Genomic DNA, 127,546 nt, shown 5'->3' with positions numbered 1-127,546 from the left:
GTTGCAGCGAAGGGCGATTCCCCGAGGCGGGACAGGTCTCAGCCCCTGCTGTGACCCTCCAGGTGACGCCCGCTGCCCACCCGGCCTGCAGTCTGCCTGATCTTGGCCACGGCCACCGCGACTCCTCCCCAGCCCGGCCCACCCAGAGCCTGCACTCTGACCCACAGAGTCTGTCTGCTGGGCTGCAACAGTGGTTCCAAGGATCTGCCTGTCTCAGAAACAAGCTTGATCGACTCGGTAAAGGAGCCCTTGGGCCCCTGACAGGGACACAACTCCGAGAAGGCCCGGCCTGGGGTCACCGAGAAGGACCGTCCGTGTGGGCAGAGAGCAGTTCTGCAAAGGCCTGTGTTGCCCTGCGGCTGCTCCCTTCCCTCCTGCCTTCAGACCTGCCCCTGCTCTGCACCCGAGCAGTTTGCTGGTTTCCCCAGTGTCCACACCCAGACTTCCATCCTTCTTGACCCATTGCTTCCGGCAGCTGCATCCGACTAGTCAGACTCGGGGGGTGAGCGGCCCCCAAACACACACACAGGGGCATGCCGGGCACCCTCGGGACAGCCTGGGCAGAGAGGGCGTCCGTCCAGGGCCTCCTGGTGCAATGGTGACCTCTCCAGTGTGTGTCCACGGGAGATGGCTCCGTCCACTGCCGGCCCAGGCCCCGGCACCTGTCTTTCTCTGCCTTCCTCCCTGCCCTGACCTCCCTCGTCCCAGCGTGGCCCACATCCCGGCTGAGAACAGGCTCCTCCTGTCTCCCTGCAGCTGCTCAGGCCTCCGGTTTTATCTGCAGTCTTTTATGGTGCCAACCGCTGCTTGTCTTAATTTAACTCTCCGGGTCTGCCTGAGGCTGGCAGCAGAGGAAGCTCAGACACTGCAGTGCACTCGGGTGCAGTGCCTCCCACCCAGAAAGTGTCTTTCCCATGTGGGCAGGCAGAGGGCTCTGGGCGGGAAGATGACCTTGGTGCCAAGGGACCCTGAGAACGTTCCTCGTGCACAGCCCCACCACTCTGAATGCTCCTGATCTCGGAGTTGGGCCTGGTTGGTATTTGGGTGGGGGACCACACAGCAGAGGTCAGCACAGACTCGCAAGCTTGGGTTTGCCCTCTGGGTGTTTTCGTGTTTAGCTACTTCCTCCCCACTGCTGTGTGGGACACACTGCCACATCACCAGGTGTACACAGAGACAGCGGGAATAATTCCTGCAGTTTTAAGCCCAGCTAACAGAGGAGCTCTCTTTTTTTTCTTTTTTGGGTCTTTGCTGACGCTCTCTAACCGCCTCTTAGCCAGTCAGGTCTCTTCTCCACTGTTCAGCAGGGCCGAGGGCTTCCTGATGCCCGTTTTCTGTTCCTTGTGACAAAATGATTTAAGTCCCTTACTTTTCCCAAGAAATGATGTCACACTCGCCTCAGTCACAAACAATGCTGAATCAGTTAATCATAATATGCTTGTTACAGCCGAGGAATTAATTACACAGTATAACGGCCTTAAATCATCCAGGAAACACCACAGCAATCTGTCCGTCCATCACGTTCACTTGTGACAGGATGAACACCAGAGGCTCTGAAGTTTCTGCGCGGACTCCAGGGGGCTGCTCGTCAGGGTTTCATGGGCCGGGGACGGGGTTCTGAGGAGAAGGCTGGCAGGACAAGCTCGCTCGAGGTGACCGGCCTGTAGGAGTTTTCTCCACAGGGGAGAAGAGCAGGGAGAGCTGTAGCAACACCTCTGAGCTCCTCCAGCCCACGGAGGGGAAATGGGGTACAGCAGGGGCCCGCACAGCGTAACCAGCGGGGGATGCGGCCCATCCTGTGGGCTCCGGACGGCTCCCCTCTCCCGCCCTTGTCTTCCAAGGTGGGGCCGGCAGGGTTCCTTCGGTCACCTCCTCCTGTAAGGCACACATCTGGGTCCTCATTGTCCTTCCCAAGATGGATGCAACCTATTTCATTTAGAATAATAAAACCGTCAAGAGGTTCCACCCATATATTTGATCTAGAACAGCTTGGTAATCGTTATTTTTAAGGCTTTCATTAGTAAGCATTTTAGAGCCTTCCCAAACCATCTTGAATGTAATCATGGTTTATGGGGAGGGCAGTCAGGTCTCACTGAGCAGAACCTTCCGTCCTCGTCCCAACCTGACCGCACCCCAGCGCGCTGATGCCCTCCTCCCTCCCAGACCCATAGCATTTTCGGTGTGGAGCTGCCAAGGATGGAGACACCAAAATACACATTTCACAGTTTCTGCGGGCTTTTTCCATCCCCAAATTCTCATTTGCCTTTGGGTTCCTTTAGAGCAATCGTCACAAAAACAGCCATCAGCTTTGGATGTGTAAAAACTCCAAATCTCCAGATGTTGTTAGCAATACAGGAGATCTTGAAAGATGATAATGCTTCTTTTTTTCACCCGAGTTATAAAAGCAAAACAGAAAATAGCTTTTCTAAAATCAGGTATGTTCTTTCCCAGATAAGCATGGTTAGTTCTCACTTTTAACTTCTTACAGTTATTTGCATCTTAACAGTGTGTGGTTCAGTGTAAAAATAATTACATTAGCACCTTTCATCCTTAAGTGCTGGATAAAGCAATGCATTTTTATGACACCCAGGAAGCCCTGAGGATGGGTGCCCCAGGCGGGCCATCTGTGAGGGAAGAAAAACCTTTGTTTTGTTTTTTTCCTTGAAAATAATATGTTAACACCATTAACCTCCTTCCCCCCAGATGTTATGTTTCTGCCATTTTGCAAACCTCAGCTTTATGGAATTCTTCAAATAACTCAAAGGAAGTCATTTCCATATGAAATCTCAGTTCAGCCCGAACGTGGTTTGATGCTTGTGTCTCCAGAGACCCCAGGAAGGAGGAGGGAGGCTGTGCGAGGCCCGCAGCCTCCGTCCGGAGTCCAAGGCAGCACCAAGCAGAGCACTTGGACAGCCCGGGCCCGAGAGAGCTCCAGTCTCACTCCTGCGTGGGGCTGGACATGGGGCTCGGCAGGTGCCAAGTTACAGGGGGTCAGGCGAGGAGTTCTGGGGTGCTCTTGTACTGTAAGGGGACTGCACACAACCTAATGCACTCTGCACTTCTAAAAGCTGGAAGAGTTTTGAAAGCTTTCACATAAAGAATTGGCAAACAAGAGCTAAGGATTCAGCTCAGTGGTGCACCGCCTGCCTCACAAGCTCAAGGACCCAAGTTCGATCCCCAGTACCAAAACCAAAACTGTAAAACTTAAATGAACTAAAGTGACTCCATGCTAATAGGCCAGAGACTGTGCTTCTTCATATGCTAATTGCTAACTGGCTGATAACCCACCCAGGGGCAAATGGTATGACAAAAGGTGACCATAGAACATTTCCTGCATAAAATAAGCAATGTGTTTGCAGTCTTGTTCTGTGAATTCCCTGACTTTTTGTTTAGAAAACCTTATAAAAAGGACCTCAGCCCCCTGCAAGTTACTCTCTGAGCTACCAGGCTCTGGGAGTGCCCTCTGGCCAGACTAATAAAGGTCTGTTTACCATCTAGCCTGGTGTGTTTCTATTTGGGTTTCTCATTCCTCCGTGGAGCTCCCAGAGCTTCGCTGGGTTTTAGGACCCAGCATCATGGAGTCCTTTTTGGCTGTTCACACTCTCGTGGAGTGGAAGTGAGACTTTAGGTCTTACAAAACAACAAAAAGAACTGGTAAACGTCAAGGAGCCACGTTCAACCTGACTTAAAGATGTTTGATATAGACATATATCAAAACATCATGGCGCCACATTCAGAGGCACAATTTTTATATTATCTATTAAAAATAAATTTTTAAATGTTAAAAACATGTAAAAACCTATAACTGATAGTTAAAGAGAGCAATGTGCTCAGCAGCTAAAGACACTGCCGAACACAACTGGTCCCTAGTGGCACGGCCTCGGCAGAACAAGCAGCTCCTCTCAGTGAGACTTTGCATTTTGCTGGCAAACAAAAAGAGACTAAATGTTACATCTCTTGTTAGGATGTGGAAACATGGGAAGAAAAACAAAAGAAAAAAAGAAAAAGAACCGATGCCCTGTGAACCTGGTGGGTGATTTTATACATTTTGCCTTATTTAAGGAAAGCTAAAACTACCCGGCAGTGTTTGCTAACTTTTATTGGGTGACATGACAAATGCATCTCCAAGTAAACATCATTTTCTAAAAAAAAAGAACAAACATCTTAAAGTGACTAAGTATATGACAGATTTCCAGCAAATATTATTTGACAGTTATATAGACACCCGAAGTTAAGAAAAGACTGACTGCCTAGAATAGATTCTAGTAAAATTGTGGCCAGACTGCAGAATGAGGCTCACGTCAGGCTGCTGCCAGAGTGCACTGAGCTCCGACTGATCTGAGAGAGCAAGCACAGGCGGGAAAGTACACGGCACATCTGTTTCTTAACTGTAGCCTTGATCCTGACCTTTTAAGATGATCTGTGGGGGACCCTTAAATTATTATGAATGTATGCTGATAGTTTCCCTGTTGGTCACACACACAGTACTTCCAGCCATACTGACAAAAATGCATAAAATGCAGAGCATATGAGACCAGGAATCTGACCTATCCTTTCCCAGGACTGCATCAAGGAAAACTTAATGGAAAAAGTTAGGAGCAATTCATGAAATATAGGAAGCCCCTGCTCTGGGTTTGAGCGCAAAGAAAACAGCCCTGAAAATACATGCCATAGGTATCCAGGTGGCCTCCTTCTGTGGAGAGGACTCACAGCAAAGTTGCTCTGTTGTTGCTGCTTCATTTTTAGTATAGCTGTTGTCAGCAAGTGTGGCATAGAGTCCCAGGCCGCATTCCAAATGGCTTTAAACCACTAGAGTCACTTTCTCATAGATGGGACAAAAGACGTGATACCCACAAGTAAAAGGAGGAAAGGTTCGTTTGACTCGCAGTGTCTAGAGGTTTCAGCCCACAGTCCGCTGGCTCTAAGGCATGGCAGAGGTGCCTGCAGAGGAGAAGCAGTCCAGGGCAGGGCAGGCAGGAAGCAGCACACAACACCAAGGGAGGGAGAGAGCTGATATGTGTGTGTCTTCTTCCCTTGAGGAAGGTGTGTACGGTGACCCACCTCTTCTTTCCAAGCACCACAACCAGCCACAGACCCATTGGTGGACATGTCCAGTGTCACATACCCATGGTCCGATTAAGCCCCCCATCCACGAGTGCGTGAGGCTTTGGGAGGACATCTAGACATCAACCGAAACGAGGTCTGAGATCTGCTACATTTTATTCTTCTACTGACAACATCAGTACCGCTCCCTGGCCCACCTCCTAGTGCTTAACTTGGGGCAGATGATTATCCAGAAAGGACGAGGAACAGAAATGCAAGGTGCTTTTGATGGGCATGGTGGCTAATGCCTATAAATCCCAGCACTCAGGAGGCTGAGGCAGGAGGATTGTGGAGAGTTCAAGTCCAGCCTGAACTTCATAGCAAGACCCTGTCTCAGAGAATGAAAAAAAAAAAGTGCTTTTTTTTTTTCCCATGCCATGTCTTTGCTGAGAGACCAAGTTGTGAATGGAGATAAATTATTCAATAAGATCATTTCAAAACTAGTCCCGCCTCTCATTTTCTAAACTGAATTTTAGATATACTGATACTGTTCACAATTCCTGAAGCACAGCCCCTCATTGGAGAGCTAATTGGACAATTAGACTGGGGGAAGCCTTAGAAATAACAGCAGTGAGCACATTACAAAATTCTGAGGGTAATGGGCATCTGAAATGAACAGACATTTCTCAGACAAAGAAGTAAAAGCAGCAAGTAAATACATGACGAAATGCTCCACATCACTGGTCATTCGAGAGATGCAGATGAAAACAACCCTGAGATTCCACCTCACCCCACAAAGAATGGCTGCTGTCAAGAAATCACACAATAACAAATGTTGGCAGGGTCGTGGGGAGAAAGGAACCCTTCTCCATTGTTGGTGGGAGCGCAGACTGGTGCAACCACTATGGAAATCAACAAGGAGATACCTCAAAGAGCTGGGACTAGAGGTTCCATTTGACCTAGCCAGCCCTCTGCTGGGTATCTTTCCAAAAGAACTAAAAGAATCATATCACAGTGATATATGCGCACCTATGTTTATAGCGGCACAGTTTGTAATAGCTAAAACTTGGAAACAGGCCATTTGCCCATCGGTTGGAAACTGGATAAAGAAGATGTGGTTTTTCTATAAAATGGAATATTACTACTCAGCTGTAAAGAATGAGAAATTAGATTCAGTCATAGGAAAATGGATTCATTTTGAGGATATACTCCTAAGTGAAATAAATAAGTCACACATGTGTAAATACTGAATAGTTTCTCTGGTGTGAAAAACTATAATAGTACACAAGATCCTAATGAGATAACTGACAATGTGAAATAGGAAGCAAAGGGCTAAAGGTGTAGGGAAAGTGGGAAGGGTGGGGGAAAGGGAATAAGGGAAAAGAAAAAATATGAGCAAATGAAAAAATGGAAATAAGGTGTTTGTAAATGGGGAGGAGAGGAGGGGATGAAGGGAGGGCAGGGACAAGGGGAAAAAATGAGAACCAAGACCTGTCATGTGAAGGTACAGGATCCCAGTAATGAATGTAACTGTACTGTATACCTAGAATGTACCAATGAACTCAATAAAAAGAAAAAAAATTCTGAGGGTGAGTGAGGTGCAAGATGGACCCCTGGTTGTAGTTCGGAAACTGCGACCCACACATGCAGCGGTGTGGACAGGTGCCACAGGGAGGCCGGCACTCGGGTGTGGTTAAGATTCCCAGGGCCAAGCTCAGTGTAGCAGCTCGCGAGCTGCCTCACAAACGCCATCTCGCAGTGTGGCTGTCTCTGTAGACCCCATTTCGCCACCTGCGTGGATTTGGGAATTACAGTCTTAAGCACCCTAGAAACATGATAGAATGTTTCTCTTTATTTGGCTGCTCCCCAGAAAGCATCAACAAACTCTAAAGGCCTCGTGGTTACTTTATTTGGGAAAAGTTGATGAATTGGTTCAAATTATTTAAAACTGCAGTTAATAAAAAAAGAACAGAATATCACGCATGTTGGAAGTCCATCTATAACATGGCGTAAAATGAATTAGGGGTCCCTGCAATTTTGTTTTTCCTTTTAACTAGAAAAATGCACCTCAGGATCCATACCTTAAACAGTGACATTTTCCAGAAAGAACCGTTTTGTTTCTGCCCATGCTCTGAATATAAAATGCACACTTCAAATGCCCCATTCATGCAGAAGCCCCTGCCCCTCCGCCCCGCCTGGTTCAGGCAGAAAAGGCAGCATTGAGCGTGCTGGGTTCGGGCTGCGACAACGCATAGGCCTCTCTGAGGCTGGGGAAGAAAGGCACCGACGGGGGTTAACAGAAATATTTTGCAAATTGAGGCAAGTGGGGGAAATACATTAACATAAGAAAAGTAGCCTGGGGGACTTTTCTACTGCGACATTAAGCCAAGTGTTACGGAGAAGCAGACTTACCAGACCGCGCGTTCCCCACCGCTGGCTGGGCGCTGGGCCCGCGGAGCTCACACTCCTGTGAGACCAGCCCATAGCTATGCAGGGAAAAGGGTCCCTGCTTGGAGGAGAGCCTCATGGGTGTTTACTACAGTAATAAAGCAAGAGGACTCCTCCAGAATCATTTTTGGAGATTCCCTAAATCAGTCTAGGCGAGGAGGTTTGAGATTTAGTGAAAGTCTTGAGCAACAATTTTAATTTTTGACTCAAATGAGCCCCAAGTGTCTGTGATTAATTTAACTCACATTTGACAGATGTTACTCATTTCAGAAATCCTGTCATCCCACAGTGTCTGGATGTGGTTAGCAGGTGTTTCTCTTCTGAAACGCCTAGACTTCCTTAAATATTTCTTTGTAGTAAATACACAATTGGGAACTATGGTTATTTTTTGTTAATTGAAAATATTCAAAATAAGTATAAAAGGTTCTCATTGACTTTCTCAAAATAATACTGAGTAGTTGTTATCTGCTCCCATGAAAATGTGGAATCAGTTTTCATTTTTAGTTTTTAATTTTTCCTTTTTGTGGTGCCAGCAGTGGAACCAAAGCCGAGAGCTGCTGATCACCATCCAGCTGCGTTTCCAGAGGGCTGGTGGTTAAGTCAGTCTTTTCCTTACTCTTACGAATGATTGGCAATGATTGGCCGGTGGATAAAGGGCTTGATTTTGAATTTCATTAGGGTTAGGTGAGCACAGCTGCCCAAATCAAGTCAGGATTGACTTTCTCAATAAACCAAGATAGGGAAGGGCGTCTTAGTACAGGTAATTTTTATGACATGACTCACTGATATCTATGGAAGAAATAGAAGAAACTTGTGTTTTATTTCTGAGAAAGGTATTTCCTCACTAAGAAGATGTAATTTGTGCCTTTTTGAGACGGAGTCTCACTATGTAGCCCAGGCTGGCCTCAAACTTGCAGTGATCCTCCTGCCTCAGCCTCCCGAGTGCTGAGATTATAGACATGTGCCACCACACCTAGCTCAGAAGATGTGACTTGTATTAAAAGCTAAAATAACATAAGATTGAAGACAGTCATACAATACTTGGCACATTTTTCTAGAAGCTGATAATAAAAATTACAAGGTACTTTGGTGTGCAAACACTTTTACTTGCAAACAATTTGGTTCCCAAATACAAGTGTTTGGCAAAATTCTGTTTCTGTTTACAAACTCTTTTGGTAGGTTTTTGTTGTTGTTGTTGTTGTTGTTTGGGGTTTTTGTACTGGGGACTGAACTCAGGAACTTTCACTTGCAAGGCAGGCAGTGGAACCACTGAGTTAAATACCTAGCCTTTGTTTGCAAACTCTACAATGGGTGACAAACACAACCACAGCCATCTTCGCACACAAACACAAATGTGGCCATCTTTTCCAAAATCATAAAACAAATTAAGCTCATGAACCAAAAAGCCCCTGTATTTATAAATTAATGGATAACATGAGGGAGTCAAATGAGAAATAAAGCTATACCATGATCTCTCCCCTTATGCACATATTTCAGTTTTTCTGTTCAATAAAAAGGCAAATCTGTATTAAAATTTTATCCCTTCCTTTGTTTATTAATTTCCTGTGTGGACATTGAAGATGTTTTCAGATCTTTATCCCTGAGAAAGTGACTGAAGTAGGTTGATCCACTTTCTCAAATACAAATAACTCTCAAGCAGTCAATAAACAGCCATTCTACACTGAAGCTTGATGCTGATATAGTAGCACTCGAAATAAATGCCTCTGATTTTGAAATTGTCATAAAATTATTTTACTACTCTGAGACGTTATGGATTTTGTCCCATATCTGTAGGAGGAAAACCTGAACTGCGTTTATGGTTACATCATGTTTCTCCACCCTAGATTACAGATCCAAATCCTCTTCAGTGAGAACGAGACACTCTCGGGTCCTGCCCATTCCAGGTGCACAGAGGGGTGGGGAGACCACCTCCGGCCTGTGTGGGTGGGGGATCCCTTCTAACTCGGGAACCGGTACTGGACCATCAATGCGCTCTCAGTGCTCCATATTGGGCTTTCTGGCCGTGTCTTCAGGCCCGTGCCTTACGACGGGGTCTGGAACTCAGTCTTTCCCACACGGTTGCTACCGCTCTGCCTAACCTGCAAGGCGACGTCAAGCAGAAGGCAGCCAGACCTTTGGAGGCTGGGCGAAGGCCTGGTCACGAGGGTGAAGAGGAGGTTGCCGCAGGATGCAGACCCCCAGCTCACAACATCCCTTCTCTCACCCTCTGGCCCTCGAGCACACACGGCTGTAGATATTTTACCTCTAGAACTTCTCCCTCTTGGTTCAGGAAACAACAGACCCTGGTCTTCCCTGGTTTCCATTCAGCCGAACTTGCTATTTCCTACTCCATTTCCCAACTGGTTGCTTTGGGTGCAGAAGTGTAGACCTTAGATACACTGGTGCCATCTGCCTCAGCATGACGGTGCATTCATTTTCTTTCTTTTACAGCATGGAGAGCTAAGTCTTGATGCTTTTGACAAATTAACCCACAGATACCAAAACCCATGGTAAGTACATATATAAAAACATTTTAAGTAATCAATTTCCTACCTACATCAGTAACAGTTACTTTTTCCTTAAGCTTTTTAAAGCTTACTACCACTTTATTTTATTTCATATATATTTATATTCAGGAGTAAATTACGAATTTTTATTGCTGATAAACACTATAAATCTCTACTGTCTGCTATCTTCAATTAAGAGAAGGAAGTAAAGCAAGCAGAGTAGGAAACCATTAAAAGTACAGTGAAGAAAAGACTCAAACCTGCAGCTCTTAAGACTGGCAGGGAACGCAGTCATTATGTACCGCAAACTTGGGCTAATAGAAATAAAAATTGGGAAAAACAGAGTGGCAGCTGGATGAGTAGATCAGCTTTAACTTTAGAAACATGCTTTCCATGGAAAATACTATTTTTTGTTTTTGTTTTTTTTAAAAAACAAACTCATTTCACACTGTTGGCCTAGAAACCACAATGGGTAACTTTGTTAATAAATGTGACCCTGCCAAAGTCACAGGACACCTCAAATGCACACTGTCTTATGGAAGCTCCTTACCCAGACTGAAAGTGTCTGCCTCGATGCCTGTTAAAGAAAAGAGCAGCTCTGGCCATTAGCGGATGGCTGAGGGAAGGGGCCACAGGTTGCAGAGCGTGTGTCCCTATTATCCTGGGCCTCTGGGACTTATACCACCTCATCCTGAACTTTGGAAGGACACAGTTGTCAGCACATACAAGTTATTGGATTTTAGTCTCTTTCTGATAAAACCACAGCAAAATTAACTGCATGGAATAGAGACAGAACTTCCAACCCCATTTTAAAAGCCTATCAGGGGACTGGGGATTTAGCTCAGTGGTTCTGAGTTCTATCCCCAGTACCAAAAAAAAAGAAAAAAGAAAGCCTATCAGGTAGAATTCCAGGCGATAAAAGATCTCATTGGGCATTTCCTGTAACTTATGAAGAATAGCTCACACTTAGAGCTGTTCAGAAGTAAGTTCACATTTTATTGCATAAAAGTATGCTCTAATTAAAATTTTATAAGTCATTCATTTAAACAATACTGCTGGCATCTACTGCAAATACACTATCAAGTATTTCAACACAAACTAAAATATCAGAAGCCATTGGAAATCAAGGAAATTTTAACAAGTGATAATGGAAGCATGAAAACTTTCTACATTTATTTCAACATAAAAAACTTGTTGGAAAGTGTCTGAGAAATGCTGGCATTGCTAACAATTTCCCTGGATGGAGAAATGTTGGTTACATTTATTTCTGGAGACTACACGATGGATTTTATCGGGACATGAGTATACAATATTTTTATGAAAAAATCCTTAAAGGATTAGAAATGCAATTAAGAAATTGGACATAAATAAAGAAGAAAAATAGTCAAATCAATTTGTATATGTTGAATACTGTGTTAGTCAGCTTTCTGTTACTGTAACAAATGCCTGAGGTAATCAGTTTACACAGAAAAAAGGTTTTTTGCTTAGTGGTTCTGGTTGGTCAGCTGGAGAGGCAGGGAGCAAGTGGCAGAGCAAGGCCCCTCGCCTCAGGGCTGGGGCAGAAAGGACTGAGATCTCTCTGCCCCGAAGACCTTCCCTGAGGGTTTACCTCTTTTGAGGGTACTGAGGTCAGCCCACATCTGGCCCGTGCTAAGCAGGCGCTCTGCCGCTGTGTGCGCCCTCAACCCCAGCCTCTTCAGGGCTCTGCCAGTTCCCAACAGCTTCACAGTGGGCAGCTGGCCTGCAACCCTGGGCCTCTTGGGGTGTCTACCCAGACCTTAGTCCTGCCAGACTCAGAGTAAGGACGTAGCTGCGCAGTGTCAGTACAGCGGCTGACAGTCCCTAGAGCTGTCACTAACCGGGGACACGGGTCCCTGCACGGTGCTTCTCTCCGGAGATCTGATCAAGCGTCATGTGGAGGCACCCCTGTCTTGGGCACACTGCTAACCCAGTGCCCACAGCCCCACTGTTTTCTGGGCAGGGCTGGTGCTCAATGTCCCGGCCTGTTCAGCCCCTCCTCTGCTGGAAATGCAGCTGGAATAGCAGCAGTGAACGGGCTGGCCCGACAGACGCTCTTCTTGGAACTCACACAGTGGGGAGGAGAGAAAATGAAACAGCCAAGTAGCTTTGAAAGTTTACATTCCCTGTGCCTTTTTCTGCGGTGCCAGGAATGGAGCATGCGTTTTAACTTCAAAAGTTATAAACATAATTCATGCAGCAGCAAGGAACCACATAAGACAGGGGTACTGAGAAGCTCGTACCCTGCTCTAGTCCATCCCGGTGTGCTGAGCAGTTCACTGCACAAAGCCCTGGCTGGACATGCAAGGTTTTCCTGGAGCCCCTGGCAGGCTCCCTTAGGGAGGGCCGATACCTCACCCCAGGTCAGCTCCGCTCCGCAGGGCGCCCACCTTGTCCCCGCGGCCTCCAGTCACTGGGCTGGCACTGGAAGGTGAGAATACGACCAGTCCTGGGACAGGAACAGACCCCCAAGGAGGGAAAGGGGACATGGGCCAGGACGGGCTGTCCAGTGAGGTCTGGCAGATCTTACCCTGAGCGTCGGAACTCAGGGTGACAAGTAGGAAGCAAAGGCACCCCAACCCCATGCTGAGGTGGGGAGCGCCAGGCAGAGAGCTCACCGGGGGCTGGCGCCTCCCGGCTCCAGGCTTAGGAAGAAGAGGCTGGTGTCACAGAAGGGCAGAGGAGAGGTGCACATGAGCCAGGTGAAGAAGTATGTGCACAGGTGGACGAGGAGAGCGGGTGCTACCCTAGTGCTGCAGACGACAGTGGCATCCTCACAGACTGACCGCGGGCCAGCGTGCGGACCAGAGCCAGGACATCTTCCCGCACCTGGAGGAGGGACTGGGCCCAGGCGGGAGGCCAGGCTCGGGGTGTCATGGTCACGCGGGGCGGAGGAGTGGGAGACCCACGGGGGAAACAGCTCAGAAGACGCCCGGGAACTCCACAAAGGGGAGGAGCCGGTGAGGGGCTCGGAAAGAGGTGCCTTTAACTGGGAAGGAGAAGTTCCGCACCAAGAGCAGGTGGGCATGTGGAGGCCAGCAGGGGCCTCGGAAACAGCGGTGCGGACCGTAGGGCGATGCGGCCCCAGCCCCGGAGCACTGAGCGACTTCTGAATCCCCTGGCGGCCTGTTGGGGGACTTGAACTCGTTCACATGAAAGACCTGCGACGTGACAACATAACCTCTATTTATTATAAATACATATACAAATATTTTATTTGGTAAAAATAAAAATTAATTATACTATGGGAGCAAAAGTCACCCAGAATTTTAGTAAACAGGGTTTCTACATTGGGAAAACGTGGCTCTAAAGCCATGCCCGGGGTGTGTGCTCTCAAGCGCTAGCAGCCTCTCGGGTACGGGTGGGCACCACAGTGGTCTGGTTATTCCGTGAGGCACCGCCCGGCCCGCGGCTAACTACACTATGTGAAACCAGAGCGGAGCACGGCTGGGCACCCACTTCTCATCCCATCCTGCCAGCTTGCTGTGTGGAAGGCATCGGCACCCGGCCACCGGGAGCCCTGCAGGCGGTGAGCCAGAAGCACCACGATTCAGGGGCCGCGCACCCACCCGCCTAGGCCTTCGGGTCTGTGTGAGGGCACACAGCTGCCACCACGGTGCCCCAGCACCCCCCTTGGCGGTGCCACCCCGGGAGCTGATGTCTGTCCACCCCGGAGACACCGAGGGCCAGCGCCCTGTGCAGCCTGGGTTCCAGCGGGAGCAGCAGCACAGACTCCTTCTCCTCACCACCCTGTTCTCTCAGGGTGACGGACACGGCCCATCCAGTGTCCAACAGTGCACGAGGAGGAAGTTGGGATGTGCTGCAGTCGAGAGTTGTAAAGGAAACAGATTTAACACAGGATACATAATTTATAGGATTATTTTATAATATTCACCGAAAAAGTCAAATGCAGAGGAGTGCGAGAGATCCAGCCATGCCCTAGAGACCCGAAGAATCCAGCTCAGCCTGGGTCCCAGCAGTGTCCGGCACAAGTCCAGCTTAAAAGGCCTGGGGCCCACGACAGTGCCTTATCCTTGTCTACACCAAGAAGGGCCAAAGGCCAGCAGTGGACACCAGAAAGCCTGCGCCAGTGGGGTGAAGGATCGGTGCCACCAGGCTGAGGGGTCTGCAGTGGGGCCAGGAAGTGATGCTCACCGTGAAGAGCTGAGCTCCCTGTTGAGAAGAGCAGCCATTCCCAGGGACAGCCAGTCCCCGAGCTCCTCCTCTGACTAGAACAGCTGAGTTCAGAACAGGAAAACCAACTGCAAGGCTGGGGATGCAGCTCAGCAGCGCCTGTCTGGCAAGTGCAAGGTCCTTAGTTTGAGTCCCAGTACAAAAAAAAAAAGGAAAACCAACTGCAGCAAGCCTCTCCTAGAAAGCCAACCATCTCCCCCTCCAGGTCTCTTTTTATGCCGTTGACAGCAATCCTCAGGTGAATCTTCCACACCTAGCCACGCCGCCTCAGTCCAGCTGGGCGCTCCACGATGCCTGTCTGTTAAGCCCCCACCAATGTGTGACATGTTGAGTGAGTATTCAACATCTCAGCGTGGAGCACTGGAGTCGAAAGCACAAGATGCAGCTCACTTTGAAAAGCTCTCGCTGGCCAGAGGTGGGCTCCTTGCGATGCCCACAGGTCAGTGTCTGCACCGACTGACTGGGAGCTGAAACGTCCCGAGCACAGGGTGTTTTGCCAATGCATGCAGAGGTGAGTTACAGGGAAAGGGGAGTTCCAAGGAGACAGGCAGGTGAAAGTGCCTATGAATGATTCAGCCAAACTCACCATGCTTGGCCTCCCTGCCTGCCTTGCTACCTAAAATGGACACCTGCGCTGAACCTTGTTGTCCTCAGTAAACCCGGGGGCTTGAGTCACTGCTCTCAAGACCCTGCGGGTCTGTTCACTGACTGACTAAACAGAGGCCAGACAAGAGGTCAGGAGCCACCGGGGCCCCCACAGGACTGGAAATGAAGCACAGGACGGTGGGAGTCTGCCCAGGGGCCTCAGACCGCACCTGGGCAGCAGGACTCACCTCACAGGGGCCTCAGAGGGGCCGGGACCGACAGGGTTCATCGTGTGCCAGAGGCACGCCCCACGCAGACACGAGGCCGCGTCCACTGGGCTTCATTCCTTTGAAATGGTTTGCCTCCTACCAGGCAGGTGTCTGGAAAACATTTCTTTCCTGGTACTGGGAAACTCAGGGCCTTTCCACTGGGCTACATCCTCAGCCTCTTTTGTTTTCCATTTTCAGATAGGGTCTTACTAAATTGCTGGGCTCAAACTTGTGATCCTCCTGCCTCAGCCTCCTAGGGTGCTAAGATTACAGGTGTGTGCCACTACACCTGGCTTCAAATGTATTTTTAAACACAAGTGAATACAGTAATATGTTTCCAAACAGTTTGTTGCCCCTAGAAAATGTTTAGTTTTTGTTTGGTTATTATTATTATTATTTATTTATTTGTACCAAGCATTCAACTTGGGACCTGGAGCTTGCCAGGAAGGCACAGCACCACTGAGCTACAACCCTGGCCCAAAGCCCTAGAAAATGTTTTATGGAAGAGAACAAAATTAATTACAACTCATCTGTTTTGAGATGATAGTTCTCACAAACAACAGAGCCGTAAAAAAGAGACGATTTCTATTGTCTTTCTGAGAATTTAACCGGGGTAGGGAGCTGTGCAACTATGTGACATTGGTGTGGTGCTTTATGTACACCGGCTTTTTTTATTGTTGTTTGTTTGTTTGTTGAGATGGTCTCAGTCTGGCCCTGAGAGCGCTACATAGCTAACTGGCCCCCAACATGCAGGGGATCCTCCTGCCTCATCCTCCCAGCTGCTGGGATCACAGGTGTGCAGCTCCAAGGTCAGCTGGCCTTTGGCTCTTAAAACAGCCCTGTCACTCCACGTTTTAGCCCTGAAAGGTACAGACAACATCAACAGCTTGTAAGCTAGTGGGAACGGAGGCCAAGCACAGGGGCTGCAAGGAGGCGGGAGGCTGCCTCGCCTCCGCGGGTCAAGTGAGAATTATGAGTACGTGGGAGAGAGAAGGCCACAGGAGGGGGCAGCTGCGGGAGCCCGCTGTGCAGGACCAGTGTGTGCAAGTGTGTGCAAGTGTGCGTACGTGTGCGTGTGTGATGGCTCTCGCGAGCGTGCGTGGCAGCTTGGTGAGCATAGCAGGCGGATGTCACCAAATGCCTGCTGCAGCCAAGTGAAGGGTGCGGCGCTGTCCTGGCGGGAGACCGAATCCAGCGGGAGAAGCGAGGTCCACCGCTCTCACGACACACAGCACAGCAAATCCTGCTGCACTGAACAGCTTAAACGGTGAACTGGCTTAGGAGGGAGACAATTAATTGTGTGCACTGGCGCACGACTGTAGTCCCAGCTACTCAGGAGGCTGAGGCAGGAAGATCAAAAATTGGAGTCCAGCTTGGGCAATTTAGTGACTTAGTAAAACCCTGCCTCAAATTTTTTAAAACAAAAAGCCCCAGGGATATAGTTCAGGCTCTGGGTTCAATCTCCAGTACTGCCAGAGAGAGAGAATAAAACATACAAGAACATTCATGCTATGTTTCTAGTGAGAAGAGCCGGACTGTGGCATTAGGCATCAAGCTGACGTCTATACTTTCATTATTCACCAACTTTCCTTTTAAATGTGGACTCAAAATGCACAGCAGGTCCAGCGATTCAAATGCAGTCCTGGGCAGCAGCGCTGGGTCATTTATCCCACCTGTGTGGTATGGACAAGGAGAGGAAGGGGCCGCGCCCTGGAGCACGGAGGGTGGGGCGCGGGGACTAGGACAGCGCTGGCCGGGCCAGTGCAGTGCGTGGCTCCTTGCTGGGGCTGGTGCCGCACGGGCTGCCGAGCAGGGCAGACCAACTGCGGTCAGGGTGCGGGAGCTGAGCCCTGTCTTGACCGCAGGCTCCGCAGGTCGCCTGGGTGCAGATTCCCAACCCTGCTGTTTAGAGGTGGAATCACTTTGGGTGAATTCCCTTGGAGCACAATTAGCGAGCGCCTGACAACAAAAGCTCCCTTAGTCTCACAGCACCGAGGAGGCGGAGGGATCTGTGCAGAGCGCTGCTGGCCCCACAGCCCACAGGCCCAGAGGCGGCCTCGAGGCCGGTGCAGGACAGAGCAGGGGGAGGGCCGGGGCATCTCTCCTGCCGGTCACCGTGCAGCTGCTGTGCAGACCCCGTGCGCCAAGGGGCAGCCCTGACTCTGCCTGCAGCGGGATTCGGAACCATCGCTTACCTTGCCTCATTCCAAAATAAGCTCTCTAATATAAAATTTTTAAAAGCCTAAATGTATTTTCTGTAGATGGTTTAACCCGGAGATAAGAACTATTCCAAGAGATGATTTTTTCACTTTCCCTGAGCCCTGAATGCTAGGCAAGCGCTCCAGCGCCAAGGGCGCTCCGGCGGCCCTTGGAAAGTCTTACAGCTCAGTGATCCGAGCAGAGTCTGCAGCGGGCAAGGCACCATGGAGCAGAGGGCTGCACCGGGTGTTGGCCTTGTCACTGCGGGCCTGCGTGGGTGTGTCACGAGGTAAAACTAAAGAACGGTAACGCAACGCTCTCTTATCATCCTCGGTTTGATGGAGTACACGATGCCCAGAGCAGGAGAAAGGGAATACAGGAGTTATGGTAAAATGAACCTAAACGTGGCTGAAAGGTTGCATGTGTGTCCGCCCCTGTGTGCACGCGCGTGTGTAAGTGTGTGTCTGCATCTTTCCTTTACTCATTCGCCCTGGGCCTAAGAAGGCTGTCTTGGTGGCTGTGAGCTCCCAGAGTACTCAGGTTCTTCAGTCCTTTTGGCCTCCGAGAAGGTGGGGCTTCTTAGAAAAATGGACCTGGGGGAGGCGGGACGCGGTACCCTGGGACATCCTCCAGGCCGGGCAGTGAGGTGGGACCTAGTCCGCTTCCGTCCTGACTGGGGACAAGTAGCTGCTCCTGGAGAGATATTCCCCAGTCCCAACGGGAAACGAGTGATCAGCAACAACGACCACAGTGGATTAACGGGTATCCTCGATACACACACAGATGTGCACGAGCTCACATGCGACACACACACAGGCGGGCATGCGGATCGGGCATGGCACTTGATTGGCCAGGCCAGGGTCCCAGGCTGCGTCCCCTTGGAGGTGCCAGTGACCAACTCATTGTTCTGAAATGGTGAACAGAGGAAAGAATTGTTCCGTCTTGGCAAGGCAAACTGTGCTGCTATATAAGCAAACGGAGAAGGAGGTGGCCTTAGAAATAAGATGAAAGTGGGCCAGGGCCAGGAATTTAGCTCGGTGGTGCCACTGCCTGCCTTGCAAGTGCAAAGTCCCGAGTTTGATCCCTGTTAAAAAAAAAAAAAAAAAAAAAAAAAAAAAAAAAGATGAAAGTGGAACAGCTAACAACTAACAAGGAGCAACACACGCCACTCAGCAAACCCTGACTGTTTAGTCTAAGCCCTGGTCTTCAGTGCTTGCCACAAGCCAGCAGCACAGATGTCTGGCGGAAGCCCGCACTGCTGGGGCTGACTGCTTTCCTCCCCAGACTCGCTGGGGAAGCTCTGACCTGCACCCGATGTGGCCGTATCTGGGGAGAGGGTCTTTGGAAGGTGCGTTCGTCTGGGTCCTAATGGGGGGCCCTAAGAAGAGGAGATAGGACTGGCATCAGGAGAGGGGGTGTGGACACAGCCACAGAGGACGCAGACCAGGCGAAACCGCCCACCGTCCAGGAGAGGCCTCGGGATGCAGACCCAAATCCTCGCCTTGGAGCTATGAGAAGACCCGTCTCTCCTGCTGAAGTCACCAGGCTGTGCCCGCAGGTGTGGCGGCCCTGACAGACTCTCACGGTGGTTGAGCCGAGTCCGGAGCACAGCCCACAGAGTGCAGCAGGTATAAGAGCAGACACGGTGACTCGCGGAGGTGCTGTCAAAGCTGGCTGGAGCCCTCATAAGGCAGGGCCTGACTCACCTAACAAGTGGGTCAGGAGAAGGGAGGGGCCAGGAGGTTTAAAGACGACTTAGCAAGCAGGAGCTAGGTGTGGGAATCTTCTTGGGCTAACACACGGGTACATGAAATAACATTTATGGAACCGTTAGACTTTTAAATGCTGACTGTTTGGTGCAGTTGTTAAATTTGTAGCAGAAACACTGGCAGTGTGGTTCTATCAAGGAATCCGAGCCCGGGATTTAGCTCAGTGGTGCCGCTACCTGACTTGCAAATGCAAGGTCCTGAGTTTGATCACCCATACCGAAAAGAAGAAGGAATCCAGCACCTCTGAGCCTGACTTCAGCCCCACAGACCCTGGCACCGTGGCCCTGCCGTGTCATCCCCGGCAGGGAGGCAGCAGCACACCAGCAACACCGCTGTGGCAGGGGCGGGACACTCTGGTGCCGGTAACAGCAGCATGTTAGCCAAGAAGTGCCCGCTTCGGGAACGGGAGGCTTTTCTTGTTTGAATCAGTACTTCGGAGCCATGGTGGAATAACTAACAAGCCTTTCCAACAGTGGTTGAGCTCCCAGGACATAAACCCAAGAGTCAAACCTGAATTCTCACCAAGGCTGGAGGACCTGCTAGTGACATGCGGAGCCCCACCCTCCCTCGACAAGCAGGGCTGCCTGGGGCCCATCTGCCCTGGAAGGAAGGAAGGAAGTCGGTTCCTGTGTCCAAAAGTTTCCCTGGGAATGCAGGCAGACTTCTTGTGCTTTTCCAAACACTTTTTTGGAAAGCAATTTCATTCTTATCCTTGAGACAGTGGGGGTTTCACACTAACATGGGATTCACACCTTCGATTACACATTTGCATCATTCCTACCCACTTTCACTAGGCAGTTTATGCCAGTAGATATGCAGGCAACAGATAGAACAGTTTTTCAACCATTAACGATAGGAAATCCAACACTGTCACTTTGTTGGGAGGAAGAAAACTCCAAAGAAAGCATAAAAGATTTAAGCAGGTATAAAGAAATTATCTTCCAGGTTTCATGATGAATGACCATCCCAGAAAGCTAAGCACACTCAAGGTCTCCTTAGCGCCTGATCCCCTGATGCCTAGGAGCGGCAGTAAACAGGCAGCTGTTCGCTCATCCGGCCTTTCCCGAAGTCGGCTGGCTGTGTGTGGTTCCCAGCGGACTAGAACTCTTGCTGTCTAGCAACATAGCACACGATCGCCCCTGGGTCTTCAGCGTATTAACTGCCCCAACTCGAGCTAATTAGCCAGCTGGCTGATACGCCGAGCCTTTATTTTAAACAAGCCAAGCTCCACTCAGACGCCTGTTTTTCCTAGCATGCTGAAGCCAGAATGAGAACGGCCAGCCAGACACGGGCTGCTAATGGCTGTTTATGAAAACAGCCCAGAAGCCCGGCTGAGAGGAAGGCATCAGGGCTGCAGGAAAGCGACCGGATCAGGGGCTCCAGCTTTACGAGGTGGGGTAACCCACCCAGGAGCACGGCCCGTAGGGCTGCGAGGAGGAAGGCCTGCCCGGGCAGTGTGCGGTGGCCGAGGGGCAGTGGCTGCCTCGACTGCCTCCCCTCCGCCCACCGCAGTGAACCCGCTCACTGTGGCCAGAAGACCCCTGAGCCCACGTTGACCGTCCCTCCTCCCCGCCGTTTAGAGCAGGTGCTGGGTCCAGCGATGGAAAGCTGACCAACATGCTTGCAGATAAATCCCTATAAGCGCTTCAGGGTTTTGATTACTAAAACTTAGCTGCTTTTTCTAAACCTCTTTCCCTTTCCACTTACCACAGATCTCTAGGCAACAACTATTCTGGGCTAACACCATTAACACTCACATTTTTCTGTATTAATAACTGCTGAAGATAGCTGTATACTTTGTCCAGATGTGCGACACCGATAACGTCATGTTGTCAATCATCCCCATGATGACCATTCACCCACGATCACACAAGAGTGATCCCAGAGGATTAAGAGTCCACAGCGCTTGCCCGTGTGACTCCGGGGCAGGGCCGGGTGGCTTCCCTCGGGTGCTGAGCGCTGACTCACTCTCCTGAGGGGCCTGTGCGCTGGACTGGTGTCCAGTGGGGCTGGAGGGAGCCCAGTCCACCTCTGTGGGGCCGGCTGCAGGCCCCAGGACCGGGGTGTGGTGACCCACGATGCCAAGACAGAGGCCTTGCCCCGTGCCATCCCAGGAGAAGGGAACGGAGACCACTGCCAGCGCCTCGGAGTGCGGCTCTGCGGCAAGGGAGAGAGAAGTGCGGCCCCCCGGGCGGGTCACTGCCAAGGCGGACCCTGGGCAAGCCTGCCCGGTAACTCTCCCTCGCTGTGGGCCCGAAGGACGCCACTCGCGCCTCGGCAGAGCTGCTTTCCGACCCCAAGAGAACCAGAGCGCGGGCCGCGCCCCTGAGCTCCAGGATCCACTGCCCAGCCTGGCCCGCTGCAGCCCTTTGCCCTCGGTGCCGTTCCCGCCGGCCTGGCCTGGCAGAGGCGCCCACGAAGGCGGCTCCCCCGATGTGGACAGGAAAGCCAGGCGCAGCCATCACTTCCTAGCTGAGCGCTGATGTCCACTTTGTCTTCTCAGCTGTCCAGGCTGCTAGGAAAATTTCAGCCATTTGTCAAGTAACTAATGGTTTGTAAGGAAAATTTAAACGTTGCGTTGTAAGAAGTAATACAAGTCGTAAATGAGACTGTAAATCTAAGACTGATTCCCCCGCATCCCCTACTGTGTACAGTCACAGTCTCTGGCCGAGGACAGCAAACAGTTTTGTATTTTTATTGTTGGAAAGCAGAATCGATTGAAACTGTACTCCGTCAGGAGCTCTGTAGATACTGGGAAGAGTAAGCAATGGCAGAGGGGTAGCTTGGTGGTTCCGCACTGCCTAGCATTCACAGAGACACAGATTCAATGCCCAGCACTGCGAGAAGAGGGGAGCGAGGAGAGAGAGAAAGAAAAGAAAAAGGAAGGAAAAGAGGTACCGAGGAAGGGCCGACATTCGGCAGCACCGCAGACACGGAGGGCTGCTTGGCGGGCGACGCAGGACAGGGATCCAGCGTGGGGCCAGGCAGAGTGAGGGGAGCGCCGCGTGTGTCTGCCCCGGCGCAGTCTTCAGTGTGCAGCCTAACACACCAGTCTGGCTCCTGTGCGATTTGGGCCAGCCGAAGACTGCACACTGTGACTCTGCTTAATTCTAACAGGCAGAGAGCTGCTGTTTCCGTCTGTGAGACCGGGTCTCGCTGTGTGATCCGGGCTGGTTTGGTACTCACGATCCTCCCACTCGGGCTCCCAATGCTGGTGACGTCATGCGTCACAAGCCCAGCCTGTTGTGTTAAACGTTTAAAGTAAGGAAATGGTGGAATCAAATCCATGTGTTAGAAATGGGTGTGGAAAGCGGTTTGCCAAATGGTTGGAACAGGTGATCCTCAGTGAGATGGGATCCTCAGTGAGCGATGTACGGTTGCTGGGGGTTTGGGGAGATTCACTGAGACCTGATGACCAACTCGGCAAGGGACAGGGCAGAAGTAAAAGTTTCTGTCAGTGGCTGAGTGGAGGGTGATGTCATTGATCAAAGCAGGGGACACAGACAAGAGGGCCCTGTGGGGGTGACAGCAGTGACAGGGAGCAGGGAGAGGGAAGATAAACTGAGAGGTAGCTAACACTCCTACACCGTCACCATGGGCCAGACACTGTTTTAAGTGCTGGATAAGTGTTAATTCATTCAGTCTTCACAACCAGTAAGTACTACGTGCCATTATTCACAATTTATAGACAAAGTAACTGCGCAGGTTTGGAAGTACCGAATCGAAGTTCAAGTTCTAGGTTTTTTTCCATTTTGATTTTGAATATATAAAAAGTGGGAAATGTCATTATCTCAACGAAAGCTATAAAGTACAGCAGGTCCCGACTTGGGAACCAGGTCCGCCTTGGGAGAATGTTCGTAAGTCTGACCAAGTGAGTCTTATGCAGTGCACCCAACTCAGTGTCTGTAAGTCGGGGGCTTCCTGTATTGTTATCCTGTCGTGAGATATCCGGGTACCAGAGGCTGGGTGTTTGAACTGCAGAAGTGAAAGTAAGCACTGTAAACATCAGTACACTGATGCTCATTGTGGACTTGGTTATAAACTGGGGGCGCTGGAAGCTCAAACTCCCCCAGAAGCCCAGATGTTGAAGGCTCGGTCCCCAGCTGGGAGGCTCTGCTGGGCGGCAGTGGCGCCTCAAGCAGATGGAGCCTGAGAGGTGGGTCAGCAGGGTTTGCCGAGGATGTTGGGACTCCAGCCACTTCCCCTTTTGCTTCCCATCCACCGTGACAGGGGCAGCTCTGCTCCACCATGAGGTTCTGCCTCACAGCAGCCCCAAGTGACGGCGGACTGCACTGTCAGACACCATACACTCAAATAAACTTGGCCCTTTCAGTTGATCTACCTCAGCTGTTTTGTCACAGCAAGGGAAACCCGACAAAGACAAACACCACTCCCTGGTGGAGGTTAGGAGGTGGTGTATGGAACAGGAGAACCAGAAGTAGAATTCTATGGAATATCAATGGCAAAGCAGCAAAAAGAATAAAAGCTTCCTCCAAACAAATTGTAGATTAAATTGCCTGAGAATTAAAAGGAGAGACAGACAGAAGGGCCTTTGAGACCTAGACATAAAGATTTTCCTGGAGGGGGATGATGTCAACAACTGCAAAAGCCTTTGGATAGGCCAGTTAGAAAGTCTGAAAACAGATAATGCGACCCGGAAGATAGAAAGCATCTCAGTTTTCAAGGGATCCAAAATGTGACTGCTGCACGGGAGACCTAACGTATTACCTGGACGTGGTAATACATGTGCGGTTGTGGGAGGTTTCTGAAATGCCTGCTGCCCTCCCCTTGCTTCTCCTGCAGTTCAGCGGAAGAGCCCTAGAGGATGCCTGCGAAGGAGCCCGGAGCTGTGTGCCGGTGTGAGAAGGGTGCCTTCCAGGAGCCACCGGCTGAGGGTCAGACTAAGTGGGCAAGGCAGGCATGTGCAGGGCAGTGGAGGGAGCAGCTCTAGGAGACCGGTGAGAGAGGGCAGGCTGATAGAGAAGTAAAGAGGTGAGGGGTATGGGAGTCCGGGCGGTCACTGGACTAGAAGAAAAAAGGCAGAAGATGAGAGGGACCCATGCTCCACTCTCTGAGGAGGCTGAGCAGCTGTGACACCCTGAAAATGCTTAGCACCCAGATCTTGGTTTCTAAATAAATTCTTCACTAAAAGGAACAACAGTTTCTTCAAGACATGCATTGTTCAGGGAAAATTCAGGGAAAGATGAACCTGGAAACCCTTTCATGCCAAAGGGAAGGAAATGTCCTAGGGCTGGCAGGATGTGCCAAAGGGACGTGGGTGCAGAGGCCAGGGACCTGAGCTGTGGGAGTGATGGATCACAGCCCCGAAGGAAATCAGGGATCCTGGGTCTGTACTGAAATACACATCTCTGATAGACTGAGACTCAGAATCATCTCCACAGTAACCTCCCAAAATACTAGTAAGAGGGGAAAAGTCATTTACGGAGGAGATTCCAGGCAGATACTGCCTCCGTCTTGGGACCTAAGAGAGCTTCATCAAGCAGTGACAACTCAAAGCTATAGCCATCCCGTGTTTTTCCTATCCAAAGACACACGATTTCAATCTCAAGAGGAAACAAGATAAACTCAAACTGAGGAACAATCTACAAAACAACTGGTCAGTGCTTTTCAAAGTATCAAGGCCATGTACGAGTCACAGGAAGATGAGAAGCTGTTCCCGAAGTCAGACATGAGAGAGCTGGACACTGACAGAAGGAGTGGGCTGAACTGGACCTGAAATGGCCGGAGCGTCCTGCTCAATACGACTGCTGGGACAGGAGAAGATGGATGAGCAAAGCCTCAGCAGCACGGGAACCAGCACAAAGAATCAACAACTGGGATCTCATCTTATTACAAAGCTTCTGCACAGCAAGAGAGACCAGCAGCAGAGCTAAGAGACAACCTACAATGCGGGAAAAAAATTTTACCAGATGTTCCTCAGACAAAGGACTATTATCTAGACTATATAAAGAACTATAAAAACCAGACCCCCCAAATACAAAGACCTAATTAAAAAACGGGCATCTGAAATGAACAGACACTTCTAGGACAAATAAATATATTAAAAAATGTTCCACATCACTGGTCATTCAAGAGATGCAGATGAGGGCCGGGGATTTAACTCAGCGGTTTGGAGCCTGCTTTGCAAGCGCAAGGACCTGAGTTCAACCCCCGGTACCAAAAAAAAGAGATGCAGATGAAAACAACACTGAGATTCCACCTCACCCCATAAAGAATGGCTGCTATCAAGAAATCACACAATAACAAATGTTGGTGGGGTTGTGGGGAGAAAGGAACCCTTCTTCATTGTTGGTGGGAGTGCAGACTGGTGCAACCACTATGGAAATCAATATGGAGATACCTCAAAGACCTGGGACTAGAGGTTCCATTTGACCCAGCCATCCCTCTGCTGGGTATCTTTCCAAAAGAACTAAAAGAATCATATCACAGTGATGTATGCACACCCATGTTTATAGCAGCACAGCTTGTAATAGCTAAAGCTTGGAAACAGCCCAATTGCCCATCAACTGGAGACTAGATAAGGAAGATGTGGTTTTTCTATAAAACCTTAATTCAGCCATAAAGAATGAGAAATTAGAGTAATTTATAGATTTGGATGCATATTGAGGTGATACTCTTCAGTGAAATAAATAAGACACATTTGTGTAAATACCAAATAATTTCTCTGGTGTGAAAAACTAAAAGTGTAAGTAAGATCCAAATTGTATACCTGACAATGCAAACTAGGAAGAAAAGGGCTAAAGGTGCAGAGGAAATGGGAAGGGTAGGGGAAAGGAAAGAAGGGAAAAGAAAAAATATGAGAAAAGGAAAAAGTGGAAACAAAGCCTTTGTAAATAGGGAAGGGAGGAGGGGGTGAAGGGAGGGCAAGGGAATGGGGAAAAAATGAGAACCAGGACCTGTCATGTAAAGGTACAAGATCCCGGTGATGAATGTAGCTATATGTATGCCTAAAAAGTACCAATAAACTCACTGAAAAAAAAAAAAAAAGACTGCTAGGGACGGAATGCAGCGACTTGCACATGCTACACGCATGCTTGGCCACTGAGTTTCGGCTTCAGCCTTGCACTGTCTGCTTACAAAATGGGTCTTACTGGAAGAACTGGAAAAACTGCATCTGAGGATGATGGTAGCAGTTCAAAAACGTTAATTTCTGACTTCCTCTGATTTTGACAACTCTGCCGAGGCAATGTTAGAGTGTCCTTCTCGGTGGGAACTACACACAGGGCTGGAGATGTAGCTCGGTGGTGCTGCACTGCACACAGCAGTGTCTCAGCATGTAAGGGCAGACTGAATATGTGCCGGGGTTATTCCTTTCTAAATGGAGTTACTTTTAGAATCCATTATTTTAAGGAGATAACACTCGTGTGAGATAGTTCTCCTTTGCACCATTCATCAAGCTGATATAAGCTGTGAGCAATACCCGACCCATCACTAACCATTCTAACCATCTAGCATCAGCTCTTATCCTTCAGACTTTCTTGAAAATATCACCAGCTGTTAAGCTGCATATGTAAGCTGTACTTATATATAATAATATTCAGGAAGGCCAGACTGCAGGGGAGCATTTCTGCAGACCTACCGTTCCTGGGAACGAGCAGGGAGGCCACAGAAACAGGGGAGGTCAAAGGAAATGGAGGAAAGGTGGATAATCTTCAGGTCTCTCGGTTCCAATCTTCCCCTTCTGTCCTAATTTTGTTGCTGGGACAAAACTCCCCACACCCACAATTTAAAGGAGGAGAGGTGTGCTCCGGCTCTCAGTCTACAGTGGGCTCACTCCAAGGCAGGGAGGCCTGGCCAAGGGGCAACAGTCCACGGCAGGGTAGGCAGGAAGCAGACACCCATCACAGCAAGGGACGGTCGGACACACACCTGCCCACATGGCTCTTTCCCTCTTTACTCCATGCACGCTACAAGCCTATTGGTCAGTGCCGCTCACACCCAGAGTGGGACTCCCTCAGCCACACCTAGAAGTACGCTAATCCAATCCGCGGGCTGATCCGGTTATCGCATACCATAATCCATATTCACATACCCTGCATCCAGCCCCCACCGAAAGGCCCTGCCTGCAAGTGCATGAAGCTCTGGGGGACAGCTAGATGCAGCCACACACCCTCCGTCCCTCTTCCTCTGTCCTCTGAAGTGAACTGAGTTGAATGTGTCTGGCAGGGCAGCAGCCTTGGGAATCCAATGACAAAGTATGCTTTGGGCCTTTTAAGGAACACTGTTTGGAGGGGGAGAGCCGGCTCAGTTAGAAATGTAAATGTATTCTAATGGATTCTACAGAATAAGTCAAATATAAAGTGCCATGGAAAGAGAAAAATCACTGCCTCACAGGAAAAAAATCACTCGTGTGTGCGTGTGCGCACGCGTGTGTGTGTGTGTGTGTGTGTGTGTGTGGTCACTAGGATGGAACCCAGGGCCTCATGCATTCTAGGTAAGCACTCCCCACTGAGCTGCACCCCAGCCCGAGGGTGTTGGTGAAAGCCCCGCTGTGGGTGCAGCTTGCCAGGGAAGGGAGAGCGGGAGTGACAGGTTGAAGCTCTGACATGACGGCTTCTTCAGACCTCACCAAGGTGAAGGATTGGGCAGGAGGTCTGTGAGCGTCTATGCATGGGGATGGGCTGAGGACGGCAAGCCAAACGGCCCAGGAAAGACGGGAAGCACCCGGTCACCCAACGCCCCTGCCGGCCGCACTGAGTCTGCCTGACTGGGGCTGTGGGCAGCGCAGGGGGCACTGGAACCCAGGGTGTGCGGGGAGTGTGAGCCCGGGCGCAGCAGCTCCCGTGCCGTTCACACAGAACTCTCCCCTCCTGCCTGCCACTTGAGGTGCCCGGGCCCAGGGCTTCCTGCTTCTCTGCCTCACCTGCTCCCCGGTGCCCCCTGCGGTGCCCCCTGCGCGTCAGTTCCATCTGTCACCTGCCCTCCACACCCACACGCGAACTCTGACACAGGGCTTGGGCCCCCTGGGGCCTCCTGCCATGCCTGGGGCACAGCCGCTGCCCCAACGTCCTTGAAGAGGTGGAGGATGAGGCACAGACCTGGGGCCGAGCATTGAACTGGAACATGGCCACAGGCCCAGGCAGAGCTGAGATCTCCAGCTGGGCCCAGCAGAGGAAGTCAGGTCCTGCGGGGCACACCCCTGGGGCTGTGAGCCTTCCTCTCTCAGGTCCCGCGAAGATGAGCCCCTTCCTCTGCCACACACTGCCCGCTAAGACGAGCTGCCTCGTCACTGGCCCAAAGTCACACGGTTAACCTGTTACAGACAGGAACCTTTGAAGCCATGAGCCAAAATAAATATGTCCCTCACTAAGATCATTACCTCAGGTACAGTGGCCCTCAGTTTCCAAGCTTAATTCCTTCCACGATTCTGGTCACAAACCAAATTGTATGTGAACTGAATCAAATTTCCCTGAGGTCAACATTGACCCTAATCTTTGAATTGATTCATTTCTCATCCAATTCAGTTTGTGACCAGAATCATAAAAGGACTAAGTTAATGAACCGAGGTACCACTGTACCACTGTATTTGTTACAGTAACAGCTAACACACTTGGGAACCCACAAAACTGAGACTCTACAAGGAAACTCTGCAGTCACCAAGTCACTCGAAGCTCAGGTTGAGGGGTGATGGGTGAGAAGCCCCAACAGGCTTTCAAATGAGACGGGCAACTTGGCGTCTTAACAAGACCCTGTCACAAAATTAAAAATTAAAAAGGGTTGGGGAGTGTCTTAGCTACTTTGTGATTGCTGAGACACAGAATCTAAGGATACCCACAGCCCTCAGTCTGTAGAGGTTTCAGACCATGGTGCACTGGCTCCAAGGCTAGGTGGCATGGCCCAGGGACAGGCAGAGCAGAAAAACACAGGGTAGAGCAGCGGGAAGCAGGGAGATCAAGGGAGGAGGAGGGAGACAGACCCTGCCAGGCCACGCCCCAGTGACCTCCTCCGGCAGCTAGGCTCCACCTCCCAAATCAAGGCTACAAACCATCAGTGGGTCAGTCCAGTGCCTATCACACCCCATGACCCAAGCACCTCCCAAAGCATCACCTAAGACTGCATGAGGCTTGGGGGGTCATCTGATCTAGATTCAAACATAACAGGGAAACAGATCAGTGCAGAAGTCCTGGGTTCAATTCCTAGGACAGGACAAAAAAGAATCCACGGGGACCCATGGGCCACAAGCACACTCAGGGTACTTTCCTCATGGTGCTCAAGTGAGTGTCCTCCCACCTCCAGCAGCCCGATGTCCAGGGGTACAGAGTCCAGGAGCTGCTCAGGACACAGGCTGATGGGCCAGCTCTCCCATTCTCCCACACCACATGGCTAGAAATCCCCACAAATCACCAGCGAACAGACAGATCTTAGTCATCCAAACACTAGTGATCTTGTTTCTCGGCCTTTTCCACTTGCCAATCAACTAAACTGTTCCTGCTTCAGGCAACCAAATCCTTCTGTCCTGGATCAGCAAGGCAGATACAGTCGTGCCTTCCTTGCCTGGCACATGGGTGACTATGAGGACCCCCACCAAAGAGACTCCAAACGGGCAACTCTCACGAGGCAGAGCAAATCACCACCAAGGAAGCCCCAGCCCCCAAAGCTGCCAAGGTTACCAACAGAGAATGAGGTAAGAGTGGGGCGCTTGTGAACCATCATGGGTGGAAAATCAGGCTCAGCAAGTTCATGAACACGAACCAGGGAAGGTTTAGCGGTAATAGTGATAATCAGTTTTGCAGCTCTCAACCTATCAACCCAATCTGTAACCCATATTGGATTTCTACGACGATGTCCATCCAGTGGGAAGGTTGTGTTTAGTCATCACATGGTTTAACCTGGCCAGAACAGCTACCGCATAATATCTGAAAGCTGAGAAAATAGTTTGTAAAATCCAAGTAAGTCTGTAACTCCCGCCTTAAATTCCTCACACACTGATTAGCACTGTAAGAACACACCAGTTCAAATTCGAGATTTTCCCCCCGTTGCTATCTAAGACATAAATATTGGGCAAGTTGCATAATTTCCTTTGTATTTTTTTTAATAAGTAGGGATACTGATTACTGTCCTGAAAATTCCACAGTCACCATTAGAACCAAAGAACTGTGAGTACACGTTCAGCAATGATTTCTTGGTTTGTCCATAACCAGCCTCCTACGTAAGTTTTTCTGCATAACCCACAGCACAGTGCACTCCGGAGTCCTCTGGTTTTTACTATTGAGTTAGGCAGCAAGTTTGCATGATGGAAAAGGGAACAGAGAGCCTGGTGCATCTGAGGACTCCTGTTCCCCACACTAAGAGCTATCTTGCCTCAGGAAGAATCGGGCCAACTTGCTGAACAGTGTAGGGGCCTGTTCCCTGGCAGTGGTGTGTCCATGGGAAGCATGCTGTGCAAAGGCCCTGTGGCCCTCCGTGGCCAGTCCTGAGGCCATGGCACTCTGCGTAGGAAAGGGAGCGGGTCAGCCGCCGTGGCTCCTCTGGGGTCTGGTATGGCAGGAGAGTCCCAGGAGACGATTCAAGGAGAGCATGGATTGGTTACTTCCTATGGAGCAGCTCATTCTGAGTAGGACTCGAGCAACCACAGAGTAAACGATCTCAAATGCTGTTTCCTATCACTAAGTCCAAATGAAGTAGGTTACTTTTGCATTTAAAAAATCTCTTTAAAAGACATATTCTGAAATGATTTCAAATTCAGAAAGGAAATTGCAAGAACTCCTCCTATACTCTGCATAGGTCTACCAGTTGTTAATTTTATATGCTTTAATACTCCCCCTCCGTGGACATATAAGATCTGAGCACAGATGGCACACATTATGCTGACTCACTGCTAAATATTTTAGGGTCTGTGTCCTAAATACTACGTGGCAGAACTCAGGGAACCTGAGATACATCGCAGTCGCCCTCCCCTTTTCCTTTTTTATTTTGCTAAGTTGCCCAGGCTGGCTTCAAACTTATAGCCCTCATCCTCCACCCCTCCAGACTTAGGTCACAGGCGTGCGCCACCACACCTGGCTTACAGTACAGTTTTAAGATGCAGGAAATTTACCATTGATACATCGTTACCTAGAGTTCACAGATAAATTTTGTTAGTTTATTGTTTTCCCTGGCCCAGCATTCCTGCTGGGGTCACACAGCTTCTCAGTCTTGGGGGTCTATGGCACCCACACTTTCGAAGGCTACATGCTGGCTCCGAGTCCTCAGTGTGGGGTTGCTGCTCCCCACAGAGAGCTCCAGATGTGTCATGTGGCTCGGGCACCTCACATCCAAGGCCCCAGAAGTAATTCTAGCTCAGCACTGGTGAGCATGGTTAGTCACCTTTGCTCCCAAGACATACATGGGAAAGTTGCTTTCTTTTCGGACCATCCCACAGAGGTGTAGACAGTAGGCACCCACCCTACTTTTTTACATAAGTCTTGTTTAGGGAAGCAAGTGCTTCTGTACAGTCAAAAGCAAACAACAAACACCACAGGTGAGAAGCTCCGCCGCGGGGATTCACACTTGGCCACCCAAGAATGGCCACCTCTCCTCCCACCCGAGACGCCGGTACATCCCTCTGCAAGCTGAACTTTGCATGGAGACGCGAAGAAGTACATTCCTGTCTCAGGGTTTGGGGGAATGGCATGGCTGTGTCTGGATGTCCCCCAAAGCCTCACCGCAGTCTTGATGGGGCTTTCCAGAGGTGGCTGGATCTAGCTGTACGATTACCAAAGCAGTCCACTGACTGGTCTGGCACCGCCCTAGTCCTGGTAGTCTAGAGCGCAGAGGGGCAGAAGAGGCTGCTGAGGCCCCTTGCTTGCTTGCTTTTGCAGTCTTCTGCCTGCCTGCCATGTACTGTTTCTCCTGTGCAGTGCCCGTCTCACCATCTGCCTTGGGGCCACCCATTAGGGACTGAAACCTCTACGAACTGTGAGATAAATACATAGTTGAAAATGCGGTGGTTTTAAGTATGTATTCCTACTCAAAAGCCTGAGAGTAAAGTTTAACTGTAATGTTTTTAAGAAGTACAATTGTCTACGGCCAGAGCACCCTGAATGTGCCCAATCTTGTCTAAAAAGTTCAGTGTAGGACGTTTAATATAACTCTTGCATATAAATTCTTGTACACATTTACCTAAAATGCTATTTAAAATATTTCTAGAATTCAATCAAGAGACTCTCTAATCTGCCCGTTTGCCAAGCTCCTCTTTAAAAGTCACACAATGCCTCAAGTTCTGTCTTCTCTCCCACGTTACTTTCCTTTCTTGGTCTTAGCTTTTTCCACACCAGCGCAGCTCTGTGACTGTTGGGAAGCGGATGGCCCTGACCTTTGCCCGTCCACTTACGCTCGTCTCTGAGATGTGCTCACCGCACACTTTCCTTCCCCATCAGCACACTCATTCTGACTTCCCAACTCTCCACGCGCATGTGAACCCCGTGGGGGCCGAGAAAAACAGTGAGCTCTGCAGGCCGGGGGCGCCGGCGACTCAGTCCCCGCAGTGCAGCTCGCTGCTGTGGGTCTGCAAACCTTACACAGTCAGCAAGGTGGCAATGGATGGAACTTTGAGCTATAACGGATGGGGGAAGGGGCGAGGCTGACTGGGGAGGACAGATTCACAGGGCAAAGGCCATGCTTACAGAACCTCCGGGGAGGTCACCACGTGTGATGGCTGGGTAGCATGTGCAAAGGTGTGGTGTGGTGCTGCTGGCCTGTAGTCCCAGCTACCTGGGAGGCTGAGGCAGGAGGCTTGCTTCAGCCCAGGAGTGTGGAATCAGCCTGGCAACTGAAGAAGAGCTGGCTGGAGAACAGGCAGCAGCAGCTGGGCATCTGAGTAACATCACACAGGCATCTGGGTGTTCTGCACTGGAACCCGAGGGACAGGATGCAATTTTCGTTGTAGAAAGATTTAGATGTCAGCCAGAAGAGGCCTGATTAGACAGTCTGCTCTGAAAGCGAGTTGAGTTCGGAGGACATTTCTGTAAGAAATGGGAAGGGTTTACGGGGTTTACATAGGGCACACGGGGAGCAGAGTGACTGGGGCAAAGCAGCGAAGGCCAAGTGGACTCCAGAAATGCTCAGCTGTCAAAGGAAGGGAAGCAGGACGGTGAGACGGGGTTAATATGGGTGAATCATTTTACCTCTGAGCAGCGGTCAGTAGATGAAGACCAGAACATGAGAAAGAGCTGCTACCTGGTGATCTGGTGTCCGGTGAGCAGGGAGATGCAGACACCGGGACTGACCTGCCGCTGAGAGCGAATCTTTACAGGAAGGGATCTTCCTCCCCGTTCCATGGTTACCGCCTCGTTACCTTTGTTTCTAACTATTCTTCTTTGCTGCACACACTCAGAGGCTGACTTGCACTCAGGCCACTGGTCATGTGAAGGATCTCTGTTAGGTGGGGTGCCTGTAGCCACCCAGCCCCATGGGGAATGAGCTTCCGATCACCGGGTGGGTCTCTCCTACTTCATCAGCCGGGGAACTCAGAGACAGAATTCCCTTTTCCTGGGGAAGGTGTCCTTCTCCCTAAGTCCTGCAGCTGGCTGGACAGGCCCTCCCTCCCACATTAGAGAGGCTAACCCACTTACGCAAGGCTCCCCATTGAAACACAGGGCCCCTCCAGCACCTTCGGGACACACCCAGAGTGGGGTCTCACAAGTGCCTGAGCCCTGTGGCCTCATCCAGTGACAGAGACTCGGCGCCCAGTGCCCACGTCACCTGGCCTAAGGATGACACGGGGGGTGGGGGACCACAGAGCCAGCACGGGGGAGCTGAGCACAGCACGCGACTCATGTCTGCGTCCCTTGTGCGTGCGACTCCAGCTCTTTGGGGGACGTGGCAATCACCCCGACGTCTCCCCATGGTCTCTCAGTCAGTGAAACTCAGCAGGCGCCACGTCAGGACGAGCCACGCTCAACGGAGCAGTTTCCTCTAGACTGAGCACAGCGCTTAACTCACCCCTTTCATGGCGAGTATTTGGTACTGCCTGTTACTATGAAGCTCATAAACAGTATGACTTAAAGACGCAGCCTATCACAGACCAATACGATTCCCAGAGGCATCACCTAAAACAGCACGTAGTGATGTGTATTTCAGTGAGCACTTTAGAGCGCCGGATCAGGGAGTGCAGGGAAGGGGGGTTCCCAGGCCAGGAGCACAATCTGTGGACCAGGCAGCTCCACCCAGACTGACAGCTCCACGCTGTCGCCGCTGGGGACACAGTTTTCCAAAAAGTACATCCACTCTGAGTAAAGACCAAGTACCCAATTCCTGTTACAGTCCTTACAAAGTAGAATCTTCCCTCGCTGTCTGCAGTAACAGGCTCATTCCTGAAAAACTCATACACTAAAATCATGTAACACTGCTTTTATGTGTAGAACTCAGTTCCGGGCTTAGATAATTAAATGGGTTTCATCCACATGAATGTCCAGCGGCATTTAACGGTCACACAGGCACTGGCCCCGATGTCCTCTCGCTGTGGGACAGGTCGTCCCGGCCACACCACTGGCCTCAACTGCACAACCAACCCAGATGCCCCATGCTTCCAAAGACTGCGAGAGCCACCCCCGTGTGCAATGGCCGTCTCCCCATGAGCACTATCAAGGGAGACTCCACGTTTGGATTAAAGGTAACAAACAGATCACATGCAGCACCAAAAAATGTTCAAGATAAATTCCAAAGGTTTATTGCACCAAATGCCACAGAAAATGGATCAAAATAATAAATGAACAAGTTTTAAGAAAAGTTCCCCATACATTGACATTGCTATCTAGTCAACTGATCAAAAATAGTCCCTATCAATTTCTCTTAATGAAGCTTTGATGGTAACAAATCCCAGAATTTTCTGTTTTTAGCCACCACTGAAAATTACACATACTGTAATCACTTCCCAAATAGATGGCTCGCCAAGGTTTGACACTTAAAAATTAACTTTTTAGAGTGGGCTGTTGGATTTAGGCAAAAAATATATGAAAATATCCTGTCTCCTCAAATACAGTAAAAAAACCAAATGGTTTACATTAACTAAGAGAAGCTCAAGACTGTCTAATTTAACGGCTAAAGTATGCATGAGCAAAATAATCCCCTCACTGCGTCACTAGTGGAAAACCCAGACATTTAAAAGAATCTGGGTGTCACTTTATATTCTTTATGTACAGCAACTTTAGTGAAGAATCTAGAAGGCTACAGATTATCCTTTTATAAAATCTGAGGACCTAATTACAAGAGCCCAAACAACAGTTTAGCATCATTTAGCAAGTGGGAAATTTCCTCCCTCCAAAAAAGTTAATTCTGAAAAATATGGTTAAGTTTAAAAAGTCTCAATGTGTAAACAGCAATTCCATGGGATGTGAAAAGATTATAGTTACTTTCATTAAAAAACAGCACATTTCAGAAAAATGGATTAAAGCCTGTACAAAAAGCTATTTAACACTGATAAAAATAAAATACTTTGGAATTATGCACAAGTATGGAAGCTACACTTTAAATTTTCATTGTCGTGTTTAAAACGCGCACAATTACCTTTACATTCATATCACTTATCAGTTTGTTAGAAATGAAATTGCAACACGCTAGGAGAGGCCCATCACAGTAACACTGAGTACTTCGCTCCGTCATACCTCGCTAGCTTGCTCAGAAAAGCAAGACCTAGGAAAGTCCCACTCAGCAGGGAAGACTCACAAGTTGAAGAAACCCTAAAGGTCCAATCTGTCAACTGAGGTAGATTTCTTGAATTTGTTTGATTTTTATTTCATCCCACGGTGGGCACGGGGAGGGCGGTCCCCTCTGGCCCAGAGCCCCGGTGTATGGAGGAGTAGCGGGCGCATCTCGACACAAGCCCCCAAGGTCCCTCACTCTGGAGAAGAGGTTGAGTTTAAAACAGAATGGACGGCAGGTGTCTAGAGCAGGGCTACAGGGGCAGCAACATTCCCAGTGTGTTCAGCAGGTGACAGACACAAGGATCAGGCTCCGACTGGCATCCTGCCACCAAGGCAAACCCCACACGTGAGCAAACAGCTCCCACAGTGGTCTGCAGCAGCGCGTGCCCACAGGCCGGTTTTCTCGTTTGCAAGGCTGGGCTAAACGTTTTGTGCGTGGAGTTGAGACAGCCTTTACAGCTCAGCTGTCCCTGGATGGGCTAATTTCACACACTCCTGGGTGCACCTCAGAACAGAGCTGGCTCTGTCTCCTGGCCTCTTCTCAGGAGGAGGCAAAGTGCCCACAGACGTAAACAACGAGACGGGCTGGAGACCGGGACGCTCTAGGCCGTGCGGACCTGAGGGTAAGGCTGTGACCTGATGCAGAAGGGACAGCAAGTGCCGGTGGGACCCCAGGGAGGGTGCGGTCTCTTCGTCAAGCGTAACAACAGAGATGAAAAAGGACAGAAAACTTCAATCGTATGAAAGACAACAGTTAAAAGTTTAAAATCCTACAAGCCTTGAGGAGACACCCACTGACCGCTTCACAGAGTCGAGGGGAGGTCCTGGGGGTGCGGGCAGCCGGCAGATTCACACAGCTACTTTGTACTTGTGAAGGAACAGAGACAAACTTAAGTCCCTCGATGGTTCATGAGCCTCCTGTCCTCAGGCCGAAGGACACACAAAGCGCCACAGTGGCTGGCTGTGCCAGAGCAGCTCCCGCCTGTCCGTGGTCAGTGTTGCAGCCTGCCCCTCTGCTCTAGAGGCGACGCCTGCTTCAGCCTGTTTCATGGTCAGCAAACTAAGTCGCCTTTATAGGAACAGAAAATGAAGGGTTTTTAAAAAAGTGAACTAGAATACTAACTCTTCACTTTGGTAAGCTTTACATGAGGGTCAAGTGAATTTCTAGAAAGACATTCTGAAAGGAACATAGGAACCGGAAGGTGCGGAGGTGATAATGTAAATATTCCGACCGGACATGCACTGCTCTGGAATATGCAAAGGAACTGCTGCAGACGGGCTTCCCACCCAGCCGGCCGTGTCCACAGCGCTACTACAGGAAGGGCAGCGGGCACTGCCCAGCTCAGGACCCTGCTAGTGCCTCTCCGCAGACGGTGCAGTTGTCTGGCCACTGCATGGGCTCTTGGCTCGGTGCACCAGCGACCATCTCTGACTCCGAGGCCACACCTGCATCAAGGTAAACTGAGAAGAAACGGGACAGAGGCCCCAGCACCTCTCTTCCCAGCGGCCTGGTGTGGCCTTTCTGCCTGGCCTCCACAGACTGTGCTCTCTGCTCCGCCGGCTCCCGTGTGCAGCCTGGAGGCGCCTGCTGCTGGAATATCGCAGTGAGCCCTGCCCTTCACCCTGCCCTCGCCCGCTGCAGTGCTGTGTTCTCCACGCGGCAGACCTGCTCTGCTGAGTCTCAGGGAACAAAAGGCAGAAAGGATTCCTGAAGCCACAGGCACCAGTGTCAGGTGAACCAAGTCTCCCAAAAAGCATCCGCCTGCAAGCAGTATCTCAGGACACAGGGCGGAACGACGGTTTCCCCTTGCTCTTCTCAAGCCAGGCAGCCAGAGAGCGTATCCCTTTCCCTCTCAGCTGAGAATCTGTTTGTCTTCTTCCAAGGAAGAATGGTCCTGAGCTTCAGCTCAGAGGAGTATTTGAGCCACGTGAGGAGAGTGCGTGCTGGCAACAGCAGTCAACAGAGGGAGGTCATTAGATTCAATCCTGAGTATTAAAAACAAAAGAACGTGACTTGAACATAGCATGGTTTTGTAGGAAAGTATTATTTCTCAGTAGCAAGCTTGCAACATCATTATCTGAAGCTCATGAAAAATTGGGAGGCTGAATCAGGAGGATCACAAGGTCAAGCCCAGCCTGGGAAACTTAGCAAATTTCTTTCTCAAAGAAATTTGGGATATATAGTTCAGTGCAAAAGCCCTGGGTTCAATTCCAGTAAAATATCTTCAGACACCACCCAAGGAGGCCAGCTGGAGCAAAGGCTGGGGGCGAGCTGCCTGGCCTGCAGCAGCTGGTCCAACTGAAGTCTGGAACCCTGCCGGGGGCTCCGCATGACCCCAGCGAGTAGTGCGTGACTACTTCATCACCTCACCCTCCCCGCCAACACCCCTGAAACTGCACCCACTCTGCACCTCGGTCCACACCAGTCTCTGGGTGTACTGGTGCCACACTTCTCCCCAAAACTGTGTGGTCTGGTCCCAGCGGCTCACAGAACCGAGATCCTCAGGGAGATTGAGCCCCATGCACTGAGAGCACAGTGGCACCAGCAAGAGCTTCAGGTGGACACGGTTCCGGCTGTCTCTCTCAGAGGCAGAGGCAGAAGGGATGGAGCTCATCAGGGCAGCACCTGCCTGGCAGGCGTGAGGCCCTGAGTTCAATTCTCAGTACCAAGAAAAAAAGAAAGTTAAAAAGTAGAGGCAGACAGGGTCAGGGATTTAGCTCAGTGTTTCTGCCACCTGACTCGCAAGCATAAGCACCCGAATTTGATCCCCGGTACCAAAACAAATTTTTAGAGCAGAGGCAGAGTGTGGTGTCCGAGCAGATGTTGAGGGTAAAAACGCTTAAACTACACTGTTTCAGTGCAATATGTCCTATTCTTTCCTTTGAATCCAAAAAACTTCAATTTAAAATTAAATAAAATAGAAGCTGGCATTACTCGGTGAGTTTTGTACCCCTCTTCCAGTAATGCTACAGACAGGTCTACTTTAGCGGACAAGACGTTACCTAGTCCTCCCGTGCTGCTGGCCTGCGGAAGGCGGAGGAGGACCTGGGCTCCACCAGTAATGGAGCCAAGACCTGGAGACCAGGCCAAGGGCGGACAGGTCCTCACGGGTCCACCAAGACTCAGGCTGACCGATACCTGCCAAGTTCCGTAAGTACAAAGGCCACGGCCAGCAATGAGAAGCCCAAGGAGGCAGGACTGTGGGGCTGGTAAACAGACAAAACTCAGAGGGGACAGTAACAAAGACCTTAATGCAAGTTAACTGCACAACAAATGCCTCAAAAAGGGGAAGTATTTTTTAAATGAAGTACGTAAGAAAAAAATGTAGGCTAGGAAATGCTAAGAGCTAAACACAACAGTCCGTCATATCCTGGGTGTGGAAGGAGCCACGTCTGATGAGAGGGCAAAGGGCTGAATAAAATCATACTCCGATCAGCAGGCTCCATGAAGTGAAAAGTTAACAATATAAACACAGTACTTCTTTCCAAGCTAGGGAATTCTTATCCTGGATGAAAGTGACAGCTTCCCCAAAACACAAAGCCTTGTCCTTGCTTTGCTTCTCTATTGATAAATGAAGCAGAACAAACAAGGCGGAATTTCCCCTACACACTTATGACTCCACTGTCCGGAAGATGGTGCGAGCTGGGAACGTAAGCCAGTATCCTCTGGGTGCAGGAGCACCGTGCAACTGTCCCGGGGACAGAAGAGCAGGCCACCTGCAGGCCTGGGCACAGGGAGAAGCTGCGACGCCTCCTCCAGGAAGTGAGAGGCAAACACAAGCTGCCCAAGCCCGGCTGACAGCTTGCAACTTTGGCATCGTGCTGAGCGACTAGAAATGGACAGACAGAGCGGGATTAAATGTTCCCTTTCCTTCCGTGGGTGACATAATCGGGGAGAAGGCTGACAGGAGGTGGCCAGCCTGAAGTTCGCCCTGTCCCCAGGCCTGGGACCTGGCGTCTGACACAAGGCACCTGTGTTTCTTGGAGCTGCAAAGGTTCTCAGGCCTATTGAGGATGGCCAGGGACAAAGGTCAGGGGTGCGAGGCCGGGCCGGCAGGGGCAGGGGCAGGGGCAGCGATCACGGGACTCACCCCAGCACCACACCCAGCTCCTTCACGTGGACGCGCGTGTGTCCCCGCAGATACTCGGACAGCATCTTACTTTTAAGGTACAGCTCCTGCAGTCTGTCTTCCAGGTGCATGATGCACTGCAAAGCAACAACAGCACTGTGAGGGCCAGCCATCATCCAGGAGCAGGAGTTCTCTTCCTGTGTCTCCGTGGGCACAGCTGTAATCTCACCCCTCCCAACACCGAAAAACTATAAGCATCGTCTCCAGCTCATCACTGTGGCACAATGGGGCTCTAAAACAACTGTGACATTTTCATACACCTGTCCTTGTACTGTCTACAAAATAAGTATTTCTACATATTTGAAATCATTCTATAAATACAAAACTTTCCTGCTTTTAAAAAACTTTCAGCTGAGCGTGGTGGCGCACGCCTGTAATCCCAGCACTCAGGAGGCTGAGGCAGGAGATCACTGTGAGTTTGAGACCAGCCTGGGCTACACAGTGAGCTCCAGGTCAGTCTCAACTACATGGTGAGACCCTGTCTCAAAAAACAAACAAACAAAACCTTTCTAGTAATATTTTCCCCATCAATCCTTGTTTACTGATGAGATTCTTACAGCTAAATGAGTCTTGAGAATGTTAATCTACTATTATTTACAGCTCTTTGTATTTTGTTGTAAGTAATTTTATCAAAAACATCTTTGTTTCTGTTTTCTTGCTATTATCTCAGACTATGCGCAGTACATGCACAGAATTACCACAGGGCCATTCTGAACTTTCAATTTTGCTTTTGAGAGTGTACTTTAATTAGGTCTGTAACAGTAGAGAATGGGCCTTATTTTCGGGACATCTTTCCCCAGAGCTGTGTGCAGCTTCAGTTCTTACAGAATAGCAGCCATCTGCAGCTTCTACCAGAGGCAAAGCTTTTGTGCTTGGCAGGGAGCACCATCCAAGTGTCTTCGGGAGACACCTGAGAGCTCTGGCAAGGGGGACCCCACAGGCATAATTCTCTTCTAGAACACAGCCTTGTGATTTTCAAGGTGAAGAGATTAACAGATGCATTTGAAATGTAGATCTTGACCACCGGGGCCAATCACTGACACATAAAAAGTATCTGTTAGAGATGTGGTCATTTTAGTGTTTCACTGGCGCAAAACATTATATGCATCGGTCAGGTGATTAAAACACAGCTGTCTGGTAACAGAGAACTAATCAAGGCTGAGGGCCTCACCAGTTCTCTTGGAAGCATCCTCCCAGGCAAGCAGGCCTGTGGTGGATCTCCTGTTAAACTGCACTTCCTTATGGAGTGAACCGCAAAGGTTTTAATAAGAGTGCTATGAAATGCTGAAAAGAACACTCATACTGCACTGGGTCTTTTATATCGTAAAACAAATTTTAGTGTTTTCACAGACTGCACAAAACATGGAAATAAAGAGAAGCCTGGGCTAAAAATGTGGAAATGTGTAAAATAGGAAATCAAAGCATGTAGAAAAAAGTTTCTAAAAGGCTCCTGAGTATTCAACAGAACTCTGTTGGGGTTTTCCCCATCCCTCTTTTATTCCTGAGATGGATTTGTTCAATTTTAACTTCTGAAGTCTCAACAACTCTCTCCTCCATCTGTATGCACTGTCCTGCTCGTGCATGGTTCAATGAGCGATGTGTAAGGGGTTCTGTTCTGCAGGAGGTGCTCTTTAATCTTGGTTTGCTCATGTTAAACAAGTCATTCATATTATTAAGTAGTGAAACATACTTCTATTCAAACAAAGCAAAAATGATCTGCTCTAGTGGTTTACGTCTTTGACAACAAGAGGTAAAACGTTGACTGCAAAAGACCTATGTGTTATAGAGTGAAAAATAAAAGTGTAGTAGCCAGGGATATAGCTCAGTGGTTCCGCCGTCTGCCTCACAAGTGCAAGGTCCTGAGTTCAAACCCCGGTACCAAAAAAACAAGCAAAAGTGTAGTAAATACGTCTAGCAATAAAAACTATGAAGCCTAACCCACCTCCTTCCCTTATAGAAAAGGACATTTCAGCCGCTCAGTCAGCGAAACTCAACCTGCTTCTAGCAGAGAATCTGCCAGCCAATGTCGAATAGAAAATAAGGCCATGGCAGCCCACGAAGACCTCTCACACAGCCTGGAGCAGACTTCCTGCAGGAGTGATTCAGTGTGATGTCAAATAAAGAGTTCAGCTAAAAGCCTGTCAATGTCTAAGCCAGTAATACTGCTTGATGAGACTGCTGACATACTGAGGGCCTGTAACGCCCACCACACTACCACCACATGTTCAACGTGAATCACCTCTTTCTCCTTCTCTGTCCGTAAGTGGTAGCCCGTGGCATGTGACTCGAAAGCGTGTGCGGTGGCAACCGATATATGCATCCTGGCTTTTTTTTTTTTTTTCTTTTCTTTTCGGTACCAGGGATCGAACTCAGGTCCTTGGTGCTTGCGAGGCAGGCGTCAGAACCACTAAGCTAAATCCCCAGCCCATCCTGGCTTTTAAAGTACCCCATGTTGACCGGGTGCTTTGACTGTTTAAAATTACCCTTAATTTTCAGGGAGTTCCCACAGTACCCTTATATTATCTTCATTCTACAAACAAGAAAGCTGAGACTCTGCTCCAGGTACTCAGACACTCCTGACTGTCACACCAGTGGTAACAGCAAAGCAGCAGAACCCAGCTCGGTGCAGGGCCGTCCTGCCCTCTGCCCTGCCACTGGCCCCACAAAAGCCACTGTGCACAGCATCTCCTTCAGAGCCACGCCACACTCCATCACATCTAAGGAGTGTGCACCCACTGTACAGCTGGTTGTCAGGAGCCAGGAAATGAACTATTCATTGCCAATTAATAGATTTCATTAATATTCACTTCCTTCTTTGTTGTTAAGCAGCCTGTGTCCCTCCTGAGAGCAGCAGGCCCGAGGTTCCCGTCTGGAGCTCTGCTCGGTGAGTGTTCCCAAGCGTGGGGCGAGAGCAGGTCAGCGGCCCCACATGCTCTGTACTGGCTCTGTACTGGCTCTGTACTCTGCAGCTTCTTCCCTCCACTGAAACTGCTCTCCCCTTCTTCCTGAACAGACCTCCTCCCTCAGTCTCCGCCCACTCATGCGTGCCAGACCCCTGCCCACACACACACACACACACACACACACACACACACACACACAGAAAGGAAGTTGCATGTATCATGACAGTGATGAGGGAGAGCTGCTAATTTTCTGGGGCTTTCTGGGCTCTACTCGCTGACTGCATTTAAAATAATGTTCTTGGGCTGGGGATTTAGCTCAGTGGTTCCACCGCCTGCCTCACAAGGTCCCAAGTTAGATCCCCTGGTACCAAAACAGAAAAGAACAACTGCTACCCTCTCACATGTGGAGAGTACCTCAAAACCGGAAGTGTTTGCACAAACTGCTTCTACCTCTTGACCCTGACATTTCATGAGGATGGCTGCAGAACAAGGACAGTCTGGAAACTGGCCCGCTTCATACCGCTCTGAGGGTTCTCCGCAAGAGGACCTTGAGTTTGCGTTCACACTACATCCCTCCCATATTCGTTTACTGTATCATGTCTTGCGCAAAAGGACTCCGATGTGCTCTGCACGACCTGCTGCACAGAAGGCTGCTGTGGCTGCAATATCTGCCCTGTTTGCTGCTCTTATGCTGTCTGTTCCCTTTTCACTTACTGCTGACCTTCAGTCATAATAAAACAATACGTCTGAATTCATGATTTTCATCAAAACATCATTAAAAGTATTTGATATCTCTTCGATCGGCTAGGAACAAATACTCACAAAGTCAGCAGGGAGGTGAAGCTTGTAAAGCTGCAGAATGGACTGAAGTAAGCTGGACACCTGACTGGACACTAGCACGTCCTGGCCCAGCTTCGTGCTATCCGTCACTTTCCGCTGACTCGTGGCCACCTGGACACTCCACTTGTCCGTGTCTGCGATAATACACACGGCTTCCGCTATCGGCTCATCGAGCACTGGGTGCTGAAAGAACACAGGAGGTCAGCTCTCTGCCCGCCTCTGGGTGACACGCGACACGTCCAGACTGTGCTCTGCAGCAGAAATGCCAACGCTTACAGCAGCAGCTACACATCAGGCTTCACAGGGACGCCGGCAGGGCTGTCACTACACCATCATTCCAATACAACTGCACTTAAGCGCTGTTTCCTTTTGTGTGTGTGTGTGTGTGTATGCGTGTGATTAAGGCAATGTATTTATTTCAGCATAATGTTTTTTTCTGTTTCCTTCTTATAACCAGGAAGCCCACTGTAGATGTTAAGTGTTCACAGTTAGGCAAAACAATATATGCCCCCCAATATTGCAGCATATCAAAATTCACTTCTTTTTGGAAGGCTGCATTCTCCTTTTAATGGGAAAAATCAGAATAAGGCATAGGACTGCATTATCTTTTCTCCACAGCAAGGTTAGCCAGCATAACTTAATATTCTAAGCAAAATTACGGACTGCACGTGCCACATACATCAAACCTCCTAACAACCAAATAAAATCAGACTGAGGGCTGAATTTATCCAGATGAAGGCAGTGAAGTGGTCACTAAGAAACACATTAAAATATAAAACCTCCAACAGTAAGATGTGCCACCAGGTGAACGGTGTGAACAGTGAGTGCTCGGGTAAGAGGACCTCCAAGGCCGCTCCTTACCCAGAGGAGCTGCTTCCTCAGACCTTCCGGCCCAGCCAGCCGTGCCTAGGAGCATACAAGTCAGGGCTGCACAGGACGGCTCTTCTAGGCCCCAAACCACGAGAGAAGGGGTGAGACAGCAGCAGACAGACCCACAGGCAGGCCTCACAGAGCTGACATCTGCTCGCTTCTCTAAGCCTCGTTTCCTAAAGGAAAACTCTTATTAGCCTCGCACCATGTGCCGGCCATGCCTTGCTTCTGGGTGCTCAGCATAAATTCCTCTCATCGGGTCATCCTGACTTCCTTCCAGACGATGTGCTGTCTAAAGGCCTGCGGGGCTGAGCAGGGCCCCCCTCACCCCACAAAGGGTCCCAGAGCCCAGAGGCTGTATAAATCCCACCAGGTCCCATTGGTTCTGGGCAGGTCCATCTGCCTTGTCTGCTGTCTATTCCCAGACAAGTCCTTCGCTTGCTCTCATCAATTCTATGAAGTCCAGTAAAGAAAGGCCCTGCGCTAACATCGCTAAGAGTGGGTCTCTGCTCATACAGCGAGGAGCCCAAATGAATAAACAACTCTGCTGGAAGACAGCGGTTACATGCAGCCTCTAACACGGTGCCTCACACTCAGAGCTGGGAAGCTGCTAACAGAGATCAAGGATGTGTTGGGGCCAACCCCTTACCACAGAGAGGAACAGTAATCAGGCAAAGTCTATCTAATGGTTCAGAAAGATATTTTTAATTAAATGAGGCTCCATTTCCCAAGATGGTTATCACTTTGTGGCTTTGCTAACAGTAGCACAAGCTCCCTCGCATGTGACCCACTTGTCCACATCCATCCCACACATGCTCAGCAGACAGCTATGCAGACACAGGACCTCGGCTCAGTCTCTAACCGTCACACACACAACACAGGGCTTCAGCGACCTCCTCTTCCAAGTTCCCATGACTTTCGGCTTAACCGGGGTGTCACAAATTCACAGCAAGATGACAATGGCTATCAACTGCTATCAATGTGCATGTTCCTTAGAACAAAGAAAATGGAAATCTGGAGATTTAAAAAAGGAGACCCTGGGCTGGGATTTGGTTCAGTGGCACTGCCACTGCCTCGCAAGTGCAAGGTCTGGAGTTTGATCCCTGGTACCAAAAAACAAACAAAAAAAGTAGAGCCTGGAGTTACAACTGGAGTGATATGAACCTCTTGGGTTATGACCAGAATTTTAGTTTTAACTTATGACCAAAGTCTTGAGTTACAACCCAAATGCCGTCTGTCCGCTTGTGCTTCCAGATACAGATTTAACCCTTAAAGAGATCTGGAAGGAGCATCAAGACATCCTGTGTGGGGTTCACTGAGAAATCCTGGGCCAGGGTCTCTCTGAGGACACTGAGATCCACCTGTGTACAGCAGAGAGACTTTGGAGGCTGTGCAGAGAAGCCTGGGCCTTCACCGACCAGCTGTAGTTACAACCAACCCTCAGGAATGAACTGAGTTCCTAAGTCAAGGGTCCATTGTATTTGTGTTCTGAACTCAAGCCCCATGAGTGCTTGGCATCTGTTAGAAATTCGAGGTGCTGGTGATACCACAGAATGCGTTAATATTACGGACCCTCCTTCATTACCGGCCGTCCGCCAGCACACACGGGGAGCTGAGGGTGCCAAGCATCACCGCAGTGAGAGCCAGCCTACCTGCTGCCCTCTCCTCTACTGATAATAGGTATCAGGCCTATGTTCCACCCACAGTCTTCCTCTGACCCTCCTCCGCTGCAGGGGCAGGGAGAGTCCCAAGCCAGTGGCCTCCTGGTCCTCAGACCACATGTTGCAGGGCCTCCAGCAGCACAAAGGGCTCTGTTTTAAGTGATGAGCCGAAGGAAGAAGGACGATGGCAAACTAGGGTGGTGATGGACAGAAGGCTCTGCAAGCACGGGGTGCAGTGGGAAGCTGAATCCCTGGACATAGTAACAGGAAAGGCAGAGAAGTCAGTTCAATTATTTAAAAAGTAACTAGATGAGAAAATGTGAAGTAGAAAAAACCTAAATGGAAAGAAAGCACAACTCATCTGTGTGTCACTGGAGCAGAGAGCAGAATGTGGGGTGGAGGCCGAGGTCCGCCATGAGCCTGACCACTGAAATTCCTCTGGGTCCTGGCAGCAGCAGGACGAGGGGATGGGGAACCATGGGCGCCAGGTCCCAGATGGCGATGGCACTCAAGTGGGCATGCCTGGGGACAGAAGAAAACCGGTGCTCTTTCAAGAAGCACATGTGAGACACTAATAACTCCCAGAGCATTTCTACAGAGCAGGCCAACGGCCTCCACCGGGCAGCACCACTTACTGCCCACTCGGTTTCCGAAGACCGTTTAAAGGAACAAGGTCATTCAAGCTGTCGAGAAAATGAAACGGCAGCTAGGGAGCAAAGAACACCAGCAAGCACTGGAGTTAGCACCTCGGGGCTGCCGCCCAGTCAACTGCAGGGTCCAGGAGCTGCAGCAGAAGTTACAGGGGCCCTGGAGACCTGCCCGGGTCTCCCCAGAGGAGACTCACCCACCACAGGCCCATTCAGGGTGACAGTGTGCGGGTGGTCACTCAGCTTGTGAGATGCCAGACGCCACGCCTGACCCACATCCCACAGCAAATCCCAACTCTCCTTAATGAAAAGGTCCATGTTCAAGGCACAGACCGTACCACAACACACAAATAAAATGAATTATCTGTATGCTTCTAATACTTTTTTATCAGACACACTGCAATGGTAGAAGGTATTAAATAATGAGACCAGTCCAACAGACCTTTTTATGGATATGGAGGACTGAACCCAGGACCTCACGCATTCTAGGCAAGTGCTTTACTGCTGAGCTACATTCTCAGCCCTTTTTATTTAGTTTTTTATTCTGAGACTGAGAAGTTAAATAATTGAGAGTAAGTAAATGAAAATACTTACTGCCCTAGACATTTGGTTTTTCTTTGGGGTATTTTGGATTAAAAAGAGAAACACAAGATTCTTTGCTTTATTTGATGTTCTATCGAATCCCTGATTGACAGAGGCCTCTCTGGGGTGACTCCACTGCGCCACAGCACTGTGGCTTATTAGAGGTGGCCTTCTGTGGCTTCAGGAGAGGCCGTCGTCATGAAGAGAAAGTGGCACTAGATTCATAGAGGACAGCCTCTTTCTCCACACTGACCACAGCGTGGCCTCTCACCCCCCCATAGACAGACACGCTGACCTGCAGGCCACCATGGGAAGTGCCTGGATCCTAGATGGCCGAGGGCCACATGGAAAGACCGCAAATGTGTGTGAGGATCGCTTGCTCTTTAAAATACACAGACCAGGGCCAGGCACGTAGCTCAGTGGTGCCACCACCTGCCTCACAAGTGCCAGGTCCCAAGTTCAATCCCCAGTACCAAATATAAATAAATAAATACACAAACGTGAAAACAGCCCAATTGCCCATCAGTTGGAAAGTGGAAAAGGAAGATGTGGTTTTTCTATAAAATGGAGTACTACTCAGCCATAAAGAATGAGAAATTAGATTCATTCATAGGAAAATGGATACATATTGAGGATATACTCCTAAGTGAAATAAATAAGTCACACGTGTAAATACCGAGTAGTTTCTCTGGTGTGAATAAACTATAATAGTACCAAAAGATCCTAATGAGATAACTGACAATGTGAAATAGGAAGAAAAGGCTAAAGATATAGGGAAAGTGGGAAGGGTAGGGGAAAGGGAATAAGGGAAAAGAAAAAATATGCGAAAATGAAAATAAAGTATTTGTAAATGGGGAGGGGAACCGGGGGTGAAGGGAGGGCAGGGACAAAGGGAAAAAATGAGAACCAAGACCTGTCATGTAAAGTTACAAGATCCCAATAATGAATGTAACTGTACTGTATACCTAAAATGTAACAATAAACTCAATAATAAATAAATAAATAAAATACACAAACCAACAAAGCCTTCGGCCTCACACCCAGAGAACACACTTAGTGTAGGCCTTCTCTCAGCAGTGAGATGGGGCCTGCACAGAGCGCACCCCGATCCCTGCTGGCCGTTCACTTCTGCCGGCCTGCGGGCTGCTCCGGCCCGTCGTCCGGTGTCGTGGGGCCACAGCCAGATCGGCCCCTTCTCGGCAGCCTTGGAGGCACTGCAGCCCTCCACGCGGCCGCGCCCCACCCAGCGCAGGCCTCGGTGCCCACACTGCTGCTCCTTACTTTCCGCCTCTTTGGTGTCTAGCTGCTACGTATGGATTGATTTATATTTACTGCATGTGGAAGTCAGCCTGCTTTTTTAATCTGAAAGTTTTCTATCACTCTTTCCCTGTTCTCTCCTGAATGTGCTATAAAATTTTCTCCTTACAGCCTCCACATTTGCTTTTCCAAATTTTTTTTCCTCAGAGCTGCACTCAGAGGTGTTTTGTATCTAAATTTCACAAATTCTGACTTTCTTTAGTATTTAACCTGCTCAGCCCTTTAATGTCTGATGTTTTTATTTCAATAACTATTTTTCAGTATCAGAAATTCTTTTTAGTTCTTATATAACTCTAATCATTATTACATTATCTCATTTTTTTATTGTCCCAACCCATTGGTTTTTCACCGTAAGCGCTGTAAGCAGCCACACAGCGGGGACTGTGCAGAGTGCTGGCTCTGGCCAGCTTTCGCACTGGCCCACATGGCGGTGTGTGGGTCGTTCGCACTCGCTCTGTGGCTCCTGAACGTGGCCGCCCCGTCGGAGCTCTCCGGTTATTCTAGGAGTGTATGGCTGTGTGCCCAGGAAACGTGCTTCCTCCTGCCAGTCGTCTTCCTCGAGGTTTCTCTGCCCCTGGTTTTTATGTTTATTTCTCAGGCACGATTCTCAAGTCACTTGGTAGAATAAATCTAGGCCTCAAACCTACAAACAGCTTTGGGATTTGATTTCTCCTGGGTGACTTTATTTTCTCCACCCACATTTCCAACCATTTGATTTCTCCTGGGCAGCTTTACTTTCCTCTACCCACGATTCCAACCTGTTTCTTTGCTGGTTCCCTGCTCATATCTGGAGCTTTTAAAAATTTTGGGGTACATTTTAGATATACATAATGATCATGTTCACCATAGGGAATCTGTCTCTGTACACGATATATTTTGATTCTTCTTTCTTTCCCATTCCCTTCAACCCCTCTTCCCCTCTTATTTACAGAACCTTTGCTTCCATTTTCCCTTCCTGTTCTCTGGAGCTTTCCATCCCCTCTTCACAGAAGAACAGCCCTTTGAAGCTCCAGGCTCACTGAAGGACTGACTCCCAGTGCCCAGCGCTGGGTGCCTGGGGATCACGTCTTACCCTGGAGCGAAGCTCAGAACACAGCACCAGATCCTGAGGCCTACGTCCAAATGAGGCCTGTAGAGCACGGCCAGCCACACAGCCCACCTCGCTGCTCTGGCTCTGGCTTCTCCTCGCCAGACACAAAGGGTTCTCTCCATTTTCGTGTACAGCACCCTGACGGTGGGCAGGGCTGGAGGGGAGGCGTGCCATCCACATACCTTTTACACAGCGAGCTGCTGGCCCCTCCACCTCAGACCTCGACGGAGTACATAGAGTCCAGAACACCATTACGTGTTTTTCAGCAAATAAATTTCCAATTGTGACTCACTCCCTTGCCTCCAAAAGCCATCCTTTGCCTCCATGCCCCACTACTGATAAAATGAGCCAGCCAGGACAGCTAAGCTGCCACCACTGGGGAGTTCTAGGTCGTCAAACTGGTTCACAGTAGGGGTATTATTATACGACTGCACCCTGTGTCCACCAGCATTTGTTCTCCAAACTGTTTTCTCTTGCAGACAGGTGCAGGGTGAGTCACTGAAGCCTAAAGAAGGAGAGGGAAATAACGCCTTGTGGACTAGGGAGGCTGCTCGTCGGGCATAGGACGCTGGGAAGGCCTGGGGTGCAGGGAAAGGGGTGGCGCAATGTCAGGGAGGCACCAGCTGGCGTCCTGGGCCCTTGGCGGGGTCACTGGCCTGTGCGCCTCAAAGGTCTATATGCTTGGGAGTAGCCAAACTGGTAGGCTGTATTCAGCTGCAGTTTGAAGATGCAGAAAGATGCTCAGGGGCAAAAAGGGTCATGGAACAGAGTTACACGAGGACTTACGTGACCTCAAAATAAAATGAGAGACAGCGGGCAGCTTTTTGTAAAGAAGGGCACAGATGCACAAATATCTTGCAGATGGTGAAAAATTGGGTAGAACATCAACATTGGAAAAAACATCAAAATTAGGCATGTGTCTAATTCTGACACAGTGCAAAAGACAAAGTATGAAAGACCTAAAATAAGCTCTTATTCTCCTTCAGGTAACGCAAATGAACACAAAGAGCCACAAGCATCGTGTGTACATGCATTACTCTCTCCTGTTTAAAACAAAACACACAAAGGAAGCCACCTGCCACTTCTCTTCAGCAGGAAGGTGATGCTGCCCTGCGCACCTGCACACACACCCCAACACCTGCTATGGCCAGCACTTCCCAGGCAGGTCCTGTGAGTCTCCGTGCTCTGCTTCCAAGTCCCGCAGCCCTGGTGGGAGGAAGGGACACCCAACTCGGCATGCAAGCGTCCAGGTGTGAACGTGTGCAGACACAGTCCCCAGTCCACCACGACCCCCGTCAGCCGTGGGGAGTCCAGTTCTATTCTGTATCATTTTTATAAACCGGTCATCAGAACCCAGCTTCAGGTCAGACCACATACTTCAGGAAGCTCCACAGGCAACTCTCCACCACAGGCGGTGCTGCACCAGGCAGGGCTGCGGCCCGGGCGCCGGAGTCATGTGGTTCCCACTGCAGACGGTCCCATGGCCACGCCTCCACAACCGGCTGGCTTCAGGGTCACTGCTGCTCAGCACATCCAGTGTCATCTGTGTTACGTACGTAATGATTTGCTCTTGGATAGGACTTGCTGTTCTTTTGTAGTCTTACTGGCTGATTACCCTGAACAGATTAATTAGGTATTCGTGAGCGTATATCACAGCCAGATTTTTAGCAAGGCTCCTTATCTTGCTACTGACTCCCGCATGATATTTCTGGAGTCAATCTGTTGTTACTCTTAAGTTTAAGTGGAAGAGGCTGCTATATCCAACTGTTACTTCATTTTATAGATGGTTCTGTGAAACGCCTGAAGCCCTGGAACGTGGTTTAACAAACAGAAGATGTCAGATGCGGCACTAGCTTCGGTTCTGACAATGCTACACGGCCGTCTGCCGTGCCGGCTACTCCTCCCCGCACCTCAGGCAAAGGCAGAGTGGCTGTTTCTGGCCTTGAGCGAGGCAACCAGTCTCTCTCTCCGGGCATCTCCAGCGGGGCTCCCGGGCGGCCCACCAGACACCAGGCAGGCAGCGTACACACACCTGAATACAGGTGAGCTTTCTCACCTCGTTACAAATGGCTGTCATTTTGCTCTCCATGGCAAGAACATGTCATACTGCTGTATAACTTACAAAGCACTCTCACAGATACTGCCAGCTCACATCTGTTGGGCATTTAGTAATGTGCCAGGCACTACGCTAAACATCTCATGTAAGTTATCTCTCAGAACCTTCAACCTGTAACACCAGCACTGTTCATGTGATAGAGCCAAACCGCCAGGCCACAAAGCCACACAGTGAACCACGTGGCAAACCTTCAGAAGTCAGCTCCTAACCAGTGCATTCTATTTCACCTACTCCTCTGCATGCGTTCCAGGATTAGAGATGCCAGCCAATTTATTCAGGACTATCAGTGACTGAGGGGTGGTAACAGGACTCAAACCCAACACCCAGCCCTGCTGCAGTGCCGTGGCTCTCTGCCCTACTCTGCCACACAAGTCTGTAACCCCCACAGCACCTAGCTGGTGCCTTCACAAGCAAAGGACTCAGACAAAGCCATTGGGGCCACAGGCAGAGGCTTGACGGCTGTGAGTCTCCCCATGTCCCCATCCCCTCCCCTCCTTCGCAGTAAAGTCAAAAGGAAAACAGAGTGAGAATGTACATTTAGATATGGCAGGAAAAATAGGAAACAATGTTACTTTAGACTAATTTAAGGCAGCTGTATAACCTATATGTTAGGAATCAGGGAAAGAGTCCAAATAACAGAAAAGAGGTCGTGTATAGACTAAACAAGAACACATGTTCAAATATTTAAAGAATTCAATCTTTACATATAAAGAATAGTAAAAAATGAAAACAAATGATAGGAAGTTGGTGTATCTTTCTTTCACAGGAGGCCTGGATAAGAAAAGTACAAAGAGCAAGTCAGAGCACTAGGGGCTCTAGAAAGGAATCCCCAGCTCAGAGAAAAAACTCCAACCCAGTCCATGCAGCTAGAAAGTACACACCATGAAAAGCAGCATTTACATCCAAGGCAGCAGAGCTCTACAAAACAGATCAATAGCCTAAATCAACTGCTTTCAAACAGTCACTAACAATCCTTCTCTAAAAAGAATTATGCATTCCAGAGCCTGATAAAGTCTGGCATGAGCACTGAAAATTATTTATGTCCAAAAGATGGGTTTTGAAAACATGGAATGATAGAGCGATTTATTCCAGTCCTCTCTCTGCAAGCATTCCTCTCAGTTCTAACTCTGGCCATGTGCTTATTCTTGGATCTCTGCTTCCTTCGCTGGCAACAGTCTCAAGAATTTAAATAATCACTATGCTTTATGGGGTAGTAAATTCAATACCATGTTTTTAAAAAACTAATTGATTCCTCAACAATATTTGTAAATGAAAGTTGAAAGTAAGGCTTTTTCTTTAAAGAAAAAAAAAACGCTAAAGACCAGAGTGCCAGTCTGAGAGGCAGTCTACACGAAACACTTCTTCAAAAGCAAAATTCATTATGATGACAATGAATGTGTCAAGTGAAATTAGAAACCCACTGATGTTAACTGGATACATTCTGAATATATTGAACTTCTGAAGATACTTTTATAAACCCTTCACAATATCCTATTAACACCCAGGCATGGCTGCACTCTGGATGTAGCCACAATGTGACACAATAGAGGCTATTATGCTTAGTAACTTTCAGTTTCTAAGGCTGACTGCACAGTTTAAAGAAACGAGAACTACTACAGCAAGAAAACACTCTTTTAAAAAAGCGAAAATGAAATACAGAAATGTTTTAGAAAGAAGGGTACTGTAACATGGTTTTGTTTTTTTCAAATCTAAGAATTAAAGAGCCAGATGGTCACAATGAAAACCTAATATTTAGATACAGGAACTTGCCAGCCTACAAAAAATAGAAAAGCATTTCATGAGCGGTTTCACAGGTAAGTTCAATGGGGGGCCATCAGTCCTGAGCTCACAGAAGCAGGGCCTCTGGGCGAATCACCCACCCCAAGGCTCTGTGGCCAGGACGTGAGGCTCGCATGAGGTCACTGTGCCCCCTCGGAGCCAGGAGAGGAACCCGAGTTCCCCAGACCAAGCTGACAGCAGAGAAGGAGGGAAACTTCCACCGGTCTGCAGAAGGCCAGGAGGCTTCTAATCCCCAGCCCCGCAGTGGCAGCGGAGGAAGTGCGGGAGACCTGTTCTCCCCGTCATGGACGGGGACCCCACCAGAAGGGGACTCCCAGGTCTAGCCAGGAGTGGCTGCATCTGGCCAACAGCGGGTGGGACCCCTGGTGCCCCTGCACATGCCAGCGGGTGTCCCCAACCCCAGGCGCCAGCCTGGCCACTCACAAGGATGTGCGCTCCCAGTTCACAGAATGTCCCTAGCCTCCTTGGGCTGCGTCGGATGTGTGTTTAGTCTTCACAGAGGACATGTTCAAGGCAAAAAGACATGAATGCCTTCTGCTCCATCTTAAAAAAAATTTTTTTGGTTGAGGAAATAGGCCAAATTCCAATTTTCTTAGTGCAATGGGGACTCTCCCTGTCGCACAAGATATAATACGTTTCTAATACAAAACATGTTATTTTTTCATCAATAGCAGCTCAGTTAAAAGCAGGCCCATCACATGGACAAAGCTTCTTTAACTGCTCAGTTCCTGACACACTGAGGACAGCAAGAGTCTTCCATGGCAGCCACAGGCAATTTTCCAGTGAGACTTGTTAATCCCTACACAGTCATCCGCACGGAGCCATCAAAGTGAGCTTAATGACAAATGAGTTAAAATAAATTACTTCTAGAAACTTGTAAGGACCAAACAGAAAGCAAACCATATGTCATGTCTCTTTGGCCGAAACTGTCACCATCTGTGCTATTTACTGCCTGCAGGCTACCCCCACCATGATCTTCTCTTTGCCCTCTCCATCCAGTTCCAGGCCCACAAGGCTGACCTCTCTGGACCCTGGCTGCGTGTGCATCAGCCGTGACCTTCCTCTCTGGTTTCCAGCTGGGCGCGGTCAACAGAGGCACAGGGGTCAGCAGTCAGGACAGGGGTGGGGCAGGGGCCCACACCCCTAGGACAATCCCATCACAGGGTGCCGTCCATACTTCGGCACCCTGGGGTCTGAGCTGAGCTCACTTACATGCACGGTGTGGGCCAGGTCAGCCAGTAGGCACTGTCGCAGCTTCTCGTCCGTGCTGGTCCCGTGAAGCACCAGATCAGGCATGTAGGTAGGGCAGTAGCCTGCCAGGAGCGAGCGGCCGAAGTTCCTTACATTCGGGCTGCTGATGCTCTGAGACCTGAAACAACATCCGGCCCGTTAAAACGTACCCTTAAAAGAAACCTCTTCAGGAGCATCACAGTTGGAACACAAATCCTAGTGACACATGTAAAGAAGACAGACTGAGGGGTCCACATCACTGGTCCTCCAGCAAGATTACTGGTGAGAAAAAGAGGAGGCTAAGAAAGAAAAGGGAGTGTTTAGAACACAGAAGCCCCAGGAGAAAACCATCTCCATGGCCGGTTAGTCTGCTCTGGTACCTCATACTGAACACCCTCCAGGCTGTCAGAGTCAGGGAAGAAGACTGGAAGGGGCTCCCGCCTAGGAGCCGGGCCCGTGCAGAAGAAGGCACCCTCAGCAGAGTGGGAGAGCAGAAGAAACCTCTCAGTACTGCGTCAGGCAGCACAGCGCTCGTGGCCGGGCTGATGGAGCCCAAGGATGAGGTCCCACAGAGAGCAAGACCTGCCAGCTCGGAGGCCAGGCTCTGCTGCGGCACCGAACCTCCTCAGAGGGCAGAAACTCACTCCGGCCCAGCCACCACAGCTCTCCACAGCGACACAGCAGGCAGAGACAAGCCACGACCTGCAGAGCTCAGCCACACTGGGCCAGGAAGCATCCCGGGAGGGGGCAGTGGGACCCACCTACACGGATCAGGGACACTGGTAGCACTGAGAGGGGCGCACTCAGTGCAGCACCCACAGCAGTAATGAGACCGCGGTGCCAGGCTGGCAGTGTTACCTTGGCAGAGGCAGCTCCACTTCGAAGGGCCCTGAAGTCCTGTCACCACTGTGACCCAGGCCCAGAGCGGCTGCAGCACACGCTTCATCGTCACTGTCTCCAAGAGCACTGTCGGAGCTCTCGTTCCTGGGAATGTCTCCTTCAACCCTGAAGCCGGCCTTCCCACTGGCACCCCTAGAGGGGGCATCGGCAGCCGCTGGGAGGCCGGAGCCCTGCAGCACACACTGGTCCAGGGCAGCCACCTGCGGAGGTCCTTCTGCGGTTTTCAAGTGCAAAGCTCTGGTTTTCTCAGGTGTTCTCCCAGTGCCTGAGGCACGGCTGGGAGGCGTTCGCAGGCTACCAGCATGGTGGAGCTGCCCGGCAGCAGCTCCTGTCATTGCAGTGTCTGTCCCAATGCCACTGTCCTCAGCACCGCCCCTGCAGGGCTCACCATCCCCCGGGTCAGGGGGCTGGGTCTGTGGACAGCCCACGCCCCTGTGCAAGGCAGCCCTACAGGAACAGCCAGAGGCCTGCCTGTCCCAAGCCACACTGGTGGCTGCCCTGGCGTCCGGGTGCCATCTGCAGCCCTTCAGCCTCTCATCCATTTTTCTGGTATGGCTTTCAGAGTCAGACTCTGGAGACGCAGAGCTTCCGATGTGGAAAGTGACTTTTTCTGCTGGAGGCTCCTCCTGGGACCGTCTGTCGGGGCACGGCCAGGCTGAGGACCACGCTGGCAGTTTCCGCGGCACCTCCTCATCCATCTCCTGGACAGTCTGGGGGCCAGTTTCCACCCATGCCCCTGGACCCTCACAGCAGGCAGGTGCTGAGGAGCCGGCTGGGGGTGCTGCTTTCTCACCGTCTCCAGCCCCACAGTACGCTCCGTCTAGCGCTGGCCCTGGGAGCCCCCTGCTGCCAGCTGTAGAGCTCTGCAGCTGCCTCCGGCTTCCTTCGCAGATGGGTCTGACACCTCCATGCGGGGCCCCAGCTGATCCTGTGGTACCAGGACCCCTTCTCTCTGCCGGCACAGGCGGTAGGACAGGGGGCACGAGGGCAGGCTCATTTCTCACTGTCACCACCACGTACTCGGACTCCTCCACCTCTCCTTTCTCCAAGGCCGTCACGATCTTGCTGCCACTGACCACCCGGTCACCTTCCGCGGGATGCCCATCCCAGGTCAGCTGGTTGTCCTGCAGCTCGGAGCAGCGCAGGAAGTAGGTCAGGACGTACAGAATGCGCTGGACCAAGTCCTTCTGCTTCCCCACCACCACAGTGCGTGTCAGTCTCACCGGGGAGCCTAGGGCTCCATACAGGTCACCTGGAGAGCACAGGCAGACACAAGAGCAGGCCTGGGTCAGTGCACACAGACACGGCAGCCTCTCCTCGAGGCCTCCTAGCCAGAGTCCCTCCCACAGAGCCCAAAGGCCAGGAGAAGCCCACCGCTGGGCCCTGGTGCGGGGAGTCGTGTGGAGGGGGGCGGCCGAGGGTGAGCCCAGTACACTGGCCCGAGGAGGTCTCTGGACAGGCCGCAGATCATGCCACATCTTGGAGACCAGAACCCGCTGGGAAATCCCAGGACAATGGGCCGTAGGGTGAAATCCAAATTCAAGGGTTTCAAAACAGATGTGCAGAGAATCAGTTCAAAATACTTAGTAAGGTGGTCTGCTTTGGGGTCGTTCAATAGACAGACACAACCTAAGCAGCAGCAGTTCACTAAGAAGAATAAAGATCACTCAGTCATGAATAATGAATCTGAGAGCTTCTATTTCACATGAAAACTCCACGGGGAAATGTCCTTCTAAGTAAGCTATAACCTGACGGGTTGGCTGCAGACGGGCCTGGGAACCAGGGGGCTCTGTGTTTTATGTGCAGGCAGGGGACCAAGGGAAGCGTGCTGCTGATCCACCCAGCAAGCCCAGCTCTTCCCCGCTGCTTGTCACAACTGGAGGAGCACTTGTTTTTGTTTTGTTTTATGTTTTTCTTTGGTGCCAGGGTCGAACTTGGGTCCTTCCACTTGCAAGGCAGGCGGCAGCACCACTAAGCTAAATCCCCAGCCCCAAGGAGCACTATGACTACCAAGACACATGCTTGGCACTTTGATGCTGATGTGGACAATTACAGCGAGGAGCCAGCATTTACTGTCTGGGAAGGCCCTGTGCAGAGTTGAAGATTTATCTTGCATCTCCATATAACCTGGGCTCAGAAACCATTAGAAATAACCAGAATGCTGGGAGAAATAAAATCTGAAAAGGTCCCTAAAAAAGAGAGGTGATAACATGGTAACTTAGCAGGTCAAGAGATGAAGGCTGAGAAGCAGCAAGCTGCACCTCTTCTGAGAGCCCCAGGGCAGGACAGGACTGTCAGCACCCTCCCTGCACAAGGCCAGACCAGAGCCTGCCCCAAGTGCAACCTGAGCCACTTCAACTGGCAGGGAAAGTGTCCCATAGCTTAAGGAGTAACTCAGGACTGTAGCCATGCAGGGCAAGCTTCTGAGAAAACGTTCTCGACCAAGAGTTGATTCTGTTCCTTTTTATATCCACTCATTGCTGCAGGGTATCCCAGTCGTTTCAGAAATGTCTGGGACCTTTTTATGAAATCCCTCAATAAAGAAACAAGCTAAACATCCAGTCTGGTATAACAACCAACAAGGAAAAGGCCCCTGAGAATGGCAACATTATCTTTTAGCAATGTATCTAATTTTTAGTGTTACATATTTTAATAAGTGAGGAATAAGGAAAACACAAAATAAGGTTAAAATTTATAATAAACTGTATAAAGCAATGAGAACAATGTGTGTGGAAATAATATTACTTTACAAATTTCATAAATAATACATCATTAAAATTAACAGACCCGTAATATTAAAGGTTTACTGGATCCTGCACTTGAAGGCAATTTTTTGAGTCCTGGGCTAATGAAGCTGCTTATCTTCGAGCAGGCGCCTTGTCTCCAAGAGCAGACTTTTTAAAAATGAAAAAGAGGCTGCACAACAGTATGAACCAACACCACACTACCAAGCAGTACACTGGGAGGTGTGCTGTTCGCTACACACCCTGCTCGCCCTGACCTACTTCGCCCCTATGATCACTAGTTCAGAATGTTTTCTAGTTTCTCTTGTAAAACCTGGCTTGGGGGTTATTTAAATGTAGTTACAGTGAGTTTTTTGTTTTTGTTTTTTCCTTTTAACTGATTTAGTCTCACTGCATCCTGAAAAGAATGCAATTTAAATTTGGGGGAAAAAATTAAGAAATTTCAGACTTATTTTTCCTTCTACTTATTTAAGTCGGTCGTCCCAGCCTCTATGGAAGAGAAAAGCCACTTCCCTTCAGGTCTGCAGGGCCCTCTGGGGGCTCAGGCAAAGCAACTTCACAAGGAGGCCCACCAGGGTGGGGCGGCAGCACCCACACCGCCTGCTCCCGCACCTGTGGTGGGACGTGCCCCAGGGTGCTGCTATGGCTTCTCTCCCCACTCCTGGGCACAGCACCTCCCAGACAGGTCATTGCAATGATTCAAAATGGAAGCGTTCTATGACTTTGGAAACTGGACTACAAGTACTCCAGCATCAGTGCTGTACTCCCAGAAGCACACCACTTCTTGTTTACCGTGCTTTGTCAGGCCCAGTGAAGAACAAAGGAAGCCAGTATCCTGTCCAAACATGGAGCTCCCGCACACCCGGTTTCCTGGGTCGGCGCCAACCTGCTCTGGGCAGCGCCTCGTTCCTTCTCCCGCTCTGCTCGGGCCCCCCAGTCATGCGTGCCCCAGGGAAAGGACTGACGGGAACCAGGAGGCTCCCGAGTAGTCAGACTTCACGTGAGAAGCACGCCTAATCATAAGTGCATCCGGCTGATTCGATGCACTGCTCCACTAGCGCTGTTTTTAAATCAGTGGCCCAGTGCTACCCCTCAGCACCCAGACCCCTTCTCTCCAATAATTCTGCAGTTTAGCAGGTCACGATGGCACATGCCTGTCATCCCAGCTGCATGGAGGCTGAGGCACATGGGTGATCATTTTGAGGGCAGCCTAAGCAACTTCGCTAGACCCAGAAAAGAAAACACCACTACATTTCAGAGGGACAGTGCTCCACTCTCCCTCCCGGGAAAGAGAGGGCATGTTTCTGGAGCTCTTCCTGCGCCCGGTGCTGACCTGCATCCTGCACTAAGGGGCGAAGAAGGCCCCATTAAAATGGTGTCACTGGGCTGGGGATGTCACTATGGTTAAGCGTTTGCTCGGCAAGTGCAAGGCCCCGAGTTCAATCCCCAGCACTTCAGAGGAAATGATTTCCACTAAAATGGCCTTATATCCAGAAACGGCTTAGTTAGCTCACTAAAACACATCAGCCTCACACCAGGGGACTCGCATGCTCTTTCTTACACCTCTCGTGACAAAGGACCTAAGGACAGAGGCTGCCTTTACTGTCACAAGGTAAGGACAACAGTAACAGGTGTGAGAATTTTATTAATTGGATTTGCAAAGAGCACTTTGCACTTGCTTGGCTCAAAGTGTCAGATTTTGTTACTGCTATTAAAAACTGCCATCTGTACTTTTGTGGAAGTTGCCACCTCACCATTTCCCTGATGAGCCTTCCTTAGGAAACGCCCTGGACTCCTGCTGCCTCCAGGGGCTCACACCGGAACATCTGTGCTGCAGCGCCTCACATGGCAGCTTCGCAGCGAGGGCCATCTCCACCTCGTCTGATGGGTACAGGGAGGGAAGGGCCTGGTGTGCAGCGCTGTCCAGCACCTGTGAGGACTGCGGGTCAGCCCTCGGGACCACGGGAGGGGAATAGCTGCTCCACCTGCACCCAACCCTCCCCTCCTGCACCTCTGCACACCCCATCGAAGCAGCAGCCAGGGATCTGAAGTCAAGAGACCGCAGACCCACTGCACCCGTGAGACCCAGTGCACACCTCTCGTCTACATAAACTGAGGAGCAAGCCAGTTTCACAAGCCACAACCTCGACAGCCAGCACCACACCGAAGTGCTGATTCTGACTCGTGCCCAAGTAGAGGTGGAGAAAATGCGCACCGCCACTAATTCGCAGTGCAGAGGAAGACAAGACTTCTGACTTCCACCTGTTTGTGCCCATTCGAGCCCTGCTCCAGGGTAGGGCTTCTCAACCGAGGTCTGCTGTGGTGCCTTCTCCCCTCCCCAGGAACATCGACAACATCTGCAGACATCTCTGAGTGTCAATACTTTGGACAGAGGGTCCTACCGGCCTCTGACAATCCCTGAGCTACTGGGTGGGCAGCGCTATAAGCCACACATCCTAGCTGTGCCCCGCTTCGCTTCACCCTTTCCATCCACTCCACTGTCGGATAAGCTACTGACCCAGCTGTGCCCAGAGAGGGTTGTAGGGATGTGTCTTGGCCAGCGTGTTCACTGACTGTGAGGTGCGCTTCTCGGAGAAGGCTCTGACGGGGGGGTGGTCGACGGGCATGACAGTCGGCACCCAGGCCAGGTGGTAGGTCAGCACTGCAGTCAGCAAAGCAGCAAGAAACCTTGGAGAACAGGAGAAAACAGGGCCACATCAGTCACGGAGGACGGGCAAGGGTGTGCGTGCATCTCCGCGGAGTCGGGCTTACTGGTTTTTGTTGATGTGTTCTATCAGAAGAGTAAACTCCTTGAGAAAGCGGTGGCAGAGCTGCGATCTTTCCGAAGTGCTGGCCATCATGGTGAGCCACACTGGGTCAGCTACCCTTGGAACTGAATATAAATTCCAGATGGTCCCCCTGTGAAGAGAGGGGAGAGGAGGGATCCACAACGCGGTCACAAATACAGCCTGGACAACTCCAGCACAGCAGGATGCAGGAGACTGATGCGCACTCCACGTCCTGAGGGGATTCGGGCAGTCTACACAGCACAGGCTGGTCAACCGTGGCCACAGGCCCAATCCAGCTGACACCGACTAGAGAGCTGAGCGTTTTCCTGGGGCACGAGCGTGCTCACTCACACTGTCTGTGCCTGCTTTTGTAGAACAATGACAAAGGTAGTAGTTCTGACAGACATCCTTACAGAAAAGGTGTGCCACACCAAGGCAGGCACAAATATAAATGTAAAGGGCCAGGGATGTAGCTCGGTGCTGCCACCAGCCTCGAAAGCACAAGGACCAAAGTTCGATCCCCAATACAAAAAATAAAACCTAATAATGTAGAGAAGAATGTATTTTCGCAATGCCCTCTGTCAGAATCTACAACCATTTAAAAACCACTTACACAAACTTACTCTTTTAAATGGTTTAAATTTGTCATTTTATTTTATTTTTATTTTTACAGTACTAGGGATCGAGCCCAGGATTTTTATACTGAGCTGTACTCTCAGCTCTTCAATTTTAGGGTCTTGCTAAGTTGCTAAACTGCCCAGGCTGGACCAAACTTGTGATCTTCCTGCCTCAGCCTCCCAGACTGTCAAGATTACAGGTGTGTGCCAACATACGTGGCTTTAATTTACTCTTTAAAGCTATTTTTTATTTTTTTGTACCGGAGATCGAACTCGGGTCCTTGCACTTGCAAGGCAGGCGGTGGAACCACTGAGCTAAATCCCTGGCCCTCTTTAAAGCTATTCATAAAACATAAAAATTGTATGTATCTGTGCAGCATCACACACCATTTTTACAGTAAGGAAATACAGAAAGAAAGACAGTGCATGCTGAGTGGAAAACAGCCAGAGGCAACCCAACTGTCTCGATTTCTGGCTAATACTTTGGTTCCGTAAGCTAAGCACCCCATTCAATTCAGAGGGAAAGAAACCTAAACGAACAGCCGAACAGCCGTCCTTCACTGCACTGCGGACCAGGGACAGCGCACCCTTCAGTCGCTGCTCGGCACCTGAGCCCAGGTTCTCCTACACTCGCCCCTGCACTGTAAGCTGACTTCCTAGAGACACTGGGCTGCTCGCATGAGACGACGGCAAGGTCAGGATAACAAGTCAGCTCTCGTGCCTGGCACACAGGGACCGACTCCTAGTCATGGGACTCGAGTGTCTCCCAGAGAGCACACTGGCATACTCAGGATCCCACGGAGTAAAAGCCAATGTGTCAGGGTGGGCATGTTGCTCAGAAGCACAGTGCCTGCATCTCTGAATTTATGACACATTCACTCTTCACCAATCAAGATAAATGGAGATTTTCTAACTGTGAGCCAGAAAGGATTGGGATACAACAGAATTCCACCTTGGCAAAAATAAATAAATAAATAAATAATAATAATACAGTATTTGTTAAGTTAGGGAACAAGGACAAGCTACAGTTACATGGCACTGCGATCCTCACCGCTGGACCCTGAGGTGTCTAACACCACGCTGTCCTGTATGCACACACGGCAAAGCTTCCTAGTTCTGTACTTTCAGTTCCTGGCCTGCTGAAACACTATTACTTTCATTAAACTACTGTGGGCTTTGAGTCTGACCACAGCAGAGCCACAGGCCAGTCCAGTGCTGCTCATGTGAGCCACAGCAGCATGCCCGTCACAAAGCAGTGTCGCACATCCCTCATGCATGGCTGAGGCCTCCGTCACTACACACGGCCTAACACATTACCTGAGTGCCCCACATCCGGCCCAGCCTTGTTCGGCTCACCAGCACGCACCCTAAGCATCACACAGGGGATCTGATGTTCTGGGAGCTGTGGTGCCTAACCATTCCACTGGCTCCTCAGGCCCCGCCTAGGCGCTCTGTCATCCCTACTGCTGCTCATGAAGGCCCACTGAACTTGCCAAACTCTGAACTGTACCTGAATTCTCCCAGGGCTTCCATCAGGCGGCTGACATAGGCCTGGACGCGGAGACTGGATTCTGCTATCTTCCTACAGGAGATCATGGCCTGTGTGGAAAGGAAAGCACGCGTCACTTACTGAACAGCCCCTCCATTACAACCTGCCTACAGGCCCCATCAGCAAAAACGCAAAGAACTGAAAGCAGTTATCAGAAGGGAGCAACGTCCTCTCCCAAAGCCACCATCGTGCAGTGTCCAGCACAGCATTCCCAAGGGCCCATAGCTGTCACTGCAAGGGACCTGGCACCCACACAAGGGTTCCACCAGCTTCAAAGCCCCAGCCACGTCCCTGCTGACACTGGATGATAATCTGATTACCTTTTCAATCGCACTCTTCAGCCTGTTCATGTGAGATTCAAACAGAGGAAAATGAGAAAAAAAGAAGTCCTGGAAATCCCGCTGGGCTTCTTCTTTCTCACAGAGGGTAAAGATGATGCTTATGGCGATCTTCTTCCTCCTAACCATGGCCGGATTAGAACTGCAGGTCTCCTCTGCCAAGCTGAACGTCTCATCCGTTGACCTGGAGGAAAGTAAGTCTGAGGAGTTCCTGTGAGCCAGTGAGTCGCCCTCGAGGTAAACGGCCATGCGTTTATCCACCTCTCTCCCACGTTCTTCTGACTCCCTGTCCTGAAACCGACACATTATTATCTTAACATGAAAACAAACTCAAGTGAAAACCAAAAGTAATTTAAATGTCATCATGTTGGGCCCTCGTCCTTTTCTCCCGGATCACTTTATGTTAGACCGGTGGTAGTTAGAAGGGGTGTGAAAGATCTGTTCACTCAAAACACAGCCCTGTTGTTTCAGTTGACAGATACCAACAGAGAAGAAAGCCACAGGAGGAAAGTTCCTAGACTGTGTTCTGCTCAACACAGATGCATGTTGGAATGTTTTACTGGTACACTTTCCCAGACTCTTCAAACCATCAGATGAAATTTCTCCTCTAAATACTCAGATTAAGCAAAGTAGTCAACTGAGCTCTCTAGAAAAATCCCACAAGTAGAAAGCCTTATCTTTCTTTTATGGTCAAATGCTCAAGAAATGTAAGATTCTTTGAGAGACTCTGCTTCTGTGACAGGAAAGCCACAAGGTCAATAAACTGTGAGTACACATCAATCTGTCACAAGGGGCAGTCTTCACGGATTATGGCCTAACCTTGTCTCTTTTACCATTGTAAAAAGCCAGCCTCACCACAACATGCCTAACAACAGCATGGGTGAAAATGAAAGAAATGATTTATTTTGTTCTACAAAAACAGCAACACAAAGAACACAACACACTGCAAATGAAAGTGCCTGGCTGGGCACACAGGTGGTAGGCAAAGCCTCTTCTCTCCCTACTGGCCCTACCAGTTAGCCTCGTGTCTACCAAACATGCGAGGGTGCTGCTTCCTCTGGGTTCTCTGTTTCTGCATTACTGGGACTGAACCCCAGAAGTGATGAGGCGTACTCCCCCAGCCTGATGATGATTTTGAGACACAGTCTCGCTTGCCCAAGCTGGACTTGAACTGCAGTCTTCCTGCCCCAGCCTCCTGAGGTGTGGGGATTACAGGTGGGCACCACATCTGGCCTTGGTTTCCTTTTCTACAAATTGTGATTTAGGAATTACTTCCGCTGGGTAGAATTTGAGGCAGTTGCTGCCTACCCTTGGTCTTCTTATTTAGTACTCCACCCACAGACTATGTGATTTCCAATGTACCTTGATTTTATTAAACACGCATACACCAAAAATATTACATTTAAGGGGCAGGGATATAGCTCAATGATACCGCGCCTGCCTCACAAACACAAAGCCCTGAGTTCGATCCCAGGTACCAAAAAAAAATTTACACTTCAGAAAGCTGTTTTTAAAAGAAAGGAGACCTCAGGGGTGCATGCTGCTGTCTCCCTGGAAAGCTCACAGGCTCAGCAGGTAGACCAGGCGATGTGCTGGGGAGGCCCTCAATGCACACGACCTGCAGGGCCTCCTGCATGCTGGGCCTCACAACCAGCACCTGCTGCCGTGTGAAAACCCAGTGTGATCTCCAGAACACACTCATGAGAATCTCTAGGACCCACGTCATTTCAGTCAACGCCTCACTCTCCTTCAGAGTTCCTATGTTTAAAACCTCATTTTCTTGCACTTTTTTTTTTAAAGAAAAAATTCTGAACTATCAAAAGACTTGCTGGTAAATCCTTTCCTCTTTGACATCTCCTATTTCTCCTTTTCCAGAAGTAAAATGACCGTATCGGTTCACTCATTTTAGGCCAACCTGGTCTTTCACATCAACTCATGGAAACGCTGAGCTCCTCACTTCCACCCACGAGGTCAGCTCCACCATCAGTTTTAACACACGACAGCGCCACCTGCTGAAATCCTGCTAAACCTGCACGCTATAAGGTACTCCCACTCCCTCTACTGAGCCCTAAAGCACCCGCTGGGGATAAATCACACCACACAAGATCTCTGAATATTACCCCTCAATAAAGGTGTCCGAAGTGCTGCAAAAATTTAAGGACACTCCCAGATACTTCTGCTCCTCGCCTTGGGTCCCCGGGTCCGCCAGCTAACACTGGAGGCAGTGCCTGTGCTGGAGTCAGGACCACAAGGCTGTCGCTTGGGAGCTGGACATGAGCGGCCTGACTGGCACTGCGCCAGCTGATGCGCGCGTCCTCTGAAGCAGGAGCACGGGGGAAGGACTGAAGCCATCAGCTCAGCGGCCCGGCTTCCAGGCACGGGAAGACCACACTACGCACCCAACCTCCTTCCTATACAGACATCAAACAATTCTGTTGACAGAAGTATGCATTTACGTACAGTATAAGTACTTAAATATCATCAATAATTAAAGTGAAAACTGACATTTCATTACATCTCAACAATGCATGGCTGATAAGAAGACCAGTTAGTTCAAGTGTTTGTCAGCTCTGAACTTACGCTGAACCTCTGTAGGACACGGGACCGCATGAAACAGTGTTGTCAAAGAACACTGTGGAGATGTAATGAAACGTCAACAGAACTGTCATCAGGAGCACCACACAGTCTGTTCAGTTCAGTAATTCTGGTCAGCCCCGGCTTCAATCCTCAGATTCACAAGACAAAAGCAGTGACACGGGCAGGCTTCCTGGGGGCCATCGCCACTCCTCTGGGCCTCCACAGTCTCGCCTGGGGTGGCCTCGAGGCCGCCCGCTCCAGCAGCACAGGCCCACCGGGCGCCAAAGCTCACCGCCGGGCACAACAGGTGTCGGGTGGGCGGCTGTGAACGACTGGCTGCCCTTCCTCACACACCCAACTCCCCGACGGATGTTTCTAATTAGTAATTGTGAGTTTTCTCTCAAGGCCAGGATCACTGTTTTTACTACTCACTCTTGTCTCAAGCATGAGAACCTAATTTTCCTACCCATATCCCTTCCGAAAGGGAGGCATCGCCGGCAGCACCCTCCAGGAGAAGGCACGGATGGCTACAGTGGGATGAGGGCGGCCTCCGCAGACCTCTGGCGGGGAGCCACAGCGGCCCTGCTCCCCCGAGGGCCAGGGCCGTCCTGCTGAGCCCTTACCCACTGCATCTGCGCCCCTGTGCACTCAAGTGCGGCCTGAGGCATGGGTGACGTGGCGCACGAGCACCGGACAGGGAGCAGCGGTCAGCACGGGTGGGCTCAGGCCTGAGCCTGGCATCACACATGCCCACACCACGAAGCAAACACTCACAAGTACAGAGAGTGTGAATGTAAAGACTATTATACAGAACAGAGAACAGCCTTCATGCGAAGATTCAGAGGAGTGAATTGCTAATGAGGAAAACTGTTTCTAAATGAATGTTTCCCGTATCTGACGACGCAGTGACAGCACAAACAGGCATTTTGATGGACTTTTTGTTGTTGTTGTTGTTTCTTCTGGTACTGGGGATTGAACTCAGGACCTTGCACTTGCAAGGCAGGCATGGTGCCACTGAGCTACACCCCAGCCCTACAAACAGGTATTTTGAATTCTACAACTCATGAGGACTCTTTCGGTTTCTTGTAAGATATCCACAATTACAGGAAATGTCAAAGGAAACATTAATAATTTCATATAAATTTATATCTATAAGCAGCCGGGCACAGTGGCACATGCCTGTAATCCCAGCACTCGGGAGGCTGAGGCAGGAGGATCACTGTGAGTTTGAGACCAGCCTGGACTACAAAGTGAGTCCTGGGTCAGTCTCAATTATATAGTGAGACTGTGTCTCAAAACAAACAAACAAACAAAAAATTTATATCTACAATTAATTTCAGACTTACACAAAAATTTTAAGGAATTAAATCTTTTTACAAAAACTGTTCTATAAGAATCATTTGATCTAAAAGTACTAAATTCATATTTTGAAATTTATCAGACATTTATCACAATGCTGTCACAGCCCACAAAGCCACTGGGACATGGCACCAGCAGGAAGATCCTCCTCTACTAAGTAAAACCACAAAAATGTATCAACTTGCATTTGCCAGAAGTACTGTCATTTTCAATACTGACAGCCAAGTTGCTAAAAGTACAAATTCTGATGACCTAACAAATCAATCTCCACAAAAGCCTAAAAATTTTACAATAAAGACACTGTATTAGGCTGCCTGCCTTGCAAGTGCAAGGACCCGAGTTCAATCCCTGGTGCAAAAAAAAGAGAGAGATACCATATTAGGTACTATTGTTTATTGTACTAATAACATTACAAGGCCAAAAATATTTTCAATTTGTAAGTTTATATCATTAAGTGCCATTATTCTCCATTATTGTCTCTATGTACCTAGTTTATTGTGATTTTTTTAAGACAAAGCTTTGCATTTTAACTGCTGTTGGGACATCCTTCTTCCTCTCTGAACAAGGGGACTGGCCTCTGCCTTGCTTCCCCTGCCTGGCTGTACCAGGTCAAGCTGTACCCCAGGCATTCTGCACGCAGGACACCTCAGGCAGGTGACCACTAGAGGGCTCCATGGCTCCTAATGCCAGGTCTCAAGCAGGGGTTCAAAGGCTTTCAGAGGAGAGGGCTGTAAAATACTAGATTCAACATGAGCTGTAAATCTGAAGGGATGAAAGTGCATTTTCAGTGAAGAGCTGTCCAAGGGGGAAGTTTTTAGGCCCATCTTTTCCAGAAGCTGTCATATCACTGTGCGGACGGTGGCGGTGCCAGCCTCTGGCTGCCGCACGATGGCAGCAACAACGGTAGCAGTAAGAACATAAATGAGAGGTAGTGGCCAGTATTTTACTCACTGAGGCCCGTGACCTGGCTAACCACCTGACCTGATGGGTCTCGTTTAATCCTCCCAGCAACACTAGGCTGAAAGTAACACTGCTGGAACAGATGAGGAAGCAACGCTTGGAATCCAGGCGGGCTTGTTCCAGCACACTCCAGGGTGTGGCGGAGCCAGGCGCCGGCCTTGAACCCAGCTCTAAGTCAGTCCCCTCAGAGGCTGCGACCAAAGAGCAGCTCTCAGTGACGCCGTGGCGTGACCTGCACCCCCAGACCCAGACGGAGGCGCCAGCCTCTGGCCTAACCTGGTCTCTCACTGCCGCCTCTTCCACCGCGGCCACCACATGTTTCCTCCGTCCAAGGAGTCCATGGCGCCCCTGCCTCCCGGCAGCTTCACCGCACAGCACCTGTCCACCCCTTTCCTGCCACGCCATCCTCCCCGCTGGCCCATGAACACTCTGGAGCAGGTGAGCGGCTGAACTACCCCTCTCACAGGTCCTTCATGGTGACCACGAGTCAGTACACTAAATCACTCAGTTCTCAGGCAAACTGATAGTTACACACAAAACTTCTTTTAACGTTTTTCTGGGTTATGAGAAGAGCTTAGAAGCCACTGGTATGGCATCAAATGTGCACTTTGGATACAACTAAACTTCAGATTCAAAATCAACTGAAAGGAAAGTCTAAATGCTTGGTGGCATTGCTACTTAAATCATACTCCTGTCACTTAAGAAGTTTTACAAGAAAAAATGTCAAAATATGAAGAGGCCCCGGGATTTAGGTCAGTGGCACCACACCTGCCTTGTAAGCACAGCATCCTGAGTTTGATCCCCAGCACCAGAAAAAAAAGGGAAAAATATGAATAGAGAACATGGCATATATTTTCAAATACCATATCAATGTCAGGCAGCCAAGGGAAGAAATCTACCCCACCCTTTTCTTACTTACAAGAACTACACTTGGAAGACACCCCATGTAGAGAGAACACCGCTTAACAAACTTAACTCCCGAGTGCAGTTCAAACATGGCACAGCCACCCACTGTTTCCCGGGGTCCTCTAAACCAGAATGTTTTCTAAGCTGTAATTTGCTCTCCTCACACAGCCTCTGTGGGCGCATTCCACAGCACTGTCCTCTGCAAGAGGAAGCCCGCGACTCACCGCCTGGGGATGACGCCATTTTCCAGACTCGTCATCTGACTCCGCAACCAGCGGCGCTGGTAACTGCTGGAAGAGGACGTGGAGGAGCCCGGCGATGGCACGGGTGTGATCAGAAGGCTGCTCAGTGAGGCTGAGGGAGGAAATTGGAAACTTGAGGGGAATGAGCCACCATTAAACTGTAAATCAAAAATGGGTATGGCACACTGTATTTTAACAGATGAAAAGTGGAAACATATACACCAAATAACCTAAATTTTCAGGCTCTATCAGTCATATCCAGCAGGGGCAGACTATAGTTTCTGTCTTACAAACATACCTGTACAGCAAAGAAAACACCCTTTAAAAGGAAAACATTAGTAAATAAGGATCACAGCTATGGCAAGTGCAAAATTGCCAGATGCCACATTACAAATACAGAATAAATTACTGCTCAGAGTACAGATTCTGATAACATGTTCCATACCTTTATATTGTTTTTTTAATTCTTCCTTGTGCTTTATTTAATTAGTTCTTTTATTTTATTTTATTTTATTTTTTGTACCAGGGATCTAATTCAGGACCTTGCACTTGCGAGGCAGGCACAGTGTCACTGAGCTACATCCCCGGCCCTACCTTTATATTTTAGCTTGAGGAGTAATGGCCCACTATGAAGCGTACTTATGTATTTCTGCCTCTTGACTACTTCTTCACTCTACAGTTTGAGGCAAAATTTATGCAAATTAGCTATTCCCTCCACATCACATCCTGTCTCCTGAACTCTATTTCCTAACACGCAATAGTCATCCTGTCTGTGAAAGAACAACTTCTGGCTCTACAGGTACTTTTCTGCTGTAAATATTTATTTTGCTTAAATGACCTCATACTCATGGAATAAACAAGTGTAGACCGCAGCTCCTGCCAAAACAAAATTACTATGATTTTCTTTAGGTAACAGAGATGACAGGTAAATTCTGTGATCAGCGGTCAGAGAACACCGTTATGCAAACAGATCACCTCAACTGAGACTTCCGTGCCAACAAGAGCTAGCGGGCAAGCCTCCTAGACAGTCTACCTGGGAGCTGGCCATCCTCTGTATCCCTCCTTACACAGATGCATGAACGAACACATCCCCTCCAGTGCAACTCCCGCTGAGCAGCTGCTGTACACCAGGCATTGTGTAAGGTGCCGGGGGCAGAACAGTCAGCCGCACTGAGTGGGCCTGTGCCCTCACGGGGCTTACACGCCAAGGGGAAAGCAACGAACAAAAGCCCCAAGGAAAGAACAAGAGAACACAGACTGCGGCCAGCCACAAGAACCACCTTTCTGCTGGGAACACAAGTACAAAAGTCAAGAGCTCAGAAGCAATTACAGTTCCTTCAGGGGGGAAAATTCTGAGGGTGGCTTATTTATTCTGCCAGGAAATGTGATCATAACAGCAGGCAAGAGCCACCCTCAGGACTCCAGGGAGAAATGGGCAAGCGCAGAGGCTCAGGGTCTCCACACACACGTAAGGATGGCGTAGACACCCACTCTTCTGACCTCTGCAACCACTGAGGGCGTGTGTTTGGCAACACTCCATCCAAAGAGAACAAACTCGTGGGGTCAGGCCTTTCACTTCCTCTCCATGTTCACCCCGCATCCACCTCCCTCGCTACATCGCACTTTCCTTCTAGTCTCCACACAAGAACCCTTCTATTCCTCCCACAGCCACCAGCAAAGCCCGCTGCCTCCCCCAGGCTTGGCACTAGCCAACCTCCTGCCCAAATGCTCTCTGCCACCCCTTCACGGATGCGGTCCCTGTTTCGGCTGACACATCCACCTTCTCAAAGGGGCTTTCTTTCCACGAGCAACACAAGTTTGGCTTCCATCAGTGAAAATGCATGCCTACATTTTACCATTCAGTTATGTCTTTCCTATACTGACAATAAACTCCACGAGACCAGGCCCCATCTGTCTGAGCACTGGCCACATTCCTGACCTGAAATTATACTACAAAGCTACGGAGATAAAGACAGCACGGTGCTGGCAATAGAGCAGACCTGAGGATCAATGGAACAGACCAGAGGATGCAGACACAACGCCAGACACACTCGGCCCCCTCAAGATTGACAAAGGAGCCAAACACCTTCCCTGGAAGAAAGACAGCCTCTTTAATAAATGGTGCTGGAAAAACTAGCTTTCCTCATGCCGAAAATTGAAACTAGACCCATACCTTTCAGCACGCACTAACCTAAAACTGAAATGGATCATCTAAACATTAGCACAGAAGAGCTCTCGCCAGCCCACGCGGGTTGAGCCACACTGCTGGGTCTGCTTCGGCTCCTCTGTGAGAAGGCTCCACTGGCTTCCTGCTCCTCCTCCCACAAACTGAGCAGACACAGCAGCCTGCAGCTGCTCTACTCAGCCCTGCTGACAAGGGACACACCTGGCCCTGCCAGCCGCGTCCCCCAGGCCAGTGGGAAGCGAAAACCACACCCCGGCCGGGCTTCACCATCCCCGAAACACCCACCCTGTGAGTAATGGCGCGTGCACCACTGACCTGGCCCAGCACCCACACCGGCATGGGGTCGCACACCTGCAGGTGCCCATACGGCGTGTTGGCCACTCAGACCCTGAAGGCTCGCTGCAAAACACGTCCACAACGGTGTTTAAAAGTGCATGCTGGCAGTCTCTGCCACGCCAACAACGGCATTAGGGACAAAAGAAACAGGCACGGAGGGAATGGGGAGCTCACCCCTCTCACCAGGGGTCTGAACACTGAGGAGGAGGCACACGGAGCCTCGAAACGGCCCTCCGAACAGTCACCCATGTGCTCTGGGCTCCCAGCACCGGCTTGTGCTCTGACCTTCTCTTCTGACCCAGCTTCCTACTTCTAAGTACAGCAGATTACTCATACCTAGAGAATTTGTGCACACGTTCCGCTAAAAAAAAAAGCCAAAAAAGTGTCTTGCTATGTGTCTCCCTGCTGGCCCCTTGCTCCCCACACTGACTCACTCCGTCACCCCTGCTTGTGTCCCGCAGGTCCTGTCCTCACCACGGGCCGTCCCTCTTCCCTCCCGAGACCTTGCAGACAAGCTTCCAACAGCCACCAAAAGCACCTCTCAACAGTTTATTCTGGCTTATACAGACCCAGGAAACATTTAAAGTCTTCAGAGGAGAATACCACAAGGACGAGTGCCTCACACTGGGCCCACCTCTGCCCCTCGGGAAGAGTCCTACGGGCGGTGCAGGGCCGCAAGCCAGGACGCAGCAGCAAGGCACCAAGACGACGCAAGGGTGCGGGCCCTCACTGGTGCCGCACAGCAAAGTCACACTCACCCGGCGTGAGAAAGGACGTGGCTATGCGCCAGAGCCACCCGCAGGCACAGGGACACAGTGTTGGGCTAAAGCCCAGGGGAAAGTAACTATCCCTGGGTCCACGGAGTCCCCAAGGACAGTGACAAATCAACAGGCAGGGAGGAGAAGCCTCCTGCACAGGGCTCCTCTTCCCTCCCTGGGGCAGTACCAGCAGGACCTCCTCTCCGAAAGAAAGGGCGTACAGATGGGGACCCGGCAGCGCCGCAGAGGAAGCCCTCCGGCAGATGCCCGGGGCAGGCAGGCAGCCACCAGCAAGGTCACAACCACCAGGTGTTGGGGTGCACTCACTCCTGTGACCCTGCCACACAAACCCTAACCTCGGTCCAGTTAGGAGCAAGGTTCCAGGCCTGTTCTAACAGTGGGGCGTTCTACAAACACCAAAAAGCATGCCTCAATACCGTCACTCTTATCAAAGATGAAGTGAGTGTGAGGAAGCAACACAGCTAAAGCAGCCCAAGGGGACAAGGAAACCAGAAGTGTGTGGTTGTGGAATGGAAAGGGGCATTAGGCAAGACGAACGATGAGCTATGGTGGCCGCAAATGTACCAGGACAGGATTGGGCCAGTACTGTCAGAGCGTGTAAAGTCAAGACGTCACTACACGGCATCCTGGAGAGGGGCTCAGGGGAATTCTACTACCTTCCCAATTTCTCTGTAAATTTAAATCTCTGTAAATCTAAAACATACATCTATTTTACGTTTCCCTGTCCCTCAACTCTTTAGACAGAAGTTAAAGATTATCAGGCGGGGGGACAGTGGGGCACACCTGTAACCCCAGCACCTGGGAAGCTGAGGAAGGAGGGCCACGATTTCGAAGCCAGTCTGGCTACCGTGAGGGTGAGACCAGAATGAGCCACGCGGTGAGACCAAGCAAACCACAAATAAAATAACACCTCCAATTCCTTTTCATGTAGTTCTCCTGCTAACTCACTCTACCATTCACAGCTCCTACTCTGTACAGATCTGGGACCTGGGTCCCACCACAATTCATAGGACGTACTGAGAAGAAACCTTAGAGAAGCAACTCCCATGAGGGCAGAGCTCCCGCGCACCCTGCCGAGCTCCAAAGCCCCCACTGGCCTTTCCATGGACCCAGGGTGCCGGAGCCCCAGGTGTGGCAGGCGGTGCCGGGTCAGCACATCTGCAGGACAGCGTGGGGGCAGGAAGCTGCTCAGCTCCACTCCAGCACAGCTGCCCCTCATCCCAATAGAGAACCGGGAGGCCAGAAGCAGAGCCCACCCAAGAAAGCCATCTCAGAACCCTCACCAGGTCAGCCCCAAGGCCTCCTTAAGGGCTTCCAGAAGAAATCATTCAGATCCAGCACCAGACACTTCTCACTTTAATGTGAACTTGTCCTGCAGCTTTCCTGCCTCTCAAAGGGCAAGGAAAAGCAGTTTTAAGAATCAGAACCCAAATATTGAGTGAGATTTTGACTTGTCCAATAGGGACTATTTATACCACTGAAGTTACTTAGGAAAATTCATACCCTGTCCCACAAATGTTGCTGTGGGTATTAATTCCCTCAAATTCTCTAAAACTTTTCTAGAACAAGGAGGGGGATAAAAAAGTAAAGCAATGTTACACAGGACGGAAACCGTGAAATGAGTGTTGGGGACAGGCTCCAGAAGAACATCGCAACCTCTGTCCCTCAGAGGGGTAAAGACCTCTCACCACACAGGCCAACTGTGGCAGCCACCGGGCAGCAACTGACAAAGTCGTCCCCACCCCGGGTCATGCTTGCCCTGGAACCCTTGGGGCCATCATAAGACCTGCAGCCTGCTCCAGAATGCAACAAAAATCACAAAGGCTCCGCGAGGCCAGGGGCAGAGTCCTAGGACACTGCCCTCTCCACGCACGCCATAGACTACAACAGAACTCAAAGGGCTCAGCTGAAAGTACTCACAGGCAATGCAAGAACTGCCTGAGCATGGGGTGTTAAACAGAAACAAAATAAAGATGGTTCATTTAGCACATTACAACAAACTGCCTCTTACCTTCCCTCTTGTACAAAGGAGCTAGAAGTGAAAATAATGCATGTCTAATCAACAGGAGCTACATTTCTGACCAAGGGTCTTGGCCGAAGTTCACAGAAAAGATTAGAAAAACTGAATGCATTATAACCACAAATGAAATGCCATGTGCTTGTACAGCTCACTCTCGGTTAAACCGGTAAAAGGGAGTACCTGATCGAGCGATGCCACTGTCCCTGTCTTCATTCTGTCCTCGGCTTGGCATGTCCACTGGGGTGCTGTGTGCTGCAAAGAAGGCACAAGGATGGTAGGTTATCAGGCTCTCCAGAGATGGCAAAGCGTCTTACATTTCAAAGTAGGCTATTGATGACTGGCCTTCTTTATATAATCGACATTAATGAGAAAGCAAAACTATGTAAAAGACAGAAAAAAGAAAACAGAGCCAAGTGACACTCCCCTCTATTCTACTGGAGCATATAAACTTTTCTGAACGGTGTTCAGTTCCTAAGATAAATCTGTACTATAAACTGTGCTTCAGTTAACATAATGAATGAACATTCTCGGGTGGATACTTTTAGGCAATTTCTTCATTATTAGAAGTATCCGAATAGTACTATATTTTTAAATGCTTGATAGTTTCAGAAGTCACATGGGAAACAGAGAACAGAAATACTTGAAAACCATTTATAAATTCAAAAAATGTTTCTCTGTTAATAACCCACTCTTGGCAGATAGAAAATACATGTTCGCTTTCTAATATTCCTTCCTCCACTTTTCCATATGCACCCATCACAGTGTTACTGTAGTCACTTAGCAAAGCTCGTGTGCTGGCAGAACTTGGGAAGACACTTTTCTGGGAATGCTTCAGACTGACCTGAGCGGGAAGGGAAGCAACAAGTCACTCCAGGAGGTTTTACAGTGGCCAGGGCCCTGCCCCGATCACTACCCACCAGCTCTTTTCTGAAGCATGCTTCTTTTCACAATTTTAAGAGAGTATACAAACATGTTATCCTCACTCTAAGCAGGTGGGAGGGTGTCAGTTCCACTAGGCAATCAGTTAACTAGGGTGCTTAGCATATTTCGGGCTACAAAGAACAAAATGAGAAATACCATTTGCCTTTTTCTCAATCTTAAATGTTAGTAATGAAGAGTCCCACACTTGTTAATCATTCCAAGACCATAACAGATACTGAAAAGACTTAGGAGCAAGGCCAATTTCATCTTAGAATACACACCCAGAACACCAAGATGACTAGACCTGTAAAGATCCCAAAAACTGCATTTAAACTGCTGAAATGAATGTGTGTACGTCAGAGAGAGAGAGAGAGAGGTGTTATCGTCCATGCTTTTATTAGAATGACTTAAATTTCCATGCAGATAAGGATGCAAGTGAATAAATGGATAACAAACACCACGGCAAAGGGAAACAATTCTAAGAGGCCAGGAAAATCAGAAAAAATAATCCTCTTAGAAATGCAAAGGGCTCATTTCAGATCAAATCAGCTTACACTGAGGTGTTAGCAGAGGCATTTACAGTAGAGGTGCATGGGTGGAATTTTCAAAACTCCATGAATTTGGCTGCATTTTGAAACTAATATCTCTTATCACAAGAGCCCCTTGGGTCTCTAGAGAGGCACAGATAGCGTTTTTTCCTAAGAACCTGCCAGGGATTTATTCATGTGTGTGGGTCACACGCACTCAGCATTCCACACAAACCTGCAAAGAAAGAAGCGCTGCGGGTGAGCCGGAGAGGTCCTCCTTCAGCCACCCCCTGCAGCAGTTTGCTGCTACAGGCCTGCAGCAGACCTGGAGACAGACACATGGAGCAGACACGGGACACACACACAAAAATAAACAGATTAAAGGGAATGTCAAGGCAAACCAAAACAACACCATACAACAGACTTTGTAAAAAGCACAAACTTTAAAAAAAAAAAAAAACACATCCACAATAGTAGTATTTAGAGAAAATCTGTTCATGTGTCTGATTTTACCTAGGTTACTTCCAGTGCGACAAGCACCCAAACTATTCTGGTTTGTGTTCAGTTTTCCCCCATGAGGATCTTGGTTGATGTACTCAAAGCTGTCTTGCAAGCTACATCCAGAGGGAGGAGGGGAAGGAGAGAAGAAGAAAAACATCAAGATGCCAATAACACTATTTTCTATTAGATGACCAAATACAGGCAACTGACAGTCACTCAATGCCTTTTCTTTAATAAATAAATAAAGTCTCAAGTCTACGTCTACCAAATGGAACCGAACCAGCAACTTCAGGGGAATTGGCTGGGGGAAAAATAAAAACTTTCTGGAAACAACCCAGTTCTTACAAGTAAAGAAGCACACTCCTCATAATTCCATATTCTATAAAGGGACACCAAACTCTAAATTTTGCTTCAGTGACTGACACCTAGAATACTGCTATTCATTTCTAAATTTTGCTTAAGCAACTGACACCCAAGATGTTGCTATTCATTTCAAATGTTTTACATAAACCCTCAAAATTGATTTTAACTTTTAATTAACATCTATGAATAATTCAGCAACTTTTTTTCCAGGGGAAAGATATATCAGAAATTAAGATTCCCATACAAGTTTGACTTCAAAACTTCAAGAGTTAGAATTAACTCATAAAACATTAAACACAAGAGTAAACATCAAGAGTTAGAGGGTATATCACATAAGGAAACAAAAATAATTTTTACTTAAATTTCAGCTCAGTTTTTTTGTTTTTTGTTTTTGTACCGGGGATTGAACTCAGGTCCTTGCACTTGCAAGACAGGCCACCGAACCACTGAGCTAAATCCCCGGCCCTGTTTTGGTTTTTTGTTCCTTTCTTTTGGTACCAGGGATTGAACTCAGGACCTTGCACAGTGCCATTGAGTTAAATCCTCAGCCCTGAGTTCAGTATTTTATTATAACGGATTAGCATGATAAACATTCAGTTACTCCTAAGGGTCTGAAAGCAGAATCACATGAGATATAAACATTACTTCCTGTATGTTAAGTGCTTAAAGTATTTTGTAGAAGGGTAAATAATGACTTATTCAGGGCTGGGGATTTAGCTCAGTGGCACTACATCTGACTAGCAAGCGCAAGGTCCCGAGTACCGTCCCCGGTACCAAAAAAAAAGACGCTTATTCAGTGGTGCCCAAATATACAGAGATAGACTATTTTAGTTTCCTGGTATTACCTGAGGAAAAAAAGTCTTCATCTGATCTCTATGAATGCCCCTTAATATATAGTAAGTCTTACTTTTAATTTTTTTGAGGGTTAACAAATGCTTTGTTATTTGCTTTTACAAATATAGGAAATATTTCTACCTGAAAATTCAAAATGTATAAAAATAAATGCGACAAGTGGGAGTTTAAAGCAGACGTTACAGAACCCTGTGTCCACACAGCAGTTCGAGAAGAGGGGACCCCAGAAGTGAAGGTTCACAGGCTGGCAAGGGTGCCTGTCATGACCCAGGGCAGCCTTCCGGCCACAGGGTGCGATCAGCCTGCAAAATCCCGACACACCCTCAACCCTTCAGAAATGAATATGCAAGGTGCTATAAAGATAAACTGTTAGGGATCTCAAAAGCCATTCATTCATCAAACCCCACCATTTCCCCTTTTATTCTGCAGAGAAATAAAACTTGGTGACTGACAGCAGGAATGCAGGGGTGCCGGGTGGAGACTGGAGACAAAGGCAGCCACTTATGTTCAAGACCAGTCTCATCATTAGACAATGCTGCTTTTAGAGTCCCTTTGTTAACTGGAATCCCCCTGCTTCTCATCTCAGAATGTCTTATGACCCTAAAGGAAACAGACACACAGAAAAGGTAGAAAGCGGGTGCAAACTCCCACACTCACTTATTTGTGCTTCCACAGAAGCTACCCATTCTAGCAGAGAAGACTTTGCTGATCATCAGCTGTGGAGGAGACCTGGAAAAGGAGGGCAAATGTGATTTCATCCTGGAGACAGCGGCACCAAGGCTGGTTCCCACAACCAGGAGGAAAGACCCCACACTCACCGGATGTGGTGGATCTTAAGGGTGGAGCCTTTGTAGCTCATGGCAACCGAGCCGAACATCATTTCCCCAAGCATGCTGACATCAGAAGCCGGCCTCGTGTACTGCACGCCAGACAGCATGCCAAGAACAGTGCAATGGAAAGAAGTATTTATTACTCTCTGGGTCCTTTTTTAATTTAGTAGTCAGTAATAATTATTATCTTTTTTTTTTTTTCTTGGTACTGGGGATCAAATTCAGGACCTTGCACTTGTGGGGCAGGTGGCAGAACCACTGAGCTAAATCCCTGGCCCAAGTATTATTATTTTCTGCTTTGAGACAGAGTCCCCTGTGTAATTCAGGCTTGCCTTGAGCTCACTTTGTAGCTCAGGCTGGCTTCAAACTCATGGCAATCCTCCTACCTCAGCCTCCTGGGATTATAGGCATGTGCCATCACATCTGGCTACAATTTTGTTTGTTTGTTTGTTTTTTTGTTTTTTGTACTGGGGATCAAACTTGGGACCTTGCGCTTACAAGGCATGTGGCAGTACCACTGAGCTACATCCCTGGCCCACTACAATTATTTCTTAAAGCATGATCTATGATGGTGACTGCCTAATGTTTTTTCCTACAAAATAACATACACATTATGTTCACACAGGACCCAAGTATTTTGTCAGTTCATTTTTAATATTATTATATCTATTTGTAACCTTTAAAAGGTTAAATTCTGAAAGGAAAACAGTGACTCCTCTTGGTACAGAGAACACAGCCTGAAAAGGAACCCAGCTCAGGGTTATTCAATAACTACATCATTAACAGTGTTGGTAAAAATGCCAACTGATGCAGTCAGGGCTTTGTGTGGGTCCAAAAGACACAGGTGATCTAACCACTCTAGAATTTGACAAAAATATTTGACTCTTCTCACTTCTTTCCCAGTCCCTCAACCTTGTCATCCTTTTGACTTGCTTACTGAGGGACTGAGTACAGACTGCAGGCCACCCCGTCTGAGATCCGGCCAGGCAGCCTGAGTGGCTGCCACCGAGCTGCCCTTCCTGTGCACCCCTGGCAACCTCATCTCCCTGGAGACGGGTGACACTCCAGCTTGCCTGGCTGCATCTGGGGCTGCTGCGAACTCTCCTTCCAGGTCTCTTCTTTCCAGATCACTCCAGCCGAGCCGGGCCCCTGGAGGCTCTGCTGCGTTGGCTGTCCTTCACAAAGGAGCACCCCACATCTCTGCCTCAGGGGTTAACCAACACCACGAGCCCCACCCCCAGACACTCTGCTGTGTGCTCTCCACCCCAGAAGACTCCCGTAAGCCCGTCCTGCACACATTCGCACCTACTTTTACAGGGCACTGAGGAGGACAGAGAAGATACCTGCCAGTCCTGGTGGCAGAACTTAGGTTCCTCTGTGGATGCAACTCACATCCACTTGTGCACACAGAAACCAACTGGCCTTTCACATTTTTTACTAATATCTTCCAACCACCTTTCCATTTTATAATCTGCTTTTTCTTGAGGTACAAGGGCCATATGCCAACTATGACTCTCAACTACCTGAAAATTCCACTTCTTAAACTCCAGGCTGCTTTGAGACCCAGAAGCACTGTGCCATAATGGAAAACGCACTGGCCAATCCTGACTGTGAAAGTGACAAAGCCTGGTGGACCTGTGGCTGCTGGTAATTACCCTGGCTACGCTTTTCCAGCAACACTGCAAACAAGATTTACATGGGTAAAAAAATGTTGACTTTCGGTTCCCATCAATTAATACCCCTTTGCTATTCAATATTTATAAATTGCTTCTTCCCTGTATCTGGTCGATCAATATTTCTTAATAACCCTAATCCCCATCTTCCACTGCCCCCCCATGACCCCGGGTGTAAAAATACCCCTTTCTTCTGAGTTCTCATTTCTCAGGCTGTCCATATACATCTGCAGAATCTTTAGTTCTTACAGTAAAACTGGAAAACACATGCTTACCATTCTGGATCTGACAAAGGAGAGAAAATGCAACATAATTTCCTTTGTCTGCAATGTTCCTTCCTCATCCAGGGGCATATTGTTGTGCCACCTCTGCCTGACTACAGTTTCACGGAGAGATAAAAGCCAAGGTGCAAAGCAGCACTGGCCTGAAACACTCAGGACCATCTTCCCGGGGACCCTGTGGGGTGCGGTCCAGCACCTCCCCTGCACCCGGGGCCTCACCTGGTACTTTGGAAGGTGCTCCTTCTCCTTCTCCAGGTGTGAAGAACCTCCAGAAGAGCTACAAGAAGAGACGCTGCTGCTTGCTTGGCAGCTCCTGGCTGACATTCTGCCGGGACCGTCCCCTGCTTTCTGGGTTGAGGGAGGCGGCAAGGAAAAGGTTACCAAGAGTGCATTTGCCTCAGCCCACTTCATACCCAGACCCTGCGCCATTCGCTCTGATACGTGCACCGCGTTAAAAACCAGAAGCTTTTGTAATTTCCCCTTATAGTGGTGACTAACACATAGTTCCTGAGTGTCTACAATATTTGGAAAGGCAGAATGCTGCAGAAGGGTATCCAACAAAAAAGTAGGTTACATATTAAGATTTCTTTTTCCTCAAATGATTTCTTACAGCATTTATACTTAAATTTACGCTGTATACTCATCAATGAGAATCGATGTGTTTGGCTATTAGAAGACTTTTCATACTATGTATAGTCATAATCTATGAAACTGAGTGGGAGAAAGATTTAAGTGTTTAAGTGTTAACTCAAATTTAAGTATTTACCAAGCAACTGGACTCAGAAAACAAAGCTGTTACTCTGAATAAGCAGAGCCTGTGCTTTACCGATATGCCTCTTCTAGCTCTCCTTTAACTGTACCAGGAGGGAAAATCATGAGGCTGAAACTGTGAAAGGGTGAAGCCCAATCCAGAAACAGGAGCTACTGTGAATTACAAGGCATGTGATGGAAACGCGGGCTACATTAAAGGTTTGAGGTAATAAAGGATCAGGCACCACACATTCTGTGAAGACTCTCATTGCTAATCTTTATCACAGTACCACGAAAGTATAAAGATATCACCCCCACTGTCCTCCACCAGAATTTTCACTCCCACAGCTGCACCCTGCAGCTTCTGTGAGGCTACTTCCTTGCCCCGCCCAATTTTTCCTGGTATAGCTTTTGCTTGGAAAACCAACTGCAGCTTATCTTATCTCCAGCTGAGCATGAGGGGAGGGTCACACACACCGTGGGCTAAGTCCTGTGCCTGCCTGAGTGGTGGGGGCTGAGAATGGGAAGGATATCGGGAACACACCGTGTGCAGCCCACTGGAGTCACTCAGCAGCCGCGCGAGGCTAATCCTGAGCAGACAGCAGTCCCTCCACACCCTCTCTACACTCGGCTTCACTTAATCCCACTTGGGCAGAGGCACAGTCACTCAGAGGGCCTCGAGGACACAAGTCCCCCTGCTTCACAGCCCAGCCTCTAACTGGACACAAGAGCAGCACGGTGATAAGCACCGCCTGGCTCCTCTGCAGGTGGCAGGCGCACACATCCCTGAGCCTGGCCTTTCTGATTAAAGGACTGCTTCTAAGATAGCTCCGTGTTCCAGATTCGAGGTATTACTGCTCTGGTATATTAACAATTCCAGCTCCTTTCAAAAACCCTGTAGGTGCCGGGCGTGCTGGCTCATGGCTGCATTCCCAGTATTGGAGGCTGAGGCAGGAGGACTGCTGTAAATTGGAGGCCAGCCTGAAGCTCACAGTGAGACCCTGTCTTCAAAAGCCAAAACCAAACCAAAATAAAAACAAGCAAAAACACACTGAGGGTATTCTGCCCATTACCATCAGCAGCCCCAAGGGTGGGATGTGGGTGCTCGACTACACTGTCTGTGTGAGGCACTCAGGGAAATTAAGGGGCGGCCACTTCCTGTCCACCAAACAAAGGCTGAGTGCTGGCTGGCCCACGCTTTCAATCGCAAACTCTCTGCTCCTCCACCTACCCAGCAAGCACACACTACTGCAATGGTTAGCTCCCTGGCCAAAGGCCACAGAGCAGGACTGTGGCACCCGCCCAGGTAATGCACCTTCACCCACACCCTTCCTCCCTGCAGAAATGGTCCTGACCAAGAGGAGGATGCCTCCTGCCCTGGGGGGTAACAAGGTACCGAACAGGAACACAGTGAGTACAAACAGGTATCTGTATCGTGGGGCATCTGCACGGACCCTGGGAGACAGTGACAAGCACTTTCCAAGAGACTCATGAGGACCAGACTCCTCTCTCCCGTCTTGGGCATGTTACTTTGCCTCCCTCCCTGGCTCAAAGGTCTCCACTCCACACACTCCCAGTCCCTCTCTCCCCACCACCATCCTCCACAAGTGCCAAGGGCAGAAGCCTCCTCAGTCAGAGGGCGCTGCAAAGACCTCCTGGACACAGCAGCTTCTGCCACATGTCAAGCTCCCGGGGGACAAATGCCGATCTTCTCTAACATGATGCTACTGATGCCTTTCAATATGCACGAGAAACCCTGGACAGAATAATATTCAACTTCCCTTCAGACAAACACTTTAATTGCTTTATGAATTTTAGAACTATTTTCTTACTACATTGGATGCACATATTTGGCATCAAATCCTACTAGTTCTCAACTTACCAGTACCCTCCCTCGAGCAATATTCAGAGCCCACTGCTAGCTCCTGCCCCGGTTGCCCACCAGCAGCTCCACCCGGTTATCAGTGGTGCACAGGGCCTGTGGGGTCAGGGATATGCTCACTTCTTCCTGAACCATAAATGGCACACGACTATAGCTCAAGGAAAAGACTGTAGCAGATTAGTAAGTGACTTATCCAAGAGGTGGTTAAAAGGACAAATGAAAAAACTGAAAGCAAATCAGCACGACATACCTGAGCTGCCACGGCTTCGATCTTCTGAACGGCTTTGGAATCAAACAAGACTTGTCTGCCCCTCCTCTCGCAGTCCTGGTAAACTATCAGGCGGATCTCACTCAGGTCGAGCTCCGAGCATGACCAGCTGCAGGTTGGAGAGGGGGAGAGATGTGAGGCCATCTGCAACGCGTGCTGTGACCATGGGGACCAAGCTCTCTGGCCAACACGCCTGTGCCCGGAAGAAGGCACAGCATGCACAGCAGCGACCCCTTGGGCCCCAGGGGCCAAGGGCTCACACCTATGCCACCAGTTCTCATGGTCATGGCCGGGAGACTCCTTCATGCTTCTCCTTCCAAAGCCAGTGTGGGCAGCAACAGCGGCCCAAGCCCTAAGGACATGCAGAGCGGCTGGTTTGGACTCTGGTACCTCAGACTCAAAGGACTATCTGGGCTTCCGTGTCACTGAGCAGGGCCTTCTGGAACAACTCAGTGGAGCCCACTGCTCCCTCTCTCCACCACCCACACTCAGGCCAAACTGAGAGGAGTTCAATATCCCAAAATGTATTATTTTCCTGGGTAATATCTAGCCCTGATACAGAAGGTCTGAAAACCAAGTGCATCACTGGACACCATCTGAACTGCTGCTGACAATTACAGTTAGTAATAAAAGAAACCATAAAAGTCGGGAGCACATGGTGGCACACGCTTATAATCCCAGCACTTTGAAGGCTGAGGCAGGAGAATCACTGTGAGTTCAAGGCCAGCCTGAACTGCACAGTGAGACCCTGTCTCAAAAAACCAAAAAAGTTTTTTTAAATGTTTTTAAATAAAAGAAGCGTAACTTATTCTTCAGCAAATGAGAAGCTAGGAATAAAGCTGCTCTGAAGAAAACACAAAGTTTATTCTTGAGTAATAAATGGTATCAGAGTGAAAGAACTACTGAAAAAGCAGGCATTCAGAATGCACCGCCTGCCCGGTTAACACACTGCCGCCCCGTGGGGAGCAGGGAGGCTTGGGACAGCAATGAGCCAACACTCCACAGACAAGGTGAGGCCCGGAGAATAATAATGTCACATGTAAATGCACAGCTACCAACTGCTGGAGGGGAAAAGGCAAAGGAAGGCCATGAAAGAATCTCCAATTTCCACACTGAAGGATGGGGAGATAGGCAGGAAAGGCCCTGAGGACTCCGTGACATTTAAACACAGATCCCAAGAAGCACAAGGAGAGAGAGTGAAGGATGCACTGGAAGACAAGGGATGTGGGAGGTGTAAGTGCAGCACCAGGGAGGGAAAACACAACAAAAGCCAGCTGAGTGTTGGGAGGGGAGCAGGAAGGAGGCAGAGGCAGGACATGCTCCAAGCCAAGGAAAACAGGTGGCTGATAAGATCGGGTCCACGCTGTTGGAAAGTTCAGTCCTGCTGCTATAAGGACAATGGGGAAGCAGGAAGGCGGAAGAGAATGAATAAGAGTTCGGGTGCCTCAAAAGGAAGGCCAGCATGTGTGAGGCAGCACAGAGGCCCCCTCGGGAGGCAGAGCTGAGGAGGGGCGCGGCTCGGACTGCCTGCCTAAAGGAGCAGAGGATCCAGAGGGGACGGTAACGGATGCACAGCTGGATGCACCAGACATCGAAGCAGGCGTGAGCTAGGAGACTGTGCAGCTGAGGCTGGACAGCTCAGCCCTCCGATTTCTGCATCAGCGCAATGAGTCCAGCAATGCTGACTTGCATCAAATCCGTGAACGCCCAGGGCCCCACAAGAGTGGTCTTCACCACAGAGCACCGTGAATGCCACAGTTTTAAAGGAAATTGATACAGCACCTGGTACCCAATCGTGAATTCTGTATTTTTGGTCCTTTCCTTTTTCAGACAATAAAACACAATCTTTTAGGGTAGCAGATTTGTTCTCTCAAATCCCAGCAGCAAAAAATATAAAGTTCTGGTTGTACCTTCGTTGAAACTCCTGTGTTCCCTTGTCTGACACTGGCAAGGCGAGCTCATTCTGGACGCCAAACTCCCACTGTCTGGCCAGACCCAGCCTCCATTCCAGGCACTGCCAGTGAGACCTGGGCCACCAGCGGCAGCCCTGGGTGCCCACAGTTATTTCTGCCATCACTAGGCTGCCTGAAATGAAGTCAGTGCAGAGAGGAGCAGGGGTGAGCAGTGGCATGAGAGTTTCCAGCTGGCACCCAAAACCAGTTGCTCTTGCGTAAGCACTATTCCCAGAGCAAGTGTGGTCCAAACAAAGGCATCTGGTGACTGAGACGCATGCTCCTAAATGTAAAGTTATATTAGGCCATTAAACACTCTCTGAAAATATGCATTAAAACACAGTGTGGGCCAGGTGTGGTGGCACATAGGTCTGTAATCCCAGCACTCGGGAGGCTGACGCAGGAGGATTACAAGTTGGAGATCAATCAACTTGGGCCACTAAGCAAAATCCTGTCTCAAAATTTTTAAAAAATGTTTAAAGGTTGGGAATACAGCTCAGTGTGAAGGTCCTAGGTTCAACCCCCAGTCCCCAGCACCACTCCCTCAGAAACAGAAAGAAGAAAACATACACTGCATGGGCTGGGTTGCTGCTCTGGTGAGCGCTTGTCCAGCAAGCATGGGCCCTCAGTTCAATCCCAGTTTCAAAATGCAGTGAAACAAACAAACAAAAAAAGAATGCAGGTGGATGTTCCCACATCCACAGGCCACTGGCAAGCAGCTATACGTCACTGCTTTCTATTTTCTTATTTGATTTATTTTGCTCCAGTAATTATATTTTGCCAAAATAGCATTATACTTTATAAAGCAAGATGTTCAACCCTCATAAGAAATACTACTGAGTCAAATATAAAACTGAAAACAGCCTATATGGGTTCAAACTTAATAATGATCATAACATTATTAAATGTTCCATTTTTTTCCAAATAAAAAGATATAAAAGATAACAAGAAAAATTATGTCTGTCAGATTATTCCATTTCTTTGACTGAAACATCTAAACAGTGTTTTGTAAGAGAAGAAAACTCTTTTCTCCCATGTGAATATTATCTCTAGTCTGAAGCCTGATCAACGCACCTGCCGAAGAAGAAGCTGCAACCATGGCAGCCGGAAACGGAGACAGGCGAAGGTGATGGTAGGAGCACCTCGGAGAGACAGACTCCATCCTGCCACAGTTTAGTCCTGAGGAAGGCCCGCTGGTTGCTCTAGAGAAATTCTGCGCTCGCCACAAGTTCTCTTCCCTCCCGCACTCGTTACACCCGGCTTGCACTGCCCAGTCACAAACCGGTGAGTCCTCCCTGCACTCAGGTTATACCTGACAAATGCAGCACAGACCAAGCTTCCAGCTCCAGCTGTGGACAGCTCTCCTCCTAGCAACTGCAGGCAACTGCGTGGCCCAAGGGGTGTGAGAAATAAGGCAGGTCTTTGCCGTAAAACAGCGCAGCATTTTAGACAGATGTGTTCCGCACAGAACTCCCCATGTCTCTGCTTCTCCTGAGAGCAACGGGAGAATACCGCACCTGGTAGGCGTTGGGGGCCCGAAGCACTCTGTCTACCACATGACTTCAGACACAAGGACACAGCATGGTCTGCCTTTTGTTACTCTAAGATTTTACACCAAGTGTATGAACCCTGTTGGGTGTTAAGTATGAGGTATGAAACTAGGCCTTATTCCTATAACTACTCATCAGGAGCAGAGAGCAAGTAACCAAAGTCTGAATTACTCCCCTGAAGGGTGGTACATAATAGCTCAAGTGATCTGAAGTACAAAAACAGAATTTCCTTTAAAATACACATAACTATATGTTATGGTTTGAATGGTACCAACCCAAAAGGTATGATCAAGTTTTTGGTTTTGTTTTGTTTTTTTGGTACTGGGGATCGAACTCTAGATCTTGTACCTACAAGGCAGGCGGTGGAACCACTGAGCTAAATCCCGAAGTCTTAATTCTTTTTATTTTAACCTTTTTATTGTATATGTCTTCAGTACCTAATAACTCCTTTCATGTTGGGGAACTGCTATGATCAAGTCTGGATGCCTACCCTAAAAAACCCAGGCTGTCTAGAAATATCACCTTTATAGGGGCAGCCAGGCTAAGATGAGGTCACACTGAATGCGGCTGGGTGCTAATCTAGTGACCACTGTCCTCGGAAGAACGAAACCTGCACAATGACACACAAAAAAATAATGAACAGGGGAGTCACCACAACACAAAGGCGATGACACACAGCCACAGTCTCAGGCGCTGGGCTGCACCTGTGCAGAAGAATCACAGGGAGGAAGCAGATGGAGAGACGGGTCAGGGATCCTTCGGGAACTTTACATCCTGCGCCAGGGAATGCACATTCTGTTCTGTTCTGTTCTACTCTGCAAGCAGCAGTGTGCCAACTCTGAGTTTTCCAGAAAGGGAACAACCTGATCTGCTCAGGATTTAGGGAAAAACCTGCAGAGACCTGAGAAGACCACTTTTAGGACAGATGCAGAGATGATGTGGGCTGGATTTCCAAGGTTTCAAGGGCACTGGCTAGTGAGGAAGAGCAACGTGGAAAGATCTGTTGCACAGTGTCCCTCCAAGACAGGCTCTACTGTTTGCGCTCGTGTGACAAGAATCAGACTACAAGTGGGTGTGAGTATGCCCACGCTGAGAAGCAGCGTGCCCCTCGTCCTGGCCTCACACAGGAAGCAACCCTACACACTCAAACACAAAATCGTTCACGCAATGAGTTTAAAAACAGTCTTATGATCCAAGCATGTCAATGTTTAAAGAGTCAGATATGACAGGAACTTTAAATGGCTCGAGAAAAGTTCAAGTAAAATATGACAAAAACAAACAGCAGTGGTGACAAAAACTGGTAATTCATCTACCAGGCCTGGCTGCCCCTGTGGCTGCAGCTGGAACAGTCTGAACCCTGCTCCCACCAAACCGGCTCTCTTCCACACGACCTGTCCCTGCCATTCCCACACCTCCTTCTCTCTCTTTCTTTCTCTCTCTTTCTCTCTCTCTCTCTCTCTCTCTCTCTCTCTCTCTCTCAAAAGTTTTTAAATACAAACAGAAATCTCTGAAAAAGTTTCCTCAGGAGCAGTGAGACCTGAATGACAACCTAAAGAAAAAAAAACCAGGAAGGCTGAAGGGGGTATGTTTGAGATGGCAATCAGAGTTCCTCCTGTGAACTCAAAATATTTTTATTTTCCACCTAACAAAGGCTATTTATTTCAAGAAAAACTATGTAGGGGCTGGGGATTTGGTTCAGTGGCTTCACTGCATGCCTCACATGTGAGCACAAAGTCCCAAGTTCGATCCCCAGTACCCAAAAAAAAAAAGTAAATAGATGGCGGTAACAGATGGGAATTTATTTCCTGCTAGGTTAGCATTCTCAGATAACAGATAACAGAAAAAGGGACTTGCACAGGGGCTGGCTTTCCTTATTTTGTATCATATACTGGCTCAGCTGCAAGGACTGGCTGGCGTACTTTCATGGGAGCCTCATAATCGCTTACCCTGAGCTGGTGTTCTGAGGCCAAGAGTACAGTAAAGATGCTTAGAGTTGGGCCAGGGATTTAGCTTAGTGGTTCTGCTGCTGACTTGTGAAGTGCAAGGTCCCGATTTCAACCCCCAGAACGCCCCCCAAAATGTTTATAGTGCAGTTCTCATCAGGAGATTTCACATGTAATGCTAGCTTCAGGACACTGGTGTACAAACTTTTTAATTGAAAGTATCCCACTGGAGATTGGTGGTGTTTTTTCTGTCTTTAAAAAGGTACGTAAAATGTGAAACGAAAGAATAAACTTCTCAGAGGTAGCAGCAGCCTGGCACAGAGAATACTGAGGCCCAAGTCTGGAGCAGACTGCACCAGCCCACTGGGGCACCTCGAGAGGCCTGGAGCAGAGGTAAGCTGTGAGCCCAGAGCCGGGCAGACGTCAACATGGCGACAGGGAGCCCAGGGGTGGAAGGGGGTTAAGTCCACACCGCAGGAGTGGGGTGAGCTCTCACCACAGTGAGCAGAGCTCTGCCTTGAGTTCTCTTCCAGCCCAGAGGAGAAATCCAGAAAGCTCCAACTCTAGCACTGAGCTTTCCCAAAACATGTCTGCCATACCTGTATCACAAGGTTAAAAGTATAGAAGCACTTTTACTTTCACAAAGCATAATTCAAAGGTCCGATCAGACATCTAGGTTCCTCACCTGAGATCCTGAGGTCAAATGGCTCTGAGTTCATGTTTTTAATTTACAAAGATGCTTATACAACATCTTGTGTAATACCTTTTCCAGACTCTGCTGTAATCAAAACCCAAAATCAAATAAATATTTCACCAGCCCAAGTTATGAATACTTAAACTAAATGCATTAGAGACTGTAAGTAGCCTCACCTCAGTTCAGATGGGCTTCAAGAGATTTTCCAGATGTTTTAGGGTTCAGGAACTGTGGGGTACAGGACCGCTGTACACATATGATTACCATGTCTGCAGCAGGGACTGCAGTACTTGACTTTCAGGTCCCTAGAATCGTCCTGAATATAAGTAATGGCTAACAGATGATAGCTCCACGTTTACATGAAATAGGTAACAGTTTGTTTTCCTCTCTCCACCACTGGAACAATGTAGGCAATGGCAGCTTGGGTCATGAGCTAGACTGTGGAAGTCTATACAGAATGCTTCACGCAGCAGTGACAAAACACTATAGTGTGGGTCTCAATGCATCCTGAGAGTTGGAGGCTATGAACAGGGAACTGCAGAGGACAGAAGAAGACGATTTCATCCTCCTTTTTGGAGCTCAGGGTCAGGCAAAGTGAGCAAAGTGAATTAGTTTATGTGTGGCACTCAGCGCCACTACCCACACCTCCCTGTCTGGGCTGCTGAGCGCGCCCCTGGATGCCCGGGCTGCTCCCAAGCCTTTGTCCCTGTGAAGTGACGGAGAGAGGACAACCAGGCTGTCTGCAAAGGTCTGGTCCTTCTAACTCGCACAGGACAAGCCCACCTACGGGTTAAATGGGCACAGAATGCCTGCGGAGGGAGCCTTGGCCAGGTTCTAAGAGGAAGGTAACTTCCACAGTTCCTGCACCTCACTGCATGGTCCCTCTTGGCCCTTCTCGATGTATGCTCTGTTTTGAAAAGCTGCTTTCTGACAAATACATCATCGACAAAATTTTTGGAAGGTGCTAACAAAATCTGAAGAAGAAAAGCACAAGTCCTTTTGAGGTAAGAAAAGACACTAAAGAAGGTCACCTGTGCAACCAAGATGCTGCTCTTGGCTAGTCTTCCAGACTTTGTTATCGTGTTAATAGTTTCTTTTCTTTCTCCCCTTAAAAACTCAAAATCTCAGGCCAGGGATTTAGCTCAGTGGTTCCACCACCTGCCTCACAAGCGCAAGGTCCTGAGTTTGATCTCTGGTACCAAAGAAAAAAAAAACTCAAAATCTCAGGCCAGGGATTTAGCTCAGTGGTTCCACCACCTGCCTCACAAGCGCAAGGTCCTGAGTTTGATCTCTGGTACCAAAGAAAAAAAAAACTCAAAATCTTCATAGGTAGCCATTTTCCCAAAATGGTGCTTTATTTCTAAAATGAACACTAATCATTCTTTACTAATGTCTATAAAGTAGAAACTACCTACACTTTTTTAAAAAAGCTCCTCTTTGAGTTAATTCCGCGTAATGAAAGCAGTCAAGACTCATTAATCTATTCTTGGGTTACTGGAACATATAATAGCTCTGATCAGAAGTGACTTGGGTAGCTAAGTCTTCCACTTGGTCCCCACCCAGACCCCTGTTTCCAGGGAGACTGTGCACTGATAATAGATGAATATGGATTTCAAAGTGAATATATTTAAGATATTGCTTTACATATTAATTACAAATCCAATTAAATTACATACAGGTAGGTGACGTTTCTATTTTCCTAGAAATTCTCAACACTTAAAAGCACAATTCTTTGAGTAAGGTTTTTCATTTGCAAAATAGGAAAGTCAAAATAAACAACTGTCATCTATGTCTGGTTATAAAAATATTATCTTTAAAATAGATGATACAAACAAACATGCTCTTGATCCAGAAATCCTGATTCTAGGAATAAATTCTATAGATAAACTTGTACACTACAGAACAATTACATACAGAAAGCTATTCCCCACAGCACTGTTGGGAACAGCCAAGGCCTAGAAATAGTGTCTGGTGGTTAACCAAATGAGGGCATGTCCACATGAGGGGTGGCTGGCGCTAGTACATGTGTGAGGAGCTCCAACACACTAGTTCAGCTGGGGAACAACTACGGGCTGGGTGTAGCTCGGTGGCATAGCTACCCCATGCATGAGGCCCGGAGTCTGGTCCCCAGCACCACACACACACAAATCACAAACTATCATGTACACAATGCTGCTGTACTCAGGAAAAGGGAACACGTGGAAGCCAGGGCCCTGGGCTTTATTCAATACGGGGAAACCATCTCCAGAAAGCTATACCGTTACCTGGTAAGACCAGCTGCCCCTGGGGTGCAAAGCAGATTGCTGGAAAGAAAAGAACAGGGGACTTTGCCATGCACGCATGACACTGCAGCCTTCCCTGCGCTCGGGAAGGGCCCGGCACACAGCCAGCCACACACAAGGTGTGCACTAGGCACCTTCCACGACTTTTCGTCTGAGTATTCTACCCATGTGATTGGCGAAGATGGCACTGGCACAGGGTCATGCTCTCTTCAAAACCCATCAAAGGACCTACTATTCCTTCGGGACAAACGCCCGGAACACTCACTCCTTTAAGAAGCTTCTTGGTGGCGTTAGCATGAGGCAGTGGGTGAATACAACAGGGAAAGCACCCTAATATTCAGCTTCCAAATATGTAGCTTGGCTTTAGATGATGACATTTACTGAGGCTTCTTCTCGGCACTCGTGTGCCCCTTTTCCTGTCCTTCTGCAAGCCCTGTCTCCCCCAGGACAGGGCTGCCCTATACGCAGTCCCTCCTCTCCCTCACTGCGCCATCTAGGGTCTCCACTCTATTTCTGCTGTCCTAGTACCGTGAAGGAGCATCCACCACACCACGCAACTGCCGCTCCCGGCACCGCGCTCACAGAGCCCAGCGCTCACAGAGTCCGCACGGGCGTCAGTTCCCAAGGCCTGGAGCCGAGAGCGGGGGCTGGTGAGCGGAGAAACACGCGCCGCCAAGCGCCTCCGCGCTCCCAAGGTGACTGGCAGAGTGCATGCTCCATGACTCGGGAAGGTAGGTTCCCGCAAGGCTCCAACAGGAGAGCGACGGAGCCAGGCCCCAGCGAGAGTCTCCAGTCTCCAGCTCCCGGCTCCCGGCTCCCAGCTGTCCCAGCCCAGCGGCAGCGCCCAGACACCTTCACTGCAGCACACAGCCGGCCCACTGCTCCATTTGAGAAGTTAAAATGCTAGCCACGTTAAGACTAAGATGAAAGCAAAACAAAATTATGCTTAAAACATCTGCATCTTAATATCTAGATTAAGTTCTTTTTGAAACTTCACAACGGCTGGGGATTTAGCTCAGGTTCCACTGCCTGCCTCGCAAGGGCAAGGTTCTGAGTTCGATTCTTGGTGCAAAAAAAAAAAAAAAAACTTCACAAAATTAGCAGTTCATACCATGAAAGACAAAATTTCCTAATATATAAAGAACTAGAAGTAAATTTTTTAAACATTTTGTAAAACAATAGCAAAGTAGGCAGACAATACAGATAGTTCAAAGAAAAACAATTGACACTGTCCTTAAACATACAAAAAGAGGCTAAATCACTCTTAAAAAGGAAAAAAAAAAAGGCAATCATACATGGGCAAAATCCCAAAGCTGGACATCCTACACTCGGTAAACCCAGACAGAAAAGTGTCATGGCTGCAGAGGGCAGGCAGCTTGTCACAGGTGTCAGAGTTGTACGTGGATCTACCCTTGGATCCGGCAATCCCACTGCGGACCTGAGCACACAGACACACGGACCGCCTGAGCACATTCACTGAGGGCAGCGAACAAACAGGAGCCATGCAGGCTGTGAGCACTGGACTGGGAGATCTCCAGGCTACACGGTGAGGTCTCAGCGAACCACAACAGTGTCTACACAGCAACACTGCCTGCCTGTGCTGAGGATACATATTTGTATTTTCTTATTTCTGCACAAGAAATACGAACAGAATGTCTAAGAAATTACTGTAACTGATTACCAAGGGGAATGGAAAAAGGGCAGCAGGAAGAGAGTAGTATGTTTCAAATATGTATTTTGATACAAATTATCTCTGAAAACAAATAGATGTCATGCTTCTTTTTCATGTTGAGAAAAAAGCCCTCCTACTCAGGCCCGGCCAGTGGTTTCACTGTTAAAAGGTGCCCACTGGCCGGTGCCCATATGTTAACACTCCCAGCTGGCTGGTGCCCTGGTGGACGGGTGGTGATACCCCCGTCTGACTGGTGGGGAGGGCTGCGGCCCTCGCCTCCCTCCCGGCACCTGGCTGCTGCAGAGCACAGGTTTCCGGGCAGGGTACCCCATGGAAGGCCGGGGGCCCTGAGTTTCCTTGAGGAGCTGAGCAAGCCTGTCTAATGAGCAAGCCTCACACAAAACACACTTATAGTTTTCAAATGTGGGTATTTTAGTTTCTACGTCTCAATTTTCAAGTTCTGTTGGTGAGGGGGAAATGATCTCCCAAGAAGACTGTCAGAAATTTCAGCAAATATAGGGTAATTCTTGCACTGTAACAGTCAAAAAATGTAAACCATTAGCAGAATACAACCTAAAATTTGAAATCATCTATTTTATAAACTGCAGTCATTAAAATGGTTTGAAAAGTATTTTAGATGGGTATATTTATTAGTTTGACTATTTCTATATAGACAGAGATCAAAACATCACATCACAGCTCACTGATGAGTTATCTGCCTGTCACTAATAGTGTGCACACATGCACAACCCCAACGACAAGGGAACAGATGAACGGGAAAGAAATGCACACGACTTAAAATGGGCAAAGACCCACTTGGGGCAGCAGACACTTCACCACAAAAATAAATAAACGGCAAGTGCTCACGTGAAGAGATGGGCTCTGAAAAACACAAGTAAGACAAGTTCCCACCCACACGTCTGCAGGACAGCCCAGCTCTAGAGCACTGCCAACCCCACACACAGCCTCGGAGCCAGCATCAGGGCTCACCGCCACTCTGGTACAAAGGCCGAGGAGCCTCCCCTTACAAAACTCAACCCACTCTTGCCTTATAATCCGCAAGTGAGCACCCTGATACTTAATCACGTAAGCTGAAAGAAAACAAACATCCAGGCTGGGCCTAGGTGCACACCTCTATAATCACAGCATTCTAGGAGGCCGACACAGGAAGATCTTATATTTGAGTCCATCCTGGGCAACTTAACAAATTAGCAAGATCCTGTCTCTAAAACAAACAACAACAACAAAAAAATGCTGGAGATGTATTTCAGCGTAAAGGCCCTTGGTTCAACACCCAGTACCACAAAAATAAAATCAATTTTTAAAAAGAAAGTGTATACTGAAAACTTCCCAAAATTGGAAGTAAACAACCTGTCTTTCAGCAAGTGAAAAGACAATCAATGGAATAGTATTCAGGGCCTAAAAGATAGGGGCTATCAAGCCATGAACAGACGCAGAGGAAACTTAAATGTTTGTATACTGCTAAGTGAAAAGAGCCAACCTAAAAGGGCTACACATTATGTGACTGACCAAACTGCATTCTGGAAAAAGGCAGAATGAAGGAGGTGGGGAAAGCCGAGTGGCTGCTGGGGTTTGGTAGCGAGGGTTTCCAGGGCAGGGAAACCAGCCTGTGAATGACGGATGCCATGCACATCGTACACCTCTAAGCCATGAGGTGGGCAGCAACGCGGGACCCACAGTGCAGAGCTGAAACCGCCAGTCTAGGAGGTGATGCTGTGCACACCAGGGGGGCCCATGAACTGGACACATGGGGGCCGAAGGGGGCAGGCTTGTCGCGAGCATCGATTTGAGAATCGGATCCCAAGCTGGGAGCTCTGAAATGTCAAGCTGACAGCCTGGGAAGCTTCACTCAGTTTCACTCTAGTTTTATTTTGCTTAATTCTACTTTTTGTGGGGTCACAAAGTCCTATGTTTTACATGTTCACTACAAGGCTCCAAGGGCTGGGAACTGCACTGTCTGCTCCACTTTGCTGTGAACCTAAAACCACTTTTAAATCATTTTAAGGGCCGGGGACGTGGCTCAGTGGTGCCGCCGCCTCCCTCGCAAGTGCAAGGTCCTCAGTTCGATCCCCCGTACAAAAAACCAAACCAAAACAGAAAAACCCTCTTATTTAAAAGGGAAAGTTTTTAAAGGTTCAACAGGGAACTCTGAAACCAAGAACTTCCAAGAACAAGCACTGTTCTGAAGGTCATTTTGGTCTGCTGTAGTCTGTTAGGATTCCCTGAGATGAGAGCCCAGGACACAGAGCACTTGGCAGCCCTCCAGCCTGTCCTTGCTTAGCAGAAGCCCAGGTGACTGCCCGTCCTGTCCTACCCTCCTACCAGGAAAGGAAAGGCAAGGGGAGGACGGCCTTCACACACTGCTCCTGGAACTCCCCTTCTGTGTGATCGCCTGCTCCCAGCACAGAACATGATTCTCTCAGAAATTGTTTGCATTAAGCTATCAGTTACTGCCCAGGGAGAACAAGATAAATACAAAAGACAGCAGTAGCCCCTGAAAGCAGCATCAGGGGTAAGGCCCACCTCCTCAGGTCACAGCAGCCCTGCTGGTCCGGTCTACCAGTCCCTCAGCCCCACACATGCCCCAGGACAGTTCACTCCCTGAACCCCAGCCATCTTTCTCCTGGGCGACACTCACTCTTTTTGGTGTACGGTGGGTGTGCTCCTGCTTTAAGCTCTCTGCCACTGCTACTTACTCTACCAAGACTGTGTATCCTGAGATGGTTGTGAGCCCCTCGGCTCCCCAGGGCCAAGTCTCCCCATTTGTCTATCACCTCTGCATGAGACACGGACAGATAATCAGAAAGAGCTGAAGAACTCTGACTCCAGCTGCCACAGAGTTGCCAAATCTAGTTCACCACTGCCTTACCCCAGGAGCTGTATATGTGCCTGTCTGTCTGTGTCTGGGAGTGTCTCTGTTCATTAATCAACAGAGCTCCACAGGCTCTAGCTCCTTGTTCAGTGGCTCTGAAGGGAGGCTCAAAAATACACATTCTTTTTTTTTTTTCTTTGAGACAATGTCTCACTATGTAGTTTAGACTGACCTGGAACTCACTGTATAGCCCAGGCTGGTCTCGAACTCACAGCGATCATCCTGCCTCAGCCTCCCGAGTGCTGGGATTACAGGTGTGCACCACCACGCCCGGCTAAAAAAAATACACATTTTTTAAAAGACAGCAGAAATAAGAACTAAGATGTATAACGCATGTTGGGAAATGGGAAGCAAGTGTTCAGATGGAAAGGGGAATAAGGAAGGAGGGAGGGAGGAAGGAAGGAAAGGATGCAAAAACAGAAAATGGAAACAATCTGAAATAGGGAGAGGTGGGGGTTTGAGGGGGGAAGGGATAAAATAAAATAAAATGCATTTACAATTAAAAAAACAAAACAAAACAACATCACAGCCAGCATGATGGCCCACGCCTGTAATCCTAGCATTTGGGAGGCTGAGACAGGAATAACCCCAAGTTGGAGACTATAGTGATTCAAGACCAGCCCAAACTACACAGCAAGACCCTGTCTCAAAAAAAACATTTAAAGAAAAATACGTCACATATTTGGAAACCGCTGCCCAGTCCACCATCTTTATTTTTTTTAGAAGAGAAAGTAGAAATACAGATTTCTACTGTGGCAACATTTCCAAAGACAAAGTGAATTCAAGGTAGAGAAGACCCTTGAAATTGGCTCATGAAATTGGTGAAGAAAAGATCCCTAGATCAAAGATTCTTCCAAAGACTCACACATTAGAGGTGAATTTAGGGGAAAAAGGGAGGGGCCAGCACAACTTCACGAAGTTCTCCTTTTTTTTCCCTTTGGGTAGGGTTAGGCATGAAAGTGAAAGGATATGTAATAGTGAGAAAAAAAGATTTTCATTCATGTCTTTTGTATAAAGCACTGAAAGCTTTTTTAATCCTTTCTAAGCTGACAAGAGGATTAAACCCTTCAACATTTTGTATAAAGACTGACAGATTTATACCGGATACCCAAACACCCCCAGTGACCCCACAGAAGGAAAGGAAATTTCCAAGAACCCGGGTGCCTTGCCAGCCGTGGGTGGTAGGCTCCCTCTGTGACCCTCCGTGGGCCACAAGTTCCTGCTCTCACCAACTCCCACCAGCACTTGCTACACCCATCCAGCAGCTGTTTAGCGCTTATTACCGAAACCACCACAGGACCAGGCTCAACCAGAGCCTGACTCACAGGGGAGTAGTCACCTGGACAGGAGTCAGGGCTGACCCTGCCGGATTCCCTCCGGGAGGCCCTGAAGCCACCCACTGCCGCCTGCACACTCAAGAGGAAGGAACCTCCCTGTCCACAGCACCGTCACTGGGGACAAGGTCACTGGGTGGCAAGGAACTAGTCTCGAATACCATCGGAGTAAAACCCAGGCAGAGCGCATGTCAGCTGTGAGTTCCTACCGTATCTAGACGGCTCTGAGCCATTCCTACTAACCCATGTGTCCCCAGAGGGGAAAGATGAGTATTCTTGAAACCTGAATCAGAACAGAAGCTGCAGTGGTGCGGAATCACCACTGTGTTCTTTCCTGTATTCACTCAATCAGCCTCAAACTGCACCTCAAATCCTAACCATCAGCCAGTGGGGGACTCCTCCTCCCCGGCCAAAAAAAAATCCTCCTCGCATATCAATCAGCAAAAAGGGAAGGAATGCGGGAAAGGCAGAACTTGCAACAGGTGTGAAAGAGTCACACCCAGCAATTCACAACTCCCAGAGCACAAGACTGTCAGCTGACCAGCTTCCGTCTTCTGTCTTCCCTGCCTGCTTCTTGTGGCCGGGCCAACAGCTATGCTTTTCAACATCGAGTGTTACCAAAGGAGCTTGTGTTTCACAGTTTCCATGTGCAGAACACATCCTTCACACACCCCCTACCACCTGCATCACACCTTTAGCAGCCTTCCCACCGGTCTCCCGAGGGTTCGGGCTGTCACCTTGCTTAGTATGGCTGTCTACACCTGTGACTGGGTCTGCCTTCCTCGCTACTACACAGAAAGGCCGGTAGTGAATCATGGTCAGTTTATCTCTGAGAAGCAGTCTGCTGAAGGGAAAAACAGCACTCTGGTCTCGGCCAGTCACCTAAGGGCTCACCTTTCTAAGCAGACCTAGTCTACAGAAGCCATCCAGCCAAGAGGTAAGCAGGCCATTGTTATTCATGAACCCCCCCTGCTCTTCCGTCTCTGTGCATACACGTGGGGGGGGGGACAGCAAGCGTTGTTCCTTCCACCACTGATCCACGCACCCAGCCCCAACTGAGAAACTCTGAAGCAGTACAAAGAATTTCTCTTGAATTCAAATGTCAAGATATGAAACTGCAAAGCACAATTGACTCTGAAGGGCTTTGTTTCAGTTCCTCCTCAGTGTACGAAGAGTACACTTTAAAGACCAGGTATGGCAGGCTTTCTCCTGCAGCAAGAGAAACAATGATTCACAGATAGACATGTTCAGCAAATACTCCCAGATTTCTCCTGTCAAAAGCCCTGTGGCCTTATCTATTTTCCTGGGAAAATCTGAAAAAAAATCAATATTTGTCCAGAGGTTGACTATAGTCTAGATTTTAAGAAGGACGATTACGTGAAAACCGTACAATATACTCAGCGTTATTATTTCCAAGTTGCCAGATTTGCATTTTAGCAGGGAACGTTGAATTGACAAACCATTCAAGACGCCTCCTCCAAAGCACACTTCTTTACGGGCGGAGTTCTGTGAGCTGCAGCAGACCCCAGCACCTGCTACACAGGGGTGCAGAGGTGTGGAAGGCCGCTCCTTCCCACACTGAACCCGTCTGCATGGTGGCCACCTGTAGGGTCACCACGGGAGCCTTCCCTCCACCTGTCTAGGAAGGAGATCATGAGGAGGAACAAACCCCGCTCAGAGAATACAACCACTGAAGCTACGATGCCCTACGCCCTAGAGCACAGAGCCAGCTGGAAGCCTCCCTCACGGACTGCCACGGGAGGTGGCCCTGTGGCGCCCCATCCTCACGGTGCAAGCTCCTGTCAGTGCTTCACCTCTACCCCAACACTGCCCCATGTCCTAAGATATTCTGGAAACCGGGCACAATACTGCAAATTATTTTTAAAGGTTCTTTGAAGATTACAGAGAGAGGAAGACAAAATGGACGCATGCGGCTCGTGAAGGCAACTGACCACAGATGAATTCTAAATCAACTGCAAATGCACTGTCAGGAACAGTGTGCAAGCCCACCACCTTGGCACTCTTGGGAGGCAAGGCAGAAAGACACAAGTTCAAGCCCACCCTGGGCACTCACTGATGCAGAGAGACCCTGTCTCAAAATAAAAAAGTCTTAAAAGGACTAGGGATGTAGATCAGTGCGTAATCCCTGATACAAACAAACACACATTGAAAAACTTTTTGTGCAAATTCTCAAAAATAGGGAAGTAAATTTAAAGACAATTTCATACTTATAAAGCAATGGGGTAATGGACACTAAAATGATCTGTTAAAAGTACTGCTTCAAGAAAAATGATTAAAATCCTACCAAGAGAGTAGCAACTCACTGAAAGGGAGAAGTACCACTTCATACTAAAAATAAATTTTAGAATTTTTTTTAATTGTTGTGTCCGTGCGTAATATTTTATATGGATACTCATCCTAAACAACTATTCAGGAATCTGAAATTCTACAGAATACCCAAAAAAGGAAAATACAAAATGTCCCGATACAGTACTACATGTAGAATCTCAGAGGAAGAAACACTTTTTACAGTAACCCCGCCTGCTACGCAGCTTCAGAGTGAGAATGAGAATCACTCTCCCAGGCTGGCGCAAGGCTCCAGGCAGCAGCCTGGGGTCCGGAATCAGGATCCAGGCAAACTGAGTGCCAACCCAATTACGCTCTCCTGCGCTCAGCTGCCTTTCAGACAAGAAAAGATAAAAGCAGACATCATAAAAATGAATGCTTATCTGAACACGCAAATGCATCTTCTAAGGTATCCCACCCACCACCCATCACCTCTTCCTCCACAAGCAACGCCTCATGAGGTGACCGCAAGTGACCCCCCCTGCAAAGCAACTTCCCACTTCTCCCTATGGCTCCAACCTAGATGAGCTCCCGCTTGCCTTTATTAAATTTCTACCAGAACAGAGTTTTACCTGACAGAAACCATTCTCTAACCAAACTGATAAAATACTTACAGAATAAAGTTTATAAGACACATTAACTTTGAGAAAACTGTTGTAAGAAAAAAAATTTAAATGAATTTAGAAACTTTTTCACTAATCATGAAAATCAGAACTTAACCTTTGGCTCTCCTTTCTACTGACATAAGATTTTAGAATAAAACGTAATTCTCAAAGAACACCCCCCCTTTTTTGATAGGCAATAAGGTTCTTTACAATAATGTTTTAAGTTGTACCACTAATGACATTAAGGAATTTCTCCACAGTGGATGAAATAACCCTAAGAACGCCACAAGTACAATGCTACCGTTTCCAGGGTACTCCACCATCAACGGCACACTTTCATAACCGCCCTTCCCCAGAAAAGGTTTTCGGGGCAAGATCGGCTCTCCTTGGCAACCACCCTCCACCGCCCACCGCGCCTGTGGAGGGAGCACCCAGTCTCGCCCCGCATTCTGATTAGCTGGGAAGGTACTTGCGGGCTGCAACATTTTTCCAGATAAACGCAAGCAGTATTGTCCAAGCTTCACCAAAGGACAACGCAGCCATTTCTTGCAAGTGGACTCTAGCAGAGGGCATGAAAGCAGCAAGTGAGGAGAAGAGTCACCAGGGTCTCTAACAAATGCCAGGCTTCCTATAGAGCAAAGCACAAGGGCCGGGGATGTAGCTCAGTGGTTCCAACGCCTGCCTCGCAAGCGTAAGGACCCAAGTTCGATCCCCAGTACAAAAGAAGAAGAAAGAAAAGCACTTGTCTCTACACCTCCACCAGTGAAGGAACTCCCTCTCCTACTGAGACACTCTTGGAAATCAACCTCTAGATCAACACAATTCCATCTCCTTAGTACCAATAAATTAAGACACTTTTCTGAGTCTTTAAAATGGAACTAAAATTTCAAACCTGTTGTCCAGTTCCGTGTGACCAGTGCCTCTGCCTACCCAGGCACATTTCTGAATCTTTGTGCACAAAAGCGTCTTGTAAATCCTCCGAGCACCGGAGCTGGCATCACTCACACAGCTGGCCGAATCTTGCCAGGCCCCTGGCTGGTTTGTGGTTTTCGCTGTGCCACCACACATGTCCCGAGCACCTGATGTTCTTCCAGTTTATCCTAACCTTCAACTTGGACTGGACACCGATCTTGAAGTTCCTCTGTTAAGGGCATTCAGCAGTGAGCAGCAGTTCTAAAGCGATCATTTCACTTCCTATACAGTGTATGAAATGAGCTACTTGCAACAGCCCACTAATTTCCTCTTTTAGAAGCTTAAAAAAAAGCATTCATTTCTTACCTAAATTAAGCCCACAGATAAGTTAGGAAGTCAGATGCACCCATCACATTATAAAACACTCTCTCGGCAAACCCACTATAAACACAGACAAGTACAAATCCTACTTCCTACTTCTGTTCCCGAGCTTGTACTCCAGTTAGCAAAAGATGAAACACTCAACAGGTTGAGCAGCTTGGACTGACTCACTCCCTGCTCCCGGATGAAGAGCAAAGAGATGTCCATTAGCTGGTCATGAGACGCATTCCCACGCTCTGGGCAGAGGCAGTGGCTCGCCTTCAGCGCAAGGTTGCTCTGACATTGGCCACGCCACCCTCCTGATGGCTCTCATGTGAGCAAGTGTCAGCTGACAGGTCTTACCCTGCAACCCTGCAAACCCTCCCTACCCACAGGGGCGGCAGGGAAGCTGCACTCTCTTGCTTTAACATAGGAAAACAGTCCGGCGAATATTGGTGATAATGAGAAACATAAACCTTCAAAACTCTTCTGCTGAATTCCTGGGCATTTCCAAGCTAAGAAAGCCCTGAACTGCCCGAGCTCCAGGACAAAAGCAGTTCAATTTTGACTTCTGACATTAACATACTTCCTCAGAAAAATAAGAGTAATACTATAGAATCAAAGATCCTACAGATTCATGGAGAAACATTTTCTTTCAATTCCTTTGAATTCAGGTTAAATTTAGATACAAAAAAATATAAGGAATCACCCATTTCTTTTCCCAGCCCTGGAATTTGCCTGAAGAAAGTATTAATGGGCCCCTAAAGTCTGGTGCACTTGTCTGGCTCGTTGGTTTCTGGGAGTTTTCGATGCATCTTCATGGGCAGAAGCCACATACTCTCCCCTAAAGATGTGAGAAAAGCTAGGGATGCTGCCCAGCAGGGGCCCCCCAGAGGTCCCCCTGGCCTATCACACCCGGCGTATGGCCCCACGGCCTCTCACAGGATGCTGAGCTCGGAAGAATCTCAGATGCTCCCTCTCCCTGAGGGACGCACACCATCCATCCCGGCAAGGACAACAGCTTAGCTTCCCCAGGCCCAGGCTACACTGAGCAGCGCAGGGAGCCGATCACAGAGCTCACAGAGCGGAGCTCCGCTTCCGGGAAGGGCACACCCTTGGGTTCATGCGCAGCCCAGGCACAGTCGGCTCACAGGTTCCTCTTCGTTCCCTTGAGAGGCCTTTAAAGTAACTCTCTTCTTACAGTCACGTCACCTGTGCAAGCGCTAGGACAGCACGACCAGGGTAAGGCACGGGTGGGCAGCTCCCCAGCAAGGACTGGGCTGGGCCTCCCAACCACACCACGGCCACCAGCCAACCACTGCACCCCGAACCAGTGTCCCCACCTCAGTCCAGTCTAAAGGCACAGGCAAACAAGGGACAGGTTCCACGCTGGCGGGCTGAGGGGTTTACAAATGCCAAATTCACAAAACCTGAGTTCTACAAAATGAGTAATACAAGGGCTAGGGGAACACACACCATTTTATATACGAAATACTAATTTGTTTTTAAAATCCGATCTCTAATAGGTATTTACCTAGGATCTGATGAAAGACCATGGGCTCAATGCCTGTCTGTTCTGACCTCAGGGCCTTGCACAGACCGAGGATACTCTGCCACTGAACTATATACACTGCCCCCACTCAACTTTTTAAGCCACCGTTTATACTGCTGCTCTTCTCACATTCTAGGTAGAATGACCCTACAAAAGAGTGCCAAGTCTGTAAGTCAACAAATTCAGATCATGGGCACCAAATATGTAGCAGTCAAGACACCAACCCAAGCTAGGTACGGCGGTACACGTCTGTAACACCAGCACTCTGGGAGGCTGAGGCAGGAGGACTACAATTTCCAGCCCAGCCTGGGAAACTTAGTAACTTAGCAAGACCTTGTCCCAAAATAAAAACTAGACTGGGGATGATGTAGCTCAGTACAAAGGCCTTGAGTTCAATCCCTAGTACTGAAGGGAAAAACAAAAAAGATTCCAGTCCAATCTTCTACCTGTGGTCGGGACCTTTGATCAACAACAACACACCTTTCTGTTCTGCTCACAACTGCTCCAAGTCCACCCAATGGAGTGTCCCCAGGACCCCTGCAGGTTCAGATCTAAGACTGGACACCTGAAAATGGGCCCATTCCCATTCCTGATTCAGAGTCAGGAGAATTAATGTCAGAGAAGTCCCAAGATTTTACATAACCTTGACCTCACTCTCTTCAGGTGATAAAATAAGCAGCAATCGTAATACTGGATGGAATGAAAATCTAACTCAAAAACAACGAGTGAGAGATGGATTTGGAGAACCAAAAAAATTAATGTCTAATGCAGCTCCCCAAAAGCCTAGCCTAATTATTCTCTTCTAAAGAATCTTTCTACAAAGTATCCTCTGCCAATTCAGGTACCGAAACAAGAAGGATGAACTGGAAGGCGGGGAGCCACCAGTGGGGTTTAGACCCACTCGCACCCCAGCCAATGCTTCTCTTTGTGGGATGATTCCTTCCCTTCCGTGTCTTCCTTCTCCATACCCATGAACAGACAGCCAGTCACCAGCCTTCCAAAGCAAAGTCCCCATGAGGAGACACAAAACAAGTTCTAAAGCTTGCTTCTATTTCAGTATGGATGCCGTGAACACTACTAATGCAAGCAAAATATACACACTTTTCAGTGGATTATAGTTCAGTAGGAAACTTCTTTCGGAAATGGCGTGCATGCTTTTACTGCTGTGTTTGCAGCATTTCTGCCCTCGCTCTGGCTCAGGGCTTGCATCTGAAGTAGAGATCCCTGGGGCCCCGCAGCCTTGCAGCCTGACAGGACAGGGCTGGGTTAAAGCTGCTACACAGAGGACCTGAGACTGGAAAGGCATCAGCTTGAAGCCTGGCAAGGGGACCCAGCCCCAGGGCAGGGTGTGGACGAGCCAAGGAAGGAAGACCAGGGACACTGAGGCCCCACACATTCCCACCCCCAGCCCAGCTGGGTCCAGCAGTGGAGCACCTGGCTAGCACACACTGCAGCGTATAAACACACACACACACACACACACACACGCCCCAAAATCTTGCCTTTCTTCTATTGCAACTTATCTAACCAGCACTGCACACGGGAAACTTGACAATAGGCACAAACTTATATAAGAAAGATAATAGCTTTATTCATTGAGCATTCATTTTACATGCCAGGAATTGTTCTGGGTGTTTCGTTTAGTCACAGGAAGTAGGTAGTACGGATATTTTCTTTCAAGAGAGAAGAATAAAGCATAGAAAGTTAGGGAAGCAGACCCAAATCAAGGCCACCCTGCCTGTCCTCTGCCAGAGGGCACACTTGCGCCTATCTGCGGACTTACATGGGGCAGCTCAAGAGGGAGGCCGCTGGTTGTCACTGACCAGTGAACTACATCAGATTCTTTCTCCACCATGTTGAGCGCTGCTCAGGCTGTGCGGATGCTCTCTACTTTCATCCCTTGAGGACCAGACCCTCGTGTGCTCTGTGGGTGCCTAAGTCTCTTCAGAGCCCTGCCCTGCTGTCCTGGGACAACCCATGACCCCGACAGGGTGCCTGCTGGGCCCTGCTCTCGACCTGCTCAGTCCTGCACTACAGCTGTGGCACAGGCTCCTAAGCAGACTGGGGCATTTTTATCCACATAAAGTTAGCTTAAATGTGTACATCAAACTCAACTAATGTCAATGCTACATCTTAAAATAGGGAACTTCTTGGGGATGATGTAGCTTTTAAGTTCAAACAGAAATTACACGAGATCTGGGAATATAAGTCAGTGGTTAGAGTGCATGTTTGGCATCTCAAGGCCCTGGGTTCAGTCCCTAGCATGCACACACACACACACACACACACACACACGCACGCACACACGCTCCCTGCATAAAAATGCACTCAGCAAATAGAAGAATGCCTGCATAGCACATCTTCACAAAATCCGTGGGACACCGAACCTGCAGGTGGCAATGTTAGGTAAAGATCAGGATTCACCGGTATACGCACTTTGATAGCAAGTGTGCTGACAGAGCCAGAAACAAACACCAGCATGTCTCTGAGTAGCAACACTGAGTGCTTCTCCTTTTGTTCTTCTGTTTTCCAATTTTCCAACACAGGCATGTGTACTTTACAAATAACTGGCAAAACCACTTTTTAAGAAATCCTCAGTAATGATCACTTGATTTCTTCTTTCTGTAACAATTATATGGGCTTGATTATAAAGGAATTGTCAGAGTCAAAATACTCTCAGACAGCAGAAAGGAAAAGAAAAATAAGTAAAAAGAACTCACAGTTCTACTCACACTATTTTTTTCCTTTAACACAATTGCTATCATTCATATTTATATGAGCCAGAAAAAATGTGTCAATGAAGCTTACCCTCTTAAACTATCTGACTAAAAACAAAATGCCATGATTCCCCTTTCTTCAGAGACCCAGCTTAGTACCAAGCAGCAATACAACACATAACAATGAGAGGGATTTTGAACTCCAAGCATTCTGCTGTTTCTTAAGTGCTATTCAAATATTACTATGTACCAACATGCTGACAACATAGAGATAAGGGAGGCCAGTAAGACTGCAGGAGATTCCATAGCAGCCCTGGGAGAAGAGCTGAATGAAGCAGAGGCTGGCTGCACGTAGCTGTTTCATACCGGTGTCCCAACAAAGGCAGCCAAGGCCTAAGACTCTCATGCAACCCTCACCTAGGGAGGTCCTGGTCTCAGTGAGATACTCACTCCTCTGCAATCAGAGATAAGCCAAGGTTTTGACAAGTGTCTTTTTTTTTTTTTTTTTTTTTGGTACTGGGGATCAAACTCAGGACCTTGCAACTTCAAAGCAGGCGGTGGAACCACTGAGCTAAATCCCCAGCCCTGACATGAGTGTCTTTTGAAGAACCAAAATCAACTCTCTATCTACAATCATTTTTTCTGTATGCATGATTTTTACCACCCACCTCCACATTTCAGTGACATTAACAACAGCCATCTAGCTGAGAATTTAGCTCAGTGGTGCTGCCACCTGCCTCACAAGCACAAGGTCCCGAGTTCAATCCCAGGTACCAAAAAAAAGAAAACAAAACAAACAATAACAACAACCATCTAAGTCAGAAAACATTAGCAACAGATTATTAAATAACTTTTAAAGTTTAACTCTGATGTCAAGCCAGGCTCTCACTAGATCTGGACTTTAGCAAAGGTATCAGTAGTCCAGACCTGCCTGCAATTGGAGGCTGAGCCATACTGTTTGGAGCCAACATCTCTGGAATCATTCACAAGTCCCACATGTTCTGCAAATCCCGTATCCAGGGCACACAGTTACAGAGTAAAGTAGAAAGTGCTCTGAAGACCTGCTGCAGAACTTCTCACTTAACACATTTTGCACTCTATCTGCCTAATGGGAAATGGTCCACAGTAATAGCAACTTTCAGTGCTCCGGTTCTCCCCATCAAAACCACCAATATTCTTATCAGACTCATATAATTCAGGAAAAGCATGTTTGAAAAAGTGCCTACTGGACTGGGGTGCAGGGGCACCCGTGTATAACTTCAGCTACTAGGGAGGCTAATACAAAAAAGCCACGAGTTCTGGACCAGCCTGGGCAACTTAGCAAGACCCTGATTCAAGATAAAATAAAACAAAGGGATAGGGACATACCTCGTGGTAGGGGTACTTAGCACCTGCAAGACCCTGGGATCCATCCTCCGTACTAGAAAACCAACAAACCAAAAAACAGAAACAGGAACAAAAACCTAGTGGCGGACTCACACCACAGACTCTCCATATCACTCCACTGGATGTACAGCTATGAAACAAGTACACGTCTCTGTTGATGCATTGAAGCATGCAGCCTGGATCACTCAGCATGCAACACAGAGCCTGCACGTCAGTCCCAGGATGCTGTCAGGCTCCTATGCCCATCCACAACTGTTGTGGCTGTGTCTAGATGCCCCAAAGTTTCATGTGGTCACAGGTGGGGCTTTTCCGTCGGGGTGGGATCTAGGGTGTATGATGCCAGGATTAAGAATATGATGCTGTGACTGATTCACAGCACACGCTAGGATTAAGGCTGCCCCACCCTGGGTGCAAGTGCTACTACCCTAAAAGTGGAAAACCCGGATAGGAGATGAGGGACGGAAAGAGGGCTGCTGCCATTGCTTGCAGCTTCCTGTGTCCTGTCTCCTGCCTGCCACACTATGGACTGTTTCTCCTCTCTGATGCCCCTCTGCCATGTGCCACCCTACCTTGGAGCCAGCCGACTATGGGCTGAAACCTCTACAAACCATGAGCTACAATAAAAATTTTTTCCTCTAACTTCAGGTGTCAGGTATTGTCTCAGCAATGAGAAAAGTTTCTTTTTTTTTTTAGTACTGGGGATCGAACTCGGGTCCTTGTGCTTGCAAGGCAGGCCACCGAACCGCTGAGCTACATCCCCAGCCCCAGCAATGAGAAAAGTAACTAAGGCAACAACTAGAGCATCAGCCACACTGCCTGAGAACGGAGACCCTCTGTGACAGCCTCTTCCTCCTCCTCGGCCTTCTCAGTCCCCCACCCCTTCTCCCGTGCCTCGTTCAGTCAGGCCCGCACCCTCGGATCCCGAGGCTTTATGGGGAAACACTTTTGTGAAAGGTCTCTTTCGGGGGCTTGAACCCAGGGCCTTTGCACTAGGCTACATCCCAGCCCTTTTGATTTTTATTCTGAGGCAGAGACTTGATTTTGTAATCACCCTACCTCAGCCTCCCAAAATGCTGGGATACAAGTATAGGCCACTGCATTTGGCTATAATTTTTTTAAATATTTGTAACATGGAGATACAACTATCTCACAGAGGAATAAATATTTTGATTGAATTACCATAAATGGTATCTCATAAATAACTACTATTATTTTAACTACTGTAGTCATTGGGATAATTTTGGAATTGTTCAAGTTATTCAGTAACATGCGTTGTAATTAAACCACCTAAATGGATCAAACAAAATAAAGAACATCTCACAATCTACACTTTATAAAGGCATCTCACTGCTTTTGTTGAGTGATTTATGAACTCTAAACTATGCTACCCAAAGCCAGGCATGGCGGCATACAGTGTGCCCCAGCACTTGGCGAGGTACAGGTGGGAGGGCCTCAAGACTGGGCCCAGCCTGGGCACCTCGGCGACTTGGCAAAACTGTCAAGAAAAGGGCTGGGGATGTACCTCGGTGTGAAGGCCCTGGTTCAAGCCCTAGTACTAGCCAAAAAAATAAAGGCAATGTAAAGACTCAGGACTCCCCTCATTCATCCTTGCAAATGTCTGTCAGGTCCTGCCCAGGAAGCTGAGGGAACATCAACAACCCTGAACAGACCCACGTTCAGGAAGCATATCCAGCACTGTTCTCATTAGGAACTAGTAACAGAAAAATACACTAATGCGAATGTTGTGCTACAAGCACAAGTACAGGGCAGAGGAGGGGCAACAGGAACTACAAAGGAGGGAGACTTACCCAATTACCCACCCTACATATAGAGATTAAAGGCCTGAGTTAAGAAAAAAGAAGCTTTGGCTTTGTTTGCTTGGTTTTTCTCAGCAATGGAGTTTGAAGCCAAGGCCTCTGCAATGAAGCCTATCCCTAGCAACTTTTTTATTTTTTATTTTGAGACAGCGTCTAAGTTGCCCAGTCTGCTTCAGCCTTTAAGTGTGCTAGTGCCACCACAGCTGGCTAGAAGTCACTGGCGTAAGTGGTTATAAAGGAGAGTCGCCAGTGTGGAGCAGACGGGCTGACAGTCCGGTAAAAGAGCTCCCAGTGAACAGAAGAGTCCTGCTACAAGCAGATACTGCGGCCTCTCTCACCCTCCCCTGGCAACAAGAGGCCAGGCACGAAGTCATTTCATTGGCTCCGTGATGTCCTGGGCTCATTCTTGACTCCTACACAAGGGCAAAGAGCAGCTTCCACCACAACCCCACCGTGACCCTCATCCAAGCCCTGTGTTCTGCCAGGACTGGTGCAGCCACCTTCCCGGTGTCCCTTGTTCCATTCCGTGGGATAGCCAACTACACAGCAGAATAACAGCAGTAATGAGAAGCAGGAAATACAGTGGATATGCAAGGCTGGTGACAGAAGACCTTCCTTCCTGTTCTCCTTCAGTTCTAGTTTGACAGGTAACAGTGACACCACCCACAACAACATAGCTAAAATTAAAAGCTTCCCATATGGGCCGGGGATTTAGCTCGCCACCTGCCTCACAAACACAAGGTCCTGAGTTCAATCCCCAGTACTGACAAATTAAGTGAGAAAGACTCTTAAAGAGATTTAAGAGATCTACTCGCCGGATGTGGTGGCACACACCTGTAATCCCAGCACTCTGGAGGCTGAGGCAGGAGGATCACCGTGAGTTTGAGACCAGCCTGGGATACACAGTGAGTTCCAGGAGAGTCTCAACCACATAATGAGACCCTGTCTCAAAAAACAAAACAAAACAAAAAAATAGAGATTTAAGAGATCTAACGACCACAAAGACTAAGAAAGCTCTCAGGGGTGGACAGAAATCAATTTATGAGAAGAAAACCCTGGGAAAAGGATATTCAGCTCTGAATCAGTAGCACTGGCATTTCTGAGTCAGTTCCTCGGGATGAGCTAAGCATCAGGAACTCAGGAGATGCAGGAGCAGGTTAAGGGCCACCATCAGCAGCGCCCTCCTGGGAGAGCTGCTGGGGCCAAAATGCTAGTCTCAGACTTTCTGAGCCTCAGTTTCCTCACTACAAATAAAAGATGCTGACCTAATACTTACTCCACCTTTCCCTGAGGGCTGCTGAAAATGGTAAATGTGAGTTTTTGAAAGTCCCTTTGAAAAACTATGAGATAAATATAATGCGCTATTCTTCACCCACATATGTTGGAAAACTCACTGTCCTATTCAGCTGCTAAGCTCATTTGCACAACACGAAGCCAAGACAAATAACTTCAGCCGCAGCCACATCCGGCAAATCATGATCTGACCCACGAGAGCCCAACACTTTCCCACCCCAACTCTGCCTCCAAACACAGCCAATTCTCTGGAAGCTTCAGGCAATTTAGCACTTTAAAATACCCTCTGTAATCTCCCCTGGGAACAGTAAACTCTAGTACAGACTGGTGCAAGAGCTAGAAAATTATGACTATGAGTTGACCAGTCTTCAAGTTAACATAAGGCACTGTCTCCTCCACTAAGAAAAACCCCCTCAAGCCTCCCATATCCCTAATCATGTCAACTTTTCCTTTAAATAACTCTCTACAAGCAACTCACCAAGACAAACCTGCTCGGCTCTCAGGACACAAGTCAAAGGCCACCTGCGCACGCCTGTAATCCCAGCATTCGGGAGGCTGAAGCAGGAGGATCGTTGTGAGTTCGGGACCAGCCTGGGCTACATAATGAGTGCCAGGTCAGTCTCAACTACCTAGTGAGACCCTGTCTCAAAAAAACAAAAAAAAAAGGTCACCAATGGCCCTTTCCTGAAAATTAGGCAACACCTGCAAGGGGAGGGCAGGAAGGCGCCGCTCAGAGGCCTCAGAAGGGCCCTCTGATCCTCTACTCTCGTCCACAACTACCATCCTGCGTTCATCCGCTGTGGCAAGGCCTTCGAACGCTAAGCACCCACCTCATACAGGGCCACGCCAAGGCTTGGGGACAGCAGAGGCCCCTGTGACCCCTAGAGGAATGGGCAGTGTGTCTATAGGGGGATCTGGGGTCTGCATTTTCATAAATAATATTGAAGTCGCGACGCCTGGGCTGATACCGTGAGGTGTCACTCCTCACATCTCACCATATGCACCAGAGGGTTAGAACGTCCTTTGGGAATCCTGAAGCAGGAAGAAGAGCTTTTCTACCACGTCTGCAATGTCTCTGTGTATTGCTCATGCAGGTTAGCTAACAACGAGCACAGAGAGGGTGCGCAGCAAACGGTCCCACAGCAAACTTCCTTTCTGTCGTATTCACCAATGCTGCCTTGCAAATAGCTGTTCATCTAATTTCTGAAAACAGTCATTCTCTCAGGGCCAGGAAACCTCAGTGACCACAGCTCAGGGTTACACACATTCAAAAATAAGTATAGGCCAGGGATTTAGCTCAGTGGTTCTGTCACCTGCCTCGCAAGCACAAGGACCCGAGTTCGATCCCCAGTACCAAAAAATAAATAATAAATACAAACTAAAACTCTGTACTGATTAGTCCGAAGTACAAGCTAGCTAATGCTAACCCTGGTATCAATTCTTAAAAGGATTTGCTTATTTTCTATACAGTAGAACCTCATGAATATTTACTTCATTTTATTTATTACATTGAAATTTCCAAGAAAAATAAGCTTCATTTTTAGGAAAAAGCTTTATTCAATAGAAGGAATTCCTAATACATTTTATAGTAGTATTTAGTTTACCAGAGCTACATTCAGGTATACTACCACCAAATTCAATTGCATTACAAAGACAAGCCCAAGAATTTGGTCTTTTAAGTACAGCATTAAATGCAATCATTTTCAAATTCAGTTGTAGAAATACAAAAGAATCACTGAAAGGTAACGGTGCCATCCAACAAAAAGAAGTGTGAGTCACATACATTATTTTAAATTTGCAATATCACATTTTGTTTGTTTGTTTGTTTCTCCAGTACCAGGAATTGAACTTAGGACCTTGCACCTGCCAGGCAAGTGTAGTCCATCTGAGATAAATCCCCAGCCCTCTCTACAATACCACATTTTAAAAGGAAACAAACAAACAACAGGTGGAATGAATTCTAAGCATGTATTTGAGCTCAACGTATACAAAATCTTTAACATGTTATCCATATAAAAATTATTAATGAATCATTTACAATCTGTTCTGTTTTATGCCTGGAGAATGTCTCCTTCACACCAGCCACATTTCAAGCACCACCAGACACCCGTGGCTGGCATACAGGTCTAGAGGAGACTTTGGAAGCTGAGTGAGTATATGATTTGCCTCTGCTCCATTTCCAAGCCCCTTCACACCGACCAGAGGAAAGAGAAGAACTCGAGTCTGGTGGCCAGCAGGAAGGTTACAAAGACTAGAATCCAGGGTCCAGAGCTGTTGGTGAAATAGTGAGAACAGTCAAGCAGAAGCTGGCTGTCTCCTCACCCACACAGACAGAACTGAGAGGAATCACTACCTCCATGTGCCCAACTGTAAGTAGGCACATTTACTGATCTCGAATGCTGTAATAGTGAAAATCACATGACAAGGGAACTGAAAATTGAGGAACAGTGAAATGACAAAGAAAACTATGGAAGCATAACATCAACCTCACTCTGAAGAAAACAAAGGATCTCACACAATTAGTCAACACCAGAGCAGCTTTTTTTTTTTCATTGGTAGCAGTTAGGCTTAAAGGTCATTTTCCTTTTTTTTTTTTTTTTTTGAGACATGGTCTCGCTATGTAGCTCAGGCTGGCCTTGAACTCACTGTGTAGCCCAGGCTCGCCTTGAGTTCACCGCGATCCTCCTGCCTCAGCCTGCTGAGTGCTGGAATTCCAGGCATGCCCACCACGCCTGGCATCCGTGGAGCCCTCCTATCTTCACCAGCTCCCTTAGGCTAATCCATTAGCAAGCAAGTCTTGCTGATTCTTCCTCGTGTCCCTCCAGAGGTACAAACAAAATGGGGCTTGTAAACTGAAATGGGACCTTATATTCATGTGTAAAGAACCTTGCCTCTTACGTGAGATTTTCCAGGCCTCCCTGTACCTGCTTTCACACTTACACTGTTACGATCCCTGGATCATGTCCAGAGCTCTTGGAATCTCAGAAATATGGATCTTTTTTGGGGGGTGGGGGCCGGGGATTGAACTCGGGTCCTTGTGCTTGCAAGGCAGGCCACCAAACCACTGAGCTAAATCCCCAGCTAGAATCTCAGAAATATGCACAGAAAGCTGTCTCCAGGGGGCAATGAAATAGTCTGTTAGCTCCCTGTCCCTCTGATCCAAGTTTACTCCAAGATCCCCTCCCCTCCCAGCTCAAGTGCATCTCAATGAATGGGACCCAACCACAGAGCCCCCTCTAGCCTCTGCCTCCCAAGTCACCGTCTTCCCTTGCTGGCCTTCATGTCGGCCTGGACTGACACTAACCTCCCTCAGGATGGAGGTCCGGCTGCCGAGGGCTGCATAGCACTTGCACTGGTCTGGGTGACTCCCGGTGTGCAGTGTACGGGGCAGCTGTGCTCCACAAGGCACTGCAGGCACTGGATCGGTGTGTGCAGGACCACCGCGCTCACCAGGGTTCCACCCTGCAAACCTCTAGTCAACGCTTCACCAAGCACACCTGTCCTCTGTGCCTGTGCTGACAGACACTGCGTCTTAAGGTCCACCACTGCATCGCTCGCACTGAACACATGGCAGACGGCTCGCTGAGCCAAGTTTATCTGACACGTTTTCCGTAAGGTGCATCACAGCTCTCCATGGGTAAGACGCGACATCGAGGCAGCAAGCTAGGGCTGGGGCTGGGGGCATTTTAAACAATGAAGCTACCAACCAAAAAGCGAATACAAAACACACTGCACCACAGGGTGCTTGTTAAGAGTATGAGAGCTGGGGCCTGGCTGGGGATTTAGCTCAGTGGTGCTGCCGCCTGTCTCGAAAGCCCAAGGTCCTGAGTTCAATCCCTGGTACAAAAAAAGTATGTGAGCTGACACCGAGTGTGGTGGTGCACGGCAACCCTGTAGTCCCAGCCACACTGGGGAAGCTGAGGCAGGAGGAGCACCATGAGTTCAAGGCCAGCCTGAACCACACAGGGCGAGACTCTAACTCAAAAAACAAACAAAAAAACAGTATGAAATGAGACTGCGGAATTACCTTGTTCTTAACCTCAGCTGGGATCATACACACAGCAACTCAAATATCTTGGCACTGTGCATACACCCATGACCGACGAAGCAGGATGAGAACTCTGATTCAGGGGAGTCATCAATAAACTTGGGGGAGCAGGTAGGATCACAAGTACAGCAAGGACCTAACTGTGTGCACACCTGGAAGGGCTCTTGTGCAATCTCCTCCACTGCACTGTGAGCTCCCTGCCAGTAGACTGCGTCTCGTCCCTCTGCTCCCCACACCAGCACAGCACTCAGTGTACAGAAGGCATTCCAGAGTGGTAGCCAGAGTGGTAGCCAGAGCGATGCGCACAGCTACTTGTGCTCCTCCAGGGAAAGCCTTGCAGCTCTGCGCGAGTACAGGACACAGGACACCTCAGGGTGGCCGGGCCCTCATCTCCGTCAGTACCCACCACTTCCTGCCCCTGAACTTCACCCCTTCTGGGTTTGTTATCCCTCAAACAACGCACAGCGGGAAGGACAAGGGGCCATGAAAGGGTCGCTCCTGAGAGCTCCGCCAACAGTGTGGACAAGGAAGCACACGCAGTCTGCCTCTGGAAAACAGGGCCTGTGGAGACACCTGGAGGAGAATCTCGTACTTTAACAGCAGGGACAGCTGAAACTGGCAACATCCTTAGCATCACAAAAGTACCAAGATGCTAATTCTTCACTGGATTCCCAGTGCAGAAGAACCACCTAAACCCAAAAGTTAGGAACAACAAAAACAAAACTGAGTACAGAGGGAACCGGAAGCAACCCTGCCCAGGGCTGTTAGGGAAAAGCACAGACTCCTACCAGAAACCCCGCCTTCTCAACCGCGGCTCCCTCCACTGCTAGGTCCTCGCCCTCTCCACACCACCGTCCAGGCTTTAGGACGCTGGTGAACAAGTTCTAACCCTGATATACATTAAGAAAATCATCTGCAGGTCAAGTGTAAACAATGGCAAAAATTTAAAACAAAAGCTGTGAGCAAAATACAAAATTGATTTTAATATGTGCACTTAGCATCCAACTCTCCAGATAGATAAAACCAAAGAAAGCACCAAGTGAAGAAAAGCAATGAGAAGCGAAGAACTGCCTCAGTGGGAGACTCAGTCCGGTCCTCGGTAACCCTTCCGTAAACTCTCCTCCACCCACCTCTCCACGGGCCAGGGCTCCTGCTGCACACGCGCAGAAGGGCAGGGGAATAAGCCGCCACCGGAAGCAGGGCAGGGCTGGGCCCCAGGGGCTCTGCATACCTGGGGCATGGACAGTGTCAGGGATGCTCCAGATTTACTGTAGAATTACAGGGATGGGCCACAGAAACTAGAAACCTTGAATCTCTCTTCCCCTGGCAGGCAACAGAAACTCTAATCCTCCCTGCCTGCTTCTGAACTCCCTATCTGATGGGAGATAAAACCCTGCATCAGAAGTGCTCCTGCCCCACATCCAGGAAGCAAAGCCCAGGAATCCGAACAAACAAGCCTTACTGGTGACCCTACCCAGTCTGGCAGCATTAGCTCATGCCTTGCTTCAAACGTGTCTAGGCAATGAATTCTCAGTACCCCAAACACTAAGACAGGGTGTGATGGTGCATACCTGTATCTAGCACTTGGGAGGCTGAGACAGGAGGATTTCTGTGAGTTCAGGGCCAGCCTGAATTACACAAAAGCCCTGTTTCTAAAAAGACAAAAAACTGGATTTGGTAGGGAACACCTGTAATCCCAGTACTGGGGAGGATGAGGCAAGAGGAAAGCTGTGAGTTCGAGACCAGCCCGGGATACATAGTGAGTTCCAGGTCAGTCTCAACTACATAGTGAGACCCTGTCTCAAAAAAACCAAAAAATAAATAAATAAGTAAATAAATCAAATATCTTTCTTAACCTGGCATGGTGGGGCAACCTGTGATCCTAGCACTCAGGAGTCCGACGCAGGAGGATCATACGTTCAAGGCCAGCCTGGGCTATGCATTGAGTTCAAGGCCTGCCTAAAGTACAGAGCAAGAGTGTCTCAAACAAACAAAAACACAAAGACTAAGAAGCATTATTACTATTATTAAAGGGTAGTCAGAGTGCCTGAGTATTCTACAAAAAAACAAGTTAAGCCACAGTACAGCCATTAGTATACTGTCATAGAAAATGAACTATCCGGCCGGGGATCTAGCTCAGCGGTTCAGTGGACTGCCTTGCAAGCGCAAGGACCCGAGTTGAATTTCAGGTACCCCCCCAAAAAAATGAACTATCCTTCATAACACGCTTTCTGTCCTATGGGAAAACACTTTCCAAGGGGGAAGAGCCTGCCACTTCTCCCTCTCTCTCTCCCTCTCTCTCTCTCACATACAAACACACACACACACACACACACACGCGCGCGCGCACTCCTCTTCCAGAGGCTCTGAGCTTGGGGCTGGGCTGGGAGGCAGGAGCATGGCTGTGAGGCCCAGCTGTAGGTAGGTTCATCTTTGTTTTTCCCTGCTCCCCTGGAAGATCTGATGGATTCCTCAGTGCCCTCACCCTTCTAGCGCTCTCTGCACCTCTAACGGCCTCCTCAGACAAAGCGTTACAGCACCTGGACGCCCCCATCACTGCCAGAACTGAGCCTGCCCCCAGCACGCTGGCAGCTAGGACAACAGCCTCACTTCTGGTCGGAGCCTGCTCCACGGATGGCGAACCTTTCAGAGACGAGTGCCCACACCACAACCAAAACCCACGCATTTGTCCCAAAGCACCTGAACACTGAGGTTTCAGTTTAGAAAAAACAACTCGTAGGCCTGGCTCACATGCCAACAGGCAGGGCTGTGGGTGCGCTGCGGCACGCGTGTTACAGGTTCACCACCACAACCTCCTCCACTGTCGCTTCAATGTTTCCTTACTCTCTGTTTTCATTCTTGACTGAAGAGGGAGGAACACAGAAGGTGGAGAGGTCGACTCCTTCCGTGACTACAGTGCAGCCAGGGCTGAACGCCAGGAGATCCTGAGGGCTGGGTGAGCGGCGGGTCAGAGGCCACTGCAGCGAGCAGAGAAAGCCAGGCTCATGGCCGGCATCAGCATCCTCAAGAGCTTGGCCTGCCCTAGGTAGAACCCACTCCCTCGAACCCTTGCCAAAGAGAGCAATGCTTCTCAAGACACCCCATGTCCTTCGTTCACGGGCTCTTCTCCCAGAGGCAACGCACAACCCTGCACAAGCTCGAGGGACATGACAAGATCCAGGCTAAACCAGCACACAGACACCTTCTAAAATGACCCCTGAAAGCCCAGAGTAATAGGCAAATGAGGTCCACGAAAGGAAGGAAAGCTGAGCTCGAGGGCTCGTGGGCCAGGACATCTGTCCACGGCTGCCAACCCAGGGAAGGGCTGTGTCCTGCAGAACAATACAGCTGCACGTGACCCTTCCCGTCTGGGGGCTGCAGCACCGCCAACCGCAGCGCAGCCTTACCTCGCACCGCGCCATCCTGGCGACGAGGACAGAGCCATGGAACTCAGGTGCCGGGTAGGGATGGCTCCTAGCACTCAGGGCACAGAATGGGCGGCAGCACTCAGGACCACAGCTATTCGGCAGTGGGGCTGGGATTTCAAAGCAGAAGCCGGAAGTCCAGGCTACAGAGCCATTCCCTCACCTAAGGACCACAGCAGGTAGGTAGGAGTCAGTGAGCCTGAGGGGCGGAGATGAGTTACAGGAAAAGAATCCCTGGTAAAGGGAAAACTCAATTTGAGGAACTGAGCAAGTTCGTTTTTACTGGAGTAAAGAGAATGAGGGGGAAGGCAAAGAGAAAGAGGTGAAGCCGGTCAAGTGCATGGAGCTAGGATCTGACTTTAAGAGTCACAACAGATTGGGGCGGGGAGCAAATCTGTTCTCCAGCTAAGCGGAAGCTTGAGGCAGGAAGATCACAAGTTCGAGGCCAGCCTGGGCAATTTGGTGAGACACTGTCTCAAAATAAAAAATAAAAAGGGCTGGGGATGTAGCTCAGTGTGAAGGCTCTCGGTTCACTCCTCAGTAATATTGTTTTTGGGGTTTGGGGGGTTATTTTGTGCTGTGGTTTGCACTATGCAATTCAGGCCGGCCTTGAACTCTGTGTGCAGCCCAGGCTGGCATCACTCACAGGGATTCTCCTGCCTCCAAGTGCTGGGATTCCAGGCCCGCACCACCACACCCTGCCTTCAATTCTCAATAATGAAAATAAATAAATAAAGTGACATATCACTACACAGAAATCTAAAACTCGGCTGAGGCACAATGCAGAAGTCAAAGGCCCACACTCCACAGTGTGAGGGGACTGAGCTCTCCAGCTGCTGCCAGCAAACCCACTTCCTACCTAGAAGGTGAACACTGCTGCTCTGGAAAACAAGACCCGTGCAAGCACCATCATTGAGTCCAGCATTCATGTACGGCCTAAAACAGCTGCATAACTAACCAGTATTCACCCACTATCACCACAATTCTTCAGAAAGAAAATCACAGGAAAATCTGATTTGTAGCCAGGAAGAGGGACATGAATTTACAATCCCAGCTCCAGCTACCTGGCAGTCTGAGTGAGTCAGGAAGATCGGAAGGAAGCTACCAGCCAGCCTGGACTACAAACTGAGACTGTGTCCCTACAGAAGACTAGGGGGAAAAAAACTCAGGCCAGAATTTAGCTCATTGACACTGTGCCTGCCTCGCAAGTGCAGGTAGTGAGTTCAATCACCAGTACGAAAAAAAAAAAAAGAACTGATTTGTATAGTAGGTAATTTTTAACTTCAGCATCCTAAACTTCCAGCATGGCTTGTTTCTGGCCTTGACACTATCACTACTACAATTTCATAAGTTAAAAAAATTCTCTCTTGAGCCAAGTGTGGTGGCGCAGGCCTGGAATCCCAGCACTTGAGGGGGGCAGATCCCTGTGAGTGATGCCAGCCTTGGCTACACACTGAATTCAAGGCCAGCCTGAACCGCATAGGAGACCAGCTAGAAAGCCCACAGCTGACTGACTGCACTCACGGCTGAGAGGGGATATTCCGAAGCTGCTTAACCACAGCTAGCACAAGGTCCTTCGATCTTGACTCACTCCCCTTAGCCTACTGAGAGATGGCAGCCGTTACCTGGAGCCACAGGTGCCCTGTCCTGGATCGAAATCTGAAACCACAGATGCGGGGATTAAAAGACATCTTAGCACCCTGAAGTAACAGAGGCTCTCCTCCACTGTGTCCTACTCCACTCACACTAATTCCTTCATCTTCCTCAACCAAAGGGACAAATTAAAGTCTCAGTGTCGCCAAGATGAAACCACAGACAATCATATGGAGAAAGAAAACCCACTCAAAATGGCAGCACTTCTGATCTGGCTGAACCATCGCTACGTTTTTAGGAAACAGAAGATCTCACAGAATAAACAAAATGGTGGAGGGTAACTACAGGTGCCTCTTCCCAAATTAAGCCTGTTCTTTGGAAAATAAAAACCACTGTTAAATTTCGTTACTTTTGTGGACAGGCATAATTTATGGGCCAAATTAATAACTGCAATCCCGTGCTGGTCCATTTAGTACAAAACTGAATTGACAAAAACTCAAACGGGAGCTCTGCCCACTTTGAAGCTACGGTAACACCTGATCTAGGCACTACTAATCCAGCTGCTAACTCTGGCCATGAGAAAACAAAATAAGGGTCCTTCTGTTCACCTGACTCTCCTCTGTGATTACCGATTTCACTGCATGAACTGCGTTAGCACACAGGCATCTGGTCATGTGTGTGTGCATGTGTGTCCCAGTGAGTGAACCTGGGGTCTTCACACTGAGCTATATCTCCTTCCCTTTTTTAACTTTTCATGTTTGTGACAGGGTCTCGCTAACTGAATCGCCCCGATTGGTCCTCCTGCCTCAGCCTCCCAGAGTGCTGGGATTATATACACCACCATGCCCAGGGTCATCACTTCTTTTATGAAGACAGAACAGTGAGCAGTCAGGGGAGTATTTATCTTGGAATAGAACTAGGTTAGGTGGAGAGAATGGAAGGACAGGTGCACCAGCACTCTGGAAGAACTATAAACAGCGGCCTTCTAAATGATAGTTTCAGGAGACTGAACCTGGCACTCTAAGCCTTATCTGAATGAGAATCTGGTCGGCACAGGGTAACAGCTAGAGACAGTGCCAAACATTTCCCCTCGGGACAAACACCAAAATAACGAGCAAAAATAAAGATCTTCAAGATCCTGAGATCAAAGGTACATGACCGGCGAGTGATGGCCAGGCCAGGCATTGGGCTCAGCGTGGGCAGGGACAGCCTTCTGGTCACTCTCAAGACAGAACAGAAATGTTTAGCAAGAATTTAATAAAAGACATGTCAGTGGAAGGGGCCACAAATGATGAATAAATCATGTACAATGTCAGAAACAAATAAAAATAATCCTCCCTTCAACTGGATGTGATGGCATCGGCCCATAATCCCAGCACTCAGGAGGCTGAGGCAGGAAGATGCTGAGTTCCAGCCCAGCCTGGGATACACAATAAGACCTTGTCAGAAGGGAAAAAAATAAAAAAAGAATCTTGCCTTCCTGTGATAAAAATGTGTTTTGGAGCCAGGGATTTAGCTCAGTGGCACCGCAGCCTGCCTTGCAAGTGCAAGGACCCAAGTTCTATCCCCATACCAAAAGCAAAACAACAACAAAAAATAGTATATTTTTAGTAGAATATGTCATACCTCTCTTGGCAGTGAACTTCAAAAATCTAAACTGGAACTAGTAGAGAAAACAAACAATATATACAGGAGAGTCCCTGGGAGTAAAAATAAAAGATAATCCTGAAAAGAAAACACAAATGTAGATAAACACAGACACAGGTACAGATAAGATAAATTATACTTAATTGTTAATAGGCAAGTTCTTTTTTTTTTTTTAATAGGCAAATTCTTAAAGCTTCAAAGAGACTCGCTGGTGATTTAGCAAGGTCCTGAGTTGAACCCTGATCCTGATACAAAAACAAACAAAAAGAGGCTGGGTGCCTCTTATCTCAGCACTCCTAAGGCTGAGGCAGGAGGATTGCTGCAAATTCAAGGCCAGACTGAGCTGCACAGTGAGTTCAAGGCCAGCCAGGACTACCTAATGAAACCCTGTCTCAAAATAAACAAAGAAAAAGTATATAACCATTGAAATTTCAAAGAGACAAATTTATGTGAAAAAGAATTTTATATATTTTGCTAATAAATTTTTTCTTTTACTTTGCAGTACTCAGCATTCACCCTAGCTCCTTCACACAAGCTACACCCCAAGGCCATTTTTAAATTTTTAAATTTTGAGACAAGATCTTGCTAAGTGGCTAAACTGCCTAGGCTTGGACTTGCATTTACAGTCTTCTTGCCTCAGCCTCCCAGACTGCTGTGAGTACAGATATGAGCCACTATGCCCAACTTTTTTCTTTTTTTTTTGGTACCTGGGATCAAACTCGGGTCCTTGCGCTTGTGAGGGAGGCAGTGGAACCACTGAGCTAAATCTCTGGCCCTTTAAATTTATATTTCTTTATGTGGTAATACTAGCTGGGGAAAAAAGCAGGCTCAAATAAATGTATTTAAACATTTACCAAACTTACAGATGCACGCAGTATCATGCTAAACACTACAGGGACACATACAGCTGCTCTTTGCTCCCAAGACACAACTTGGTAAGTGGGTAAGTAGAAAAACGGCTAGCAGAATACGTGAACTGCCATAGGAAAAGAAATACACTAAGTCCACGAGTTGAGAGGGACCAGTCTGCTTTTTCAAAGCAAGCAGCAAAGACAGTCACTGATGGCAGCTGAACTGAGTTCGGAGGAACAAACAATTTTGACAAAGAATTTGAGGGACACGAACATTAGGACCCGGAGTACCCACCCACACCTCAAAACCAACATGTGCAGGACCCAGTGCATGCATTTCCACTTCCACTGAGTGCCTGGGGGTGCAGCAGGGGACCCCAGGGTCTCTGCACCAGCGAACCCTGGGCTCCCATGTTTCTACTTTGAGACCAGGTCTCACTAAGTTGCCTGGGCTGGGCTCAAGCTTTTGAGCTCCCCAAGTGCTGCAACTACATGTGTGCGTCACCGTGCCTGGCTATACTGTCTTTTAAAAATCACTTGCAACTCCTCTATTTCCATTAACTGTGCTAGCATTCTCCCAAGTTGCTCAGGCACAAAACCCTGAAGCATCACTGTCTGTTTTTGTTCTTTATTCTCTTTGTTACTCTTCGTTCTTCCTCACTTTCACATCCTGCCCTGTCCTGCTCTGGGGCTCCTGTACACACCTCACCACACCACTCCGGACTTCCCTGGGACCAGGTGGAGAATTCCAACTGAGATGAGCCCAGGCCCTGGGGGCCCAGGCCGGGACATGTCAGTGCCTCTTCTCGTGCCCACAAGGCTTCACCGGCATCTCTGCCACTCATCTAGCGGCAGGAAGGGCCCTGTGACAAAGCCATCCCCCACTGAGGCACGGGAAGACAGCTCTGACCTGCTAGCCTGAAAGTTTAGGGCAAGGTTAGTCAAGGCATCGCATCCTGGAGTTAGCTCCAAAATGGGAAGAAAGGGGTTCTCTGAACAGACGGGTGATAAGTGACAGATAAACAACACCTTGGAAATGGAATCTGAAGTGAAAGAGTAGAGACCTCGTTATTTTACCTTCGAGGATAACTGTGCCCAGGCCTTCTAAAAACAGCTCCAGGTGAACCCCTGCAGGACACAGTGAGATGGCAGCCCAGAACCTTGCACACAAAGGCTGCTAAACGAAACGGAAGCTGCACTACGCCTCAGTGGCGGTGCACATGCTCACACTCACAGGCCCTGAGTTCCACCTCCAGCACAAAATGCGATACACAGAGAGCACGTGAGTCTAACATATTACAGCAATACCTGCACCCCCAGTGAAGTCCCTACTATGGTCTGCTGATTGGACCACAATCAACTGCTAATCTGGATATTTGTTTTTGTTTTTGTTTTTGAGACAGGGTCTCACTATGTAGTTGAGACTGACCTGGAACTCACTATGTAGCCCAGGCTGGTCTCGAACTCACAGCGATCCTCCTGCCTCAGCCTCCCAAGTGCTGGGATTACAAGCGTGCCCACCACACCGGCTGGATATGGTTTTGAAAAGAATCTTCCTCCTAACCAGCATTAAATAGGCCAAGTTTAGCACACTAGCAAGTAAAACTCAAAATATTTCATGTTGCTACTGCTGTGCTAAACAAAATATTGATTTTTAACAGTTCCAGGTGCAAAACCCAATCCCAGGCTGCAATAAACTGGGAAGTTTTCAATTAGCAATAACCGCGCCTCAGATAAACCTCAGTGGCTATGACACTGCCACTGTGCAAAGCTTCAGGTTGCAGTAAAGTGCAGAGCAGCAGGGACAGGTCATCAAGGGTGAGATCAACACCAGTACAGCTGCAGCTGGAGGGGTCAAGGCTGTGAGAAGTAGCGACAATGTGAACAACTATAAAGTGTGGACCTGCGCCTTCTAGAGTTACACGGCACTTCCACAGCTTTGGCCCGAGCCGGCAGAGGCTACACACTTCCCTGGCACGAGATCTACACTGGCACTCCCATGCAATTAGAGCAGCACTTAGCACTCTGTAAGACAAGATTACTGGACAAGTTCCTTCTAGCTTCTGGTACAACTGCTCCCCTATCTGTCCCTTTTCCATGCCTCCTCTCCCCTCCGTTTGTAGTAATAATCCTCCCCTTGGAGTAAGTCTGAAATCTCAGGGTCCAGCCTCAACTGGCTCTTCAGAAACGTTTGTAAAATGAATTATTGTCAAGAAACTACGTGGGGGGGGGATCTCTTGAGACATAAAAAAGCTTACCAAGCATGCATCCTGCCACAGCTGTAAGGGGGGGCATGCTGTCATGAGCTCCTTGAGAGAGGTCTGGGGTGAGGAAAGGGGGCGCTCAGGAGCACAGGCACATTCTGCTGCCGCACCAGGCCATGGCTCCACACCATAGCACTGCACAGGCCTCACCTTTGGGACAGACAAGCTTCTTGCCATCTCCCTAGAATCTTGAGCTGGCCCAAAGGTGGAATTAACACAGAGGAGGAGCTGGGGAGTGGGAGGGACAAGCAACATTCACACTTCTGATAGTTCTGAGTCGCATTCACTGGTGCCGGGCTCTGTGCAAGAAGGGCGATATTATACCCATTTCACAGATGGAGCAGCTCAGAGTATCCTAGCAGTGTCCTCACTGCGCACTGCAGACCACTCCCTGTCTACACTTCCAGTCACCATAATTTAAAGTGACGATGCCTGCAAGATCCAATGTAGAGCAGCATCCTTGCTTCACCTCCAAGGCACAGGCTCACCTTGCTCTCTCCAAAACAAATCCACCTTCTCAAAAAGGCCTCTAAGGGCTAGGGATTTAGCTCAGTGGTTCTGCCACCTGCCTTGCAAGCAGAGGGACCTGAGTTCAATCCCTGGTACCAAAAAAAAAAAAAAAAAAAAAAAAAAAAAAAAGGAAATCTAAAAAGGCTGCCCAGACCAACCCAGCTGATCCCCCGCGCCCCTGCTCTCCCACGACGCAGCCATTCCGGTCTCCTGGGGGACTGCACCTCTGACTCCCCTCGGGCGCAGCGGGGATCAGGAGCTGACTGACCTGCTGCGACTCCTGGCCACTGCCCGGCACTCGGGCTCCACAAGCTTCTCCTCTTCCACTCTAAAGTACTGCACATTCTCAGTCTATAAACTAACTCATAAAAATACTTGCCCTCAATGGGTAACTGTGAGATGCTGTAAGTGTGAGCTCTTGGCATGGTGGCCAGTGATGTTTCCCAAATACCAGAGGCTTCTCCCTTAAAAACTCTAAGCAGCAGCTATTTATAGCCATCTTGAAAGACTGCAGGGAAGGCATTTACACACATAACCTACAAGGTGTCTTCACAAGTTAAAGATGTTTACAATATGAAGGTACATCTTTAAAACTATAAATGGCTATTTTTACTTTTGCCCACACAATTTTATAATGGTAAAAGATTTTTTTTAAAAAAAGCACATTTAGGCCAGGGATTTAGCTCAGCGGTTCGGTGGCCTGCCTTGCAAGCACAAGGACCCCAGTTCAATCCCCGGGATCCCCCCTCAAAAAAAAAGTACATTTACCCACCATCATTTTATCATCATAACATCCAATCTTCACTCATTTTCTCTTTTTCATTCCAGTCCATGGCCATACATTTCCATATGTAGTAATATATTCACAATTTAGATACCAAGTGATGTTGGTCTTTTTATTTTTTATTTATTTATTTATTTATTTTTTGGTACCAGGGATTGAAGTCAGGGCCTTGTGCTTGCAAGGCAGGCAGCAGAACCACTGAGCTACATCCCCAGCCCCTGGTCTTTTTATTAATAAATATTTTATGTCACTATAGCCTTCATAATCATTTAGCCATCACATCATAGCCTATGAAACTAAGATCCTAACTTAACCACTTTCCTACTGGATAACTGGTGAGATTTTTTTTTTTAATGTTTATATTAAAATGATACTATCTAAAGCCAGGTGTGGTGCTGCACACCTATAATCCCAGCACTCGGGAGGCTGAGGCAAGAGGATCACTGTGAGTTTGAGACCAGCTTGCGCTACATAGTGAGTTCCGGGTCAGTCTCAACAACTACATAGTGAGACCCTGCCCCCAAAAACAAAACAAACAAAAAAGATAATATCTATACACACAAAGTTTTTTAATCTTTACATCCTTTTTCTTTTAAATTACTGAGTCAAGTGCTCGCTTCGGCAGCACATACACTAAATTACTGAGTCAAACCTGAGCATTCTTATGTCTAGATTGCACCACCAGCGTGAACTACAGAAGAGCTTAACAATCTACACAGACACTGCACTGGACACACAACTCTCACCTACTGAGGGGACGTAGGCCAAGTATTTCAGGAAGGCGCCCCAACAGGGACCGAGTTCAGGTCCTCACACCTGCCAGGCATGGCCACTGAGCTGAATCTGAAGCCACCTCATCTCTACATGGCTCAAATCCTACACTGCCGCTGTAGGGGTCTGATGAGATGCAACGTCTCTGAGGGCAGCCTGCCTGGCAGAAACGATCCTGGAAGCAGCTTGCACTTATACAGACAGACCTTCTGACCAGGAAGTGTGTCATCTCCAAGGATAAAGCCTTTCAACAACCTAAATAACCCACCAATAAGAGACTAGTTAAGGGCTGGGGATGTGGCTCAGTGGCGCCATGCCCACCCCCCCCAGTGCAA

The 127,546-nt window shown here is 48.8% G+C and overlaps 1 protein-coding gene and 1 non-coding gene across 8 annotated transcripts; both read right to left on the bottom strand.

Annotated features, from left to right (window-relative positions):
* Positions 1-35,765: 35,765 nt before the first annotated feature.
* Fnip2 (folliculin interacting protein 2) lies at positions 35,766-102,506 on the bottom strand. 7 transcript variants are annotated; one of them, XM_010627987.2, is made up of 19 exons: positions 87,037-87,076; positions 85,921-86,095; positions 83,993-84,119; positions 81,330-81,458; positions 79,145-79,245; positions 78,984-79,055; positions 77,124-77,224; positions 76,846-76,935; positions 75,343-75,414; positions 69,825-69,954; positions 63,781-63,982; positions 63,422-63,510; positions 61,278-61,424; positions 61,024-61,193; positions 55,720-57,013; positions 54,844-55,000; positions 43,531-43,731; positions 39,767-39,882; positions 35,766-37,661 (listed from the first exon to the last, which is right to left on the bottom strand). In XM_010627987.2, exons 1-19 carry the CDS (start codon positions 87,059-87,061, stop codon positions 37,583-37,585), a joined length of 3,477 nt encoding a protein of 1,158 aa, XP_010626289.1. In that variant the 5' UTR covers positions 87,062-87,076; the 3' UTR covers positions 35,766-37,582. The 7 variants fall into 7 exon arrangements, 6 of the variants coding, with proteins under 6 accessions (XP_010626289.1, XP_010626290.1, XP_033615755.1 ...); XM_010627988.3 differs by lacking the exons at positions 85,921-86,095; positions 87,037-87,076 and adding an exon at positions 102,174-102,504; XM_033759864.1 differs by lacking the exon at positions 85,921-86,095 and having other exon boundaries at positions 87,037-87,103.
* A 22,015-nt stretch (positions 102,507-124,521) lies between these two features.
* On the bottom strand, positions 124,522-124,655 carry LOC117284701. Its single transcript, XR_004515771.1, has one exon. It is a non-coding gene; the product is annotated as a U4 spliceosomal RNA (small nuclear RNA).
* Positions 124,656-127,546: the final 2,891 nt, after the last annotated feature.

This window comes from Fukomys damarensis, unplaced genomic scaffold, assembly GCF_012274545.1.
Source record: "Fukomys damarensis isolate Sample0158 unplaced genomic scaffold, DMR_v1.0_HiC HiC_scaffold_38, whole genome shotgun sequence".
Classification (NCBI taxonomy): domain Eukaryota; kingdom Metazoa; phylum Chordata; class Mammalia; order Rodentia; family Bathyergidae; genus Fukomys; species Fukomys damarensis.
Note: the sequence above shows the minus strand (reverse complement) of the source record. Positions and strands in the feature narration are given on the sequence as shown.

Excerpts from the sequence above, each read along its gene's own strand:
- Fnip2 (XM_010627987.2), bottom strand. The coding sequence starts at position 87,061 with ATGGTTGCAGCTTCTTCTTCGGCAG. Across the intron at positions 79,246-81,329 it reads AGCACCTTCCAAAGTACCAG|TACACGAGGCCGGCTTCTGA; the intron begins GTGAGGCCCCGG and ends TCTGGCGTGCAG. Across the intron at positions 69,955-75,342 it reads CAGTGGCATCGCTCGATCAG|CCTCACTGAGCAGCCTTCTG; the intron begins GTACTCCCTTTT and ends TTCCTCCCTCAG.